This window comes from Cupressus sempervirens, chromosome 1 (assembly GCF_028749045.1).
Source record: "Cupressus sempervirens isolate cs-2001-9-10 chromosome 1, ASM2874904v1, whole genome shotgun sequence".
Classification (NCBI taxonomy): Eukaryota; Viridiplantae; Streptophyta; class Pinopsida; order Cupressales; family Cupressaceae; genus Cupressus; species Cupressus sempervirens.
This window is the reverse complement of record NC_143118.1, coordinates 246584443-246728621: the sequence shown is the minus strand read 5'-3', so window position 1 is coordinate 246728621 and position 144179 is coordinate 246584443. Positions and strand designations below refer to the sequence as shown.

At 34.2% G+C, this 144179-nt stretch overlaps 1 protein-coding gene and 1 pseudogene across 2 annotated transcripts in view; one reads left to right on the top strand and one right to left on the bottom strand.

Annotated features, from left to right (window-relative positions):
* Nucleotides 1-71100: 71100 nt before the first annotated feature.
* On the top strand, nucleotides 71101-115697 carry LOC149577079 (26S proteasome regulatory subunit S10B homolog B-like; annotated as a pseudogene).
* Nucleotides 115698-128157: 12460 nt separating this feature from the next.
* Nucleotides 128158-144179, bottom strand: part of LOC149577078 (inactive rhomboid protein) — a 19740-nt gene continuing 3718 nt past the window's right edge. The window contains exons 2-11 of one of the 2 annotated variants that reach the window (XM_089821987.1): nucleotides 131848-132138; nucleotides 131680-131751; nucleotides 131456-131519; nucleotides 131214-131371; nucleotides 130693-131100; nucleotides 130481-130600; nucleotides 129928-130014; nucleotides 129637-129741; nucleotides 129456-129542; nucleotides 128158-129336 (exon numbers count right to left, since the gene is read on the bottom strand). In XM_089821987.1, the coding sequence (XP_089678113.1) occupies nucleotides 128587-129336; nucleotides 129456-129542; nucleotides 129637-129741; nucleotides 129928-130014; nucleotides 130481-130600; nucleotides 130693-131100; nucleotides 131214-131371; nucleotides 131456-131519; nucleotides 131680-131751; nucleotides 131848-132138 (2142 nt within the window). In that variant the 3' untranslated portion in view covers nucleotides 128158-128586. The remainder of the gene's footprint in view (nucleotides 129337-129455; nucleotides 129543-129636; nucleotides 129742-129927; nucleotides 130015-130480; nucleotides 130601-130692; nucleotides 131101-131213; nucleotides 131372-131455; nucleotides 131520-131679; nucleotides 131752-131847; nucleotides 132139-144179) is intronic. The other variant, XM_089821995.1, reaches the window with a different exon arrangement.

The window sequence follows — 144179 nt, the reverse complement described above, 5'->3', positions numbered from 1 at the left end:
ATTTACTACTTTATGAAAATGATTTGAGAATACTCAAGGATAGGTCAAATGGTCTCGCAAGTGTGTGTATCATTCTACTCAACCAAATCCAAGACATAAAACTAAGGGGGCCATGTATGCCCCCCACCCTTCCCCATAAGATGGGAAAATAATTACTTATTTTCTCATTTTAAGGAACTGGTGAAGAAGGATAAAGAAATTTCAGCATGAAGATAACATCCACAAGAAACATGCAATCCAAACCAAAGAGTTCACAACTCCTATGAGATCTTGGGAGGTAGAATGCGATGACATACCATGTAAGAAGTGAAAAAGTAAATCCTTGGAAAGGATATCACACTATTACGAGGATCCAAGGTAAGTGACCTATCTCCCATGAAACCCCACTTGCTAATAATATAAGATTGGATCTGACATGGTAAACAAGTAATACAATCAAAGGAAATAGTGGATCTTTCAGAGAAGGTAAAATATGGATAGAATTCCCTTGCCCCTAAGTGTAGGAACAAATAGAAGAGATGACATATTATAATGGCCATGCATTAAAATGAGCCTCCAAGAGATAAGTTAACAATGTTGCATGGCATGGATCAACATAATAGAGACCTATTAAATGTTATTTAATTCTATTCATATTGAAATAAAACTCTTCACAAGAATATATATGAATAACCTTATTATTAATGAGTTGTTAGATCTTAAAATGAAAAGCTTGAAAATCATTTTTATAGAACGATCATGATAACTATGATACATACAAAATGATAGATGCATAAGTTTTTGACTATATGTATTTATAATTTTAGGCCTAGTTATTATCTTATCACAAACAAGTTTAGGAAAAATAAGTTCTTGATTAGTAGAAGATGATAAAGGAGAGGAAGTAGATAATGAACCACTTTTTTGCACAAATCCTAATATATGATCAGAAATTGTGTTTAAAAAAATATTATGCCCCTCATTTCCTAACGGCATACTAGGTTTGATAGATTCATCATGAGTGGGGGTAAAAATAATAGTAGTACAATGAGTAGTTGCTTAATTTATCATGAATAGAAGGTCCTTAACTCTATATTCACCAATAAAAGTAGGATTAAAATCTAATGCACCGAAAAAAACTTTGGATAAAGAAGAAGAAGAAGGGTCTTCTTCAATTTTAGGTATCTTCACTTCCTGTGTAGGAGGAGAAACCTAAGCATATTTCACATTTAAACAAGGATTAGGTGCATAATTATCATAAAGAGTATACATAAGATTATTGTAAACAAACCTAACCTTGTGGTGAAGAGTTGAAGAAAAGGAATAAATAGAATGTATTCATGGTCTTCATAAGAGAAGGTTATAAGTGAGAGGTCCAAGAATAATATGAATGGGGGTATCTAATATCACTGGACCAACTTTCACATATAGAATTATAATATTAGAGTTTTCTTAGAAAAGTTATCAAATCCTAAAATAGGAATGTTAGCATGTTGAATGGTAGAAAGATCGACGTGCATGGCCTTTAGCATATCTATACTAAAAATATTCAAACTAGGTCCATTATCAATAAAATTTATTAATTGGCACTGCAACCATAAGAGGGTTATAAGAATATTGAATCACTTTAGAAGGAAAATACTTGTGAGTAAACACAATTGGAGGTTGAAAAAGAGTAGTATGCATGCATTGTAAAAAGGAATTGATGTTATCTTGATTAGGAGGTACAATTGAGAGATTGGATAAATCTTTTTCTAAGGATTCGTGATATGTAGGAGATATCTAAAGAAGTTCCCAAAGAGAAATATTAGTAGGGGTATTATGTAATTATGACATCAAATCATAATCCAACCCAAGATTCTAAGAAAGACAAGATGGAGTATGAAGAATAGGATGAGAATGTGGAAAAGAAGTAGTAGGTTGAGGATTATTCCTTGTACAATAGGTGTGAGACACAACATTATAATCCAAAGGGTCACTAGATTTTCCCTTAACAACTATTTGAGGACAACATTTGATAGTGAGAATAGGGTAACCTTTAACAGTGAGGATGTCTTGAGAAACATTAACTTGATTAAGATCTTGCATCTCCATAGACTCGTGACTAGAAGGGAAAGAATTAAGTAGAATTTTATTATCTACTTGTTCCAAGGAATCCTTAGAATAGGAATTGTGAATTTCCATTAATGGCTCCTCTTTACTAGGAGTGTTAAATGAAGGCAAGGTTATATTGATAAAAGTGTCCATAGTATCTTCTTCTTTCTCCAAAATATCACTAGGATGTGTGTTAGGACAAGAAGAAATATCAATCTTTTCATGTTGAAAAGAAAAAGCATCAATCATCTTGATAAATTTTTCACAAGAAAGAGAATAGTCAAGATCCTTATCTAGAGGCTCATCCCAAATAGTCACATTATTAATGAAGGGAAGATCTCTATTAATACAGCATGCCATAGAAGAAGAATATTCATGAGTTTAAGGAAGTTCAATAAAGGTCTAAGGATTGAAAGAAGATATAGGATCACCTTTAACTAATGTATCCCCATAGTCATGGCCTAAATGAGGAGAAGATCCAATATCAATATGCCACTCATATCCATAAAAAGGAAGATCATATGGTAAGGCTAAGTTGAAAGGAGGATGGCGTTTAAGTTTAAAGATAAGATAATGATGTTTGGAGAATAACTTTTGCAACATAAGAAAAGGAGAAGCGCATATAAAGTAGATCCAACTAGTCATTATTTCATTAAAAAGCATGTAAAACCCAACAAACATGGGAATAATAAAGCATGAAAAGTACATAATCAATGTTGAAATATCTATTAAAAATAGATCTAGCAAAATTCTACTAATGCAAAGAAGAGAGAAAGAAATTAAATATATGAAATCTAACTCCCAAAATCAAATAAAGGAGGGAAAGTGTGCAAGCTCACCAAGTATGTATAAGGGGGAATTTGAATCAAGGATATAGAACCATAAGTTTATCACATAACCACACTTACACAACTCAAAGATGTAATTAATGAAATTGATCCTTTCAATCCTAATTCCAAAGAACTAGATCTAGAAATTAGTGCTAGCCAAGTGAGAAAGGAGCACCAATACAAACTAGATCAAGGTGACAATGGAGGAAAAATATAAAAATCCTTGGAAACCCTTGTAAGATAATGATATCTATGGAAAGATATGTAGATATGTTGAAATGATAAAGAAGATAGAAGAATTTTTTTTTTAAATCTAATGTCATGCTTGTTGTGTTGTTCAAAGCTGATAAATAGCACTAAATCTAGGCCTAAAATGCTAAAATATGTAAAACCCAAAAATCACTTAGCGATATAATAGGGGTGACTTTCATTGATAGGGTGACCTAGTCAACCCTATAAGAATATATTTGATGTTGATATCAAGTTCATAGTTCTAAAGAAATCCAAAAAAAGTTATTCGAGTATGAAACATGTTTTCCAATCCAAGATCTGCAACCTACAAAATAAGGGTTTTGTTTTTTATGGGAAGTTTACCTCAATCAAACCCCAGTTTAAGAATTAACCCTAAATTGAAATGATTGAATTGAAGAAATGTAAATTAAATGTACAAATTCACCTTACAATAGTAGGATCTCTTGAATGACATGTAGTTTACTTACTTCACCAATTGATTTGGATCAATAAGATGAAGATGCAACAAAGGACCTTGACTATATTGAAGAAGATATTAAAGATAAACTTCTTCAATTAATTGAATGTTTGAATCCTTGATCTTTAATGGATAAATTGTTTGAAGGATGCTTGAAGACTTGAATGCTTGAGTGTCTAAGCATGTGATCTTGATCTTGAGAATTCATGATGAGAAAATGAGGAAATGCATGGGGTTTATAAGGGGCTTAAAATATATTTCTCTTGTATGTTGACTTGCCTAGAGGTTTGTACCCCAAAATGACCTTGAAATCAAGACTCAAGAAACAAACCCAAAATAGGGCCTAATCAAGGATGCACTACATCCCTAAGTTTAGGGGTAGGGTGCATCCCTATCAAATAGGTCCAAAAACCTTTGAGATTCCCTTGATGTTCCAAAATAGGTCTTGGACCTCAAAAGTTAAGTACACTTCTTGAGAAAAATTCCATTTCAGTGTGAAAGATAGATTCCAAGTGATTGGATAAAGCAAAGGGAAGCCCTATGTGGTTAGATCCTACCTCAAGCTTTATGCCATGAAAATAAGAGCTTAAAGAGGATCAATTAGGTATTACCCCTATTCCACCTAAGAGAAAGAAGAATAAAAGGGAAGAAAGGAGGAGAAGTCCAAGGAGATGAAGATCTCATAGTAAATAGGTTTTAAACCTTCATTAAGTTGGAGGGCTTCCAATTTAAGATGGTATAGTTAGTATTTTACAACATGAAAATTTCCAATCTACAAAGAGGGGAAACTAACAATCAATGGTATCTTACGCCATCAGATTCAAGATTTCATACCTAAGTCTTTTTTAGGGGAGTTAATTATACTACCACTCATATTTTAGCATTATTTTCACATCAAGCACATTTCTTCAAAAGCATATTCAACTTCCACCAATTTAAGGGAAAAAAATCCCAAAACAAGAATGTAGAGAGTTTACTCTAAATTCATTATATTTAAAGAAAATTACAAATTATGTATGGAGGAGGAAAATATGTCACTACTAAAACTCTAGAAAAATAACCCAATTTAAAAAAAAAAGTATAATCAGTGTCTAGTAAGTCTAGGATAAGTACTTCCCTTAGTCAACAAGAACATAGAGGATTTTACCTATTTTCATATAGTGCATTAATTTTGATATACAAATATCATTGATTTATTCATTTATTATATTTTTTATTTGGTCGCTATAGTTAACTTATTACTCTATTCAAGAAAGCTAAAAAATAAAGTTTTAAGGACATGGATCATTTACCCAAAATATTTTCACTTCTCAAGCATGTGCACCATTTACACTAGAAGGTTCAAATAACATATGTGTCAGAATAAATGTAATTAGTCTCTTTCAAATCCTCGGTGTATGTGTGTACATACATACATACATATATGTATGTATGTACATATGTATGTGTATATGTGTGTGTGTGTGTGTGTATGTATATATATATGTGTGTATATGTGTGTGTGTGATGTAGGAGCATCCTAAGAAAGTCAAAAATCCTATATATAGGGGCTTCGAGCTCAAATTTGTGAAATTATGGTTTGCCCAGTTGGGGTGTGTTCAAGACATATTGGGGAACCTTTTTCGTAAGTGCACATAAATATTGGAGTTCTCATCTTGGAGTTAGACTTATTTTAGTGAATGTTGGTTGTGTGTTCCCAATTTACTAGTAGACTTTGGAGATTTTATTCATGAGCTTCGATCTGAGGGAGTTGGTGTGTGTGCTCTTGGATTTGGATCATTGGATGGCACATGGACCTATTTCTAAAAATGTGAGTTCTTATGTGGTATTTTGAGTTAGTTATGCATTATAAACTTTGGGCATATCCTAAGTATTTAATTATATTAAGTATTTAATGTTTGTAGCCAAAACAACTTGCGACTTGAGGGTGTATTTAATGTGAGTGTTTATTTAATGTCTACTATGTCTTAGTATAAGTAGAGGGTCTTGTGGAGTCTAGAGTTGTCATTATTGAGTTCCACATTGAGAAGGAGTAGCTAAGAGGAGCAAAGTTGGGTAGAGCTAGTAGGTAAGTGTGGGTTTGGGAAAAAAAGAACACTGCTTAGTGGCTTGTGAGAACAAGTTTATATTTTTCATGGAGTTTCTACCAGATTGTGGTTCTAGGCTAGATAGTGGTTAGATCTTGCAAAATCTTTTAGAACTACTATTATAATTTCTTATGTATTTGGTTGTAACCCAAAAGCCCTTATAGCTGAGCATGTTGAATGAAAATCTTATGATTCTATTGTGAGAATTGGCATATTTACAATTAAATATTTGTGTTATTATTTATATTATGTTGTGTGATTTTTTTGGGGCCTAAAATGTCTCCTTTAGGGATTCTCTTGCCTTGAACTACATTAAGTGGTATCAGAGTGAACGTTGGAGGTAGTTGATCTTGAGGATGTGTTGCTTTGGGTTTGCAAAAAACTTAGAAGATTCCTCCAAGAATATTGGACCCTAGGGTGATTCATGATCTTTGTGATGTTGTAGAGACCAAGATTTTAGAGAAGGTTAGATCATATTTTAGATCTAAGATGGAGTTGATGAAGAATGAGATCATGAGAGATATTGCTAGTGTACCAAGGAATGTGGGTACTAAAGATGGTTATGAGGAATTTTTTGAAGACTTTGAAGCTATTGGATCTAGTGGTAAAGATAGAATTGATCAAATGGAGAGACTTATTGAAGATAGGGTTGGTCAATTAGATAGATCTAGATCTCAATTCAAGTTGAAGAATAAGATGGATGTTTCTAATTCCTCAAGTACTTTGAATCCTAAAGACTTGATTGTTTGGATTGGCAAGTTGGAAGACTAATTTAAGTTAGAAGATATTGGAGAATTGCTCAGATTGTAGTTGGCACAAACTAACTTGAAGGGACATGATTCTTTATGACAAAAAGAATTACAAAGAGATGGAGAATAGGAAGGTGAAATGAAGATCACTATATGGAGATTTATGGTTACAAAATTGAAGGATAATTTCATTCATGTTGATTATGAATTGGAGTTATTTAAGAGATTAAAAAATCTAAAATAGAAGGATATGGTTGAAAAGGATTATACTGAGGAATTCTACAAGTTGACTATTTGGTTTGGGTGTAGAGAATTATATAAAGAAAAGGTGGCTCGATATGTTAATGGCTTGAGATTTAATATCTAAGATGTGATTGGTATGTTGAATATTTCATTAGTTGAGGATGCTTGTTAGTATGCTCTGAGGGACGAAGAGAAGTTGAAGAGAAGACATTAAGGTAATTTCCAAGGAAAGGGAAAGAAGGAACAATTTATGAAGGAAAAACATATTGTTAAAGATGAACCAAAACCTATGAATAAAGGAAGAGAATAGACAGAGGTACATGTAAGGGTACTTGCTACAAATGTGGTGAAGAAGGACATGGAGACTTTGAATGTCCCAATACTGACAGGAAAATTGGTGATAAAAATATTGTTGTGATGAATGAGGTTGATCACTTGGTGAATGAACTTGAGGTGGATGGGAATAGTTTTATGATTCATAGAGTGTTGCTTGGTAAGAAAATATTAGAAAATTGTCAGAGAATGAATTTATTCAAGACTTGTTGTAAGACTGGAGGCAAATACTAGGATGTGATTATGGATGGTGGTAGTATTGATAACCTAGTTGGTGAGGAAATGGTTCAGAAACTTGGTTTGAAGAGAATGAGACATCCTTGTCCTTATAGGATTAGTTGGTTACAAGATGAGCATGCTTTGGAAGTGAAGGAGAAATTTTTTTGTTAATTTTCATAATGGACTGTATGTGGATCAAGTTTTATGTGATATTATGGACATGGGTAGCTGTCACATATTACTTGGTAGACCTTAGTAGTATGATTCTAGAGTTGTGCATGATTGTGTCAAGAATGTTTTTACTATTGAGAAGGGTGGTAAGAAGCATTCCTGGATTCCTTTTTAGAATATAGAACTTAGTAGAAGGAACCTAAGTTTTGGTATCTGAGTTGAGTTGAAGGAGCTTGAAAGGGTTAGAGATCAGCGTAGAACAAAGACCTGTTGCACACCAAAGAAAGATGTGAAGATGACAGTTGTAGAAAAGAAGTTGAAGAAGTGGAATAAAGGAAAGAGTGTGCAAGTTGATGTGGTGGAGGACATGAATGTAAAGAACCAATTCTTATGTATTGAACCCTGAAAGATTTTTTTTAGCTATTAAGAACATCTCTTTTTTATACCTAGGGTGTCTAATACAAGAGCATCCTAGGGAAGTCAAAAATCTTGTGTGCCGTAGCTTCAAGCTTGGACTTGTGGAGTTATGGTTTATGTGGTTGGGGTTGTGTTTGAGGCATATTGGGAAACCTTTTTGTACATGTACATAATGATTGGATTTATCATCTTGGAGTTAGAGTCATTTTGGTGACTATTGGTCATGCGTTTTTGATTTATTGGCAGACTTTGGAGATTGCATTTGTGAGCTTCAATCTAAGGGAGTCGGTGTGTGCAATCTTGGATTTGGATCATTGGATGGTATGTAGACCTATGTCTAAGTGTACAAACTCTTATTTAGTCTTTTGTGTTAGTTATACATTGTAAACTTGGGGCATGTTCTAAGTATTTCATGTATTTAATGTTTGTACCCAAGTCGACTTACATTTCTTGAGGGTATATTTGATGTAGGAACATCCTAGGTGTAAAAGAAATCTTGCATCAACCAAACATATTTCATTTCAATCGTTTGAATAAGGGTTGTCTTAATGTAGAGTTGTTGTCTATGGAGGCTTGCTACTTAGTAAGTCAATCATACAAGCTTAGAATGTCCTAATTTGTGAGGTGAATACATTAGCCTACCATTTGAGGCTCAGTGCCATATCATGTATAGTCATGGATTTATTACGGACTTTTGGTTTGCAATTTTGATAGATAAACTTTAGGCTCACTGCTGAAGACATAAAAGTGCCTAGATGAGGCATGAAAGCTCAATGGATGGGCACTTGCACTAATCCAAGCCTGTAAATCAGAAGTTGGGGTTTTCGAAAAGTGCTTATAATAGCCAATTAGAGAAACGGTTCGAGAGTTATGGCCTTCTGAATTTGGGTTAACCAAAAATCCCAAAATAAATGTCAAAAATGTATTTGGCCAACTGTATAAGCATTGTTAGGGTCTGTCGGCCCTAAGTATTAAGTTTGAGTATCTAGAACCTTGTTGAGTGGCATAAAATTTCCTATTTAAGAAATTCCCAAACATTGTCTAGGACAACTTTGGGTGGTAGTTTGTAGCTTGTCTTGTAGATTTCTATAATGAAGGTGCTCATGTGGGTTAGCATATTGTAATTCTATTTTTTGTAATTTTGCAGTTGCAGCGATAATAAGAAGCCCATATTTTGTTCTCACATATTTATGTTATTTCTTTGTTTCATTTTTGTGTTTATGGTATTAAGGGGAGTACCCTTCATCAATATTTAATGTGAGTGTTTATTTAATATGTATTATGCTAGGCCAACTTGTGGCTTGGTTTAGTATAAGTAGAGGGTCTTGTGGAGTCTAGAATCATCATTATTGAGTTCAGCATGGAGAAGATGAAGTAGCTAAGAGGAGTGAAGTTGAGTAGAGTTAGTTGCTAAGTGTGGGCTTGGGAAAACAAGAAGGTTGTTTGGTGGCTTGCAAGAACAAGTTTGGGATTCTTCTTGGAGTTTCTACCAGATTGTGAGTCTAGGCTAACTAGTGTTTGGATCTTGTGAGCTCTTGCATAATTACTATTGTAATTTCTTATGTATTTGTTTGTAACCCAAAAGGCCTTACAATTGAGCATGTTGAATGGAAATCTTATGATTTTATTGTGAGATTTGGCCTATTTGGATCTAAATCTTTGTGTTTGTTTATATTCTATTGTGTGATTATTTTTTGGGGGCTAAGACATCTCCTTTGGGGATTCTCCTACCTTGCACTGCATCAATATGTATACACACACACACACATACCTGTGTGTGTGTGTATAACCATATTTCTAAATGGCCATTAAATTTTGAGGCCCCTACTATTCTATGGGGTGTGGGGACGTATCAATTCCTTAACGCACCATCTAGAGAAAATTTGCCCCCTCACTTATATGGGGTCAAATTGGAAGAGGAACTTGAGTCCTTTCCACCCCAAGATGGATATGTGTGTGTGTGTGTGTGTGTGTGTGTGTGTGTGTGTGTGTGTGTGTGTGACATAGAGAGATTTCAATACGCCCATTATTAACAAGGCCTATTAGATAACATTTTCATAGTTACCTAATATTTTAAGATAAATTTCATATAAAAATTCTAATTGATTGTATAGATTCTTAACTTCCTAAATTCTCAGTCAACAAAGACATGAAGGTTTTTCTAACTTTCTGAACACATACAATGCATTATCTTACCAATAGTTTTCATTTACATTTCAAGAAATAAATATTCCTAATTCCAAAACATGAGAGGATACAAAATCTTCAAGGAAAAATGGTAGTTCACTATTCAAAAGATAAAATGCTATCACTTAAGCTTAGTAAAAAGATAAAAGTAAATGTGCATATAGCATGTACATGGTTGAGTAATCAAACATATTAACACAATATTTTTTACTAATTAAGCTCAATCATCTTATTATATCTTGACTTCTTACAATCTTTAAGCATAATGCTGACAAGCACTCTAGGTTCAAATGATAGTAGATTGACTAATTTTAATAAGAGAAATGATATAACATAGAAAGAATCATGAATTTGATTCATCCATTAACAACAAAGAGTGTACAAAGAAAGCTTACCATAAAACTTTAATGTTTGAGAAACATGTAAAAGTAGGGGGGAAAATGACTTAAATTGTATGTTCCAAACTTACTAGCATTCCATCAACTTGAGACAACATAGCACATCAATAAAAAAAAGTTTCAAGGACACTAGTGCATGCATAATGGGAAAAAGAGTCCCAGAGTTCCCAATCTAGAAACGTGGGCTATGATACCAATTTTCATGTGCTACCAAGGAACTCGAGTAGACAACACTAATTATTCAAATAAATGATTTTCTTAAAACATTAGCTAATATAATATCTATAGCATGATTATAATGTATCCATTAATTATAGTACCAAACATGAATGTTGAATTAAGATTACGAGTACACGCTTCCTCATGATCATATGAAATACAAATACTAATTTCACCAGCTAATACTAAGTCCCCATTGGGTCCCCTAACTATGCCACTTAAACACCATATCTAAAATATAATTAATCATAGAGGTATACTAATGAAATTCATCTTAAGAAAGGTAACATAATGTATGATAGGCTTAGGTTTATTTTGTAAGTCCAACCATAAATGTTCCTAAATTATTTCTTTCACCGTGACATATTTATTAAAATAACACACTCACATAATCCACTAACTTATTTTATCTTTAATGGTATCTTATCACATATTCATGCAAAAAATACAAATTACACTACCATCCTAGCCACTTCTATCTTATATTAACATTAGAACTACATTATCATAGGATAGGCAATTTGTCTAGACATTTCATTATTCTCTTGTCATTAGTGATAATTAACAAGTAGATCACTAACTCTAACTACCTCTTTGATTTCTTTGACATGTTTTCACTCATAAGAAAATTATCAACAACAATTATCCCATTATAAGAACAATTCCTACTAATACATAAATGTTATCATAACCTTGTAAGGTATTTCATTTCTTTTAACAACTCCAAGTCTAGCTCATTATTCTCTATGCAAAATCAGATCTGATAACTAAGTACATTTACAACCATATCAATTCTAGAATGCAAATACAAGTACAATGATATATTTACATCAACATTAAATAACCAGGTACGTTGACATTCTTTCTAGTCCTATCTTAAGATTCATTTAGTCACATAATAATTCTATCACATCATTTACTAGCCTGTGTTGCATAAACAGATTCACATTAATAAGCATTTGCAATAATGTTCTATCTAAATCACTTATTCTTACTGTTCACTATATACAATTTCATCAATATGTCCATTAATACACCAATCGCCTTCTAGAAGTATAAAAAATACCTCCTAAGTACCATAGAGAATATGATAACACCATATGCAAGATGAAGATCACTAATGTTGCAAGAACATAGGCATTGGTACCAAAGTTCATCCATGTAATCACAAACACTATGAACCTTGATGATAAACAATATTTTACACTGAACTACATTGAACCCGAAGGCCCACTCCCATAAGTTGAGGTATACACCAAGTCCCCACACCAAAACAAGCAATCCAAAGAAGAACACACGGTGGAAACCAATCTCCAACAAGGATAGGAAAAGAAAGGAATCATAAATAAAGGCAAATATACCATAGGAAAGAAACCAAATGGTTAACTAGTAAAATAAAATATTCCATTTAAAACCTCAATGTTTATCCAATGATCTTATTTACAGTTCCAAGAAATTTGTCGAGAAAGTAAAATGTATCTGATGCAACTTTCCTTGCAGTGGAACTGGCGACAAGAATTTGTGGCGTGGGATAAATTTTGTTGCCCTTCGAAGCTTGTGGAAAAGTGGAGACCATACAATTTTGTTGTCAATCTAACAGACGTAAGCTCATTACTAAAATTTCAAGCAATAAGTTGTTTCTTAACCAGTGAGTATTATCTGAGGGAGGTAAGGCTTTATCCTCCTCCATGCTGGCCTTGACAGTTATCGTTTGGGAGTCTTGCTCTCTTCTTGAGTTGAAACTAGAGGATTGAGGGACGGCCTGTTTTCTCTTGGCCACAATTTTTTTTATTAGCATATAAGCTTTGTCCTTGATCTTTAAGATGGGTGGCTAAGAATGTTTTGTGCTTTGTTTATGAAATCAAACATCAAACCCATAATTAAGTATCAAATTCTTCTTTCTCAAAGTGTAGTTATGCCCTGTCTTTTCGCATGTAATAGCCAAATATAATAACGCAATAACAGAATAACATTGTTTAAAACCTTTTTAATGTCTCCCTTTCATTAATCATGTTGATAAATCTATATATTCTACTAATACAATCTTCAATTTAATGGTAGAACTTATTTTATTTATGCCATACTTTATACGACTTTGGAGAATTGTTAAATCCCTCATTCCATACTTTAATGGTAGAGCTACTCTTATTCATTCCATATTTCATATCATGGTAGTAGAGAGACTTTGGGAAATAGTTAAATTCCTCCTTCCATACTCATATGCATTTGCCACCAGCTCTCTGTATCAGAGCTTTAATTAATCAACTTTTTTCGTCTTAGGTGAGTGCTATTTTCTATTCTCTGGCACGTAATAATCCTCTCTCTTTTTAATATTCTGCATGCACATCGGATTCTATACAGTGGTTATAATAGACTAGCGTTATGAGAGAACAATCAGAGTTTACATTTGCATGTAACCGCCAAGAAATCAAATGCAATTTCAGAAGGATCTCTCCATACTTACGCTTCATTAGCCAAAATTTCCCTTTATAGACAACATTTTCCGTGCATATCATATATTTATGCATTTACTCAAAGATATTCATAATAAGGTTCTAAGAATAAATAGTTGGCAACTCTGTTAGGAGTGTCATCCTTTTATAGGCATGACAAAATCATTTTTAAAAATGTGTTGAATTGATTATAGTCATTTATTAAATTGTAAAAAATATATTTGAAGTGATGGATAGATTGAAAATATTGAAGTCAAAAAGCCTACAACATAATGTTAAAATTGTGAGCTTCTTAATTGGGAGGTCTTGAGTTGGAATCTATTGAGTCAAATAAATAATAATAATTAATCACAATACATAATAATAATTATTAATCTTGATTTTGATACATCTAATATCTTATATTTTATTAATTAAAATATTAAATCCTACGAATTTGTGTTTAGTTAGCTATTTTTATAGCAATAATTAGATTGTAGATTTTGATTTAATAGATTTAGTTTTTCAATAAGATTTTGTAAGTTTAATAATTATATTTATAAAAAATTAGATTGGTCATTTCAAATTGAAAATAAAAGTAATAGTGATCGAGCGATAGAAAGATATATTAGATTTTTATTAATTAAATATATGTATGCATTATTAAGATGATTTGTGATTTTTAAAAGTAGGTAGCAATTTTAAATATATGAAAAAGAATTAAAATTTAAAAGAATTTAGAAAACTAAGAACAATTTAATTGTGTGCAAAATAAATACACTCAAGAAAGTACAAAACATCTTATATATATATATATATATATATATATATATATATATATATATATATATATATATATATATATATATATATATATATATATATATATATATATATATATATATATTGCATATTTAATTCAAATATTTTAATCTAGATTTTGAAATATAATATTAAAAAGAATTCATAAAACAAAAATATCTAGAACTTGTTCCTTTTATTCATAATTAATATAGAATATAGAGTGAATTGGTTCAAATGTTATAAGTTAGAATTCTTAGAATAGAACTGCCCTACAATAAGCCCTACCATAAATTATCCATTTCCTATTACTCTAAGGGCTAGGTGGGAATGTGTCCTTGAGTGGGTTAGATTGTATTGAAATATAAAATTTGAAGTTATATAGTATATTGTTATTGTTATTTTGTTACTGTTTGTTTTCAAGTAAACAAATTATTATTATTTATTTATGTTAAATGTATTTAAATTTAATAAAATTGATTATCTAGAGTTAATTTTGAAAAAAATGAAACTAATATTTTTAAAATTTAGCAACATTACTGATGTGATATCTACTTATAATTAAGAGTTTGATATAATTTCATAAAAAAATAATTTGGTAATTATTTTATTAAAAATAAAACAATCAATTTTTCCATAATCATAAACTTCTTGAAATCTAAATAAATTAATATTATCGTTTATTTTATAAAACATGATAAAATATAATATAAGTTTTTGATTAATTAATCTCCCAAATTTATTTATTTATTACTAACATAACTAAATAAAAGATAATTTCATTTCACTTTATTTTAGTTTCATCCATTTTTTTTTAACTTCTCACTTGGGAATGACTTTATGTAATGCAATGGCCCTCTTCATGTCTTTTCAAGATTTTAAAGAAAAAATATATCTTTTTTGGGAATAAAAATGGAAAATCAACCACTCTAAAGGCCAATCATGGACTTGGTGATGACCACCTTAGCATCATACTAAGGACAAAGGGTTTCAAATGATCACAATTGAAGGGGGGTTCTAAAATGCAAGTATAGCATTGTATATGGTAAAATATCATGAAAAGGACATGAATGCGATAATGTCTTAGTTTACCAAACATGCATGTGAACACGATAGAGCTTGGAAATTGTATCTATCATTGCCTCAAGTATAATAATGTCAATATATCATAGACATTCAATTGCATTATCATCACACTATGTCAAGGACATCTAAGTGGTTTCTATATATAGAAGACATATGAGTACTAGATTTTGACATCTTACCAAAGATGTATTAACCTCAGCTTTGGCTCTCCCATCACTTCTAACTATAACTATTTGTCTCCTACACCTTAAGAGGTAATGTCTTGTGTACATGTGTTCATAAACTTGATTTCATTTAATTTTTATAATGTAGGTTTTCATTTAAATGGATTTTGTAATTGGTCATCTTCATATTTTCTAGGGTCACACATGAATAAAATTGATAATTTAGGGAAAGGTTGAGACCATTACAGAATAGTTGAACATGGCATAGTGCTCTTTTGAAATAAAATACTTAAGAATTATATATAAGTTTGAATTATACATTTTGTTATATATTTGAATTATATTTGAAAGAAATCTTTAATCAAAACTACCTCTTTCTCAGTTAGACATGCCCATCAAAGAAGAAGACAAACAATCTCAATTAAGTGTCATATTGGATGAAGTAGAAAGTGAGGAGGAAAGCCAAGAAGAAATAAAGGCTCAACATAATAGATTGTAGATATGAATGGTGCAAATGCTACCAGATAATAATAAAATCAAATTCCTAGTAGATCAATTAAAGGTGACCAAGAGAAACACTCAAAGTATCATAGTATGCTAGTGGAGTACATTATGGAGAATTATTCAAATTTTGAACCTTTCTTTTCTCATAAATATGAAATGAATTTTGAAGAATACTATTAAAAAAAATGGAAAAAATGAAACTTGGGTAAACCATTGTGAGATTTATGTAGCCTCCATGGTGACTCGAACTAATATTCATCTGCACCATATGAAGGGCCAAGTATCCCAAACCTACAATATTGATAGCTCAAAAACACCCACACTTCATGTCTCATATCATGATGGAAATGACTACAATATTTTGTACTTCATTTGCAACAATGTCAATTCTCATGTAGTGCCCATATTTGTGGAGGAGGTAAATCAAAGTACATGCCATTTTGACCAATAGCCTATAAAGTTCATTATAGATGAAAAAGGGTGCAAAGATACCAATAAAAGTTGTGTCATTGCAACATTTTGAGTCAAATTACGTTGGTGACTTTTGACAGCAGTGTAATTTGTAGTTATTTTCATGTTTTTTTTTGCAATTATCTCTGACATCATTTCAATACTAATGTTGGAATCATAATACCAATGTTGGCATCATAATTGCAATGCCTACGTAAGAATTTTTTTTAAAAATTTTTTTAAAAATGACATAAACCATTCCCCATTTTTTTTGATTGTGGAGAGTTGTGCATGAAAGAAATGGAGAGCTATGAACATTGTCATACCCTTGTGATCAATGCATTTCGTTATTGTGCCCTTGTGATCACTACATTTTGTTTTCATGCCCTTGCAACTTTGTGATTTCATTTTCATATCATGTCCTTGTGATCTGCGTGCCCTTACTCTGTGATTTTCTTCAAAGGTGAGAAGAGGCACCTATGTAAAAAAATAAATTATTTTCCTTCTAAACACATATGTCTTTATATTTCCTTCTAAACATGTATCTCCTTATATATTTAGAGATATCTTTTTTAAGGTGCTTATTACATATTATCTCACAACAAAAAAATTGATCCAGCTACATACATATTCTAGAATACAAATAATAAAACAATAAAGCTCACTCAACCCATGATAAATGACTTACCTCAAGATCCTACAAAAACTAATACAAACCATGAAAAACAAGTAGAGTTTGCAAGAAATTTTACAAAACATATCATAGCAAATATTTTTACAAAGAAATAATTCATAACCTGGTCTTTATATGTCATGTCCCTTTTTCAAATAATTAAAAATAATAATCTTTACTAAGGTAGGCAGGCCCAAAAAGGTGAAGTTTCGGAAAAAGGGGACAATGTTTGGAAGCTAATGGACTAATAAATAAAAATTATTATTAAAATATGTTTTATTAACCCCTCTTGGATGTGAGTTAGGGTTATGCCCTCTTTTAAGAGGTTTGGAGTCATTTTGGGCTCATTCTAGAACTTGATTTTTGCTCATTCTTTGTTATTCTTCACGGGCTGCCAAACCTGTGGAGAAGGAGACCCAAGAACGGGAGTTTGCAGGTTTCCAGGGAGACCCAAGAATGGGAGTTTGCAGGTTTCTAGAAAGGCTAAGGATGGTAGTTTGAAGCCACTCCATGTGCATGCTCATACAAAGTTTTCCTTTGTGCTAAATAGTGCAGATTTGTGAGTTTTCGGGTGTGTTTTTTGTATGAGTTTGGTGTTTGCAGTTGAGTATTTCATATCAGTTTGGGTTGCTGCTGTATTTCAAACTTTAAGGTGTTAAAATAGAGCTCAATATATGTATTGAGACATGATTAAACTTTTGAGATAGATTATTAGTGTTTTTGTGGTGTTTTCGAGTATTTTTGTGTTAATTTCGGGAGCCCGATGAGCATAGTTTTTGTCCTACATTTGTGAGCTGTTGTGTAAAGGCTATACGGATCTGGAAATGTCATTTTGTAGGCTGTTATGCTGTTGAAATTTCTGTAAAAATGTCCATTTTAAGATTTATTAATAATTTGTGAAGTTGTGAAGCTTTTGGCACTATTTTCAGCATACCCGATTTGGGGTTTCTTGAGAAATTTGGTGGATCTTTGTGATATTAGTTGTTTGATCTTGAAAATCTAATTAGAGGCATGAAATATCATATAAAATCAGAAAAAGGGGACATTTCAGTGGTATTAGAGCTATGATCTTTCCAGCCTGAGGGTTTGTAGAAGTTTGCATGTCAATTTTGACAACTACCCAGATTTTGCATGTCAGTTTTGACAACTACCCAGATCTTGCATGTCAGTTTTGACAACTGCCCAGATCTTGCATGTTAGTTTTGACACTACCCAAATCTTGCATGTCAATTTTGACAATTACCCAGATCTTGCATGTCAGTTTTGACAACTACCCAGATCTTGCATGTCAATTTTGACAACTACCCAGATCTTGCATGTCAGTTTTGACAACTACCCAAATCTTGCATGTCATAATTTATGGTTGCATGTTGCTTCTAATCAGATGCATGTCAAAATCTATGGTTGCATGCTACTTCTAATCATTTGCATGTTAGTTCTTGGTGAATTTTGTGGTTGCATGTTGCTTCTAATTAGCTACATGTCAAAATCTATGGTTGCATGCTACTTCTAATCAATTGCATGTTAGTTCTTGGTGTTTGAAGAAGTTATATCCTATTAGGATTACACTCTACTTTATCCAGAATGGACAAGTATAGTATAGAGTCTCAGAGGACACGATCTTGGACAATTGATATCCAAAGTCAAAATAGTAGAAAGGATGGTTATTTAGACATTCGAGATAAACTTATGAAAATAAGCCATGACATGTCTGAATAGTTGGTTGAGCACCACCATATGATGAATGACATGTTGTCTGACCCAGCTAAGGTGGATAAGTTGACTGGATTTCTATTTGGCAGATTTTCTCACAGGGCAGATGACACAATTACCAAGAACTTGCATGAGGAGTTTGAGAAACTAGCTTATAGCTAGGCAGAGGTCTCAGATTCTACTCTACCACAGGAGGTGGTGGGAAAGGATATTACACAGATTGATAGTAATGGTCAACTTGATACTCAAATTGAGACAATTTTTTATAGGTCGTCAAAGGGTGATGCCACAGGTATTCAGGATGGTATAGTTACAACAAGCAATGACTACAGTGTAGTGGGTTCAGATGATGATTATGAGGATTTTTTTATGCAGGATGGTGAGATACCTGGTAGAGATGAGCAGACATTGAGCATTCATGACTTTGCTAAGAAAGAGTACCAGGCACAGTTAGATGCTTCATCACATGAGGTTGACGCTGGTAGTACTTCACATGATTTGTCTAGCCAGCTGAAGGTGAACAAAGATAGTATTGTGACTTCATTATCTCATCATGACAGGTATGTGGAGTTAGTTGGTATTGGTCATATTACTTAGGTGAGGAGTTTGCTTGAGTTACCAGTTGATTCTAGTTTACGGATATGGACTCGAGATTATTATATTGGTGTTTGGGATTCAATTGACTAGAGATCTTTAACACTTTTTGGTAGCAGTGTTTGTTTGGGTGCTATCATGGATTTGATTAGCAGATTACACGGTGTTGTCTTTTCTTGTGCCAGTATCTTGTCCGATGTTGGTATTAGTTTTTATACACCGATGTTGGGCTTTGTTCATATATCCAGTCGACCATACTTGCTGGAATGTGTTGATGATATTTCATATTTGGCAGTGTGTATAGATGAGTCCCAGGATCATATTGGCATTGATGACATCCAGGAGGATGCAGTGAGCAGTTTTGAAGACTTAGTTTCCTTGGGTATAGAGGAGTTGGACAGCAATGCTAATTTTTTTGATACTCTGTATGTTGATATGAGCTTTAGATTTGATTCACAGGATATGGATGGTAATACTCTAGAGACTAGTAACTTTGAGGATACTCCTTTAGATAGTGCATCAGAGGAGGATTGAAGGAGATAGTCAAGCCAGTGCCATCATGTGTCTAATTAGTTGAGAGTTAGTGACCGAGACATTGCTATCACTTGCTAGCATTTCGATGTTGCTCATCAGCTGTTAGCAGTTTATGGATGGGGTTCTCCTACTAGTGATGAGTAGGAAGGCAGTTATCTTTCCTTGACAGAGATCCACTCTTTATGGGAGGCTATTCGAATTTTGAGATAGAATTATATGCAGTTGGTAGTCGACAGATATTATCTTATGGAGTGGGGCAGTACAACATATGATGCATTGTTGGCCAAGGAAGATGAGGTGAGTGAGCTTACTGAGCAGCTTGAGGTGACTTCTGAGATTCTTGAGAGTACACAGTTGGCTTTCAAGGAGTCACAATTTCATTTGGCTAAGTTGACCATGGAGTTAGAGCAACTACAGTCTTTACCTGATTCTATACAGTCACAAGCTATGGTGTTTGGTGATCTGAGGATGTCCATGGCCGAGATTGTCAGAGACAATGGAGATGGGGATGCATCCATCCTTGATACTAACATTGACATATCAGGTTCATTCTCACTAGAGTCAGGTTCAATTGAGTTGGGTGTTGTAGCAGATTTTTGTGGTATGCCTGACATGGTGGTGACCTCTAGCACTAATAGCACAAAGACTAGAGATGCTATATCAAAGACCATGTGCGATGTTGGTGAGCCGATAGTTGGCATGGTTCTTTCTAGTAATACTACTCCCTTGGTGATGTCTTTAGAGGTAGTAGTCAGTTCCAACTTGGTTAGTGATCAATTGCAGTTAGTTACATCTAGATTGCAGTCTGAGCCACTGACTGAGATTGGCACATTCTATCAACATTACATTGTGAAGTATGCTCATCAATTTACCTTTGATGACCATGTTGATGAGATGATGATATAGAGATGTACTTTGGTTCCTAGTGCTTATCATCAATTATGGGATAGTTTGATGCCTCGGGATGAGAGTTGTGATGGGCACAACATGGCAATAGGTTCTGTAGTTGATAGCTTAATAATACATGACTTAGAGGAGGAGCTTTGGAGTGATGCTTTAGCGGGTGTTGTTATTGATTCTACTCCTTTGGCTATGACATCTCCTGACTTAGCTGGTGATCAATCACAGTGGGTTGTATCACTTGTTCATGGTGATTTTTTCACTAAGGTTGGTTTTTTTTATCAACATTATATTGCAAGGTATGTACATCAGTTAGCATTTGATCCTTGTGTTGAGGAGTTGATGGCAGGCAAATTTGGTTTGGGTTCCATTTCTTGCTATTTATCTTGTGATGGTTTTTTACCATCAGGGGTGCATGGGAGTTATGGTTATGAGACAGTGGTCGGTGATTTGCAGAGTTGTGTTGACTGCAGGAGTTGTACAGTGTGTGGATTCTCCATACTTGGTACAGTTTCATTCGAGAGCATTCACCATTGTTGTAGAGTTGGATTGTACATTCCGTATAGGCCAGTGGGATGTGTTGATGGTATTTACTGTGTTGGTGGTTTGATTTGTCCACTTTACTTGGGTTTTGATATTCTAAGAGTTTGTGTCTCGTGGGTTTTTGACTGTGGAAGTTGTGACTTTGGAGTTTGGTTGAGCAGTAATTGTCAGTTTGATTACAAATTCCTCTTGGTTATATTGCAGAGGATATTGCAGGAGTCTGTGTTAATTGACAATAGTATAGTTCATGACTACATTTGGGATCTAGGTGGATTGATTGGTTTATTGTTCAGCCATTGCTTGAGGACAAGAAATATTTGAAAGGGGAGGACTTGTCATGTCCCTTTTTCAAATAATTAAAAATAATAATCTTTACTAAGGCAGGCAGGCCCAAAAAGGTGAAGTTTCGGATTAAGGGGACAATCTTTGGAAGCTAATGGACTAATAAATGAAAATTATTATTAAAATATGTTTTATTAACCCCTCTTGGATGTGAGTTAGGGATATGCCCTCTTTTAAGAGGTTTGGAGGCATTTTGGGCTCATTCCAGAACTTGATTTTTGCTCATTCTTTGTTATTCTTTAGAGGCTGCCAAATCTGTGGAGAAGGAGACCCAAGAACGGGAGTTTGCAGGTTTCTAAGGAGACCCAAGAATGGGAGTTTGCAAGTTTCTAGGAAGGCTAAGGATGGGATTTTTAAGCCATTCCATGTGCATGCTCATACAGAGTTTGCCTTTGTGTTGAACAGTGCAGATTTGTGGGTTTTTGGGTGTTTTTTTGTATGAGTTTGGTGTTTTCAGTTGAGTATTTCATATCAGTTTGGGTTGCTGCTGTATTTCATACTTTAAGGTGTTAAAATAGAACTGAATATATGTATTGAGATGTTATTAAACTTCTGAGATAGATTATTAGTGTTTTTGTGATGTTTTCGAGCATTTTTGTGTTAATTTCGGGAGCCCGATGAGCATAGTTTTTGTCCTACATTTGTGAGCTATTGTGTAAAGGCTATACAGATATAGAAATTTCATTTTGTAGGCTGTTATTCTGCTGAAATTTTTGTAAAAATATCCATTTTCAGATTTATTAATAATTTGTGAAGTTGTGAAGCTTTTGGCACTATTTTCAACATACCCGATTTGGGGTTTCTTGAGAAATTTGGTGGATCTTTGTGATATTAGTTGTTTGATCTTGAAAATCTGATTAGAGGCATGAAATATCATATAAAATCAGAAAAGGGGACATTTCATTATATATACAGAGAGATTTTTTTGAAGGTTCTTATTACATATTAGCATGTAACAAAAAAATTGCTCCAGCTGCAGAAATATTCCAGAATTCAAATAATAAAACAATAAAACTTACTCTACCCATGCTAAGTGACTTAGCTCAAGATCCTACACAAAAGTAATGCAAATGACAAAAAATGGGAAGAGTTCACAAGAAATTTTATAAATACATATCATAGCAGATATTTTTAAAAAGAAAAAATCCATAACCTAGTCTTTATATATAGAGAGATCTTTTTGAAGGCTCTTTTTACATATTAGCACAATAACAAAATTGATCCAGTTGCATGCATATTCCATAATCCAAATAATAAAACAATAAAATTCACTCAACTCGTGATAAGTGACTTAGCTCAAGATCCTGCACAAAAATAATGCAGACCACAAAAAATGGGCAGAGTTTTCAAGAAATTTTACCAAAACATATCATAGGAGATATTTTTAAAAAGAAACAAGCCATAACCTAGTTAAATTGATCTAGTTTCTAATTAATTGGGTTGATTATAATTTTTTGTATAAATATATTTAGATTAGGTACAATAAAAGAAACAATTAGTTGTTCCCATCTAGCAAGATCAAATACATTTTTTCAAGCTAATAAAATTGCATATGTAGATGCATCATTTGCATGCCAGGCATGAAGTGCATTCTTCAACTTATAACAAATGGTTGGATATAAAGGCTCCATACACTAGTCCAACAATGGAAGCCAAGGATGTAACAATGCATGCATTGGCACACTCTCCCTATGAGGATCCCAAGTGTATATTGTTGTTGTTAATTTAAGCATCATGTATGATCCAAAATGTTATGAAGTATTGTATCTGGTAGTAACTTTTCCCATGTCTCCATAAATGTAGCATAGGTTCAAGTTCCCTTGGCTCCCATGCATTTGTAGCATCTATTAGAAATAATAGTCAACCAATATAACTAAGGGGAGGGGTTGGGGGTTGAATCATTTATATAAAAATCTAAAACATTTATCATCTTAAGTAATTTCAACCATTCAATCAAAGTAAACAATAACCATAAAGAGATGCATACACACAATTACACTAGATGTGTTGACTAGGGAAACCCTTGATCAAAGGGAAAACCCTAGTAGGAATGATGCCCACAAGATAATGCACTAATATGAATATTCCTTGTTAGAGGATGGACCCTGTTAGGAGTCTATTACAAAACTTAGTACAAGAGTTCCTATTAGGAGACTTTGAATCCTTGTTAGGAGATTCCAACCCTATTAGGAGTTGTGGAAGGTAGTTGAACCCATTGTCCAAATAGCTTCAGGATCTTATCAATGAACCCACTATCCAATTAATTGTTACATATTGTGCCCCCTACCAAATATTTGAATTTTAAATACTTGCCTGCCCAATGGTCACTTCTTAGTTTAATGTTATTTTAAATCATCCCAGGAATATTGAAAAAATTAAATGATGAAACCTTAGGATATTCCTTATTTCCTAGGTTTATTCTTGCAGGCTCACAGCTTCCTTATCATCAGATCAAAAAATATCTACGGTTTGCGCTATCTCGCTATGGGAAGTTGCATGGAGGATACGCATAGTGACATAGTGCCTTTTCACCATGTGGCAGGTGGGTCCTCCTTTCCTTGTTGTTTCTTTGGTGCCAAGTTTTGATAGATCCACTGTGGGCGCTATGGTGCTATCAAAAAATCTGTGTTCCTCGCCGTTAGTGACATAGTGCCCAGATGAAAAGTGTTACTGCAGCGACGTTAGAAGGAAGGTGGGTCCCAAGCATGCCTCGTCAGACATCAGTGATGAGATTTGGTACACACAGTGGGACCTCAGGAAATGTGGAAGGATGACTGTGCTTGGAAGGAGGATTTTGATTCATCGCCAGTTGTGCAAATCTTTTGACATCAGCAATAGCCTGGACCCATGCCCCTCTCAAACACATGAAAATTTCCCCACCCTTGGATCAATCTAGATCACTGGTAGGTGCTATCTCGCTATAGGAAGCTGTGGGGATATTATCAATAGAAACATAAGACCTCGGCGATGCGTAGCACAGATAACGTCATGAGCCTACCCTTCTCCAAAGTATACTGTGGCTCATCCTCGATGGCAATTGTTAGGTGGGTCATAGTATAGTGGCAATATGTTATTGGTCCACTTAGACAACTTAGTGTGCAGTCGTGCAATTTTGATGATCACGTCAAATCTAAGGAAATTGACAGTAGGCACTATCTCGCTATGGGAAGCTGCGAGGATGTTACCCATAGTGACATAGCACCATTGTGCCACATGGATCAATGGGGCCAAGTCTCGCCAAGATGAGGATGCCAGGTTGTGCCAAGTGGTTGCTAAGTGGATTCATGGACCAAAAACTTTATGGAGGCAAGCGCAGTATTATGAGGATCTTCCACAATCGTTGATCTCGTGGAGATCAATGGTGGGCACTATCTCGCTATGGAAAGCTACGAGAATATTACCCATAGCGACATAGCGCCTCAATGACACATAACAGGGTGGGGCTGAGTGTTATGAAACTGTAAGGATGGTACCAGTTAGGGCTGAGTTAGATGCCAGGTATGTTGATTTGGTTCGTGGGCCCAAAAGTTTAAGGGCAAAGCACAGTAATACGATGAGTCTTCACGATCGTCAGATCTAAGGAAATCGACGGTAGGTGCTATCTCGCTATGGAAAACTATGAGGATATTACCCATAGCAACATAGCACCATTTTTCCATGTGGATCAGTGGGGCCAGGCCTCACCAATATGAGGATGCCAGGTTGTGTCTGATGGTTGCAAGTGTTTCGTGGGATCAGTCTAGATCTACGGTGGGCACTATCTCACCATGGGAAATTGCTCGAAGGATATGCATAGCGACATAGCACCTCAGTGACATGTGTCCCAGTGGGTTCAGTGGAGGTAGTAATGGTTAGACATGCTCACAGTTAATGTGACTGTCGTAGTTGGAGTTTGAGAAGATAGCGCGGTTAGTAATGAAAAGATGTGTCAACTCAGGAAAACCTTGCGAGGTTCTAGAAAGGAAAGAGGTTATTGGTCCATGTAGCCCCTTTTAGATGTAAATTTTAGTTGACTTGCTGACCTTGTTGATTCAGGTGACTAGGAATGAAGAAAATCAAGATTTTTTATGCAATTTAACCTTTGTAATCAATCCCAACCAACCCAAAATGAATGCGAGACAAGGAAGAACACTCCACCACCCCTTAGTTGATCCATCTACCTAATCAAGACAATCAATGGTGTCATTTTCATCCTCTCAAGGCATTATTTGACATAGAAGATCAGATATCATTGCATCTAGATCCATATCCAGATCAGATTTTCTCTATGATTGTTCTCTGTAGGACTTAATGGAAAGTTGTTGCGAAGTAATCACAGTTGGAGGACACCCCAGTTATGCCTGAGCTATAAAGGAAAAATTTTATGAATTTTGTAGGGTCGACCTTTCTCTATTTTCTCTGTTACTGCTCTACAAATTCTTAGTGTAAATTCCCCTGTGCCACTAAACTACATGATTTGTTATCTTATCTCTTTTAGCCATTGGTATGAAAGTGCAAGAAATCTTTCCCTCTTACTAGTGCTTTGTAGAGATCTATGATCTGCATGACTGTATCTCTTTGGCCTATGAATGATAATATAAGTGAATCTCTCTTTCCTTGTGTCATTCATCTTGGTCTTCTAATCTGCATGTGATTATTAGATTAAAGCAATTTTGAATGTGTATATCCTTAGTTTCATTCTGGTTCAATAGTGCATATATGGGCAGAGTTTAGTCCGAACACTCTATTTTGGTGCATCACCTCTTTAGATTAGATTAGGTACATTTTCTTTCATGCTCTCCTTCTCCCTTTTCCTCTCCAAGAGTAGTTAGGTGCGCCCTGATAGTAAGAGGAAGTTGGCCTTCTCTAAAGACTCAACCTCATAGTTCAAGTCCCACAGCTTGGAGGTTGTTTCCATGTTTCACTAGGTTATCCTCATGCATAGGCTTTGGACAAGGGTGCAAACCTAAGTGACAATAGTTTTTGGCACACCTGATGGGACATCTTTTCAAAAAATTTCAAGCCTACTAGTGTCAAAAGGGAAGATTTCAAGATCAATACCGAGGAGATAGTACTGGCTTCGGTGTTTAAGCCTTCAAGAGGCTCATTCTTTAAAGTACTTGGTGACTCTAAGCTTCAAATACATATCTGGTTCCAAACCAAAGTTGCAGTAATTCATGCCCAGAGCTGAAACAAGGGCATCTTCTAGAGGTAAGTTTCAGTATCAAGAGCTTTCATTTTCAAACCCTAGAAGAAGGAAGACTATAATATCTTTATCACCGATTAGGAGTGCAATAGTAACAAATACACCTACAAGATCTATCTCTACTCCTATTATTAGATCTCAGCCTAGACTACCATCAATACATATCAATAGTTCACTTGTCTATATGGCATTGCCTAGAGCTCATACTTTTGCCACCTTTAATGGTTGGAGCCCTCTCATATTAGCCCAAAGACATGACATACCAGTAGCTACCCTCAAAAGTATACCAAATTTTACTAGTGAAACTTCTATCTCTCTCTCTCATAACACATTCAAGAGGTTGTGAATGTCTGCAATATCCATGGTATTACAAAGGATGATGTTGCAATTAGGCTCCTAGCCTCATCCTTGAAAGGAAAAGCACTACAATGGTATAGAGGTTCAGCTCATGGTTCTATAATAGATTGAGATGGATTAGGAGCAGGATTGTGCAAACATTTTGAGGATAAAAGTGACTATTTGTCACTTTTAGATCAGTTGACTACTATAAAAAGAGCCCCCCATGAATGTATGATTGATTTTAATTATAGATTTCAAAAGACATGGGATAGAATACCTACTTCAGTGAAGCCTACCCCTGGTAATGCCTTCTTGCATTACCTTAGAGCTTTTAACAGTGATATTGCCACTACAATTTAAACTATGGGAGGAGATACCTTGCCTAATGCTTATAACATAGCAATAAGGGCAGAAAATATATTGATACAAGGAGGTAAGTTAGCTCCAAGGCCTCCTATGCCTTTCTTCCCTAATGTTCCAAATCATCAACCAATAATGGCTCCTCTTCCCAGAACTTCTACATCACAATCCCTTGTCCCAGTCACTCAAGCTTCCACATCTTCAAATGGGATAGATGAAATCAAGGAGATGATGCAATCTCTAATGTAGAACATGGAAAAAAGAGAGAAGAACCTTGATAAAATATTGCAAGATCAAGGGAAGAAGTTAGAAGATCATGGAAAGAGGTTGGAGGATAATTTCGCTATGATGCAAAAAGTAAGCAACAAGGTGGTGACTTTAGAAAGATAGCAAGCTCAAGGTAGTAAGCCTCCTCAATTGCAATATCAAACTCCAAGCAATGGTAGGCCTCCAAATCTTAATCATTGGAACAATTCTTTTGGTCAGAGTAGGCAAGGTGGCCATGCTTCAACCTCAAATGTAAACCAAAGTAGGGCCATAGTCCCTCAAAACAATATGGCTCAAGATCAAGATTTTTGTCCCTCCTGTAACTACTCCTATGCCTATTGTATGTGTCAGAAGGCTAAATCTTTTATGGCTTTGATAGTCCAAGAACGTACAGCAAAACAATCATACAAGGAGGACCAATTTAAAGATGCCTCAGATATGCAAAGACAATGTGATTTCTCTTTTATGAATCATCAGATGGAGGAGCACTGTAATGTAAACCAGAATTCTATTGCTCATAAGAGTAGAAGAAAAAGAAGAGCTATGAAAGATGCTCCCCCCCCTCCCAAGTAGGCCTCAACTTCAAATGCAATATCTCATGAGAAAGAAGCAAATAACCAATCAAGTACCTTTCAGCAGCAAAGGCAAAATCATGGCAGAAAGGATGCAAGTGATCCTCAGGTTATTCCATCTCAACCTCATACAATTGCAGCTCCCAAAGCTTCTACCAAAGCACCTACTATGTCATTCACTGTGGTAGAGCAAATAAAGAAGACAAATGTAAATATCTCCATGTGGGATGTTGTTGCTACTATACCCATGCAAAAGAGGTTGCTGCAGCAAGAATTGGAAAGAATTGAACCAAAGGATCAGCCACCTAGTGTGGAAAGTGCTACAAGCCTAGTACAACCATCAAGGGAATAGAAACAAGTAAAAAGGTTAGACCTCCTCCATTCTATGTTTCTCTAATTATAGGGGGCAAACTAGTCCATAATTGCATGATTGATTCAGGGCCTAGCAATTCAGTGATGCCTAGGTGTGTTGTTGATGCTTTAGGAATGAAATATGAGCCCATTGTTAGGGATGTATTACAGTTGGATGGTAGTACTATCAAGACCATAGGGATCCTTAGGAATGTGGAGATGGCCTTACATGCATGCCCTAGTTGTACTATAACCCAAGATATCTCTGTTGCTAAGTTCAAGCCATATTTTTCCATCTATTTGTCAAGAGACTTCATTGCCCAAATAGGTGGTTTCATATCTTCTGATTGGTCATATATGTCTTTTAAAATGAGATATGAATCCAATGCTTCAATTAGAGTAGAGCCTCAAGCCCTCCATCATACTGAATCTTACACCCCTAATTCCATCAACACGAATTGCCCTATCCTAGAGATGGATGAGAATGATATAATGAATGAGCCTACCACATCCCTTGTAGAGATACCTGATTTTTTCTTGGATGAATGGGCCAATGCATATCAATTTGATTCTACATTAGAAACCCTTGAGATAGGTCTCAGTACATATTGTATGTTGGAGAAATATGCTCTAGTTCCCAATCTTGTGGAGACTAAAGAAGATATGAGTGGGATATGGAATATGTACTTTGATGGATCAAGGAATAAGATTGGGTCAGGGGCTGGTGTGATGTTGATTTCTCCTACACAAGTAAGGTACTAGTTCTCCTTTAGGCTCTAATTCAGTTGTACTAATAATGTGGCCGAGTACAAATCCTTGATTCAAGGTCTCCTACTTTCTCAAAAAAGAGGAATTCAAGCCTTAAGGGTGTATGGAGACAGTGAGTTGTTGGTTAATCAAGTGAGAAATTAGAATACCACCAAGAATGGTTTGCTTAAGTATTATAAAAATAGGGTATGGGATTTTCTTGAAGGTTTCAATGCATTTAATATCCAAAGCATCCCTAGAAAAGAAAATAGACATGCTGATAGACTTGCAGCAATAGGTGCATCTTATGATGTACCAAGGAATCTTGAGGAGGAGAAACAACAAATTAGAGTGGTAGTAAGGCTTGCTATCCCTATTAATGACATCCATTGGCAAGTGTTTGAGTCTAATGAGCAAATTGTGAGCTTCTTGCAGAATGAGGCAAAATTTTCAGAGAGAAATCAGTCTAGACTGCAGGATTAGTATGGTGATTAGATCATTTATCTCAGTTCTAAAAAATTGCCTAAGGGTCTCATTACCTTAGAAAGTGTTTTTAATCCTGATGACCAAGCAAGAGGTAGGGCCATGAACCTAGCTACTGATGAAGATGACTACACTCCAGTCATGATTATTGATGAGAAATCCTTAAACATGGGGAAGGTATGTTCTAAAATTGAACAAGAAAATTTTATTCATCTATGTCAAGAATTAATGATATATTTGCCTAGACATATGATGATTTAAAGGGCTTTGACCCAATGTTGTTTCAGCATACCATAGATTTAATTAATGATGTAAAGCCAGTAAGACAAAAATAGAGACCAGTGAATCCTAAAATTGAACCCTTAATGAGAAAGGAGCTATCCAAATTGATTGAGGCCAATATAATTTTCCCTATCAAGCACTCATCATGGGTAGCAAACCTTGTCCCTGTTAGGAAGAAGAATGGAGAAATTAGATTGTGTGTAGACTTTAGGGACCTTAACCAAGCTTCCCTTAAATATCACCATCCTCTCCCTTCTATGGAGAAAATTTTGTCCAAGGTCAGTGGTTCAAAGAGATTTTCATTTCTTGATGGATTTTCTGGCTACAATAAAGTGCTGGTTAAAGAGTCTGATAGATACAAGACTGCATTTACCACTAAATGGGGTACCTATGCTTCTTGTAAGATGTCATTTGGGCTAACCAATGCAGGTGCTACATTTCAGAAGGCAATGGAGATGGCCTTCAAAAGATTGATTGACAAGTTTTTCTTAGTTTACCTTGATGATATCATTGTGTATTCAAAGGATGTAGAAGATCATTTTGATCATCTAAGATAGGTATTCCTAAGATGCAGAGAGTTTGGGGTTTCCCTTAACCCAAGAAAGTGTGTTTTTACCACTAACCAAGGAAAATTATTAGGACATATTATATCTGAGGATGGCTTAACCATTGATCCAGAGAGAACAAAAGCAATACTTGCCCTCCCTCTTCCTAAACACAAGAAAGGGCCACAAATTTTCTTAGGTAGGATAAATTTTGTGAGAAGATTTATCCCTAATCTTGCTACCATGGTGAAACCTCTTACAGCTATGCTCAAGAAAGGTATGGTCTTTGCATGGACCAAGGACGGTAAGGAAAGTTTTGAAGAGATCAAGACAGCCATAGTCTCAACCCCTACTCTCATGAATCCAAATTTTGAGAAAAATTTCATCCTTTATACCCTAGGTGGTGAGTCAAGCATTTCCGTTGTCTTCACTCAGAGAAATGATAAAAGTGACGAGAAACCCATAGCTTTCTTTAGTGAAGGGCTTAAAGAATATGAAGATAAATACAGCTATGTAGAGAAGCAAGCCCTTGTAGTCATCAGAGCTTTAAAGAAATTTAGACACCTCCTATCTCATAATAAGATTCATTTGTTAGTACCCCATGCCAGTGTGAAGGATTTTCTTTTGAGCAAAGATATTAGTGAGAAAAGAGCTGGCTAGATTTCTAAAGTGATGGAATATGATATTGACATTCAGATTACCAAGCTCGTAAGAGGGAGGGGGTTGTGTAAAGAGATGTCGTCATCTCAAGAACCTGATGAGGAAGCTGCTATGATACTGACAAAGCAACAAGAGGTAAGAAATAGCGACCCAAGGAATTGGATGGATGATATGATGAATTTCTTATTAGGCAATGGATACCCTCAAGGATTAGATAGAACTAAAAGGAGATAGTATAGATTATAGTCAATTCCTTATGTCATAGTTGACGGTCTCCTCTTTAGAAAAGATTTTAATGGAGCCTTATTAAGATGTCTTGATATAGACCAGGCTGAAAGAATGATCAAAGAACTTCATGATGGTCCTGATGGTGGCCACTTCTCAGCAAGGACAACTGCAATAAAGATCATGAGGGCTGGTTATTACTGGCCATCTCTGTTTCATGATTGTCATAGGTATGTAAGGAAGTGTGAAAAATGTGCCTTCTTCTATGGCAAACAAAGACTTTCAGCTCTTCCCCTTCATCCTATTTAGGTGGACCAGCCTTTTGCTCAATGGGGATTGGATTTCATAGACCCTATCAATCCTTCTTCTAGTTCTGGTCATAAGTGGATTCTAGCTACTACAGATTACTTCACTAGATGGACAGAGGCAGTTGCATTGAAGGATGCCACAAAATCTTTAGTTGTGGAGTTCCTTGATGGAATTATGACCAGGTTTGGTAGATAATGCAAAGTCTTTTGTTGGAGCTCAGATTTGTGCATGGGCAGTGAATCATAATATCTATTTGAGCACATCCTCAAATTACTATCCTCGGGCTAATGGTTTGGCTGAGTCATCCAACAAGAACCTGATCAAGATCATGAAAAGGACAATAGAAGATAACCAGAGGTGTTGGCATAAAAAACTAAAGACTGCACTATGGGCTGATAGAATAATGCCTAAAAGGTCAATAGGGAATTCACCATTTGTGTTAGTTTATGGCAAAGAAGCAAGACTTCCACTTTCATTGGAGTTCCCATACCTAGACCTAGCTCATTGGCTGGAGTTGATTGAAGATGATGCCATGACAGTAAGAATGGAAAATCTGATGGAGCTGGAAGAGAAGAGAAGTAAAGCCATGTAGACCCTAGAGGCACACTAGCAACAAGTAAAAAAGAGTTTTGACAGGAAGGCTAGGGTCAGAATCTGTAGGGAGGGAGATTTGGTTCTAAAATGGGATGCAAATAGGGAAAAACTAGGAAGACACTCAAAGTTTGATGCATTATGGAGTGGTCCCTATCTAATTGTCAGTTGCAAATAGGCCAATGCTTTTCAGTTAAGTAGGCCTAGTGGTGAAATTCTGCCTATCCCAGTCAATGGGATCTATCTCAAACCATGTTTCTAAGGGTTTGAGATTCCATATACATAGTTAGTTTAGTTTCATTTTTGATTTGTTTCCTACTTTTCCAAGAAGTGCACGAGCACAGGATTGTCTCCGTGAGACAGCAAGTTTTGAAATTTTGAAGGTCATAGAAGGAGGTTTTGGTCTCTGGTTCTAGTTGCAGAGATAGGAGTTTCAAGATTTCCCTTTCAAAGGTAGGGTTAGGGTTTCACAGTATACACAGGATCCATAACTTTTTGACTCTGTAACCCAATGGATACATGAGGTCACTAGTCTATGCATAGCAAGATAGCATCCCCTGTGAGTCACTAGAAATGTTACATATTGTGCCTCCCACCAAATATTTGAATTGTAAATACTTTCCCACCCAATGGTCACTTCTCGATTTAATGTTATTTTAAATCATCCCAGGAATATCAAAAAAATTAAATGATGAAACCTTAGGATATTCCTTATTTCCTAGGTTTATTCCTACAGGTTTGCAGCTTCCTCATCATTAGATCAAAAGATATCTACAGCTGGTGCCATCTCGCTATGGTAAGTTGCATGGAGGATACGCATAGCGACATAGCACCTTTTCGCCATGTGTTTGGTGGGTCCTCCTTTCCTGGTTGTTTCTCTGGCATCGAGTTTTGATAGATCCACTATGGGTGCTATGGCACTATCAAAAAATTTGTGTTCCTCATCGTTATTGACATAGCACCCAGATGGAAAGTGTTACTATGGTGATGTCAGAAGGAAGGTGGGTCCCAAGCATACCCTGTCAGACATCAGTGATGAAATTTGGTACGCACGGTGGGACCTCAGGCAACATGGAAGGATGACTATGCTTGGAAGGAGGATTTTGATTCATCGCCAGCTATGCAGATCTTTTGACATTAGCAATGGCCTGGACCCACACCCCTTTCAAACGCACAAAAATTTCCCCACCCTTGGATCAATCTGGATCAATGGTAGGCACTATCTCACTATGGGAAGCTATGGGGATATTATCTATAGTGACATAGCACCTCGATGATGTGTAGCACAGATAACGTCATGAGCCCACCCTTCTCCAAAGTATACTATGGCTCATCCTCAGTGGCAGTTGTCAGGTGGGTCATAGTATAGTGGCAATATTTCATTGGTCCACTCAAACAACTCAGTATGCAATCGTGCAATTTTTTTGATCATGTGAGATCTAAAGAAATTGACAGTAGATGCTATCTCGCTATGGGAAGCTATGAGGATGTTACCCATAACGACATAGCGCCATTGTGCCATGTGCATCAGTGGGGCCAAGTTTCACCAAGATGAGGATGCTAGGTTGTGTCAGGTGGTTGCCAAGTGGAATCATGGACTAACAACTTTATTGAGGCAAGCGCAGTATTATGAGGATCTTCCACAATCGTTGATCTCATGGAGATCAATGGTGGGCGCTATCTCACTATGGAAAGCTGTGAGAATATTACCCATAGCGACATAGTGCCTCAACGACTTGTAGCAGGGTGGGGCTAAGTGTTATGAAACTATAGGAATGGTACCAATTTGGGCTGAGTTAGATGCCAAGTATGCTGAGTTGGTTTGTGGGCCCAGAAGTTTAAGGGCAAAGCACAGTAATATGATGAGTCTTCACGATTGTTAGATCTAAGGAAATTGACGGTAGGTGCTATCTTGCTATGGAAAGTTGTGAGGATATTACCCATAGTGACATAGCACCATTGTGCCATGTGGACCAGTGGGGCTAGGTCTCACCAAGATGAGGATGCCAGGTTGTGCCAGATGGTTGCCAAGTGTTTCATGGGCCCAAAAGTTTTAGGAGATAGTGCAGTAATACGAAAAGTCTTCACGATCGTCAGATCAGTCTGGATCTACAGTGCGCACTATCTTGCTATGGGAAATTTCTCAAAGGATACGCATAGCGACATAGCACCTTGGTGACATGTGTCCCAGTGGGTCTGATGGAGGTAGTAATGATTAGATGTGCTGGCAGTTAATGTGACCATCACAACTGGAGTTTGAGAAGATAGCACGGTTAGTAATGAAAAGATTGGTCAACTCGAGAAGACCTTGCAAGGTGGCAGAAAGGAAAGAGGTTATTGGTCCACATAGCCCATTTTGGATGCAGAGTTTAGTTGACTTGCTGACCCTACTAATTTAGGTGCTCAAGAATGAAGAAAATTGGGATTTTTTATGTGATTTAACCTCTGTAATCAATCTCAACCAACCTAGAATGAATGCAAGACAAGGAAGAACATTGCACCACCCCCTAGTTGATCCATCTACCTAATCAAGAAAATTAATGGCACTATTTCCATCCTCTCAAGGTATTATTTGACATAGAAGATCAGATATCATTGCATCTGGATCCGTATCCAGATTAGATTTTCTCTATGATTGTTCTCTGCAGGACTTAATGGTAGGTTGTTGCGAAGTAATCACAGTTGGAGGACACCCCAATTATGCCTAAGCTATAAAGGAAAAATTTTATGAATTTTGTAGGGTCAACCTTTCTTTTTTTTCTTTGTTACTTCTCTATAGATTCTCAATGTAAATTCCCCTATGCCTCTTAACTACATGATTTTCTGTCTTATCTCTTTTAGCCATTGGTATGAAAGTGAAAGAATTCTTTGCCTCTTACTGGGGTTTTGTAGAGATATATGATCTGCATGACTATATCTCTTTGGCCTATGAATGATAATATAAATGAATCTCTCTTTCCTTGTGTCATTCATCTTGGTCTTCTAATCTGCATGTGATTATTAGATTAAAGCAAGTCTGAATGTGTATATCCTTAGTTTCATTCTAGTTCAATAGTGCATATATGGGCAGAGTTTGGTCTGAACACTCTATTTTGGTGCATCACCTCTTTAGATTAGATTAGGTAGATTTTCTTTCATGCTCTCCTTCTCCCTTTTCCTCTCCAAGAGTAGTTAGATGTGCATTGATAGTAAGAGGAAGTCAGCCTTCTTCAAAGACTCAACCTCACAATTCAAGTCCCATAGCTTGGAGGTTGTTTCCATGTTTCACTAGGTTGTCCTCATGCATAGGCTTTGGACAAGGGTGCAAAACTAAGTGACAACATATACCTCAATAATATTCATTTTAGAATAATAGATGTGTGACAATCTTTTGTTTCTTTCTCTTGCCCAATACTTTAGTCTTCTTCACCTTCAGATCATCCAATCAGGTCTAGAACTCTATAACCATCAACAGTAACCATTAAGGTCACTTGCATGCATTAGCAAATCAGTCTACTTTGTTGTTTTCCAATTCGCAAATCTTCTCTACTCATTTATCTCAAAGTTGATATCTAAAACTTGAAAAACATCTTTCCTTTATACCACACTCAATATTAAATCCTTGAGTTAGCTTCATACTTTATCATCATATGTTAATTGAATGAAATACACATTTAATTAATGTTATCAGCTCACAGTTATACAAAAAATTCCACACGTGTGACTTTCATACATGTGCACTCTCTGACATCATCAATGGTCAATATACTACATCGAGTTAACTGTGCAACCCTTCATATCAATTACAATGAGTTGTATCAATCATACAGTAGGATCTTCTTTCCTATGCTCTATTTCCATGTGGTTTACTATATATCAACCATATCTTCCATACACTATTTATTCAGGTTCTGCACACTTTCCTAAGTGACAAATACATACTCTAGTATGTGTTGGTAACTACACATAAGTAGATAAGTAATGTATTGTCCTAAATACAAAAATCACAGTCTGTTGCTCTATCAGTCTTTTACAAACTCATTACTATGTTATCATCAATGACACATACAGTTATAGATACATCATAACAATGTTTTTCAATACTCTCCCATAGCATCAGCATTCATGCTAACAATCTCCCCCTTTGGCATTGATGGAAATATAGATGAAAAACATCCAGTTCCAAGAATACCAACAAGTCTCTTCATCAATCAAATCTAGTTGCAAATTATTGGAACATTTCTCCCCCATAGTACAATGTTTTTCATGCCATACTTCTCCCCCATTGACATCAATATCAAATATAGTACACAAATGGTTCAATTGTTTTGAACATACAATAATCTATTAGCATGACCACAAGCCAGTCTGTTGCTTTAAAACTTCTATAAACAACACAAGTGTCTAAAGATATTGTTGCATACCAATTACCAATTACCAAGAGTACTTGACTAACTTTGTTCATCACAAATGCTCCCCTATTGAGGAAGCATCAGCATTCAATCCAGTCTAACAATAGTTCAATGTAGCCTGGACTAATGCACTTTTGCATCTTCTATTCTGAGCTAGGCAGGGGCATAACTCCAAGCATGCCTCTTAGGTACTCAAATGTATACTTTGGTAGGGCTTTTGTGAAAATGTTTGCAATCTTTTCCTTAGTGTTAATGTACTCCAGTTTGATTTCTTTCTCTACAACTTTCTCTTTCAACACATGATACTTTATAGAGATGTGCTTAGTCTTAGAATACAAAATAGGGTTCTTAGACATCTTAACTGTACTTGTATTATCATAGTAAATGATAATAGGTTCTTTGAATGTAATTCCAATATCCTTCATCATCTACTTCATTCATATGACTTGATTACAGTTGTTCACTGCTGCAACATATTTTTCTTATGCAGTGCTTTGTGAGGTGCAATCTTGCTTCTTGTTGAGCCAAGAAACAAATCTTCCACCAAGAAAGAATGCTCCTCCACTGGTGCTTTTTTTTATCATTCCTATCTTCAGCCCAATTAGTATCAATATAAGTACAAAGAGTAAATTCATTACTTTTTTCATACCAAATTCCATAATTAGATATTTCTTTCAGATATCTAAATATCCTTTCTACTACTGCATAGTGATATTCTTTAGGATCAGCCTGACGTCTTGCTACAATTCCAATTGCATTAGCTATATTAGGTCTACTATGATTCAAATATTCCAATCCTCTAATCATAGATCTGTACTTTTTTTGTTCAATAGTAGGTGTCTCATCCTTTCTTGATAACCAATGACCAATTACCATAGGAGTTCCAACAGGTTTATAGTTTTCTAGATTTTTTTTTTTTACAAATCTTTAAAATACTTTGTCTAAGAAATAAATATTCCTTTTTTGTTTTGAATAATTTGAAATCCTAAGAAAAAATTCATTTCCCTTATCATGCTCATCTCTAAATCATTATTCATATCTTCTGTGAACTTGTTATTGGCTTCATCATTTCCTTCAAAAATGATATCGTCAACAAATACAATAATTATTAGCAAACCATCTTCTATTTCTTTCAAGTACAAGTTACTATTTGTTGTTCCTTTAACAAATCCAAGCTTTTCCAAGTATTTATCCAACCTTGCATACTAGGTTCTAGGTGTTTTCTTTAATCCATACAAAGCTTTCTTTAATTTTTACAAACCATATCCTTCTCTTTTGTAAAAGGAAATCCTTCTAGCTGCTCAATATAGACTTCTTCAAGTTCTCCATTCAAGAATGTTGATTTGACATCCATCTAATATACTTCAAAATTTTTATTTACTACATATGCTAAGAACATTCTAACTACTTCCATTCTTGCTACAGGTGCATATGTTTCCTCATAATCAATTCCTTCTTGTTGAGAGTAACCTTTGCATACTAGTCTTGCTTTGTTTCTTATTACTTGTCCTTGTTCATTCATTTAATATATGAATACCTAATTTGTACCAATCACATTTTTTTCATTGGGTCTAGGAACCAATTCCCATGTGTCATTTTTTATTATCTATTGAAGTTCTTCTTCCATTGCTTTTAGCCAATGATCATCCTTCACTGCTTCATCTGCACTTTTTGGTTCTACTTGAGATATTAGGCATAGTTTAATCATTAATTTTGCTTCTTGTCATTACTTCTTTTTCTTTACTTCCTATTATCTGACCAGTAGGATAATTTCTCATTTCATTCTTATTTTGGGTAGGATTTGTTGCTTCAAATCTTATTTTAGGTACCATGCTCTATTCTTCTCTTGCTTCCTCTATTTTCATATTATTCTACAAGTCATTGTTAGTCTTGAGAAATAGTTCATTGCATCTATTGGTCATCTCAGAATAACCATCTCCATCAGATTTATAGTCCATCATCTTTTCCTTAGTGCCAAACTTTTATCTATTTTTACATTTGTGCACTCTACTATAGTTTTTGTTCTATAGTTGAAACATTTGTAAGCTTTACTCTTCAATGAATAGCCAAGAAACATACCTTCATCACTTCTTGGATCAAACTTACCAATATCATCATCTCTTTTGATGTAGCATTTGCTTCCAAATATCCTAAAATATTTGATTGATGGTGAGTGACCAAACCATAACTCATAAGGTGCTTTCTCCATACTCTGTCCATACATCATTCTCAAATAGCATAGCTCTAGTTGCTTCATCTATTGATCTATTTCTTCTTTCAGCAATCTCATTCTACTTATGTGTATGGGGTGAGGATAGCTATCTCCTGATACCATGCTCTTCACAATAGATATTGAATTCTCTAGAAGTGAATTCTCATCCTCTATTTGATCTTAAGCTTTTGATTTTAATTCCAAATTCATTCTCTACTTCATTTTTGAATATCTTGAATTTCTCAAATGCTTCTAATTTTTCTTTAAGGAAACCTACCCACATAATTCTAGTAAAATCATCAACAAAAACCATAAAATACCTTTCTCCATAGATTCCTCTTGTTCTTGCAGGACCACTAAGATCTGTATGAACCAATTCTAACTTTTGTGTAGTACCAAACTGCTTGCTAGGAAATGAGATTTTCTTCTGCTTGGCCAAGATACATTCCTTACAAATAATGTCAATGGGCTTAGTGATCTAAGGTAAATCTCTCACAGAAAGTGTATAACTGGCTTTCACAATGTTATCAAAATTAATGTGACAAAATCTTCTGTTTCATAATCAAATGTTGTCAACTTTAGCTACCAATCATGTTGTTTCAGTGGAGTTTAACTGAAATACATTACCTCTAGTTCTTGTGCCAGTACCAAGTAGTTTCCTTCCTTGTTTTTGATAATGCATGTTTCATTACCAAACTGTAGTTGGTAACCTTTGTCCATAAGTTTTCCAACACTTAACAAGTTATGTTTTAGTCCATCAACAAAATAAACATCATCAGTATTTGTTTTACCATCTAGTGTCATAGATCCAATTCCTGTGATGTGACAAGCTGCATTGTATCCTACTCTAATAATTCATCCATCATGGCTTCTAAATTTGACAAATTTTCTCATATCACCAGTCATATGATGTGAACAAGCACTATCAATGATCTAATCCTTCCTTTCAACTTGTGAGATCAACACACTTTCTTCTCTAATTTCTCTATCAATAGCATCCTCCTTTATAGCTATGAATCATAATTCATCTTCACTTCTTCTTTGATTAGATTCTTCTTCTTCTTCTTCATTGGCATATAAACAATTTCTAGGTCTTTTGGATTTGAATCTTCCCTTATACTTTCTTTCTCTCTTAGGACATTTAGATGTACAATGACTGTATTCATTACATGTCCAACATTTAAAGATATTCTTACCATCACTTTCTCTTTCCATAAGAAGAGCCACTCCTTCCTAAATCTTTTCCTCAATAGACTTGTCACTGCTAGCAATGTCTCCTTGTGCTTTTATGTTCCTTTCTAGACCAAGTTTAATGTTAAAAGAACTAAATGTTGTCTCAACTTTTTATAATTCTTTGGATTATTTTAGATCGAATTATTTAGCTTCCAATCTACCAAGCAGTGTTTCTTTGGTGAAATTAGTGGTACAAGGTAACATTACCCAAATCATTTATGTTATTGTCTTGAAAGGTGGTGTTAAAATTTTCAAGATCTTCCACGTTACTTCATCATCAAACTTATTTCCACCAAGAGATGTGATTCCTACAAAAATCTTAGATATTCTACCAATATAGGTTCTTACATATTCATCTTCCATCATCTTAGCATCTTGGAATGTGAAATACAGACTGTGTAATCTAACCCTTTTTGCATGTGTATCACCCTTGTAGTTAGCTTCTAAGGTTTTCCAAATTTCATGAGATGTTTTTAGTTGTTTTACCTGGCTATAATCACTTTCAAGTAGAGCAGATAGTAGTGCTTCTCTTGCCCTTATGTTGTTCATGAATACTTCTATTTGTCCCTCAGTACAGCTCTCAAGATTGTCTTCTTTTGAAATGTTTTTAGATGCCTTGGTTACAAGCCAATATCCTGGACCCATTCATAGGAGATGAGTCTTCATTTTATCCTTCCAATTTTCATAGTTTGTGCCATCAAATCTCAAACTTTCCTTTCTGAATAGATTCACCATGGATCTCCCAAAGTTGTTAAACTTTTTCTTCAACGACCTGAGGCTCTGATACTAATTGTTAGAAATAATAGTCTACCAATATAACTAAGAGGGGGGTGAATCAATTGTATAACAATCTAAAACATTTATCCTCTTAATAAATTTCAACTAACCATAAAGAGATGCATACACACAATTACAACAAATGTGTTGACTAGGGAAACCCTTGATCAGAGGGAAAACCTCGATGGGAATGATGCCTAAAAAATGATGTACTAATATGAATATTCCTTGTTAGAGGATTAACCCTATTAGGAGTCTATTACAAAACTTAGTACAAGAGTCCCTATTAGGAGATTCCAACCCTATTAGGAGTTGTGGAAGGCAGCTGAACCCACCGTCCAAACAACTTTAGGATCTAATCAATGAACCCACTATCCAATTAACCTCAGTAATATTTCTTTCAGAATAATAGATGTGTGATAATATTTTGCTTCTTCCTCTTGTCTAGTATGTTGGACTTATTCACCTTCTGATCATGCAATCAAGTCTAGAACTTTGTAACCATCAACAGTAACCCTTAAGGTCACTTATATGCATTAGTAAATCACTCTGCTCTGCTGCTTCCCAATTCCCAAATCATCTCTACTCAATATATCTCAAAGATGATATCTAAAACTTGGAAAACATCTTTCCTTTATACCACACTTGATATTAAATCCTTGATTCAGCTTCATACTTTGTCATCATACATTAATTAAATGAAATACACATTTAATTAATGTTGTCAGCTCATAATTATACAAAAACTTTCACACATATGACTTCTGTACATGTACACTCACTAACATCATCAGCAGTTAGTATACAACCTCCAGTTAACTATGCAACCCTTTATATCAATTACAATGAGTTGTATTAATCATACAGTAGGAACTTCTTTCCTAATATTCTATTCCCATATGATTTTATGTATATCAACTATATCTTTTGTACACTATCAATTCAAGTTCTGTGCACTTGCCCAAGTGACAAATACATACTATAGTATGTGCTGGTAACTATGCATAAGCAGATAAGTAATGTATTGTACTAAATAAAAAAATCATAGTTTGTTGCTCTGTCAGTCTTTTACAAACTCATTACTATGTTGTCATCAATGACAAACACAGTTATAGATACATCATAACAATGTTTTGCAATAGTCCCCCATAGCATCGGCATTCATGCTAACAACATCTATTCTTACTGGTAGAAGAATAACTTTAGTGAAGAGTTGAGTGAAAGGAGTTGAAGAAGAAAGTTTTGCTTTTGTGTAAATGTCATAATCATGAGGCTCATTCTCTTATAGAAGCCTCTGCCATAATGACATTACCTCTAAACCATGCAAAGGATGTTAAAGTGTTTCCCAACCTTGAAACATTGTTATAAGTAATGGCAAAGAAAATGTAGATGCAATACATGAAAAATTCCAAGGTGATCAGATGTTATTTCCAAGGTGATCATGAAAAATCCTAATATCTTAATATCTTAAATATAATAAACTAGAGGGTAAGAATCTTGTGAGAAGTGTGTTTTCTTTAAATATCTTCTACCAAATCTAGGAAAGAGCATTGTTTGACTACAAATAATTATAGACCAAATATAAGCTCAAAAATTTCAAGAGAGTATGTTGACAATTAGTATGAATGAAAGTAGCAATCAACTATAGAAGCATCTCATATAGTTGACTTACTATACCCTCCAATTTATTGTATTTAAGATATTAGGATATGTTGGTTTAAGAAAATACAGATGTTGTTACACTGGTACATTTGGGCCCACTTTTCAACCTTTATTGGTTGAAATTTTGACCAACATTTGACCAAACTTGACCAGCCCATTGGTTGACAATTTTTTGGTCAAAATTTTGACCAATCTTTGGTTGGTCAAAATTTTGACCAATCTGTTGGTTGAAAATCATCCAAAGCCATGGCTCAAGATAGACCAAGTAGTGGTCAAAATTTTGACCAATGAAGGTAGAAATTTTGACCAACTGAAGTGGAAACTTTCAACCAATTGGTGTGGAAAGTTTTGACCAATAAAGGTAGAAATTTTGACCAATTGAACTAGAAACTTTCAACCAATAAAGGTAGAACTTTCAACCAAATGATGTGGAAAGTTTTGATCAATAAAGGTAGAAATTTCAACCAATTAAACTGGAAAATTTTGACCAAGGCTAGGAAAATTTGACCAATGAAGGTAGAAAATTTTGACCATTGAAGGTAGAAAACATCCAACCATTGTTATAAATTTCAACCAATCAAGGTAGAAATTTTGACCAACACTTAGGTGTAAAATTTTTTTAGGCATTCTATAAAACAGTTCACATGCATTGCATATGATATGACATTTTGCATGCATCCTACACTCTCTCATCCAGCTGATGATGGATTACAGAGAGTAATCTGAAATGATGATGCTAAAAAATGCACACAATCAAATCCAAAATGAACCTACATTACAAATGGATTGAGGGAAACTGATATTGTTAATTTTGCATGCATGTTCACCAGGACAATTAGAACTTATTCTATTACCACATTGCAAATCTCTCTTAATTCCTTCACTAAAAATTTGTAGCAGAAATTTAACAATGTATAAAAGATTAGAGCATATAACAAATTGTGCTTGATGCAATGAAAAGTAAAGATCATGGTAACTTACCCTTCTCCCCTCTCCATATCTCCTCATCACTCCCTCATCCCCACTTCCCTACTCTTCCTCTCCCCCTCTCATCTCTCACCCTCCCCACTTCCTTCCTTCCCCTCTCACACCCTCCCTCCCTCTCTCATCGTCCCTCCCTTCTACCCCACTCCATGTCTTGTCTTCATTCTCTCTCCTCATCTTCCTCTTGTTGTCCTACTAGGCCTAATTTGTAATTAAGTCTCCAGTGAGCATTTTTTTTTCCATCCTAGATGTCCCAAAAGACTCTCGTAATCACATATTTTGATACCCAGTTGGCTATATTTTAACATATCTCAAAATTAGATATTCGTGTTTTGGACCAACTATCCCCAATAGCTGACTGTTACTGGTTTTTGGCCTATTTGACCCCACTTTTACAGAACAAGTGTGTGACATATGTGGCTTCTAGCCCTCAAGCTTTCAATAGTGTTGTTGTTTAACCCCAATCAAAATTAATTGCTTTCTTGGCTTCTAATTGTTCATGGCATATTTTTTTGGACATGAAGTTCTATCATGGTCATCTATGAGGTGAAAATTGCACATATTATTCTTAATAGGAAGTTCAATTTGGAGCTTATGCTATGTAGGAGGAAAATTGAACTACTTTCTTGTATTTCTTATGCCTTGATTCTAGTATTTGCATGGAATATCCTTGAAAGGTGTTGTAGCTTTAGGCAATTGTCACTTCACAATTATCACATCGTCTACTAACCTTTGTATTAAAGAGTAGTGTTTGAAGTAGATGCTTGTGCATTTGGGACTTTTTGTACCTTCCTTTTCCACTTTCTCACTATGATAAAATCATCTTCAAGTTCAATATCTTATCTTTATGCAATAGTGAAGTTTGCCTCTCTACCTCTCCTAAGGTGAAAATTAATATCATGTGGCATTGAGTTCAAAAAGGAACACTTATTTTTTTCATCATTTGGCCTCAAAGCCACGAGAATTTGGTGCAATTTTTTGTTGAACTTGGGGATAATTTCTTGCATGTCCCTAGTAGAGGTGCCACATGGTTGAAATAGGTTATAACAGACTAACAGTTATAAATTCCAAAACCCCATAAGTGGGCCAAAATAATTTTGAGAAATAATAATTGCATGATGTGAGGGCCTACACTAGATTGATTATATATGTACATAGGTATGCCAACCAAGACATATAGTAAACACGGTATAAAATGATATATTGCAGCTTTTCATTCTACCTGAGTGCGCACAATCAAAATCCTTTCCTATCACATTAATAGTAGAACATAAGGATTCAGACCCATTACAGCACATGTCAAGCTTGATGGACATCATGCTTTTAGTGTATTTACAAGACTAGTGGTCCCCTTTATTTCTTTCATTTTCATATGAAACTAACAATAGAATTGAGTTTGAGCTACAGAGTCCAACAAGAATGATTATTTCGTGTAACATAATGCCCCAAAATCTTTTCCCAAAAATTGTATTTTTCGTAAGTTTAATACATTTCATCAAACAGTATACTTCCAATTGGACTAAATTCATTTTCAACTTGTTTTAAAGAAATAACATAATTAACATCACAATATTAACTTATGCATTCAAGATATTGATAGCAATTTCATTGTTTAACTAATATTGTTGAAAAATGTATGCAACAGAAATCACTCAAAAACTATGTATGGTTGATGCAAGTAGGACTAAATTCATTTTTGACTTTTTTTAAAGGAATAACATTATTAACATCATAATATTAACCTATACTAATGGCAATTCCATTTTTTAACTAATATTATTGAAAAATATATGCAACAGATATCTTTCAAAAACTATGTTGTTGATGTAGATTAATAGACCTAGGAATCTCATAAATAGTTAATGATATAAACAAAATGACATAAATCATTTTATGACCTCACAACCTAGCTTGCAAGTCTCCAATCAGCAACTCCATATACTCCCCAATAACTTGGATATCCCCACAATGACGGTATGGTCATCTTCAAGTATGGTATGATAGCTTTGAATTGATATAGTAGTCATAAAGGGTAAGGGGCTTTCCATATGCATGTTGGGTCTAGCTTAATCTCTCTTGGTAGGCTATGTTGGCATTATGTGCCTTCTTTTATGGGCTAGGTAAGTTCATCTAGGATACAACCCAACAGCTATAAAAAAAAATTAATTTTATAAATCATTTTAACATTACACACAACAGTGTAATGTGGATTGTCTTCTTACTCACACACAAATTTATTATTTATGGGAAAATCCCAATGAGTTTTTACCTAGAGTTCTGATGCCTATAACTATGAAAAAATCTATGTAAATCTCCTTTGAATCTTGTACAATCCACAGTTGATTTGATTAAGAAGACAGATTTAAGTTTTAATTTATTTAAGTCAAAACCTGTGAGGCTATAGGGTTTTTTCCCTAAGGTTTAAATGTGAACTCACATTCCAAACTTTCAAATGGGAGAGATAGAAAAACAATGAACATAACAAATAATCATTAAGTATGAAAGGTATGATATATGGAATAAACCAATTGGTATCATGAAGAGATGCCATCTCTTAGACATGTCAAAAGATCCATAGGAACATATAATTTGCCACCACCTGTAGGTGAAACAAGGAAAGCATGCTATATGTTAAAGGAGTCAACATCATTTAGAGCCTTTGGAGGCAAGTAAACCAGCCACCAACATTAGAAGTTCCCACTCCAACTTCTAGTTGTTAAAAATGTCTTAATTTTAGCTGCTTGTTGTTGAAGTGAATGAATAATTTTAGGGTTAAGGATTGTTGGAAGAGCCTCTAAACCAATGAGCAATATCAGACTAGAGTATAACAATTTCAAATAGTTATGGGAAATTTTTGAAGTGTAAAATACTTATTCCTATTTGGACATACTCTTCTTACATTGCCTCACATCCAGATTGAATATACAACCATATCTAATCATTATTGGGGATATTCTATGACCATCATTCCCTATAGAAACTATTGGGGAAAGTTCAAATATAATGTCCATTAAATGTTCAATGAAACACCAACATTCCCATGTGACAAAATTTGTACAATCTACCAGTAGTATTGTCAATATATCTAGTCCACTTAATACTAGCTAGTACTCTATGTTCAATCTATTTCCTGACTTGTAAATAAAAGCTCTAAAACATGCCAATTGTTTGATGCAATGATTGCATATCCATTTAAGTGTTTATGAAATTAATGATGCAAATTTTTTGATGAAATTCGTAGTCATTAAACTTGGAAAGGGAAAACGGAGAAATTGGTTAGCAAAGTAGGGTTGTTCATTACAATTTCATTACATCTGTTGCTCAACTAATAAATTACCATTTACTTAATAATGTAAAATAAGATTCATACTTCTAGAAACTAATTGTATACTATTGAAAAAGATATCAATAACAAAATTCCTTCATAATGGAGAACAAAAATGTCTCTTGCTTTGGTAATTTAATTTTGAGCACTAGCAAATATGATGCTTCATTCCCAATAGTCAAATATGAAGTTATATATTAATTATAATCCAGAGCTAAAACTAAGGAGTTGAGCTTAGCTACTTACTTGTTCAGAGCCCAAAACTAGGGTTTATGGACAGAAATCCAAAGTTCACGAAATTTGCACAACATAAAAATGAGATATTAGTAAAAGAGATATAATGTAATATCAAATAAATCACAAAGATGATCCTAAGTATGGCAGATAGGTTGCATTAAGTTTATTTGTGAATCAACATTGAGTCAGGAATAGTCAGCACAAATATTGATGTCAGATAGGGTAACCATGGAGGCCCACTTTTATAGCTATACAAGTTTCATCAAGTAAAACACACTTGCCTTGAATGTTGAGAGAATATTTTTTGACTCTTGTATTGAAGTCCACTCATGCTCTTTAATCATCCTAGTGTTTATTTCATGTACCAACATTAGATGAGTTGGATATCAGGTAAAAACTAAATAAAAAGAATCATTTGAACAAAAGTCAAGGAAAATCATAGTTTCCAATAAATTTGTATACAACTGCGCAGTTGTTTTGACTAGCAAAGCTGGTATTGAAGAATTCCTTTTGATGGATTGTGAATTGAATTATTTGTATGTAAATTATATTCTTACATTTCTATTTATTTTAATAGAAAAAGATGTGGTAATCTCCATAAAGTTCATGGTTTAATGTCAGGTGCACCTTGTCATCAAATTATGGCAAGCAATAGAAATACTAATAATATGTTGACAAAAAGTTAGATTCATACACATTCTAAAAAGACCTACACTTGGGTTACAAGGCTAATGGATCACCTTGTATCAGGCATATCATGCTCATCCATAATCTAAAAACATACCACCAACATCATTAAGTATAAACCATTGTACTTTTGAGCCTAGCAAGAAAACTGGATCATCTGGTCACTTAATGAGCATTCTAAAAGCATGTTACCAATATCACTATAGGAAAATCATTGTACAGCATAATTAAAGATAAATACACAAGAAACTCTGTATCTTTCTAGGTAACTATAGTACCTACATGTGATTTAGATAGTCATGGAAGTGTTCAAGCTCAAAAGGCTAATAGATGAAATATATCTAGGGTATTCTTTTAACCTCTTCCTTGTGTAGAAAGTCAAAAGCATAGTTAACAAGTACTACAATAAAAAATTAAAAAAGAGTTTGAACATTTCACCATATGAACCTTTTATAAGCTTTTGTTTACGTCAAAAAATTATTTACAGGCCTCTATGCAGATGTTGAGCTTGTTTCTAGGTTCAACAATCATTTGAAATTTCAAACTTGCATAAGCTAGCAGAAAATACTAGATACAATGCAATGCATAAGGATGTATATTATTTATGATTCGGGCCCACTATTATGAAATATAAAAAAAATTTCATATGTAATGGCCTCTATTCTTTTTTCTTAACACAAAAGATTCTATGACATATTCTCCTTGTTACTACCATTGTATAGCCTCTCAGCATAATAGATATCCTTTGCCAAGTCCATGTTATCATAACACTGAGTTCATCTTTTGGAGGTGGCATACCCAAGCTTTGTGATGCAATCACTTTTGCAAAAACAAGAGGGTTTTTCAAGGACACTCGACTATGATGTATATATACACCAAATACCTACCCCCATAATAAAATGAGTAAGTCATCAAGTTTCATACTTGAATTTTCTTTGGTGAGGATATTTATAGCTTAGAAATGTTTATCAAGCATCAATGGATAAGGTCTAGTGTTGAGAATGACAGGTTCCCCATTGATCTAATATTATTTATACATATCTATACTTCTTCTTTCTAATTGGGATCACTTTCAAATAGACCTCTTTTCCATCAATGAGGTCTGATTAGAAAACCCCCCAAAACCCAACAAATGGCTCTAAATGGGGACAAATTTTTCTTGAAAAAAGTAGAAGACTCCAAACTCTTGGAAAGGACTAGGGTTAAATCCATTGGGCATATGATTCAATAATGTGAATGCAAGGAGTTGCTGAGAATGTGGGCAATAAGTGAGAACTGAACAAGCCAAAACTTTCTACAGCCTACAAAAGAACATAATCTTATATACAATTATGTACATGGGAATGAACCCCTTACCTCAAGAAAGTTCCAATAGAGATCATCTAAATCCAATAGTAGATTAAATAATTACATAAAATGGATAATATCATTATTCAAAACACAGATCTGGAAATAGATTCTAGAGGAGAGAAAATTAATGAGATTACAACAAATAGAAATATGAGAAATAATAATGAGATTAAAAGAAAGAATAGAAGAGATGAAACCAAAGGGGAGTAAAAAGATTCATTGTCAGATGAACATCTTAATAAGGAGATATTAGCTTATTCATAATAGAAGGATTCGTTATCACAAGGAGAAGGCACAACAACAAGTCTCATATACACAAGAATTAATGAGACCATGAACAAAGATGAAATTCATTCTTTAGACACAAAAAAATAAAAGATTTAGATAAAAATTTGTGAAAAGAAACAAAATGTTCATCCAATTCTCAAGAAAGGAGGGATTTAGGAAAATAATTAGAGTCCCTTCAAATAGAGTGTTAAAATTGGTGATATTAGAATGTATTTCACAAATTCATGTTATGGGCAGTAGTACTTGTGGATCATTTTAGACCTACCACATACAAAGTGTCCATTTTATGTTAGTTTGAGCTTCTGATGTAGGAGCATCCTGGGTTTCTTCGTAATCCTATACATTAGTTCATTTTGCCTAGTTCCAATTGGGCCAACTTTGTTCACATTTAATTTTGGTATAGTTAATTATATTTGATGAGGGCCGACTTGTGGTTTTTCTATGTTTTAGAATTATTCGTAAGCCATTTTGGCAAGTATAAGTAGGGTGTTTAGGTTTAGGGTTAGGGAAAATTTTTGGGGAGAGTTCAAAAGAAAAGAGATATGTGGATTTAAAAAGCTGATTTGGAGATCTAGAAGTTGTACATTTGTAATTGGCCGTAACCTAGAAGGCCTTACAACTGGGCATGTATGCTGAATATTTGATGAATCAATAAATATATCCTTGTTCTCTCTTTCCTTGGTGTTGTTCCTCATGTTTGCTTCCATTGTGTTAACTCTTGCAGGGTGGTTTGGATAGTTGGGTGTGCCTTTGGCCCTAGTTATTCATCCCTTGCCTACATCAGTTGGTATCAGAGCCCAAAGTTCATCCTTGTGGAGATTGGATCTTGTAGAACCCTAATTTGGATTTGGTTGTAGGGTGGCAGATCTGTGGATTTGACCTATAACTTGCAGAGGGTTACGATCTTGTAGGAACCTAATTTGTAAAGATGGTTCATGGTAGAGGAAATAATGTTGATAATGCTATATTGGATCAGTTAAGACAAATTGCAGCCAAATTAGATGTTGTGGAGACGGCCTTGAGGAGAGAAGTGCATCTTGAAGATGTAAGTGATGATGAAGCCATAGCACCAAACCATAATCCAGAACCTAAAGAAGATCGAGATGAGGAAAGATTGTTGCGATTATTGTCTAGGGAAAATTCAAAGCCTTCTATAGAAATTGTTTCTTATGATGGGAAATTGGATACAAATACTGTGCTAGATTAGATCTCTGATATGGACAAGCTCTTTGAGTATGAAAACACTCCTGATAAAAAAAAGGTGAATATTGTAGTCACTAGGCTGAAAGGTCATGCATCATTATGGTGGGAGCACTTGCAAACTAATAGAAAAAGGAGAGGAAAGGAGAAGATAAGTACTTGGCCAAAGATGGTGAACAAGGTAAAGAACAAATTCCTTCCTACTGATTACCAAGTTATCTTATTGAGAAAGATGCAAAATTTGAAACAAAGGGACATGACTGTGAAAGAATATACCGAGGAATTCTATAGATTGGACATCAGATCTAGACATGTGGATGATGATGTTGAGAAAATTGCAAGGTACATTAATGGATTGAGATTTGGAATTCAAGATGAGATAAGTTTTGTGAAGTTGGAAAGTGAGGAAGAAGCATACCAGTATGCCTTGAAGGCTGAGGAGATCTTGATAAAGAAACATGAACAAAGACAAAGAGGTAGAGGTGGTAGATTCCAAAGAGGTAGAGGTAGATCTTATGGAGAAACTAGTAGATCTGACAATTCTATGCAAGATAAAGGCAAATCTAAATGGAAGAGTAATGATAAAGCAAGACCGAATGGAAAGGTGGTAATTCTTACCAAGGAGGCACTAATTCTTACTGAGGAAGAGGTAATTCCTATTCTAGAAGTGGATTTCATGGTAATTTTGTTAGATGTGGCAAAGAAGGGCATAGATCTTTTGAATGTAGATCCTCTGAAAGTGGATAGAATAATAGAAATGTTGTGATTCAAGAAGACATTGAAAGTTCACCAAGTGGACCTGAGGTTGGAGAAAATCTAATGGTGAGAAGAACCTTATGTAATAAAAGAAGTGATGAGGAACCTGTTTTAAGGAGAAGTATTTTCAAGACAAGATGTAAGATGGCTAGAATATGCTGCAAAGTGATCATTGATAGTGGGAGTTCTACAAATCTGGCATCAGAAGAGCTAGTTACCAAGTTGCAGTTAGAGAGGCTGAAACATCCCAAACCTTATCATGTTTCATGGATCAAAGATGAGCATAAGATATTGGTAAGTGATCAATGCCTTGTGAAATTTAAAAGTGGAAATTATGTTGATGAATTTTTGTGTGATATTATACCCATGGATTGTTGTCATATTTTGTTGGGTAGACCTTGGCAATATGATAGACATGTTGTACATGATGGCAAATTGAATCAATATACTCTTTGGGTGAATGGGAAGAAAAAAACATTTTTGCCTTTGATTGAAGTTCCAGATGAGGTTAATTGTACTACTGTAAAGATTTGTATGGTTAATGGGAAACAATTTGAAAAGGAAGTGAAGAAGAATTAGGTTTGTTTTTCCATAATTTCAAGAAAACCAAGTTTTTTCAATGAAGGCCAAGTGCAAGAGAATAATACTAACCAAGTGCCAGATAGTGGTGACCGAGTGACAAATGGTAGTATTGACCAAGTGCCAAAAGAAATTGCAAAATTGCTCAATGAATATAAAGAAATTATTGCTGATGACTCCAGTAAGAAGTATAAGTCGTTGTATGGATTTGATTCCTAGAGCAAGTTTGCTAAACAAAGCACCATATAGATTGACACCTATAGAGAATGAAGAACTTAACAGACAAGTGCATGAGTTGTTGCAGAAAGGTTTGATCAGAGAAAACTTGAGTCCATGTGTTGTACCTATTGTATTAGCACCTAAAAAGAATGGAGAATGGAGAATGTGTATTGATTCTAGAGCCATTAACAAGATAACAGTGAAATATAAGTTTCCTATGTTAAGGATGGATGACATAATGGATTGTTTAAGTGGAGCAAAGTATTTTACCAAGATTGATTTGAAGAGTGGCTATCATTAGATCAGAATTAGAGAAGGTGAAGAATGGAAGACTACTTTCAAGACAAAAGATGGTTTGTATGAATAGTTGGTTATGCCTTTTGGTTTGACTAATGCACCTAGTACTTTCATGAGGTTAATGAATGAAGTTCTGAAAATATTTTTGGGTAAGTTTGTGATTGTTTTTTTGGATGATATTCTAATATTCAATAAGACTAAGGAAGAACATCTTGAGCATATTAGACAAGTATTGCAGAGGTTGAAAGAGGAAAAGTTGCTGATTAATCTAAAAAAGTGTTCTTTTATGCAAGAGGAGATTGTGTATCTGGGATTTGTGATTTTAGCTAATGGTTTGAAGATGGATCCTGAGAAGGTTAAAGCAATTTTGGAATGGCCTACACTTGAGAATGTGAGTGAGGTAAGATCATTTCATGGTTTAGCTAGTTTTAATAGAAAGTTTATAAAGAATTTTAGTGTTGTTTGCAATGCTATGATTGAGACAATGAGGGGAGATAAAAAGAATTCAAGTGGACACATGGAGCTAATAAGAGTTTTGATACTATGAAACAAAAGGTTGCAGAATTACCAGTATTGGCTTTGCTTGATTTCAAAAAAGTATTTCAAGTTGAATGTGATGCAAGTGGTAATGCAATAGGAGCTATATTAAGTCAAGAAGGTAAGCATGTTGCTTGCTTTAGTGAAAAGTTGAATGATGTCAGAAGGAAATATTCTGTGTATGATCAAGAGTTTTATGCTATTGTTCAAGCATTGAAGAAGTGGAGACATTATTTGATGCCTAAGGAGTTTGTGTTGTGTACTGAACATAAAGCTTTACAATACTTGGGAAGTCAACATAAATTGAATCAAAGACATATGAAGTGGGTTGAATATTTGCAGAGTTTTATATTTGTGATTAAGCATAAGAGTGGAGTTACTAACAAATTTGCTGATGTATTGATAGAAGACATTCTTTGTTGACTGAAATGAATGTTGAAGTTCTTGGTTTTGATGAGATGAAAGAGTTATACGATGTTGATCCTTATTTTTCTAAGGCATGGAGAGAGTGTAGAGCACCAAATCTGATAGATCACATAAGTAAGTATGATGAGTATTTCATTCAAGAAGGTATGTTGTTCAAAGGCATTTAGTTGTGTATTCCTAGAAGTTCTATGAGGTTGAATCTAATTAAAGAAAAGCATAGTGGTGGATTAGCTAGACATTTTGGAATTGATAAGACATTGGGTTTGCTGAAAGAAAAATATTATTGGCCACAAATGTATAAGGATGTTAAAAAATTTGTAAAGAGTTGTGGAGTTTGTCAAGTTACAAAAGGAGTGAGTCAAAATACTAGTTTGTATACACCTATTACTGTTCCTGAGAAACCATGGACTAACATTAGTATGGATTTTGTTCTTGGATTGCCTAAGACAATGAAAGGGTATGATTCCATATTTGTGGTAGTGGACAGATTTTTTAAGATGGCTCATTTTATACCATGTAAGAAGACATCAGATGCTGAGCATGTTGCTAAACTTTTTTTTAAAGAGATTGTGAGATTGCATGGATTACCAAGAAGTATTATTTTTGACAAAGACAGTAAATTTGTTGGATATTTTTGGAAGACTTTGTGGAAGAAGATGGGTACTCAGTTGAAGTTTAGTTCTACATTTCATCCACAAATAGATGGACAGATAGAGGTTATGAATAGAAGCCTGGGTAATTTGATAAGATGTTTGGTTGGCAATAAGCCAAGTAATTGGGACATGGTATTGGCACAAGCTGAATTTGCATATAACAATTCTATGAATAGGAGTATAGGGAAGACACCTTTTGAGATTGTTATTGGAATGTATCCTAGAGGCATATCAAATTTAAGAGATGTTGTTGGCAAAGAAAAGAGAAGCGCTGCAGGAGAAGAATTTGTTGATTTTATGGTGTCTTTGCATAAGGAAGTGAAGTTGAGATTGGAACAAAGTAATCAGAAGTATAAAGAGAATGCTGATCAGTCTAGAAGACACCGTGATTTTTAGTTCAGTGATGAGGTGATGGTTCATCTGAAGAAAGGAAGATTCCCAGCTAGAACATACTGTAAGTTGAAGATGAAGAAATTTGGACTTGTAAGATCTTGAAGAAGTTTGATAGTGGTAATGCTTATGAAGTTGACTTACTTGATGACATGGATATATCTCCTATATTCAATATTGCTGATTTGTATAAGTATCATGAGTTAGAGGATGAAATTGTTGTACCTAATGATTATCCTAAGAAGCAAATCAAAGAGATTGAATAGATATTGGATCAAAGAGTTGGTAAGATCACAAGAGGAAAAGATTACTATGAATATTTGGTGAAGTGGAAGAATAGACTAGTTGAAGATGCTACATGGATTTCTCAATCTGAGTTGGATTCAGCTCAAGGTGTGACACTTGCATGATTCAAGAAAATCATTTTTTTTTCCAACCCTGGTTATCTGATGCAAGAGCATCCTAGGTTTCTTTGTAATCTTGTATATTAGTTCATTCTACCTAGTTCCAATTGGGTCGACTTTGCTCACATTTAATTTTGGTATAGTTAATTATATTTGATGAGGGCCAACTTGTGGTTTCTCTATGTTCTATAATTATCCGTAAGCCATTTTGGCAAGTATAAGTAGGGTGTTTAGGTTTAGGGTTAGAGAAAATTTTTGGGGAGAGTTCAAAAGAAAAGAGATATGTGGATTTTAAAAGCTAATTTGGAGATCTGGAAGTTGTACATTTGTAATTGGCTATAACCTAGAAGGCCTTACAGTTGGGCATGTATGCTGAATATTTGATGAATCAATAAATATATCCTTGTTCTCTCTTTCCTTGGTGTTGTTCCTCATGTTTGCTTCCATTGTGTTAACTCTTGCAGGGTGGTTTGGATAGCTAGGTGTGCCTTTGGCCCTACTTATTCATCCCTTGCCTGCATCAGCTTCACTTGGTTTCAAGAATACTATAACATTCTCTACTTAACAAGGCCAACCCCGTGAAGTTGGAAGCTCATCTGGCCTCACCCCCCTCCCCCTAACATCAATCTAAATTCCCAATTATCATCTAATTACATACATCATTCATTCGTTCATCCATTTATGAACTATAACATTCAATCAATACAATCACATAACATTCATTAATATGATATAAAATTCATTAATACACAATACTAAACTAGACTTCATTAACACATAACAATATTCATTAACATAAAATAAAAATCAGTATTAATACGCATCATTCATACATAATTACTTAAAATAAAGTTCTTTCATTATCCAACAAGGTTTATCAAAGAAGATTTTTAAAACATCATTTCTTCTTTTTGTTTTTCTAGAGCTCTCTTAAGAAAAGTTCTCATAGGAGCATCCATATTTGCATCATTCTCCTCCTCTTCTAGCATGTGTAATGTCAAATTATGATGGCTCCTTCTCTTTGGAGGAGTAGGAGGTTGCTACACTAAAGGGGGCTCTGTTGTAAGAAGTAAATGGGATAAATTGGCATACTCTTTTTCTTTTTTCAACTATTACAAGTTTGTAATTAAGTACTAGTATAAAATAACATGCATTTTTCTTACCTAAAAATGCCACATCATGTACATTAACATTTTGATCTGCCAACATGTTGAACACTTGGAACATGCTCCACTCCTTCAGCATGATGTTCAACATGCTCTAAAAAATTCAAAAAAAGGATACATGTCAAATTGCAATTGAAGATGTTAAATTGTATTCATAATTGCATAATTAATTTCCAATAGAAAATTAATACCTCCACCACTATAATGCACATCATGGCCTTCATCACGAGCAGGTTCTATGGTAGGATATGAATGTTGTAGTAAAATGTTATGCACATTGTTATGCAGTCAATTTATGTTCAAAACTAGTAGCAAAAAAGAATCTTCTCAACTATTCAATTTCATTTACTTTTCATATGACCAAATTACCTATGAGATATCATTTGGTGCATTGGATTGTTGGGAAAGGCTTACAGATTCTTCGCGTAGGCGTGCAACCACAACTTTATAGCCTTCCTTCAAGGCAATTTTTCTATCTTCATCTATGACCTCCACATTGAATTCTATACCCTGTATTTTTTGAACACTTGGAACATGCTCCACTCCTTCAGCATGATGTTCAACATGCTCTAAAAAATTCAAAAAAAGGATACATGTCAAATTGCAATTGAAGATGTTAAATTGTATTCATAATTGCATAATTAATTTCCAATAGAAAATTAATACCTCCACCACTATAATGCACATCATGGCCTTCATCACGAGCAGGTTCTATGGTAGGATATGAATGTTGTAGTAAAATGTTATGCACATTGTTATGCAGTCAATTTATGTTCAAAACTAGTACCAAAAAAGAATCTTCTCAACTATTCAATTTCATTTACTTTTCATATGACCAAATTACCTGTGAGATATCATTTGGTGCATTGGATTGTTGGGAAAGGCTTACAGATTCTTCGCGTAGGCGTGTAACCACAACTTTATAGCCTTCCTTCAAGGCAATTTTTCTATCTTCATCTATGACCTCCACATTGAATTCTATACCCTGTATTTTTTGCTTAATATCATCAATTTTCCATGTATGGTTTCATTAAACAAAATTGTTTACAACATTATATTTAAAATATATATATGAAATTTCATTGCTCCTACTTACAAGTCGAGACTGGAGATTCATATAGCCACCAGAACTAAGTTTGTGTTGGCCAAAATTTTCTAGTCTCACTTTTGTAGCCATGGATGTGTCTTGCAATCTATGAACAATTTCAAACATCTTAGATTATATATTTACAAATATCAATAATTAGTGCATGATTACAATGTACTTAATACTATCATGACATACCTTTTTTTGCCCTATGCTGCTTCATTTACTCCCTGTGCTGCTTCATTTACTCTAATTTTACATAACCTTTTCTCCTTTGCATCTTCTATTATTTCATTCCACTCCATTGATGTAATCATAGGAGGACTATTGTACTTTGGGTTATCCTTAACAGCCCTTCTATATTGATCCCTCACAGTCTTTATATGTTTTGCTACTCTTTTGAGAAGTAAGCCAGTGTCAAAAATGTTTTTTCGAAATTTATCCTCAAAAGATGCAATGAGCTGATTTTTTAATTCCACAGCTTGTAAATTCCACCTTTTTAAAAACAAATAGATTTTTAGATCAATAACTTTAATATATTACAATAAACCGAAGAAAAGAAATATTATGTAGCAATAATATGAAACTATGTACCTTTTACGTATGGTGGGTCCAAATAGTCTCAATGTCATATGAAAAATATGTTCAAAGAAAGCATTATTACCTACAAAAATATAAAGGGTTTATTAGTCCAAAATGAGTAATGTAAAAGTAGACTAAATTCACACTTTAAATAATAACAATTTTAAAGCATCTGGAAGCTTTTTTTCTTTTAACAAAAACATAGTTTGCTTATTCAACAACAATGTCCCTTCATATGAACCAGTACTAGTCACACAAACTGCTCTAGGAAATGGATCAACTTCAGTAGTACTTCTCTCTATTGGTAACTCTTATGCACATATGGTAACATGTATATCAAACTCTAGAACCATGTAATATATGGTAACTCTTATGCACATGTACACAAATACACAATAAGCTATGTAGCATAATAATATGTGCATGTCAAACCATAGTACAATATACCATATTGTAATATAGTAATTTTACACACATAAGAATATAAAGCTACACTTGACTGAACACATAAGAATATAAATGCACTTGATTGAACACCTATTGAAAGTGACCCCACCTCTAACATTCACAGACCATTCATAAAAAATGAATACTGACAATTAGCTAACACTACAATTCACTCCACAAATGCACTTAACATAAAAAATGTGTCTACTATCAGAAATAGGCAAATTCAGTTGCAACTCAAAAAATTCAACCTAGCCTTAAAAAATTCTCCCAATTTCTTGAAATCAAGTAATTTCTATATAAAAAATATTTTGATTTTTTTATACCATAAACCTCAAGAAAAATGTAGTAAAATGTAACCTCAAGGTACAAATAACCTATATCACTATGCTTTACAACTTGAACTATCACACTAGCTATAAATAACTTACAATACTAGAATCTTAGAATCTATAGTAGATGATGAGCCAATTAAAGCTTCATAAATTTAATGCTCCAAAATTGACAATGTTGACGCCTGTGTACTCATGTTTTATTAGCTACAAATCAGTAGCAGTACTAAATTTAGACATCTATATAATCCAAATTTCATCTGCAAAACAAGAGGAATATTTGCTTTCTTGTGCTTTGATGATCATAAGTCTTTCCTATTTTCTTGTGCTCCATTGACCATAGGCCTCTATTCAGAGCCACCTTGTATAGAAGAGGCCCTTTAGTAACCATAAATACCAATCTACAAGCAACACAATCAAGATAATGCATATACCATGAGCAAAGTGATTCAAATGTTAGAAGGCACTATTGATATAGCCATACTACCTCAGCCTTTTCATGTTGATACACCAATCCAATTAATAGCCTCATAATCATCTTCTAGCATGTGATATGTGATTACAAGGTTGTAAAAATCTTAAAAACTTGGGACCAAAAACAAAGAAAAAAAAGATACTACTTTTGAGTTCTATGATCTATTAGAACATAATAGATGCATGGAGGAGAATGCCTTTCCTGTAAAGACATCATAATAGAGGCAATTTAAGGTTTAGATTTTCCATATCAATGAAGAATCCATGTTTTGAGTTCACATATTTGGTGCCCTGTTTACTCTATTTTTTAACTCTTTTATTTTCCCCTATTTTTAAGGATCTACAAAGGTCTCATTTGCAACATGTCATCTATGTTGCATTTCTTATCTTCATCTTAATCGTCACCATTTATAGCCTATTGGCTTGTTATTTAATCTACATAGAAACTTTAATCTATTAGATTAACACTGCATTAAACTGTCTTGCATTGTAATTGTGAAACTTATAGAAATGCATTATAATATACAAAATTGTTCATACAATTTAAGGGGTAGTAGTAATATTGATGAACTAAAAAAGACAGTGCCTTTCTAAAATTAGAATAGTAGACAATATAAATGGGGAATGACAAGAACTAATGACATATGCTTACCCTAAATGGGGGCTTTCCAACCAATTTAAAGAAAATGGTTTTGCGACCAATTTCACACCTCATTGTTCTGTATGCCACTTCCATAGAATTTAAAGTTTGCATCTATTGCTGATGATATTGTAGGTATAGGTGTTTCTCAAGGTGTTGATGTTCAAGCAGACCTCACACAACTACCAAAGCATACCCCACCTCAAATTGAATGCATACTTGACAAGAAGGTTACCAAGTAGACTAGGAGGGGTACTTATTATTCCTATTTGGTTAAATGGAAGGATACACCACAAGAGGATGCTACATGGTTGACTGAAGTAGAGATTTTGAAAGCTAGGTACACTCTTAATTCCATCCCAACTCACAGGACTTGAGTTCCTTTGAAGTTGGGTAGTATGGTGCAGGGCACCCATATGTCAAGGGGGTCATCATATTGAAGATCACTGCCTTGATTGGTCATTCAAGATAGGCTTAGGTTATGATAGTTATTTTGGTCCAATTGTAAAGGTTTTAGGCCACTTGGTGTTTTATAAACTGATGGCTTCTAACCTATGGGACACTTAGCCTTAAGCTCATGCCAATGGAATCTAGTCTTTGGATTATGCACATTGCACTATAGGTGTGTAGGCACTTAGTTTGTGTCAATAAGAGCACTTGATTAGAAAGGATGCTCAACAATGCCACAATGTTGCAAATATGTTGCAATGAAACTTTATTCCAAATTTGCAAAATGTTGTCATTACTTACAGATCCAAAACCTATGTAGGAAGAAAGATCATCAAGTTATCTTTCGAATGTAGTTGGTTTGACTAAATTTGGTGCAGTATGGATCAAGTTATCAGTATTTTTCCCTAACTAGGTCAAAAACTCTCCATTCTCTAGGGTTTTGAGAAAATGAGCATTTAACTCTCAAAGAAACCAGCCAAATTTCTTGGAAATCTAGATTTTTATAGTAACACGAGTCTAGTACATGATTCCAAAAGGAGGGATCCAAAGGAGTTGTTTTTCTATTTTAAACCCATGCCCTGGGGCAAACTGTTGAGTAAGTTTGGCCTAGAAATAATCAAATATGAACTCATAGACTGAATTAAGAGAGTTTGATCAATCAAATGGTACAATCAAATTTATGAGATGTTCCTAGAGTAATCCTAACAACAACATCTTATCTATGCACCCATTTTGTTATAGTTTTTTTGTCATCAAGCCTAATTTGGCCTGTTAGGTATGCATAGACATAGGACTGTCACATTGTGTTGGAGTTGGTTTGTTTGTTGATTGTTAGGAAGTTTTTTTAGATGTTTGAGACACATTATATTGACACCTTTTTTCTAGTCAAAGACTTGGTGTTTTTTTTTGTCTAACAAAGTTAGTAAAGGCAGAGTTTGGTAAGACTGCCACATATAATAGTGATTTTTTTGGTGCAACTTGAGTGTGGCAGTAACTAGTTTACAATTGTTGTCTATGAGTTCAAAGTATAATTAGGCAAGGTTGGTAATCATTGGGATTTGAAAGGCTAATAGGTTAGTGAAGTGAAGAGAGACTTTCAAAGAGTCATTGAAGTAGGGTGAGTTTGGGAATACCTCTCCAAAGTACTAAGCCAAATCAGAGTCAATCTTTTTTTTAGTGTTATTAGAAGATTGTAAGGTTATTGAATACTTGTAGATTCATTAAAGGACAAAAATTAGTGTCATTGATACAATAATGAGTTTTTTAGAAATTAGGGTTAGTTGAGGAGTCAGTTATGGGAAGTTATTGGGTCTATTCAGTCTTTGCAAAGTTATATATATAATGCTATATCTCAAATATATCACAAGTTATCATTTAATTAAATTAAGGAATGAAACTTAGCTATATCTATATTTTAAAATATCACAAGTACAACATCTTACTGATATACAAAAAAAAATTACCATCCTATATATCTCCTAGTAAAGCATCTTTTTTCATAAAATAGTTTTTATGGGAGACATATATGTTGAATTGGTCCTTGATTTAGTTCTCGTTAAAAAATATAGAAAAACAAGGTTTTACTAGTTCTAGTGGGCATAGACAGTTATGTTTTCATGGTCCTTGTTGTCGATAATGCACTAGGCAAATACTAGACCGCCAACCAAAGGAGGAGTCCGCACTTCATCATGAGCTAAAGAATACAATGTTGTTAGCAAAGGCATTTCCAATGGATAAAGATCAAATGGGATGCTAGCTAGAAATGTCCACACAAAAAAAAAGGTAAGTGTTATAATTTTGTTGAAAACAAACAAAGTGTTACACAAAGGTTGTGTGCAACAACCCTCACCATGTTCACCATGTGATGTCACAACTGGCACATATGTCTATACAAGAAAACATAAAATTAGAGATCGTGATCCATAAGATACTATAAAATATTAATATCTATTGAACTTATATTATTTCTTTAGTTGAATTACTGCTTACCTTCAAAGATTGGATTCTATGATCCAATTATGTTCTCAGTGCCTCTTTCTCCTCGATTCTGTCACCCTTGATGATAATGTTAACAAGTTCATCAATGTATCTTTGCTTAATTTTTTGGGTGATGAACATAGGGTCAACACTAAGGGTGATGTCATGTAGATATGATGCTCGTATCTTAGATTGCATTTGATCAGTGGTCGTTCTAGCTTTTTCCTATCATTTGTGACATCAAATATCAATAAAATTTCATTAAAATAACTCCAAAGACATAAAGAAAAGAACATAATAATATGAAATTTGTTTCTATATTAACATTAAAATTTACAATAATTAATGTTTACCTCTACTAAAGGCGTCTGAGATGGTGGATCCATATTGCCCTGTGAAAAAAATTAGTAAGTCTTAGAAATCAATAGAAAAATTAAAGTAATAGACTTACCAAAAAAATATTAATAATAAAGTAGATTGTATATGTAAATCATTTGTCTTAAGTTAAAAATTTAATGTAACTAATGTGTATATCTAAAAAAATATTTGACATTGATCCTACCTAAATATTTCATTGATCATTATGAGCTTCATCCATGCCATCATCATCATCATCATCACCATCATCATACTTGTCACTTTGATCATCATCGTCACCACCACCATCTTCATCACCACCACCACCATCTTCATCACCACCATCATCATCTTCATCACCATCATCATCATGACCATCATCACCATGATCATCACCATCTTCATCACCATGATCATGATCATCATTAGCATCATCATCATCATTATCACCATTATCATCAACATGACCAAAATCATCACCATCTTCTTCTTCATCATCACTAGGTAACTGTCATTCTTGATAATCATTTACTTCCTCTTATGGTTCTTTAATATCTTCTTCTTCGATCACATTATACTTTATCGGCTTTCCTCTTAGGTCATGTCTAACAACAAATGACCAACCTATTTTGTGTGGAACAACAAATTAAAACACTTGCTCAAATTGTCTTGGAAGAACATAGGGCTCATCTCTGACTGGCTCAAATGACCTTGTATTAATCATAGTAAATCCACTATCATGTTCAATAATAGTCCTATCAGGATCATTTCAATTCAGTTGTAACTTGAACCATTTGACAACAAATAGCACTATTTTGAATGAATTAAAGTCACACTCAAGTATATCATCCAAAATGCCATAGTATCAATTTTTAGATTGTTGAGGATGTATGTTAGTGCTAGATGAAATATTGGTGACCACAAAGACAGCACTTATCCCATAATCACATGTTTTCTTCATTTTGTCTAACTTTTTCATGTGGAATTTATAGTCATGGTAGTACATAGCTTTGTGGTGTTTGACATACAATTATTCAAACATGTCAAGATTATTTGCATCAATCTATGAGTTGATATTAAACTTATGTCTCATGATTAGTAATCTTATGTGTACCTTTGTATCTCTTAAGCCATGTATTAGATCAAGTACCATTGGCATAACATTAGGATCTCCATTACGATGAGCTTCTTTAACCAATGATGCAACACCATCCCATGTTAATGAGCGACCATTTGCTTGAGACTGTTCAATCCATACTGTCATCCAATCAAGATTGTTTTCAATATACAAATGTAGTGCATCCCACTCACGACCAACTATAAAGAAGACAATTACACCAGTTAGAAACAACTTCTATATATTGATGATGGATAAGAATTATTAAACTACAAAAAAAAAACTTATAATTACCTTTCACCCCCCTCAATTTACCTTTCCCCATCAGGTACTCCCCTTCAAATTTTTCATTAGAGTTGAGATCCCAAATGTGATCTACATGGATATTTGCTGCAAACTTTGGAAGATATTCACTAATGTACACCATGGTCTGGTATATCATATATCCCTCTATCATAGAACCCTTAGGATGTGCTCTTTTTCGAACCAAGCCATTCATAAATTTCAAGTGCCTCTCAACCATCCACATTGATCTAGCTTGTACAGGTCCACACAATTCAATCTCTTCAACTTGATGTATGAGGTAGTGTTCTTGAGCATTGAAAAAGGTTGAGATATATACTTTTGCATTTCACACATAAGCTGTGGAATTTTTCTCTTCCAATATTTTATATATTTTTTATCAATTTCTTTAGATGATAACCACCTAAAAGAGATTAAACACACAAAAACACATAAATGAGATTTCAAATAAAATTATACAATAGATTTCAAATAAAAAGCTACAAATCTAAGAAAAAACACTCCTAACCTTATGTATTTTTCAAGATCATATATAACTTGTTTAATACTATTGTCAAACTATTGTGGAAGGGATAGAGGTAGGACGAACTACAATCATTAAAAAATGATCATTTCAATATATTATAAAATAATACAATAGTTACTACATTCAATCTTACAAATATACTATAAATAGAGAACATGACTTACCTTGACGAAGGTATGCCAATCATGTGTTTTCAACCTTGGCCCAAAATCACCTTTCTTTGATAGAAGAGTGCTTATATTTGCAACAAATCCTATTGGAAATTTTTTTTTTTTTATGACTTCTTTTAATGCATCAATTTGTTGTTCCATTAATAACCAAGGAAGGGCACTTGTATTTATGCAGTCCCCATTGCTATTTGATTCAATGAAAGCTTTTAGTCAATGATTGGATTCATGAATGTCAATACAAATTTTGGCAATTTTTTTCTATCATGCCTTCAATCCAAAATTTTCCATAGTGTCTCTATTACATTCTTTTCAATATTCATAGCATCAAACAAATGCACAATTGAGAGATCCTTGTAGTACGATAACCTACTAAATTGAGTAAGATAATTTTTCATTCCTCTAGGAAGTTGGTCATTGATGCCTTGAAAACCTTCACGAGCATCAATTATAGCATCAGTAAATATAAGACAATATCAAAATACAAATTTTAAACTTTGAACAACAAAATGGACATTACCTTGATGATTTAGTCGATCGTATTCCAACTTCCATAGATGAGGTGTCATTCTTCATGGCCTTAATTATGTCTCTTCTTTCTCATTGAAAAGATGTTTTTTGGCAATTTGGTACCTATGATTATTGTGGAGAAAGTGTCTAAACTCATCAAACACCTGCTTTCCTAAACTTCTTGAATGACAAGATTTCATCTTTAGACCACAAACTGGACATGCAAATTTTCCCTTTGTCTGAAGACCTAAAAGATCATGTATAATTGGATCATGTACAATTATCATGTGCAACTTAAGCATTTGATAGTAATATGTAAGCACTATAACAGACCAAAAATATGTGATCTTAACAATATAACATATCACAAAAATGAGTTAGCCCAGGGGCATCATGTATTGTCCATACAAGCATTGCATGGAATTGAAATTGTCGATGTCCTATCGGTCTAGAGATGTCATACATAGTGATGCCATTCCATAACTTAAACAACTCATCAATTAGAGGCTCAATATACACATTCATATCTTTAACTTGGTATTTACCTAGTAATTGAATGAACATAAACATTACATAATTATTATGACCATTTTCATGCACTATTTATAAATTAATTTAGATGACTATAAAATGAAAAAATACCTGGCACAATCATTGACAACATTATGTGCTCCCTCTTTATGGACATCCAAGGAGGAATATTATTCTTAATAACAAAAATAGGCCACACTGAGTAAACAAATCTCATATCTCCATATGGATTAACACCGGCTGCTGCCAATGAAAGCTTCAAATTACAAGGTTCTTCTTTAAAGTGTGGCCATGTTTCTTTTATCTCTTTAAATGTAGAACCATCCATAGGAATTCACATAATATCTTCTTGACTTCTATTTCATGCATGGTAATCCATAAATTGTTCTAAGCTAGTGCACCTAAATAATCATTGAAGACGTGGAATAATGGGAATGTACTAAAGAATCTTGTGTGGCACTTTTTTTGTTATTTGATCTTAACGATATCTACTCATATGAAAATTATGGCATTCTATTGTAAATTCATGTTGTTTATGATATAGAATGTGATCATTAGGACATGCATGTATTGTCTAATAATTCATTCCAATCTTATTCATAATGTTAGATAATTCTCGGTACGAACAAGGCAAAATTTTTGATGGTGGTAAGAAAAACTCACTAATCAACCTACAACAACAAATATGCATTGTTAATATAATGAATAGTAATTATATGCTAACATTGAAGATGATAAAAATGACATACCTTAGCATACATGGCATTGCTACATTGGATATACCATTCATAACCTTTAAGTTCACCAACAACACTATAGCTGAGAGTAGAGTTATTTGGGAGCCTTCATATAAGGGTCCGTGTGCCTTCTCAAGTAAAGTTATATCAGGACCATCTTCATCATCATTATTAGATTCCCTAGTACCATCATTGTGAGTCTCTTCATCACCTTCCCTAATACCATCTTCTTCAATCATGTCCTCTAGCACATTATCATCTTCTTTCATGGAAATGTTATCCTTAGCTTGGATATTCACACCTCCATGTTCCTCTAGTAGGAAATCCACATTCAGCAATGGATGAAAATCGTGACCCCCTTCAATGTGACCATGTTGCCTACAATGACTCTGGGCTATTGTGATTAGAACTGAGCCCACAATGCAGCCATTGTCTCATTACTTTGTTATGGGTTCATATTGTTAGGTGTGGTCTTTCTTCACAAGAAAATATATCTACAAATAAATTGGAAATGTTGTAGTTAATGTTTATATCTACACATATGGAAATTTTTGATTAATGTTTGCAAATGTAACTAAAATGATCCTATAATTTCTAGAGGGCCTAGATGTTTGCAAAATGTGGAGTTATAGACAATGTATCTTAATTATTTGCAAAATGCCTCAAAGAGATGTCACAAGGTTAAAGTTACTTAGGTGCTATTAGCAGCATACCTTGACTAATCCTAATAGAAATGACTAATTTGATTAATGCATCAACTAATGAATATGACTAAAAGATCGAAACATATTAATGTATAGCAATGTTTTCCTCAAGGAAAACATTATTCTAAAAATCAAATAGGGAAACACTTCAAGACCTTAGAAGTGGCAATATGATGAATTTACCATGGCTGTTGAAGGGGATCTTATAGTGGAGGATTCAAAAAGTTGTACAACCAATAAAGGGCATGTATTCAAATACAAATTCAAAAACCAATCCCATACAAGGATCCTCACTAAAAATACACAAGCCAAATCAAACAAATTTTCTTGGCATACTCCAAACAATAACAAAGGCTAGCATCAAAATTTCAATCCAGGTAGAAATCCTAGAGTAGAATAAATAAATAGGCCTCTCTTCTATGCTCATTAATGACATCAAAATTAAATGGTTCTGATTTAGGTTCAATAACTCTGCAAAAAGCTTCTAGGGTTGGTTGTTCTACATGGAAACTAACTAATAGAAACAGGTAGCCAATTAGCTATTAAGAATGGAATCGCCCAGCTTCACATTGAGCTATATTCTAAGATTACTATAAATATGTCCACATGTAAGACAATTTTGTGGTCAAAGAAATACATCTTTCACCAAGCTGCCCCAACCAAATAGAATGTGACTAGACCTTACCCAGGTGCATATATAGTCATATCACTTTATCAGATATGACTTGAATACGAATTGGAACCTACACACACCCAAAAAACACATTCTTTAGCTCTTTTAGATACTATATGACTTGATTTTTAAACAATCTAATGTGAATTCTACTAAAATTAATTGTTTTTTTTAATTCACTAATGCAATTCAATTGTACTTTTTCTATTAAGGCGGCCCATTTTCAGGGTTTTCTTCCAATGTGATTCTACTATTTTTTAGCAATTGAATTATTTAATATTTAAATAAATAATTATTTATAATTTTTTATTTCTATTATCTTGTTAGAACATTTGACATTTTTCACAAATGGGGAACCTCATCCCAATTTAACAAATTTGAGGCCTAGACTCACGAGCACATTTGACCACGAAAGGAGACATTTCAACTTTTAAATATTGAGATATCTTAGGAAAAATATACTACAAATTTGGAAATGTCTATTATACCCTAGGACCTAAAATCAAGTTTTTGAGCTTCATCCTTTTAGATTTACAACAAACACCAGGATTGAGGTATAAGACCAAGGTTGAGGTATAAGACTGTCTAATAAAGTATAACACTTGAAGTGAAGACCTAGAGAAAGAATACTATACTATTCTATCTATAATAATCTTCATATGAAGATAGCTACAAAGGAAGAAAATCAATATAAACAGGTATAATCCAATGGCTATAGATCCCCTCAGGAAAGGTCCAAATATCCATGCTCTAGTCATTTTAAAGCCTCATAGATACAAAAGTAACTCTAGCTAATTAGGCTATTTGTTACTTCTGTAGATAATTGAATAACCCTCTAATCAAGCCTTAGATTTTATCTCTAGTAAAAAGATTTTAATATCCTAATCTTTATAGAAATAACACTAACCCCTTTTAAATCTAAATCTTTTTTCACCAACAAATTTTAGAATCATAGTTTCAACCAAACATACTCAGAGGTAGAGTAGATATAGATTAATAATCATAGCATTTATAATAAACTCAAATTCAACAAATGGGAACTTACTTGTTAAGTGCAATAAACACACTACTGAGAACAAATGCTCCCATCACAAGCAACCATTCAATAATGACCAACCTACCATAAATAGTAAATCTTATCAAGGTGGCAAAAAATAAAAATAAACTAAAAAACATACTTTTCATGAAGCATATTAAAATTTTGAAGAAACCAAAATAAGGCTTACCCACATATAATATGCTTGAAGCCAAGAATATTCAATACTGTTAGTCAGTCACCCTCAAAAGCATCAGTATAGATATGATATATTTTAACTATAGCAAAATAGAGGAACCAATAACAAAAACACTAGAGTCTAGAACCACTAAAGCTGGAACATTGTGTTTTAATGTTTGTAGGAAATAATGCACATAGATAGAGAGAGAGAGCGAGAGAGAGAGAGAGAGAGAGAGAGAGAGAGAGAGAGAGAGAGAGAGAGAGAGAGAGAGAGAGGTACATGCAAAAACCAAGGTGGGAGATTAAGAATTCAATAGACCAAATATGAATCCATGTAGCCCTTGTGCAAAGTGTTATGTATGTGTGTCTTCTCATTTATATATTATCAAAAGCAATCTGAAGGCCTTCTAAAATTCTTGAAAGGGTAAGTAGTGTGTGGATTACCTAAGTAGCAAGTGCATGAAGTGGTAGAGTACTGAAGCTACAAAGAAACTACATTGCAAAGTTGTTCATCAAAATAATAGACATAAGCTAAGTCTAAAGGACCCTAAGAAAATCTTACAAATTAGTGATAATAATCAATTTCATACCCCAAAATTAGACATACATAGACAAGCATGTGATTCTTAAGATAACATGAATTATATCCAAATTGCCACTGCATTGATTAAAGACATTAAAAATAAAAAGTGATTACAAAGATATCTTAAAATAATTTTACAATAGATAATGTAGAAAACTTTTTGGTAATATATAATAAAAGACCAGGAGCTCCTATAGATATGTGTATTCTAATCCATACCCAAAACCAAAAGAATGAAGCCAGCTCAAATGCATTCTCCAAAATCACACACCAAAGAGAACACATTGTTATCCCAACCCAATTCAATGCCATAGGGACTAAGAGTAAACACAAAAGCAATCTATAGTATTTTATACCTAGAAAAGTATGAAATGGATCAGAGAAAGAAGCAACTCTGGCTTGTTAAACCAAAACAATTCATCCTGTGGCTTGATCTTTGAGCCAGATAAATGTCCACTTCCAGTCACATTCTCTAGTGCAAGTTTTTCAATAACATGTTGCATCTTTGTCCCCACAAAAAGAACAAGCTACAATAGACACATAATATGTGGGAAAAGAATTAATTCTATCAAGAAGCAATATTTATAAATTAATTTAGATAAGGAGAGAAATCATTAGTGAAAATAAGAAATAAATTTAATCTCCTTTTATCCTCTCTTCCTTTACTATTCTTGGTGTTGGAACGAAGCCAAGCACCTAGGATCAGGTGGAGAAGAAATTGAAGGTTGAGAATCTATTATGAAGATAATTGTAAGTCATATGAAGATAAGTCTTTCTAGTTCCTTTCTCATCCTCACAAAAAAAAAAGGAGGGTGTGAGAGATAGAGGGGGCAAAGGGCAGGCATAGATGGATAGATCACACAGAAGATTCTTTGGGAGAAGAGGAGGAGGCAAACTAAGGTTTTGAAGACTTAGAATCCCTTGTTGAACCTTGAAGTTGAATTATCCTTTAAGAATATTCCAAGGTGGTGATTCAAATTTTGATGGATCTTAGTTTGTAAAGGAAGTTAGGTTGAAGGGTAAAATAAGTTAAAGCCATCATGAATATAGATTTGGAGACTCATGGATACTCGCAATTCAGAACACAATGCAAATGTATGGGTAAGGTTTGCAGAATGGTAATTTCTAGCAGTTCATTTTTCAATTTTGTTTTAGTTGAGATGGTTGAGAAGTTGAACCTACAACAACTAGTGCATAGAAGACCTTACATGGCACAAGGATTGTATGATAGACACCAAGTTGAGGTTAGAAGGCAAGTATATGTTCCTTTCAGCATTGGAACCTATGAGGATTCTATTTTATGTGATGTTATTCCATTGATAGCATTCCATTTAATCCTAGGAGGGCATGGAAAGTAGAGAAGCATACATTATATGATGGGGCATTGAATAGTTACACCTTCAAGCATGGTGGAAAAAAAGTGATATTGAGATATTTGAAAGAAGATGAAGCATCATGGAAGATGCTAACTAGTTTCTTGTTTGAAAGAGTGGGGTTCCTAGGACAAAGGGAACAAGAAGAAGATAAGGTAGACAAAAAGATAGCAATTGATTTGGTACATCAGGCCTATGTTGAGGCACACAGAGTTGTGGATCAAACAAAGATCCTAAAGAGGGTAGTGGTCGAGATGACTGGTTCAGTTGAAGAAGAGACAGAGATGCAAGTGCAGATACATATGGAGAAGTTAGCACCTAAAGAACATAGGATAGTGAAGATGGTGATAGTTGAGCCACAAAAGGAAGAGGCTCAAAAAGATGAGAAGACAGGGATAGAGGAGAATATCTCAGAGGTTGCTGAGGTAATAGAAGAGTGCATGGGTGGAGATATTCAAGTTGGGATAGTCATATGTCCCTTATATGATGATGTTAAAAATAGAGAGGATAGGTTTGTTAAACAAGCCATAGATGAGATGTTTGAATTCCAAGAAGGATGGCATTGGGAGGATAAGTTGGAAGAAGTCTCAAAGATGACAAGGCCTTAAGGGATGAAGAGTTAAGACTCTTGGAAAGAGAGATGGTGAAGAATGCCACAAGTTGGCACATGAACATGACAAGAAATATTGTTTGGCCCATTAAGAGGCTGACTGAGAAGAGGAAGTTGTTGAGGGAACCTACTAAGATAAAGGTTCTAGAGGATGATTGTGAGGTAAAACATTGTGTTGAAGATGGTGGAGCAGCAAGTCTACAAGGACTTGATAAAGAGACAGATTTGTGGGATGAGATGAATGCCATAGTTGAGGAATGGCAAGAGAAAGGTGGAGTAATGAGATTATGTCTTGAATAGGGGCATGAAGAGGAAGAAGTATATGGTCATGAAGAAACCTTAAAGTCAAGGTTGTCTACAGGGACAAGGAACTCACAAGAAGTGTGGGAGCAATCCTTGTTATTTTTTATTTTTTGATGTAGATATGGACTATGAATTGTTTATGCAAAATGTGACAATTCTTGAAGCCCAAAATATAGCCATGGAGAAAAAAAAAATTAAATGTCCATGAATGACCAGTACAGACCTCAAATATTACTTCCAACATACATATCAATGAGGGTCGAAAGGAGGTGGAAAAAACATAACCTCTGTTGCATTTGCAGTTCTTCGTACTTTGGATTTAAGTCTAATTTGAAAGGCATTAGGTTCATATAATTTCACTATTAGGTGTTGCTTCTACAATAGAATTTAACTAATACATGTCATAGGATGTTGTGCTAGGTTCATTAGTTTGTATGTATGACATGAAATTATTTTTGCACTAGTTGTTGTATAATCACCATCTTATGTATTTTGCACATGATATAACCAATTATTAGTCATATCCTACTAAAACATGGAACTAAAATGGGTGTCAAGTAATAAATTTGTTCATTGATAAATTGCAAATGATTTTTTCTGTAATATTGTGTGAATGATAACATTATTTGGTTATGGGGTTCCCCTTAGCAATGAGCATCTCAAAGAGCTTGATGGATAGTTCAATTTTCTCTGATGCATGTTTCCCATTAATAAAAAGATCTTAAGAGACACAAGCTTACACCAGTTCATCATTGTTTTTCTTCAACTCTTAGTACCATTATCATGTCAAACAAAATTACTACATTTTGGGTTCTTGTTTAATGATTAATCAAATATCATAACGATCAGTAAAAATATCATCTTTATTATCCATATTATATTAATATACTATGTATAGAGGTTGTACTATTTCTTCTTTTATTTATGAGTTTGTGCCCCATTGGACATCCATTTCACGTGGCTGAGTGTTTATAGATGGTAAGTTTTAGTGCTTGGTTTAGTAGAAGTTTCTAGAATTTTTTAATTCTCATCCATATCAATATAATAATTTCTTTAGGAAAGCTCTCGCAAATACATTTCAGAATATTTATATCATTGTCTATCTTTGCTAGGTCAAAGTTTTTCTTTTATTTTATTTTCTTTTATTAAAGATGTTTTGTCAAGGGAATTAGGAACATAGATTTAGATTTTTTGAATGAGATATCAATTGCTATTTGGTATTGAATAATCAATGGAGAAACTAACTCTAACATTAAATTTCAAATGTGACTTTCAAAATTGCTTTGTAAAGAGAAATATCTACTTCTACACTGCAAACATATTTCTAGTAATAAAATAAAGCTAATTGTTTACATATTTTATCCATCATCCATGTTATCCTTTCCCTATTCTCCACTTTTTAGTCCAATCATGAAGAATTACTAAGAATTCATAAATTATCTTCTAGACTGTACAAATACTTAAAATAAGATTTTCAAATCTAGACCTGCATCCAGGATAATGATTACACTAAAAGAAACAAGAGTGGTGCTATGGAATTTTATGAACAGTGAATTGGTAGCCTATACCACTTTTTCTTTTTAATTAAGCTAGAGTGGCATAAATAAGAGAAACCAAAATCCTCAATTCAGTAAAATTAAGCAACCCATATATCTTTCTAGTCTAAAAGAAACTCAGTCAGAATAGTAGATACCTTACATTTTTGTGAGCTTTAACATATCAATCAGTCTGCAGTGTTTTCTTCTCATCCTTACCATGGTTCCACTAAATTCTCTAGGTATGAAAAGATGAGCTCGATTTTAATGTCCCTATCCAAGGGTTACAAGTAAGAATTGTGCTAAAAACACTTCACATTATGTGTTAGGGTTACAAGTATGTAGAAGGCGTGGCACAAAAAAAAAACACAGGATATGAGTTTTATTATAATTTAGAAGGCTTAATGAGAATAAATGGGTTTTATTATCCTCTCATTAAATTAAAAAGACAACCTTCTTAGAACTTCAATGACTAGGCCAGCTATTTCAACATAAGATTCACTAGCTTAAAGATAATCAAATAAAAATTGTTAGTTTAAGTTATTGCATCATTTTGTAAAGCTTTGGTTAATAGAATTTTTATGCCAGAATATCTAAATTTGGAGAGAGAACATGAGAGAAAATGAAATGATTAACTTTTAGTAGTTCTTTCCACTGTATGAAGGTATCAATGCCTAATTTGGTGGACCACACTACACCTACATAGGAAATTTTTGCGATGAAGAAAACTGCATGCATGTCTCAATATCTTTGTCTTTTATTAAGACCAAAAACTACATCCATGTCTCAATATCTTTGTCTTTTATTAAGACCAACATTTATTTTCACATGGGTGGCTAGAAATTGTTTTTCTTTCTCAATCATTTGTACACATGATAGTACACCCTTCATTTTCATGAATTGAAATAAACAAAAAGACAAAGTTCTTATAACATGAATACAATCAGACATTTTCACTAAAGTTGTAGTGTGGCCCACAACCCAAGGATTCCATTGCTCTATCTAAACTCTAATGAAATGTATAATTTCATTTTCCATCCTATCTAGTCTAAACTATACTTTATCCATAATTGGATGAAATGTTATAAGATTTTAAACCTATAGATCTCATATCATTCTCGTTAAGCCTTCTAAATTATAATAAAACCTATTTATGTAGCTACAGTAAGCACACAATTTTATAAATCTAAAAAACCCTAAAAAACTTATGAATGGTTAAAACAATTTTATAAATCTAAAACCCTCTAAATAAAATAAACCCTAAAATAGGGTTAAACATGGGATGCCTAAAAATTACTGAAAGACCTTGACCCTAATCCAAACCCTACATCAAATCTCCATTTACAAAATAGCACTCATCCTCCTCACCAGACATTCACTAAGCACTCGTCCTAAGTCTTTGCTCATGTGTCCCTTCTAGCTCATACAAATAGCCTAGGAAATCTAAAATATCAGTTGTGTGCCATGAGAGCAACTATGTTACGAGACTGCCACAAAGACTATGGTTCACAAGTCTTCAACTAGCACTTGACAACAGAAAAAAGATGTGAATCCTTGTGGTCATGAGTCTTCAACCACTCTTAGCACTTGACAATAGGCATCCATGAACCACGGGTCTGAGAATATTACAGGGCTATAAATAGTCAGTGCATATTCACAAATACCAGACCTAATTGATGTACTCAGTCTCGCTCGTGAGTACATGTGGTTTATGGTTTACAATACCTCAGCCCTATGTTGAGTAAAGAGCCCTTAATGTGCGTGAATTCAATTCACTAAAATTGCTGAAAAGTGGGGTGACGATTTGCCACATCTACACACAGAGGATATCCTCTATGAAAGCTATATCATCGTGCTAATTATAAATTCCATTTACTCAATATTGGGTTGCAAATAAGGAACATTTATTTTGTCCTCCATATTACTTAGCCTTCTAAGAAATGCTCGAATTTAATTAGTGGTATTTGTATTCTTAGTTTTAATAAAGATGTTACTTCTTAATAAATATTATTAATTTTAAAAGTTATCTTCATTTTAATTTAACTATTAAAAAATTATTAGTTATTATTATTTATTAATATTTGAATTTTAGTATTAATATATTTTTTGTTAACTAATTCTATAAATCTAATTGTGTCCTACTGTATAAGAAGAATACACCAATTTTGAATATTTTCTACATGATAAATACGTATATTTAAATGATGAAGATAGGTGTATTTTTAAGTATAATGAAATCATCTTTCTTATATTAGGGATGTATAATTTAGGTAAAAAATAATTATATACTTTTAATTTCAGACTCAAATAAATATTTATATAGATGTGAAAATATCTTAGTTGAATCAATCTAATCTACTTAACTCTAATGTAGGAAAATCGATTTAATTTGATCACTTGAAATAGGCATGCACTCTTCATTGTGTGGCCATTTCCTCTTGGTGTGTATTAGTGTATGTTGCAATAATTGTAATCCATAATCTCATTTTTCTTTGATCATAGGTTAAAAATATATATTAGTGCTCACCAAACTTCTACACTTGACATGCATGTAAACAAGATCTTTATGTATAGGGTTAGGATTGTTGTCATTGCAAGGGTAAGCATCATGCATTTTATTATGGTTAGGGTTACAATTTTGATTATGATTATGATTAAGGTTAGGTTTAAGGGTTTATTTACTAATTTAGCTAATTTTATGGTTCAAGTTAGGGCTTTTATTAGAGGTAGGATAATGGTTTCAATTTATGTGGCGACTAGGGTTAGGAGTGTATTTACAATTTGGGTTCTGATTTTATTTAGAATTATAATTATGGTTAAGATCATACTTCAATATTTGCAATAAGATTCAAGGTTAAGGATTATGACAATAGAACATGATTATCTTCCTCATTGATAAGTTTACCTAAATTTAATTGAGGTTTATGATGGATAGTAGCAAAAATGAAATTTTTTTTCTTTCCATGCCAACCTCATTTGCTTCATTCCATCCATCCATTTTAAAAGCTCAAAAAATTGAAAACTCAAATATCGCTTAGTCTAAATAAACCCAATATGTATGTATGCTTTAAACTAAACAAAATGCAAATAAGAACAATCTATGTATTGGAAACCCTAAATAAAATCTCTTTGGTTGTTTGAGTAATGAATTAACTCAAACATAGATCGATCCATTTGTGTTATTGTAAATTATTATCCAAATAGAATAAGACCAAATACTTCTATGAATTGAACTTTAATATATCTTTGGTGTACCCATTGCACCTTAAGGTGCAATTACTAGTTATAAATATTGAATCAAATTCGTAGACCATTGAAATATACCAAGACCAATATCTTAAAGAGGCCTCCTAAGAAAGGGACTAAAACCAAAATGAGAGGAGTACACAGTTGGTGTTAATAACACACAAATAAACATAAAACATATTTTTCCCACTAACAATATAAGCGGTGCTAATGAATATGTTTTGATCATAATTTGTAAATAATAAAACAAAGATTTGCAATCATTTAATTCCCTAATTAAGCCGGTGCTAGTTGAATTTTGACCAACACTTAGTGTTGGTCAAAATTTTGACCAACATGGGCATGGATTTTTTTTTTAAACATATTTTTCATTGCATATTTTGACCAATTTGACCCCATTTTAATAATGGTCAAAAATGTTGGTCTAAAAATGGGGTCAAATGTACTAGTGTTAGAAACAATAGTCCACCAAGATAACTAGGGAGGGTTGAATTAGTTATCCAACAATTAAGACATTTATCTTCCTTAAAAAAACTTAACCATTAAATAGAAGTAATTAGAAACTATACAAAGATGCACATAGACAATTACACTAGAAATGTTGACTAGGTAAACCCTTGATCAGAGGGAAAACCCCAGTGGGAATGATGCCCACAAGATGATGTACTAATATAAATATTCCTTGTTAGAGGATGGACCCTATTAGAATTCTATTACAATATTTAGTACAATTTGTCCCTATTAGGAGATTCCAACCCTATTAGGATTTTTTCCAACCTTGTTAGCAGTTGTGGTACAATGTATGCAAGAAGAGCCCACTGTCCAAACATGCAATTTTAACTACAAGAAGAGCTCACTACTCATACAAGTAATTTATTGTTATCTTCTTCTTTCCTCTATCCTTTCCTATGTCCTGTCAACTAGACCAATCATTGTCAGACATTGTAGACTAGGTCATGAACCTCAGATCACTCAACAAAACCTTGGAAATGAAGTTTCCTTCACATCTACACTGCTCTGCTCAACTTTGCATTCTGCACTTTTTGTACTTTTACAATTCACATCTTCAATATCCATACGATTCCATGATAAAGGAAAATGTCCTTCCTTTATACCAATTCCATAAATAATTCCCTAAGTTGGCTATTATTCCTTCTCAATTAATTATTATAGGACCAAATTAAGAACACGTTACATTTAGCAATAACCTTAATCTTATGCCTTGCAACTTGAATAACTTTTCATATGCACAATATTATGACAAGAAAGCTTGGCCACATCATCCTCAACATTTCTTCTTAATGTCCTCAACCTCGATCATCAAGATATCAACTCTACTAAGAGATATAACAAGTTTACTAGAAAATGCCTATGTAAACTCTATCTCAAAACAAACATCACCAAAGCTTACATAACTTCTTCTAGACTTATCCTTTCTACTTCCGACATTAACTGCATATACCAAATACTCCAAAGTATTTCCCATAACCTTGGGTGGTTATCATGCTCAACTAGTCATCTGTACCAACTCGATCTTTCTATTATTCTTTTTTTAGATGCCATAGAAGACATAAAACATGTTACATTGACATCAATGACAAACTCAATCATGAATGTAACATATCATCCTCAAAGCAATCTTCCAACAATCTCCTCCTTTGGCATTGACGGCAACATAGATGAAAAAACATCTAGTTCCAAGAATACCAACAAAAGATTGTCCATCTTCAAATCCTCTTCATTAATCATGCTCCCTCATTAATATACTTCAATGTGCTCTATACCAAACTATTATAAAAAATTCATGCCAAACTTCTCCTCCATTTAGCATAGGGTTTTTCATGCAATACTTCTTCCCCATAATATGATTTTTTTCATGCCAAGCTTCTCCCCCATTGACATCAATGTCAAAGGTTTTTTCAACCAACATCTCTGCATCAAATTATATAGAAACTAATACTTACTAGCTTGAGTGTCAAAAGAAACTTTCAAAACAACATCAATAAGAGTCCTAAATGACTCTATCCATCATAGACACTCCCCCATATAGGAAGCATCAGCATCTAGTCCAAACAAATAATGGTGCTCTATTACCCTAGACTGATGCACTCTTCCATCTTCTTACTCTGATGTAGGAAGGGGTATAACCCCAAGAATTCCTCACAAATACTCAAAAGTCTCTTTGGGAAGAGGCTTAGTGAATATATCTACAATCTACACTTTTCTGCTCACATACTCCAATCTAATTTCCTTTTCTACAATTTTTTCTTTCAAAATATGATACTTAACAGAAATGTGCTTAGTCCTTGAATGCAATACTAGATTCTTGAACATGTTTACTGTGCTTGTATTTTCATAATGTATAACAATAGGTTCACTGATCTCTATCCTTATATCCTTTAGCACTTGCTTCATCCAAATAACTTGATTGCAATTATTTTTTACTGCAACATACTCTACTTCTGCTATACTTTGAGATGTACAATCCAGCTTCTTGCTTAACCAAGAAACAAATCTTCCTTCAAGAGAGAAAGCTCCTACACTAGTGCTCTTTCTGTCATCCATACTGCCTACCTAATCTGCATCAGTATAAGCACTTAGAGTAAAATTATTAGATCTATCATACCATAATCCAAATTCTGAAGTTCTTTTTAGATATCTAAATATCCTTTTCATTGCTACATAATGTACTTCTCTAGGATCATCTTGAAATCTTGCAAAAATTCCAACTGCATTTGCTATATCCAGCCTTGTGTGAGTCGAATATTGCAAACTTCCAATCATAGATTAGTACTTTTTCTACTCAACATTAGGTGTCTCATCCATAGTAGATAACTTGTGTCAAGTTACCATAGGTGTTTCAATAGGTTTACATGTTTCCAAACCAAACCTTTTTAGTAAATCCTTCAAGTACTTAGTCTGAGAAATAAAGATTCCTTCTTGATTCTGTACTATAGGCAATCCTAGGAAATATTTCATTTCTCCTATCATACTCATTTCAAATTCTTTTTTCATTTCTTCTACAAAATTCTTCCTTTCTTCATCATTTCCTCCAAATATAATGTCATCAAATAATATTCCCAAAATCATCAAACCATCATCAGTTTCTTTCCAATATAGATTACTATCTGCCATACCTTTGCTATATTAGAGCTTTGTCAAATGCTTTTCCAACCTTGCATACTAAGTTTTGGGTGCTTGCTTCAATCCATATAATGCTTTACTCAATCTGCATACTATGTCCTTGTCATCTGTCAAAGGACATCCTTTAGGCTACTCAATGTATACCTCTTCTTCAAGTTCTCCATTCAAAAATGTTGACTTGATGTCCATCTAATATACTTTGAATTTCTTTTGTGTTGCATAGGCTAAGAATAATCTTGCAGCTTCTATTCTAGCCACTAGAGCATAAGTCTCCTCATAATCTATTCCTTCTTGTTGTGAGTAACCTTTACATACCAATCTTGCTTTATTTCTTACAACTTCTCCTTGCTCATTCATCTTGTTTCTAAATATCCATTTAGTTTCTATCACATTCTTGTCTACTAGTTTGGGGACCAATTCCCATGTTCCATTCTTTTCTATTTGATCCAATTCCTCTTTCATAGCTTGCTTCCAATAGTCATCTTTACATGCTTCATCTTCATTCTTAGGCTCAACTTGAGATATCAAGCATAGCTCTTCATTCACTCTACTTATTTTCATCACACCTTTGTCTTTGCTTCTGATGATCTGTTCAGATGGGTGATTCTTTATCATGTTCTTTCCTGAAGTAGGAGTTGTTATCTGAACTCTTGGCTGTTAGGAGTAAGGTGTCTCAACCTTGTATAATTCCTATTCTTATTATTTGTTTTGTAAAATGTATTTCTTGAAAATAATGTTGATGTGTCGACATCTTGAATTGTGTGTAAGGAGATCATGACTAAAATGGTTATGACGGATTCCTATGACACGTAAGAGCTATGTTAGGAAGATTCAATGACAGGTGAAGACATGTGGCAACTAAGATATTTGAGTACTAAACACTCTACCCCAATAGTGGGGTTCGGGGCATCGCCCCAAAAAAAAATTTTGGGTTCCTATTTTCTCAGAGAATGGTAAAACCCTAATACATTTTACCTTTGGGAGTAGCCCTAAAAAGTGAAGTGCATGTTATAAGTGTTTTTAGGGTTGTGAAGAGATGTGATGCGAAAAAGGTGTATTGTTGGTACTATGAATAGCTACTGGATTCTTCTGTTGTCGATGTTGAGCTTGCACTGCAAGTGTATTGTAACCTTTTGTTGAAGATAATACATTGTGCAGGTTCTGAAGGGGTCAGGTTGTTTTACCGAAAGGTTTTTCCCCATCGGCAAATCTTTGTGTTGTGTGTTTCTTTCTCTGTCTATTTTCTATATGCATGGTTGGCTACAATATTTTTGTTTACATGATATTGAATCTGTAAGTATAGAAGATTTTAATAGGATTTGCATCATACTTTCCTTATGAGATTAGTGTAGGAAGCTATTTCCGCACTTGAGTTTCCTTTCAAGTGGTATCAGAGCTTGATCAACTTTTGATCCTAGTTGTTGGGTAGGGTTTTTTGAGCTAATCTCAAGTTGAGTGGGAGTCTTGTGCAGAGCATACTGAATCTTATTTGCATATTGAGATGGCGAGTTCATCATATGGAAGAATGGAGGTGGAGAAATTTAATGGCACTAATTTTGAGTTGTGGAAACTCAAGATGGAAGACATGTTGGAAGATCGTGACCTATGGGAAGCGACTACAAGTGCTACAATACTAGAAACTATAGCTCAAGTAGATTGGGATATCAAAGACTACAAAGCTAAGGGTCTCATAAGACTCTGTTTAACTGATGCAGTCCTTCTGAATGTTCTAGATGAGAAAACCACATATAGTTTATGGGAGAGACTTGGGGCCGTGTATTAGACCAAATCTTTGGTGAACAAGTTGTTCTTGAGGAAGAATTTGTATTCTCTATGAATGGAGGAAGGTGGATCCTTAACGAATCATTTAAATGCATTTAATCTACTGGCTGCACAGTTGACATCAGCTGGTGTCAAGTTAGAGGAGGAGGATCGTTTCTACACACTTTTGTGTTCTTTACCGGATTCATGGGACCATCTTGTGATGGCTCTCAGAAGCACGTTAGTCACTTTCAAAATGGATGATGTGGTGCCTTCACTGCTATCAGAGGAGATGCGGAGAAAGGCTTTCATTTCAGAAAAAGAAGCCCTTTCTATTCATGGGAGATCCGCAAAAAGAGGAAAGAAAAATGACAATAAGTCTAACAATAAGGGTAGATCCAAATCCCGTGGAAAGTCAAATACTTCCAATAAGTCCAAGGAAAAATGTTGGAAATGTAATAAGACTGGGCACTTTCGTAAAGACTGTAAATAGCCTAAGAAGAAGAAGAAAGCCTCAAATTCTGGTTCTGAAAAATCTCAAGAAGATGGCGATGCATTCATCGTAGCTTTGGCAGCCCATGCATCTGATGATGTGTGGTTGGTTGACTCGGGTGCATCTTTTCACATGACCTCTCATCGAAACTAGTTCTCAAGATATGAAGAGTTTGATGGTGGAAAGGTGTACTTGGGTGATGATTCTCACCTAAAGATAGTTGGACGCAGAAGGGTCACTATCAAATTTCCTGATGGAAGAGTAAAGGGAATCAATGGAGTTATGCACATTCCAGGTTTGGCACGAAACCTATTATCTGTAAGTATGCTGAATGATGTAGGTGTGCAAGGTTTTTTTCTAAAGATGGATGTAATATGATGAGAGGAGCTATGGTGCTTGCTAAGGGTACTAGGAGAGGTACTTTGTTTCAGCTTGATGCATACATTTCTTAGTGTAATAGTTCTTCTATTTTAAAAAAGAGAGCAGCTATCACTTCATCCCCACCATCTGAATGAGCAGTAAAGAAGACTGTGGTTAGTGGTTCTGATGGTAGTGCAACAAGTGTACCTAAGGGTGCAAACACTTTGGAAGGAAAGCTTCCTGCAGAAAAGACAATGTTGTGGCATATGAGATTTGGCCACATTGGTGAGAAGGGTCTCAGAACCCTGAAAAATAAAAATCTCATTGAGGAGTTAAATGATTGCAATCTCGAGTTTGACTTTTGTGAACACTGTGTATATGGTAAACAAAATCATGTTCATTTTTACTCTAGTTCTCACGAATCTTCTGATGTTTTGGATCTTATTCATTATGATGTATTTGGTCCTGTAAAAGTTCCTTCAATCTCCAAGTCTGTATTTTTTGTATCTTTCATAGATGATTACAGTAGAAGGACATGGATTTATTTCCTTAAAAGTAAGACACAAGTCTTTAGTTGATTCAAGGAATTTAAAGCCCTTGTAGATAATCGGACTAGTAAGAAGATTAAGTGTGTGAGAACTGACAATGGTGGTGAGTTTTGCTTAGCAAAGTTTGAATAGTTATGTAAAGAACAAGGTATTGAGAGGCATAAGATAACTCCATATACCCCACAAAAAAATGGAGTTGCAGAGAGAATGAACAGGACAGTGATGGAGAGGGCTAGGAGTATGCTTAGTGGAGCTGGTTTAGAACAAAGGTTTTGGGACGAAGTTGTGGTCACTGCTTGCTATATGGTTAACAGATCTCCTACATCAACCCTTGTTGGTAAGACACCCATGGAGGTGTGGTTTGGTAAGAAGCCTTCAATTAGACATCTTTGTGTTTTTGGTTGTGAAGCTTATGCACATGTTCCAATGGAGAAAAGATCTAAGTTGGAAAACAAAGCTGTTAAATGTATTTTCGTCAGGTACAGTGCTGGTATGAAAGGATACAAGCTTTGGGATCCTATGACTAGTAAGGTGTTGTATAGTAGAAATGTTATTTTTAGAGAGCTAACATCTTCTCCTATTGTGCTACAACTAGATGAAAAAGAAAAGGAAAAAGATGTTGTTCAGTTGCCTCCTACCCATGAGAAGACTGAACAGAGAGACCATGTTGGGTCTAATGATGAGGAGAGCTCTTGTAGCTCTGATACTTTAGAAGAAGAGGAAGAACCACCTCAACCTCAGCCATTGAGGAGATCCACGAGAGAAAGAAAGCAACCAGAAAGGTTTGGTTATTCTATGTTAGATTCTAGTTGTGCTTTTGCTTTGATTACTAACACTGATGAGCCTAGATCTGTGAAAGAGGCTTTGGGCATGGAAGATGTAGGTTCCTGGATTGAGGCTATGGATGATGAGATGGCTTCATTAGAGAAAAACAAAACATGGGACCTTGTACCTTTGCCTAAAGGGAGAAAATCTATTGGTTGTAAATGGGTGTTCAAGAAGAAATTTTGTGCAGATGGCAGTGTTGAAAAGTACAAAGCTAGATTGGTTGCAAAGGGGTATTCATAGGTAGAGGGAATAGATTATGGTGAAATATTCTCTCCTATTGCAAAGTTGACATCCATTAGATTTCTATTATATCTTGCTACATCATATGATTTAGAGATAGAACAGATGGATGTGAAGATAGCTTTCCTTCATGGTGATTTGGAGGAAGAGATTTATATGTCACAGCCTGAGCACTACATTGTTAAAGGTAAAGAATCCTTAGTTTGCAGATTAAAGAAGTCTCTATATGGTTTGAAGCAATCTCCTAGGATGTGGTACCTTAAGTTTGATGCCTTTGTGTTGTCAATTGGATTTGTAAGATCAAAATTAGATCATTGTGTTTATTTCAGAATTGAAAATGATCGCCTTCTTATTGTTGCATTATATGTTGATGATATGTTGTTGTTTGGGAAGGGTAAGGATATGATTTCTAATTTTAAATCTCAGTTGTCAGCACAGTTTGAGATGAAAGATCTTGGGGCAGCTAGGTACATCTTGGGTATGGAAATCAGTAGAGACGGGTCTAACAGAAAACTTTGGTTGAGTCAAAGTAAGTATGTGAAGTCTGTGTTGGACAGGTTTAGCATGGCAGATTGTAGACCACTATGTGTTCCCATTCCTGTGGGAACAAAGTTATCTGTAGATGATTGTCCAAAATCTCCTAGTGAGGTGGAGGAAATGAGTAGAGTACCTTATGCTAGTGCAATTGGCAGTCTTATGTATGCTATGGTCTGTACTAGACCAGACATTGCCCAAGCAGTGGGAGTCCTAAGTTGATTCATGGCTAATCCTGGATGGATACATTGGGATGAAGTTAAGCGAGTATTCAGATATTTGAGGGGTACATCAGATTACTCCATATGTTATCATCGTAACTCTTCTGGATCTTCGCATTCAGTTTGTATTCATGGGTTTGTGGATTCAAATTGGGCATGTGATATTGACTGCAAGAGATCCAACAGTGCTTATGTGTTCACTATGTTTGGTGGTGCCATCAGTTGGATGAGCAAGAGACAACCTTTGGTTGCTTTGTCCACTACAGAAGCTGAGTACATGGCTGCTACTCATGCTTGTAAGAAAGCCATTTGGCTTAAGAGACTGTGTTCTGATGTTGGTGTTGATGCAAAATAGATTACTATTTGGTGTGACAGTCAGAGTGCTATTTTCCTTGCAAAGAATCCAACTTTCCATGCCAGAACGAAGCACATTAATTTGCAGTATCACTTTGTGAGAGATATGGTGGAAGATGGAAAGGTAAATTTGGAAAAGGTAGATGTTGTGAAGAATGTTGCAGATACATTAACAAAACCAATGGGCACTAAGAAGTTCAAATGGTGTTTGGAGTCTATGGGCCTTTTGGCCTATAGTGGTTAGTTCCTGTTATGTTCCTATTGCTCTTACAAGGTGTTCAACAAGTGGGAGAATGTTAGGAATAAGGTGTCTCAATCTTGTATAATTCCTATTCTTATTATTTGTTTTGTAAAATGTATTTCTTGCAAATAATGTTGATGTGTTGACATCTTGAATTGTGTGTAAGGAGATCATGACTAAAATGGTTATGACAGATTCCTATGACACGTAAGAGCTATGTTAGGAAGATTCAATGACAGGTGAAGACATGTGGAAACTAAGATATTTGAGTACTATATACTTTACCCCAATAGTGAAAAAATTTTAGGGTTCCTATTTTCTTAGAGAATGGTAAAACCCTAATATGGTTTACCTTTGGGAGTAGCCCTAAAAAGTGAAGCACATTTTATAAGCATTTTTAGGGTTGTGAAGAGATGTGATGCAAAAAAGGTGTATTGTTGGTACTGCGAGTAGCTATTGGAGTCTTCTGTTGTCGATGTTGAGCTTGCACTACAAGTGTATTGTAACCTTTTGTTGAAGATAATACATTGTGCAAGTTTTGAAGGGGTGGGGTTGTTTTACCGAAAGGTTTTTCCCCACTAAAAAATCTTTGTGTTGTGTGTTTCTTTCTCTGTCTATTTTTTGTATGCATGGTTGGCTGCAATATTGTTGTTTACATGATATTGAATCTGTAAGTGTAGAAGATTTTAATAGGATTTGCATCATACTTTCCTTATGAGATTAGTGTAGGAAGCTATTTCCGCACCTGAGTTTCCTTTCATTGGCTCTACTGAAGGTTTTGAGCTTAATTCCTATCTTGGCTCTCCTTCATTCTGTAAATCATTGTTAGTCTCAAGAAATACCTCATCATTCATTGGCTTAGTAATAACATCATCATCTGAATTGTAATCAACTATTCTCTCTTGAATTCAGAATTTCTCATCAATTCTCACATTTGAACTTTCCATAATATTCTTAGTTCTTTGATTATAGCATCTATGAGCCTTGCTTTTCAATGAATAACCAAGAAATATACCTTCATCACTTCTAGAATCAAACTTACCAATGTCATCATCTCTCTTTATGTAACACTTACTTCCAAATATTCTAAAACACTTGATTTTAGGTGAGTGATCAAACCATAGTTCATAGGGTGTCTTGTTTATGTCCTTCTTGACTTGCACTTTATTCATAGTGTATACTACTATATTCATTGCTTCTCTCCAAAATGCCTTGGATGCATCATTCTTGGTTAACATAGCTCTTGCAACTTCAATAATAGACTTGTTCCTTCTCACGACAATGCCATTTTGTTTATGGGTTCTCAAAGTTGATAGTTGTCTTTTAATTCCATTTTTTTCACAAAACATGTTAAACTCATTTGAAGTAAATTCTCCTCCTGTATTTGATCTTAAACATTTAATCTTTACACAAAATTCATTCTCAACTCTATTATTGAATATCTTAAACTTGTCAAATGCCTCAGATTTCTCTTTAAGAAATGCAACTCACATCATTCTAGAAAAACCATCAACTAGAATCATAAAATACCTTTCACCATAGAATCCTTTAGTCTTTGTAGGACCATTGAGATCTATGTGTACAATCTCCAACTTTGCTAGAGTGGTAAATTTCTTGTTGGGAAAAGAAGTTCTATTATGCTTTGCTAAAACACATTCCTTGCAAATTGTGTTAGTAGGCTTTACAATCTTTAGAAAATCTCTAATAGAAAACACTCTACTAGTCCTCACAATACTATCAAAGTTTATATGACAGAATCTCTAATGCCATAACCAACTATCATCTACCTTTTCAACCAAACATGTCATTTTAGTAGGATTCAACTAAAATACATTACCTCTATATCTGGTTCCTGTTCCAATTACCTTTCCATCCTATCTTTGATCATGCACATCTTTTCTATGAACTGCAACTAATAACCTTTGTCTACTAGTTGTCCAACACTCAAAAGATTTTGCTTTAAACCATCAATAAAGTATACATCCTCAGTATTATTTTTACCATCAAAAGTTATAGATTCAATACCTTTTACTTAGCATACCGCATTGTTTCCAACTCTGAAAATTCCTCCATCTTGACTTTTGAAGTCAACAAACTTGTTCATATCACTAGTCATATGATGTGAACAACCAATATCAATTATCCAATTAGATTTCTTCTCAACCTATGATACCAAAGCTACCTTCTCTAGAATTTCCTCTTTAATTGCCACAAATCCAATTTCATCATCTCTAGCATTTAATGCTTGTTCATCAAAATCATTATCTTCATTTGCATACAAACAATCTCTATCTTTTCTAGGCTTATGATTTCCCTTATACTTTTTCTCCCTTTTAAGACACTTAGATGCATAATGACTATATTCATTACAAGTCCAACATTTAAAGATTTTCTTACCTCCTTTTTCTCTTCTTACCAAAAGGGTTACTACTTCATTGATCTTCCTATCTTCCTCAAATTTTTTACTGCTAGCAAAATCTTCTCTAGCACTTGTGCTTCTTGATAGGTTAGGTTGAATATTCAAGGCAATGAAAGCTATCTCTATTCTGGTCAATTCTTTAGACTATCTAATATCATTCTCAATTGCTTCAAGTCTTCCAAATAATATCTCCTTTGTGAAATCTTTCATACATGATATCAATAACTATATCATCTAAACTTTTGACTTGAATGGTGGTGTTAGAGTCTTCATTATCTTCTATATAACCTCATCATTTTCTTTGGTTCCTCCTTGAGCTTTAATACCTGCAGTAATTTCTAATATCCTACGTATATATGTTCTTATATATTCATCTTCCATCATCTTAGCATCTTGAAATGCACAAATCCAACTTTGTAGCCTCAACTTCTTAGAATGTGCATCACCTTCAAAACTATTTTCCAAAGCTTTACAAATAAAATTTTAAGTAGCAAGTGATTTTATTTGATTGTACTCAATTTTAGGAAGTTTAGTCAATAGTGCTTCCCTAGCTCTCATGTCACACATGAAAAGATCTCCTTCTACCTCGGTGCAAGTTTCCAAATCCTTTTCTTCAATGATTTTCTTTGCTAATTTTGTCAAGATCCAATATCTCAGACCCATACACAACAAATGTGTCTTCATATTTTCCTTCCAGCTATCATAGTTTGTTCCATCAAACTTTGGACTATCTTTTCTAAACATGTTTACAATGGATCTCCCAAAGTTGTTAAACTTTTCTTCAAGGACCTGATGCTCTAATACCAATTGTTACAAACAATAGTCCACCAAGGTAACTAGGGGGGTGAATCAGTTATCCAACAATTAAAACATTTATCTTCCTTAAACAAACTTAACCATTCAACCAAAGTAAACAGAAACCATACAAAGATGCACATAGATAATTACACCAGCTATGTTGACTAGGGAAAACCTCAGTGGGAATGATGCCCACAAGATGATGTATTGATATAAATATTCCTTGTTAGAGAATGGACCTTGTTAGGATTCTATTACAAAATTTAGTACAATGAGTCCCTGTTAGGAGACTTTGAATTCTTGTTAGAAGATTCCAACCCTAGTAGGAGTTGTGCCAACCCTATATGCAAGAAGAACCCACTACCCAAACATGAAATTTCAACTACAAGAAAAGCTCATTGCTCAAACTAGTAATTTACTAGTATCATCTTCTTTCCTCTATCTTGTCAACTAAACCAATCACTATCAGACCTTGTATATTAGGTCACAAACCTTGGATCCAAATACCAAACTTTGGATCACTTAGAAAAACCTCAACAATGAAGTTTCCTTCAATTCTGCACTGCTCTACTCAAGTTCTTATTCTACACTCTCTACTATTTTTTGTACATTCACAATTTGCATCTTCAATATCCATACCATTCCATGATAAAGGAAAATTTCCTTCCTTTATATCAAGCCCATAAAATAATTCCCTGAGTCGGTTGTTAGTCCTTCTCAATTAATTATTATAGGACCACATTAAGAAGACATTACACTTAGTGATAATATTAATCTTCCACCTTTAAACTTGAATAATTTTTCATACATGCAATATTATGGTAAGAAAGCTTAGCCATGTCATCCTCAACATGTCTTCTTCATGTCCTCAACCTCGATCATTAAGATATCAACTCTACTAAGAGATATAAAAAGTTTACTAGAACACACCTCTGTAAACTCTATCTCAGAATAAATATCACCAAAACTTACATAACTTCTTCTAGACTAATCCTTTCTACTTCTAATGTTAATTACATATTCCAAATACTCCAAAGTATCTCCCATAACCTTAGGTGGTTATCATGCTCAACTAGTCATCTGTACCAACTCAATTTTTCAGTTGTTCTTCTGTCAAATACCACAGAAGACATCAAACATGCTATGTTGACATCAATGACAAACTCAGTCATGAATGTAACATATCAGCATCAAACCAATCTTTCAATAATCTCTTTAATCTTCCAACAGATGCAATTTCCAAGGTGATCATAACACAACAATAAAGAATGTAATTTTTGGTATAGATTGGTCGAACAAAGATAAAGTTTTGACACAATAATGATTCATTTTTAACACAATTAACTTGCACATGGATAAACCAATAGATGGTGAAGTTGAAGGAAAAAATAATTCTATTGAAATATGAAATAATGAATGATGTAGAAGAACCAAATGAGGAACCATGTGAACAACTCCCTGAATGTTCAATAAAACAAGAAGGCCAAAATAAGAAGAAGAATGGAGGGAGTGACAAGGAGTTACAAACAAGAGGAATGAAGAGGAAGGGGATAGAGGACAAGGGGCCACCTCAAAATAAGAAAAGGTCACCCTTATATACAAGTAAGTAAGAGATAGATTCCCCCTCTAATGAAAGTAAAGAACAATATGTTGAGATACATTTTGTGGTTGACTTTGAGGCCCTTTCAAATGATAATAAAATAAGACCTAAGGTGCAAATCTCTTGGACATTAATTTGAGTGTTGAAGAGCATGATTAAGGAATTCAAATTCATGAGGATGAACTAGGTGAGATCACCTCCCTAACATGGCTATAAAAGTGAATGTGATGGGGAAAAATAATAATAGCCCAACCCATTAAGAGTTAGAAAAATAGATCTAATATTTACCTTTGGATTTGGTTTTCTTCATGCAATCTTATTTATTGCAACACTTTCCTAGATTATATCTAGTACTCCTATAATATCCTCTATGTTGTCTAGTTATTGTTTGTGTCGTGTGGTCTTAATCTAAAGTTGCTCCTTCTCCTTCTGGTATATTGGCACAGACTCTCTCTCTCTCTCTCGTGCCCTAAATTTTGATCAAACTTCTGAATACCTGTCTCTACCATATCTAAAATCAACTTCACATTATGTTTTAACTTTGGCATAGGTGTTTGATCCTTGATAGCTTTCATTTCAGCATTCAAGTTTTCAAGATTAGTCAACATCCTCACTTGTGGACCTCTCATGTCAAGAAGTTTCTATACTATTTCAACACCGTGTTCTTGCTTCTAAGTTAATATTTCTTTAGGTGCATTTACTTGTAAAAAATTAATTTTTTTGAACAATTGTAAACTCTTAAAAAATGCATTATTGTTTTCTATTACCATTAATGGGATTCCCTTGAACAAAATCAAAATAAAGAGGCATAAATACACCGATTTTTTCTTTCAAAACCATATGTGAAGATATAAACATTAAGTACAATATGTCCAATATTTTTGTAGATATACACATTAATTACACCAAGGTTTTCTTTCAAAACCATAGGTGCAAATATAAACATTAAGTACAACATGTCCAATATTTTTGCAAATATACACATTAATTACACAAAAAAAATCTTTCAAAGACATATGTGCATATACAAACATTAAGTACAACATGTCCAATTATTTTATAGATATACACATTAATTATACCAAATTTTTCTTTGAAAACCATATGTGCAAATATAAACATTAAGTACATATCCAATATTTTTGCAGATATACACATTAATTACACCAAATTTTTCTTTCAAAACCATATGTGCAAATATAAACATTAATTACAACATGTCTAATATTTTGTAGATATACACAACCAACTCAATAATGGTACAATAATGAGTTATTCCCATGAAGAAGGATCATGTCAGATAATATAAGAAAATTTGATAAAAATAGGTAGACAAACACTAGATTGTTGGCTAACTTTCAAAGAGAAGGTGATGACAAATGTTATTATCCTTGCAAAAGTGGTAACTTAAAGACAAGAAGAATCAAAATCAAAATAGCTAAGAGAAATTGTAGGGACAATGGTCACACTGAAGGGGGGTTGATTATTATCCATTAGTAAGTTGTATGTTATGTTATTTTTTGCAATTAATATACATATGAACCATAGAATGGGGGTTTGATTATCATCACTTTTATATAGGTTGATCTCCTTAGGGTTGTATGTGATATGGACCAACACATCTTATAGGAACATGGAAGTTTGAATATAAAGGAACATGGAGGTGTTAGTATTGAAGGAGAAGATCATGATCCCATGAAAGATGACTATCATGTGCCAGAAAACACATTTTAATATGATGGTATGAATGCATTGATCCATGACACATTTGGTGCTATTGTTGTTTCTATTGTTGATGATGATTATGATTATTCTAAGGATGACATTGAGACCATCCATGATATATCTCTACTTGAGAAGGCAAACACGGCCCTTTATGAAGGATCCCAATTAACTCTTCTCTCTATTGTATTGTTTTTGGTGAATTTGAAGGTTATGAATGTTTTATTTAATGTAACAATGTCACATATGCTAAGGTTGTGATATATTTCATTATAGTATATAAAAGGTGAAATATGTACCATTAAGATTATTTATACTAAAGACTTATATTTTTTTTGTAGATTGATAGGTGATTATTTTTTACCACCATCAAATGTTCTCCCTCACTTGTATCGAGAATTATGTGCCACTATGAAACATATTGGAATGGAATATCAATCAATAGATACTTATCCTAAAGATCATGTAATTTATCATAAAGAAGACAAAAATGCAATAGAATGCCCTAAATTATATATGAGTAGATATCAGGATGATCAAATATTCTCCCTCACTTGTACCGAGAATATGTGCCACTATGAAACATATTAGAATGGAATATCAATGAATAGATACTTATCCTGAAGATCATGTAATTTATCATAAAGAAGATGAAAATGCAACAAAATTCCCTAAATTATATACGAGCTAATATCAAGATGATCAAGTGCCTTGAAAGGTTCTTTGGTACATCCCCATTATTCCATGTCTTAAATGATTATTCAGGTGTAGTAGCTTGGCACAATTTATGGATTACCATGCATGCAATAGAAGTCAAGATGACATTATTCAAATGCATGCAGATGGTTCAACATTTATGGACATAGAGGAAAAGTGGACACACTTTAAAGAACCTCAAAATCTCAAGCTTTCTCTAGCAACTAGCGGTGTCAATCCATTTGGAGAGATGAGATCCATTTACTCAGTGTGGCCTATTTTTGTTATCTACAATAACCGTCTTCCCTAGATGTCAACAAAGAGGGAGCACATTATGTTGGTAATCATTATTCCAAGTATTTTATTATTTTATTGTTACCTACATGTAATTATATTTCTTGGAGTGAAATGACCATAATAATTAACTAATGTTATTCATTCAAGTAGGTAAGTACCAAGTGAAAGATATGAATGTATATATTGTGTCTCTTATTGACAAGTTGTTGGTATTATGGAATGGTTTCATTATGTATGGTATCTCTAGACTAGTTGGACAAAAGCAATTTCAATTTCATACAATGTGTGTGGACAATTCATAATGCCCCAAGGTTGACATGTTTATGTGGTATGTTATGCTGAAATCAAGTTGTGCATGATAATACTAATTCCAAAACTGAACATATTTAATCCAATTGTATTGTTATCTTGTAGGTCTTCAAATAAAGGGAAAATTTGCATGTCCAATGTGTGGTCCAAAGATGAAATCTTGTCATTCCAAAAGTTTAAGAAAGAAGGTGTTTGATGAGAATAGGCACTTCCTCCACAAAAATCATAAGTATCAAAGTGTCAAAAAACAACTTTTCAATGGGAAAGAAGAGACTACATCAAAACCACAAAGAATGACACCTCATCTATGGTAGTTGGAATATAATAGAATTCAAGGTCGTCAAGGCATTAATACTGACCACCTTCCACAGGGACTAAAATGTTATCCCAAAGAATTTATTAGCTTGTTCTACTATGAGTAGCTATAAATTGTGCATTTGTTTGATACTATGCATATTTAAAATAATGTAACAGAGACACTGTGGAAAATATTGGATGGAAGGCATGACAAAGAAAAACTTGCCAAAATTTGTAGTGTCATTCATGATTCCAATCATGTAATGAAAAATGTCATTGAATCAAATAGAAATGGAGACTGTATTAATGCAAGTGCCCTTCCTTGGTTATTAATAGAGCAGCAAAGTAATTCCATAAAAGAAGTCATACCAAAAAATCAATTTCCTACAAGATTTGTTGCGAATATAAGAAATCTCGTATCAAAGAAAAGTGAATTTGGCCCAAGGCTGAAAATGCATGATTGGCATACCTTCATCAAGGTAAGTCGTGGTCTTTTGTATTTATAATATATTTGTGAAACTGCATTCAATTTTTATTTTATTACATTAGAAAAGAATGAAATGATCATTTGACAATTTTTGCAGTATGTGTTATCCCTATCACTCCCAAACAACTTCAACAATAATATCAAACAAGTGATATATGATCTTGGAAAATAGATGAGGTAAGTAGTGATATTTATTTAATATATCAAATAAGTAATATATTGTAGTCTTGCATTTATATTTTTTTGTGTCTTGAATCCCTTGTAGGTAGTTGTTATCTAAAGAAATCCATAAAGAAGATATAAAATATTGGAAGAAAATAAATTTTCTACTAATGTGTGAAATGCAATAATGTTTACCCTCAACTTTTTTCAATGCACAAGAACACTTCCTCAAACACCAAGTTGAGGAGATTGAATTGTGTGGACCTATATAGCCTAAGTTAATGTGGATGGTTGAGAGACACTTGAAAATTTTGAAGGGTTTGGTTTGATAAAGATAACATCTTGAGGGTTCTATGATTGAGAGATATATGGTATACTAGATGATGATGTACGTTACTCAATATCTTCATAATCTTGTAGCAAAGACCCATATAGATTGCATTTGGGATCTTAAATCCATTAAAAAAATTGAAGGAGAGTACTTGGTGAGGAACGATAGATTTAGGAAAGTGAAATGTAATAAATTATGAGATGTTAATGTAGTTAATTAATTCTTAATCTTAAAAATAAATCTGTTGTAAAACATCTATTTATTTTTGTACAGCTGCTAAAGAGTGGGATGCAATACATTTATTTATTGTAAACAATCAAAGATTAGATGACAGTATGGATTGAATGATGTCAAGATTTTGGTCATATATTAAAATGGAGATCTATGTCTTTATTGCTTAAACAAGCTCATTGTAACAGAGATTCCAAAGTTATATAAAAGAAAATAGATTTAGAATATGGTTAAAGAGATCTCTAGGTACTTATAAGTTTCTTAATGAAGCGTATGTTTTTGAACTCGTACTTAGCATATGGTTAAAGAGATCTCCAGGTACTTAGCATATGTTTTTGAACTCATGATGCAATAATTTATACATGTTTGACACTATTATAGGTGAAACACCACAAGTCCATGTTATCCAATGGTTATAAATTGTGCATCAAAGATTTAGATGACACAAAGAAAACTTGTGATTCTAGGACAAGTGTAGACTTCTACGTGACCAATATTTCATCTACAATGACTTACATCCTCGAGAATCTCAAAATCAATACTATGGCATTTTGGTTGATATACTTGACTATGACTTTAATTCCTTCAAATTAGTTCCTTCATTCTCAAATGGTACAGACTATGACTCAATCAAGATGATCCTAGTAGAACTATTATTGAGTGTGACAATGGGTTTCCAATGATCAATACAAGGTTGTTTGAACTAGTTGGGGATGAGCCCTATGTTCTTCTAAGAAAATGTAAGCAGATATTTTACTCATAGGTTCCACATAAACCAAGTTGGTCATTTTTTGTTAGAAATGATCCAAGGGGAAGGCCAATAAAGTATAATGTGATGGAAGAGGGAGATACTAAGGAAGAGGAAGAAGTGAATCATGATCAATATTTAGTTGATGATGCTCCTGATGCAAATGATTTTTCTACTGATCATGATGATGATTCTTCTATTGATCATCATGATGATGAGGACAAGGAGGAGGATGATGAGGATGAGAAGGAGGATGATGATGATGATTATGATGATGATGATGATGATGATGATGATGACAATGATGATGGCAATGATGATGATGATGACAATGATGATGACAATGATGATGACAATAATGATGATGATGATGATGACAATGATGATGATGACAACTAGGATAGTGGTGGTGGTGATGGTGATGATGATGATGATCCTAATGATGAGATGGATGAAGAATAACATCTTGTATTGTAGTTATAAAGGATGTAGAGGTTGTTCTTGATGACCATGTTGAGGTCCAAGATGGTGGGCAAGATGATGTGTTGGACAAGGTAAAGAGTGCTACAGTATTCTTTAAAATCTTTAAAGTCTCAACTTTTTAAAAGTTAACCCTTTTATTTGTTATTGTAGAGGACTCACCTTTGCAAAGTACAATGAGTGCACATCCACAGGTGAGAAGAAATATCGATGACAACATGGATATGCCTTTGCAACAATATAGGGAAGAACAAAAAATAATAATAATAATGATTCATGTCAACTTATGTAACTTATTTGATAATGACTGATTTTTATGTCTAAATATTTTATTTATGTTCTATTAAATATTCATGTGAATATTCTAATGAATATTATGTTTTAATGTTAATGTGAATGTTCTAATGAAAATTATGTGTTAATGATTGTTACCATGTGATAATTCATGAATGTTACATTTTATTAATAGAATGAACGAATTTTAGATTATAATAGTGAATTTAAAGGTTAGGGGGATAGGGCCAAATGAGCTTCCACCTTCACATGGTTGGCCCTGATTAGTAGAGAATATAAAATTATTCTCAAAACCAAGTGAAGCTCAACATTTACATATGATTGCATGACAACTAACTATGTGAATCTCTTGGTTTTAGGCAATGTGGAAGGATGCCATAGTCAAACTCATTGATTTATGAAATTTATATGTAGTGTGTGAAGTATTTAAAAGAATGGCTTTCTATGGGATTGCCTCAAATTATTCTTCTCTAAGGTATTCTATTATTTCTATTTATCTCCAATAATGTTTGATTGCATTGTTTTTTTTGCATCAACATCATGCATCACATTCTATGATTCATCATATAAATAAGATAAAGATATTAGAAAGCATGATCCAATGTAAATAACATAACTAAATTATTTAGCTTGATTTCTTATGAATTGCTTGCAGAATTGATGTTGTTGAAATTGATCTCACTTCTGCTTACTATTGGGTAGACCAGAATTGAAAAGATTTGTATAACTAAGAGCTTAGGAGACTCTTTCCTTCCATGTCCAAAGGAGGAGGCCTCATAAGAAGAAGATATTAGTGTTGAGGATGTTAATCTCAGATTAGTTTTGACAAGTGCATGTCTATACACATAAATCATTTACTTAGTTCATGTCAAACAAGTAACATATGTTGAGCACAACATATAAGTTAGAGCATGTCAAGTAAAGAGTGAGTGTTGAGTCACTCATGTGTTGAGTTGTTCAAGTGCTGAGAAGATAGTATATGCCAAGAAAGTAGTGCATGTTGAGTCATTGAGATGTCGAGTGACAACATTGAAGTCATAGTTAGTGTCGAGCACCAAGGACTTTAGATGTCGAGTACCATAATTTTGATATAGTTGTTTTATTAGCACAAACTAATACGTAAACCATTCTTAAGCTAACTTAAGGATTGATTTACAATCTTTTTTTTATAAGGATGAACCTTAAATGTGAACCCCTATGTATTACATGTATGCAATTAGAAAAAGGGAAGGTTTAAGTGGTAATATAGGTGAACCATATTCATTGATTCATACCTAATCCTAAGTCACCTAGGTCTTCTTAAAGATAAAAAACCCTAAATGTTCAAAAGGAAAGAGAAGAGTAGAGAAGGAGAGTTTGTATGCACAAACAGGACATTCATGGTGACCAATGTATTATGATTTGAGTTTCATTGTAAAATTAGTTAAAGGAGAATAAAGGAAAGGAAATAGTGGATAGCAAAGAGACATTTGATCAAAAAGGATCAAGTATACATCAGTGTAGAGGTGATCTGACATCAAGCAATAGAGTTTTAATGATAGGATCATTGTTGAGACATTCTAATAGGTGAATTAGTTAAATCTCTTAACAGAGTAGTCCTAACAGGTTGTATTGAAATCCTCTAACAAGGTGCTTACTTAATTGTAAGTTAAAGTACTTTAATAAAGCACACTTCTAACATGGTGTTGAAATCCTTTAACAGGGTAAGACCTAACAATCTTTGTAAGCTTTTAACAGGGCAGACCTTTCACGGAGTAGATCATGTTTCATGATCAAAAATTGTAACCTTCATTGGATACACTTTATTACTGTAGTAGTGAAGATTTGTGGGTGTCACCCCCACCCCAGTTTTACCTTCTCATTGGAGGGTTTATGGATAATAATATCTTGTGTCATACATGTGTGAATTCTTACTTGTTTAACATACTTTAGATGTATATGATTTATATGGTATTTTAGTTTACTTGTTGAATTATGATATGGATGTATGGTGAATTCTTTTATGGGTAAAAGTTTGAAGCACTAATTCACCCCCTCCCCCCCCCTCCTCTTAGAGTTTACTTTTTCTATTGTAATTCCAACAATTAGTATCTGAGCTAAGTCCTATGAAAGTAAAGCTTTGCAACTTTGAGGAAAGATCTTGGAAATGGAAGTCTACAAATTGGGAAAGATTATTGATAACTAGGAGATTAAAATACAACTCATTCTACAACAGCTAAATGAAGCAAGAGATGATCTAAAGAAATCATTGAGAAGAAGGAAATTTCTATTGAGGAGAATGACACATAATACCAAGAGATGGACATTATTGAACTATTTGCAAATGGAAATTCCAATGAATTTGATGCAGCAGTTGTAGAATTAATGAAGAAGAATAGAACCTTAGTTGAAGAGATCAAAAATTTAAAGATAGAGAAAGAATCACAAGCCATATTGTTATGTGAGCTAACCAGATAGAAAAAGAAAGCTATGGAAGAAAAAATCATGATTGAAGATGACAAAAGAGTTTCAACCAGCAGACTAGAAAAGAAATCATTAGAGATAAATAGGATCACTCACATGTAATTGGAAATATTGAATCAAGTCATGATTGCTAATCATGAAATATAATTTAAAGACATTGAGATCACAACACTAAAGTTGTAGAATGAAAAATTGAGAAATGATTTGAAAAGGGAAAAGGAGTTTGTTGAAAGTTTCAATAAACCTAGTGAAGCCATCAAGTACTTTAAACAATTGATGAGATCCCCTAGATCTAACAATGATACTTCTGGATTGGGATACACTAGTACTGAAGAAGGAGAATCATCCAAAAGTGATGAAGAAAGAAGTAACAAAAGTAACAACTCCAAACCTAATTGTCAAATTGTGGTAAGATAGGTCATACTAGTAATGTTTGCAAGAGCAAGACTATAAATTTGAATGTTAAGAAGAACAATATGGGACACTGCCACAAGTGTAACAAACAAGGTCATCAGGCACATGAATGTAGAACCAAGACCATGCACACTCAAAGATTTGAAGGATACTACTATAACTATCAAAAGTATGGACATAGAGATTTTGAATGCAGATCCAAACCCAAGTGGTCATCAAACAACCAAACAAAGGTAAAGAATAATAGCAGCTCTTATAATTGGGATTATAATACAAGATATAGTCATCACTATTGTCAAGAGTATGGACATATTCCTGAGAATTGTATTAGGACACATTTCAAAAGTGATTACAAAAGGTGGTTGAGTTAAACCACATGTTTTAGTTGTTTAAAGACTGGTCACATTAGTAGAAATTGTCCAACAAGGTCAAAGGCACCAAGTTGTGAGTTCAACAAAGTCAAAGGAAAGGAAGATATTGAGAATTTTAGAGATGAGATGAACAAAATATGGAGGAGAAAGGAAGATTTTAGTACATCAAGTACAGAGTAGATCACTTCACCCAATGGATTAGGTGATCACACCTCCTCAAATTAAGCAATCAAGAGGTATGTGGGATTGATACTTAAAAGGATATACTATACATCAATTCCAAGGATTTAATTTATGAAAAGATTACATATGCATGAATAAAGATACAAAGTGTTATTTAGGAATCAAGAATAAATCTTTAAGTTTTGTCATTTTTTATGTTACTGTTGAGCATGAGAAGTTTCATATGGTTTTCAAGTGAAATGTTAGTGGATGACAAGCTAGCAAAATTGTTAGTGAAGGTCGAGCTCATAGTGGTTTCCAAGCGTATGGAAAAACACATGGATGTCGAGTGAGCCAGTAGATTTAATTGAAGTCAAGATTACAATTGTGTAAGCACATAGCATTAAATGTAGTTTTTTAAGGGCTATTTGATCAATTATGTTCATTTGACATCATTCAAATTTGAAGTAGAGCACAAAGAGCTAAAGGCGTTCTTAAGAAATTGACCTAAGTATTTGCAAGAGATTTAAAAGGTTGTTTGACACCATTCCAACAAGATTCACAAGGTATTTATTGTGTGTCAAACTACACAGTTTTAAATTTGACAAACCCTAGTTTTGTTTAATGGGGTCTGGTTCTTTAGTAGTCAAGGATGTAGAGGGAAAAGAGGTTTTAAATGTGCAATTGATAAGTAATGAAATCAAACAACCTACTTTTAGGGCCATCCCTGATATAGCTTACAAAGAGGATCCCTCTGGTATGTTATCCATTATACCACCACAAGTTTTGATGATACAAGATGTTAGAAACTGTTATACATGCAAAATTAGAAGCATAGGTGATATGAAATCAAGAAGACATATGGAAAACTATGTGAGAATGGAGCATCTAAGGAGGAATTCAAAAAAATTGAGAGGAAAGGGTTAACTCATGCCCTAGATTTCTTCAACGTATTCAAGATAGAGTGGATAAAAATTGTCTTGAGTAGAATTCATGACAACTCTGTATGGCTAGAGAATGGACCAGTGAAAATCACCAAGAATATTGTACACAAAGTCATAGGGTATCCAACCCTAGATTGGCCTAGGAAAATGAGAAGTGAAACTAAGGAAATAATTGAAAGAAATGCAAGGGTTGTGTGGAATAAAAGAGGGATGACAATTGATACAATCACAAATCCCCTAATAGTTTTTGCAATGAGGGTTATAGCACACAAGTTATATCAATCCAGTAGATTAAATAGTGTACCTTACATTATAGTTGACATGGGTTACAAAATAGTGAAGAAGGATCATACTTATGATCTTGCCAAGTTAAAGTTGTAACAATTAATTGAAAATTTGGGAGCTATAAGGAAAACCAAAAGTGAACAATGTAAATTCAGATCTATTCTTGTATGTATTTTCTTTTATGTATAGAAAACATTCCCCACATTTGGTAAAGTTGCATGAAAAGTAAACAGAGCTATTGCAGTTCAAATAAGTGAATTTATTAAGTAACTAGGAGATAACTTTGAATCTATCACGACAAGTTATTTTGAAGGTTTCAAATAATTAATGAAGAAAAGACTAAGGATACCAGTCTTGCTAGTGGAGAAACATTTTGATGATGTTTTCTTCCTAGTTGACACTGATTTCACATATGTTCAGGCAGCAATTCCCAAAGTGAGATGGCTAAGGCTATTAGAATATGAAATAAATGTTGATGAGGCCTTTCCAACAATCAGAGCATTACTTGCAAAAGAATTGGATAAAGAAGCCATAGCATTTGGAAATTATGACTTGGCCAAATCAAAGATTACAATGGAATTGAAGACTACTTCAATGATTAGATAGAAGAATAAACTAGTTAAGAAATTGAAAGAAATATTTGGTGAAGGAGACAATGAAGAAGAAGAGGAAATACAAGCTCAAGCACCATTGGAATTAACACAAGTTCAGGGAGAACAAGAAGCGGAAGTAGAAATTGTAGAAATTGTTGAGGAATAAGAAGCTAGTGAAGTACCAAAAGCTATTGAGAAAAAGAGAAAATCAAAGACACAAGTAGTGAAAAAAACAAAGAAGGTTGATAAACCTAATCAATTGAATCCTATAGCACCTACCACAAGGGCTAGCACTAGAGTCACCACACAAAGGGCTAAAGAAGTAGCCAAGCCTAAGGAGAAGAAAGTTGAAGCTTAGAAGAGATCAAGGAGGAAGTATGTTGCTCAAGCTGAATCTGATGAAGAGAAGACTGAATTGGATGACAACAACCAATTTCAAGTGGTAAGTCATAGTCCATCTTCAAATTTAGACAATCTATGTGAGAATATTAGGAACAATGTTGATTTATCAGGATTCTCTCATATTGAGTTTGACAATCTTGGGAAGATTGAAAAGAACCAAGTTGAAGAGGTAGTATATGCCATGATGAAAATATTCAAAAACACTCCTCTAGAACTTGCCAACTCCATACCCAAAAGTTTGTATGATAGAGTTGAGTAAAGGTGGCATTATTATTTAGATACTGAAAAACAAATTAGGGAGATAGCTCTTGCTCAAGTTATGCTAGAAATTAGTAAGGTTGACATGTCTAAAGCCATTAAGAAGTATGTTGTAAGCTTTGTGCCAAAATTTAGGGCATTCAGCATATTGCAAAACAACATAGATGATGTTGTATAGAAGTCTGAGAAAATGTGGAAAATAACATATGGATTGTCAACATCTAGGAAAGTTGACAAAAAACATATTGAGGTAGGTGAGGATGAAGAAGATGACACTAAACAAGGCATAGTTAAGGGAGGTACAGATATGAACATTGACACCTAGGCACCAGTTGAAGAAGAGTGGCAAACATAACAAAGTGTACAAGATACACAAGTGCAGAGTGCCAACCCTCCATAGGAGACAAGTGCAAATATTTTAATTATCAAAGTTAAGGATGTCTCTAAGACTATTGCTCAAAACATAAATCCCCCTACTGAGGATGATTTAAAAAGGATACTTGTTAAGACCACTCTCCAGGCCAAACTATGTGACAACCCTATATTGTTGAGTGTAGATGAAATTTAGAAAATAGATACAATAACTATAGGGGAGGAAGTGCAAACACTAGACACACCTTTAGTCACAAGTGTACAAACTTCACAAGCTATAGTGGTAAATCAAAGGAATGAGATAGCAAGTTTCACTATCAGTATACTTATGCAAGACACTCCTATCTCAATGAATGTGCAAGAACCTAAAAAAGATAAGGATGAGACAATTGGAGAAGACAAGGTAGAGACACCAGAGAATGAAGGTGCTCAAGGCCAAATAGGTTAGGTAGATACAACTGCACCTCAAGCACAAGATCAAGGTGCAACTAGAGCTACAAAGGAAGAAAAGGACAATACTAGAGAGTTAAGATTGATATCTAAGCTAGAGGAGCAACTAGCAATTCAAGCACTAGTGACATTACTAGAATCTACTACTCCTCCTAGTCAATCTCTTCAGAGGTTGAGCATAGATGCTACACCATTGCAATTTTCAAGGTCAAATCCTAGCTCATCTAAGGTAGAAGAGGTAACTACATGTGGTGTTGTTATCCTAGATGAAGAGATTGTATTGCCTAAATTTTATTAGCAAGAATCATAATTGAGCAGATGGGTATATTACAAGAGGCCCTAGCAAAGAAGAAAAATCAAGAACTTCTCAAAAGGGAGCATAGGTAGAAGCAAGCTTTGATTGGCATCAAAGAGATTTTCCTAGATGCATTCAGTCTGTCGACTCCAAATGAAAATGATCCCATGATTGAAAAATTAACCAATATAGTGGAAAGGGTTACTAACACAAACCTGGATACAAATGTAAAACTACTTGAATGGTATGAAAGGAAGTTTCAAAATAAGGTGAATGAGAAGATATCAAGTGTTATTGCACTAAAAAAGGTCTATTACAAGCTAGAGTTGCCATTGCACCAAAAGATCAACCTTTCAATGCCTGATACAACCACTAGACATATAGAACATAGGAGGTGGTTAAGCCATGTCACAAATCCTGAAGGGGAACATTGGTGGTTAGTCCAACAATCCCCCCCCTAGCATTACCTAAGGAGATTCAAACTTGTGACCAAGCTCTAATACCAATTGTTGCAAGCTAGAGTTGTTGTTGCACCAAAAGATTGACCTTTCAATGCCCAATACAACCACTAGACTTATGGAACACAGGAGGTGGCTAAGCCATGTCACAAATCCCAAAGGGGAATGTTGGTAGTTAGTCCAACAAGGTTGAGCTAGCAACCAAGATAGAGTGTGTGAAGAAGGTACTAGAGAAAATTTTCTCTTTGTACACCAAATTGTGTAGTCCTACTCTCTTCACACAAGAAGTAAAGAATCACATCTTGAGTTTGGAGAGCCATATGCAATCATCTAGCACTACTTTACCCAAGTCTCCAGCTCAAAGTGAGAAACATTTCAAGTACCTCTTGCAATCCTAGAGTCAATTAGCATCATTACAAGCAGATAAAGCCACCATCAGGGCTAAATTGATCAGTATCTAGTCAACACTGACTCCACACATGGAGATATTGCACAAGGAACAAGGCTATGTTGAAACTCTTATATATAAAGATCCTTATCTTTCTACACTGGAAGGCTTAGTCCACCTTGCTACTAAGCTGGCTATCCAAATTAGGTCTTTGAAGGTAGCTTGTGATAATTGGGATGTAGCTCTAAATATTATACTTGAGGTCCATAAATGTTTTTTGGATAAATATACTATTAGTGTATAACCCATTGACATAAGTGTCAAAAAGGGGGAGTAAGAGTTATGGGGGAGCAAGCAGAGAAAAGAGGGAGAAAAACCCAAGGTGGAGTAAGTAAATAGAGTAACAAAATGATCAATATCAACTTAGACAGAAATAGAGAAAGAGTATCAGTTTATGTAAATCTAGTCAACAGGAGAAATATTTTGATACAAAGTACAGAACTAAACTGAACAATGTCTCAAGGGAGTTATGAAATTTTGAGGTATGACTGATAAGTCTTGTTTGCAAAATTTTGATATTTTGAAATTTTGTATAGAATCTGAATAGATATCTATGTTATGCTCATAAGGATAAAATAATTAATGCATGACTAGGTGTTTTTGCAACTCATGTCAAAGGGGGAGATTGTTAATCTCATATTGGTTTTGACAAGTGAGTGTCTATACACTTAATTCGTTTACTTAGTCCATGTTGAACAAGTAACATATGTTGAGCACAACATATAAGTTAGAGCATGTCGAGTAAACAATGAGTCACTCATGTGTCGAGTCATTCAAGTTTCGAGAAGATAGTATGTGTTGAGTGATTCAAGTGCCGAGAAAGTAGTGCATGTCAAGTCATTCAGATGTCAAGTGACAGCATTGAAGTCATAGTTAGTGTTGAGTGATAGGGACTTCAGATGTCGAGTAACATAGTTTTGACATAGTTGTTTGTATTGGCACAAACTACTATGTTAACCATTTTTAAGCCAACTTAAGGGTTTATTTATGATCTTTTGTTGATAAGGATGAATCATAAGCATGAATCCCTATGTATTACATGCATCCAATTATAAAAAGGGAAGGTTTAAGTGGCAATATGGGTGAATCATAGTTGTTGATTTATACCTAATCCTAAGTCACCTAGGTCTTCATAAGGAGGACACACCCTAAATATTCAAAAAGAGAAAGAAGAGTAGAGAAGGAGAGTTTGTATGCACAAACAGGACATTCATGGTGACCAAGGTATTATGATTAGAGCTTCATTGCAGAATCAGTTAAAGGAGAATAGAGGAAAGGAAACAATGGACAGCAAAGAGATATCTAATCAAAAAGGATCAAGTATACATCCCTGTAGAGGTGATTTAAAATCAAGCAATAGAGTGTTAATCGTAGGATCATTGCTGAGACATTCTAATACGTGAATTATTTAAATCTCTTAACAGAGTAGTCCTAGAAAGCTGTATTGAAATCCTCTAACAAGGTGCTTATTTAATTATGAGTTAAAGTCCTTTAATCAGGCACACTTCTAGCAGGGTGTTGAAATCCTTTAATAGGGTAAGACCTAACAATCTTTGTAAGCTTTTAATAGGGCAGACCTTTCACAGGGTAGATCACCTTTCATTATCAAACATTGTAACCTTCATTGGATACACTTTATTACTATAGTAGTGAAGATTTTTGGGTGTCATCCCCACACCAGTTTTACCTTCTCATTAGAGGGTTTATGGGTAATCATATCTTGTGTCATACATGTGTGAATTCTTACTTGTTTAACATACTTTAGATGTATATGTTTTATATGGTATTTCAATTTACTTTTTGAATTATAAGATGGATGTATGGTGAATATTTTTATGGGTAAAATTTTGAAGCACAAATTCACCCCCCTCCACCCGCACCCCCCCACCCCCACTCAGACTTTAGTTTACTTTTCCTATTGTAATTCCAACAAAGGAGACTGAAATGTTTTCAGTATATGGAAGGCTCATGTTCATAGCTTCTCATCAAACACCAGTAAGGTGGAGCTTGGCAACATATGAGGTTGCAACTGGTCATTGTGCTTTAAAGGTAGAATTTTGTATTGTATATTCAGATAGAATGGAGCTATTTTTCTAATGGAAAGAAAATTAAATGATCTTTTCCTTTCTTATTTTGATGTAGAGGAAGGTTCCTCTTATATCACAAGATGGACTCCATCAACTACATATCTTCATTTTTGTATTGGTAGTTGCTCATGTCTTGTCTTGCATTGTAATTATGAAACTAGGATTGGGCAAAGGTATGAGTCGCTAGACTTTCCTCCTCTTATTGTTATATTTTCCATTTTCTCGTTGAATGATTGCATTTGATAACTTTTGTTGTAAATTGGGAGACATGAAGAAGAATTTAAATTAGTGGAAACAAATTATATTAGATCATTCTAAAGTATACATTAATTCATGACATATTTTTTAAATTTTTAAATGAATCTTGTCATACAAATTGACTTGATATGTTGGGAGGTAGTAGATTTAAAGGGCAAAACAAGTCTTCTAGGGTATATGAATACACCATAATTCTTGTGCTTGTGCATTTTATTGTTTCACAATGGTCTCATGAACTATTTTCATTATTTCTTTTAAGTGTGGTGATATGTTAAATAATTTTTAGCTTTTCCATGTAACCTTTTCCATTTATTACCACTTCCAATAACAACTAAAGTATAATTATGTCCTATAGATACATGTTTTTTTTTTCATAATAGAGAAATAGATAGTTCCATGTTTAATCTCTCATTTTATTTTATGTACTAGTGTGTATGGGTCATTTATCTTCCTTTGAAGGTGACAAAGTTCATAAACAAACATACTAGCGTATGGGTTTATTACTTAATAGTTTCCTTAAATTTGTACTTGGTTCACTGTTATACATGGTTAGACTTAGAAAATTGGTCAATCGGCATTAGATAGTTTTTCCTTGATTTGTCATTTTTTGTATCAATAGTCCTAACATTTACATATCTGGTGTGTAATTAAGTAGTTTTGGAAAGGTGACTGGATGATATAGTATAGTAAGTATGACATGTTTTAACATGGGTACAATCAGAAAAGTATTTGAGGTCCACTATATAGTTTTTCCTTGATTTCTTAATATCAATATCACACATTCAGTATCCATGATATTTACATATTTGACATGCAATTGAATGCGCAAATATTGTTGGAAAGGTGACTGATTGACATAATATTGTAAAAATGACATGTTTTACCATGGCTACAATTAGAAAATTAATCAAGGACCATTAGATAGTTTTTTCTTTATTACTTTGCATCAATATCATACATTCTTATATATGATATTTACATGTTCAACATGTAATCAAATGCATAAATATAGTCTGAAAGGTGATGAAAAGATATAATTTAATAAATATGCTCACATTTATTTTCCAGGTTCCTTATCCCCCATTTGGATGCATCATCATCTCTTGCTCCTATCCTTGATCCTTGTTATTTCTATGTTAAAATATTATTCCCATAATTTTTAGGGTATTTCAAAAAATCCCCTTCAAACGTTCTTACATTTCTTAGATTTTCCAAATAGGGGAATGTCGATGCGGTAGGATCATACTTTATTTCACTGTCGCTCTAATATATGTATCACCTATAAATCTATGATTCTATCTCTAGTGAATGTTTGATTTTGAAAAAATTAATACTTAAATGTTCATGCTTGTACTATTGAAGTAAATTAGTTTTTCTAATTTTGGGATTATGAATTTTTCTTTGTAAATTAATTGTGAAAGCTAGTAGTGAGCCAAGATATGTTGTTGGGTGTCAGAATAAGGTAGATAAAGATAAGTTCATTGCAAGCATGTGTGTTGTTCTTTACATAAAAACACCTACAATAATGAGGACTCTTCCTCATGAGGTACCTAACATTAGAATCTCACATCAGCAACCTATTAATAAGCACAAATTATATTAGAATCTTTGAAGGGATTTTCTAGAAATAGGCTAATCACTTTGTTTGTGTCTATTGGATGCGGGTGGACCTTATTGTTTATAATATGCTACATGAGGATCTTGGTAATGTGAGCTTCTCAACAGTATGAGGGTTAGTAGATCAAATCAAAGAACTGAGAGAGTCTATTGAAATTCCTTTAATGAATCAGGAACTCTTTCTTAGGGTTGGAATCAAACCTCCTAAGGTAAAATTTGTGTGGGGTGCAAATTAATCATGGTAATTACTTATTTATGTGAAGTTAAAATTGCATATTTTATTTATTCTTGTTGGAATTATTTTGTAGATTTTGATTCTTTTTTCTCCAATTTCAAGGTGTACTTCTATATGGCCCTCCTGGAATGGGAAAGACACAATTATCAAGAGCTATTGCTAGTAATGTTGATGCCAATTTCCTAAAGGTTATATCTTGGTCTTTTTTTTATCCATCTTACTTTTATGCAATTCAACTTTCTTATTTCGTGTACCTGAGGTTTGATTTATGCCTTCTGTTTGTAATACTATTTTTCAGGTGGTTTCAAGTGCTATAATAGATAAATATATTGGTGAAAGTGCAAGGTTGATCAGGGAAATGTTTGGTTATGCATAGGATCACCAAGTATGAATTCTTATTCATTTGAACATCAAAAGGCCAATTTTTTGTGTTTGTTAATATAATTACAAATGCTAATATTTTGTTTATATATAATAATAGTTTTTTTTTATTTCAAAACATTGTGTATGTTGAATTATTAGCTCATCACATCTAAGAATTTGAAGGTATTGACACTAAAAAGTATCTCTCTATATGCTTGCAATCCTATTCCTCTTAGTAATTGCATTGCAATCTACTAACAAGTATTCTAATTAATGTAAATGATTTTTTTATGTTATAGTGGGGCTTTATTGTAGCCATGCATCATATTTATGGATGAAATTGATACAATTGTTGGATGTTGTTTTAGTGAAGGAACAAATGTTGATTGAGAAATTCAAAGAACTTTAATGGAATTGGTTAACCAACTAGATGGTTTTGATCAAATAGGAAAGGTATTGTGTTTTAAGGTGTTCAAGTTGTTTTAATTTTCAATCAACTACATTAAACAAGAAACTATGTTATTTAACTTATTTAAGATTCTTCAAGGTAGTGTATTTTTCATTCTGACCTAAAAATCTTGTTGATTTTAACATTAAATCTAGGTAAAAATGATCATGGCAACAAATCATCCTAATGTTTTGGACCCAACCCTTCTTAGACCTGGTTGCTTAGATAGAAAGATTGAGATTCCACTTCCAAATTAACAAGCATGAATGGAAGTACTAAAAATACATGCTACAGGGATTGCAAAACACTGAGACATATTAGATTATGAAATTGTTGTAAAGCTTGCCAAGGTCTTGTTTTGTTTCTTTAATAATTTGAAATTTATCCAAAGTATTTGATTTTTTCTAATTTTTTCTCCTATACACCACTACTATGTGTTGGAGTTGGTAATTTTTGTTTGATTAATTACTATATAGCTAGAATTATTTCAACTTTTATCAGGGCTTCAATGGAATAGATCTTTGTAACATTTTTACAAAAGTTGGTATGGCAACCATCCATGCAGAGCATGATTAGGTAATCCAAGAAGATTTTATGAAGGTGAATTTTCTTTCTCTTTCTATTTAGCATTTTATAAAATTGGAGTTGTTTGTGCTCTCTGGACTGTAACTTGTACTTATCTTTGTCATTCAGGTTGTTTGCAAGTTGAATGAAGCAAAGAAATTGGAGTCAAGTTGTTCAAGAGTTGATTTATGTATCAAATTTTTGTTGTTTAATTCAAAACAAACGTACGAAAGTAATGTTTGGCCTTATTTGAGAAATCTTGTTTGTTTAAGTGGTAGACAATGTGATCTAAATGATGTGATCATTGTACCAATGTGGTCCTTATTTTGTTCAAGAATTAAGTCACGCTTTTTTTTAAAAAAAATTATGTAATATTTGTAAGCATTGTTTGAATCTCCAATACAATCCATATTGTTTAAATGACTTAAATCATGCTTTAAAAGATATTGAAATGTTGATTCAAGGCTTGTCCTCTGGCCCATTGGTTGAAATGAGATTTAGGGTGTGTTTGGATGCCTACGCCTCTAAAGTTCTCTACCATGGCAGGAACTAACAATAGAATACTAGAACTACCCAAAGAAAATTGATAATGCAGTGAGTCATCATGATTACATATTGCTCAACAAGAAGCAGTCACTCTCATAGCATTGGCATTACACCATGTAGCACCTGCAATGATAACATCTATCAGATCGTTGTCATTCAAACAGCATTGTCATCACATGTCATCACCGTTTTGATGTCCAATTTGATGGATGCTCATTGAGCCTACAACAATTCCATCATAAGTGCAACTACAGACTAAAAATGTCAGTTGTCATAATTGCGACAATCAGTCATCCAAATTATGATGGCTTAAAGAGGCACTCTTCGCCTTTTTTTTCCAAATTGTGACAGCTTTAGGCATCCCAATTGTGATGGACTAGCTTTTCATGATAATTTGTGATAGCAAAAGTACAATGCTCATCCAAAAAGGGCTAATTTATGCCACTGTCACTTAGGCGATGGGAGGTTGTTGCAATTTGAGCCCAAATGCAGTGGTGTGTGTGAAAAGATGGGACAAACCTCAACGAAGGAAAAGTTTAATAGAGTGCATTCCATGGTTAGCAAGGAATAAAAAATAATAAAGATTTTAAAATTATCTTTCCAAAGTTCTACTAAGTATAGAAAATTTTATTAGCAAACTTTATGTGTCAACATTTAGTGACATTATTATTATTATATATAACTATCGACATAACCCTTGTACCCTTCAAAGGTGCAAGTGCTAGTTTAAAAGATCAATGACTTCTTTTGGATTATGAATCAAGATAAAGTGTTTAATAAATTTGTTGAGAGATTCATACTTCCAAATAGCTTATGTCTCTATGAGAAGGGTTTTAAGAATTCTTTGCACATATTACTTGTATGTTCCTTTCTGTTTTAAGGTTTGGTAACATATATTTTCTTTATGTAATCTTTAGTAAATCTACCTAATTTCTTTGTGTGATCTTTAGTGATTCTTCACTATTGTGGTTCCATAATGCATGCCCCATTTTTTATGGAAATAGGGACCCCCTACTTTATTTTTTGGCTTTTTTGGGGCCCTAGTCTAGGGTCTGAGTCATTTTGAGGTCTCACTCAGTCCTCTAGTTCATGTCCAGGTCCTAACGGAGAAGCCTAGAGGTCAAAAATTCAAAAAAAATAAGGGAACAAGTTATTATTGAGAATTTTGGCACACCAGGTGCACCTCCTTACGTGCGCTAGTGCACCAAATATGGAGATGGGCTTTTTGTGCATTATTCACATGTAGTTGCACACCTGCACAGCTGTGCCAAATATCTTCAACAAAAAAATATTTATAGGAAGGGGGATCCCTTCCCTCCTCACTTTGTCTTTCCTTTCATATTGTCTTTGCTTCCCCCTGCACCAGCCTTTGACCACAACTCCCAAGTGATAAAGGTGCACCACTCCATGAAACCCCACTCCTACTTCAAAAACAATGCAAAACACAATGCATCAACCAAAAATTTGGTTTGCATCAGTGCACCTGTTCGAGTGCACTGATGCGCACCCAATTTGGTATAAACAAACTTGAAAAGCCAAAAGAGTAAAAACTTGATAAAAATGACCCAAGATTTGGTGTGCATCAACACACCTACCCAAGTGTGCTGATGCACACCCAACCTTGTTCAGAACAAGAAAAACTAAAAAACTAAAAAAAAAACTTAGAACATTAAAAAAATACAAAGAATAATTTAGGTGCACATTTGCGCACCTAAATTGTTTTTTCTTAACACAAGTTTTCATGGGTTGCGCATTAGCACACCCCATGAAGTGCATTGATGTGCAACACTAATGAAACTTATAAAACATGGTGTTCTAATTTTGCATTCTAGGTTTTAAATTGACTTTTTAGATGGTTTTCTAAGTGATTAGGTTTTAGGTTTTTATGTGAGTTAGTTTTAGGGCGTTAGTAACCCATTATTCTTCAATTCCAAACTAATGGACATACTTTTTGTGTAGATACAATGACGTCCCCATCATCTTCCTTTGAAAATAAAATGGCACCGAAACCAATAGTATTCAAGTTCCAGGGCATTCCAACAAAGTCACAATTTTAGGATGACAACTCTGAAGTCTGAGATATTGATTTGGGACATACTAATTTGGGAGAATTTCTAAAGATTTGCAACAAACCAACTGAGACATCTTAGATGATCTCTATACTCATCTAATCAGGACTCATCAGTATCACACCCAATGTCAGTGCAATCTTCAGAACTCATTATGACACTTGTGGAACACTTTGTCCTCGAGGAGAGGGTTGTAAAGAGCATAACGGGAGAAATTGTCCTAGATCTCTGACTAAAGAACATCAAGAAAGTATTCCATCTCCTAAGGGTAGATCAATTCGTCAAGCTTACCTATGAGCAAACAAAAAGATGGTATTGGGAACACATTGAAGAGGCCTCTGAAATCATTCAATCATCGTAACTCATTGAGAAGACTCTTTTGGGAAAGAAAATTGGCAAAGTGGACATGACCCAAGGATATATGAAGGAAGATATTGGATACTCGATCATACTTTTGAGTAGATTTATGGGTCTATAGGAAATGGACACCTAAACATCTTCACAGTACACTTTATTGAAACAATAAAGAAAGAGAAGATGCCACTAGACTAGGCTTCTACTCTTAGTCAAAATTTGTATGAACAGTTGGCAGTGGCCAAGAACCAAGGGAAATTCTACCTAACATCATACCTGGTATACTTTTTGGCTACAAGAGCGACAGATTATCTAGGGCTATACAAGAAGGGTAGCATGCAAGATGCTAATGCATGGCCATATATCATCTATCCTCAGCTAGTAAAGAAAAGGCTCTCAAAGCAAAGCAAGGAATACAAAATTGTTAATGATGTCTTCATATTAGCTATAATCCGATTCATAGAAGGGGATTATGTGAAGAGATTATCAGATGATGCAGTTGCACAAATAGCATTGGTCAAGGATTACTACATCTAGTTTCATACATTTACATATTTGAGGGTAGTGAGTACCACTATTAACCCTAAGAAGCTCCCAAGATATCCCAATGATAGACTTATCCACCTAGAGATTTCTTGACAACTCTTGTCTGCCTATGATAGAGTTAGAAAGTAACATAAAATATTTTGGATCTAGCCTATGACTATAGGACCTTTTTAGGTAGATTGGAGGCAAGATATCCCCTCTTTTGAATGTGAATGGGATCGATATCCCTTGGAAGTATACAATTCTCCTTGGCCATTTTTTGATAATATTGGAGACTACAATATTTGGCAGGTAAAGCATTTCAACATGAAGAAGCTATTGAGGATCATTGGATGAATGTAACAAATGACTATGATATATGAATAAGGGATTGTTGTACGATGACTTTGTTTGGTAGAAAATGTTGGAGTTGATAAAATCCAACTCTAAAGACGCCCAAGATCACCTGCATGCAAAAACATGTCAAAGGGAAGCCAACGAAGGAAGAGCGTGGAGCAAGGGAAAAACCCTATACGGAAATGAGAGATAAAATATGCAAACACAAGAAAAATATGTATTTACAATATGTCATATGTGATGTTGATGAAAATACAATTAGGGAGCCCGAATATAAAGGACTCAAGGAATATTCTAAAGTGAGCTAGAAGATGCTAGGAGATAAGTGTGACAACTAAGCATACATCCACATGAGGTGGAAAGTCCTTGAACAAGGTGAGAGGATAAGTATGACTTAGAGAGAACAAACTCTCATATTGTCAACAACTTATAACTAACTCCTAGACTACAACTAATAAATGAAATGCATTTACCTAAGTAAGCTTAAGTAAATAGAATAAATAATTAATTATTTTATTTACTCTAACACCCCCCCTTAAGTGTAACTTAGGGAAATTCCTTAAGCTCACAAAACTAAGATGAAATGCAGAATGGGTCCCAGCAATAAGGCCATTTTAGGTACCCATGTACAATGCAAAAGATGCAACCTCTAAAAATGGAGAAAGAGAGAAAACCACATGGGAAAAACCCTCCCCCAAAAAGAGGTAAGAACCTAGTGAAAAACTAAAGAAGCCTCCAACTAGGGAAATGTCCCCTAAAATAGGAACAAGGAGTGATCATGAAGAGCATCACTAAAGCATGAAGAAGCAACAAAATTCTGCCATCTAAAAGAAAACTACTGATCTGAAGAATGTCCATGGAAGAAGAAGGCACGAACCAAGTGTTTCTATATGGTAGATGGTCCATCTCACCAAAATGTATAAGTAGCCAGACACTACAATCACCTTGTATATAGGATCAACCACTGAATACATAGCTCACACTAATGAACCATCAAACTACGAAAGCATTAGAACAACAAAACAACTCCCCCTTAATAAAGATGGGGTGAGATGATAGGCAACTAAAAAGGTTAGCCAAAGTCTCCTGCAAACAAACCAAGAACAACGAGAGAGGAAGAGGTACAAACCTATAATGACACATCACATTGATGCTGCATGGGGCTAATTTTGTGGAAGGGACACTCACTTGACAAACGAAGATGGCACAAATATGGCAACTACTATCCCCCCATGGTGCTTTATGAAAATAGTGCAAGTACAACTGACTCAAAAATAATGTTCATGACCCCTAGAATGCAAGAATGGCACTTTATCTCAGTGCGATACATAAAAGTGCTTCAAAATGATGTCTACAATGATCAAAATTGAAAACAAACTACACAAAAGATAGGACAACCTGAAACAAAAACAACCATGCCAGGAAAATGATCCTCGAACCTAAAACATCCAAGATATCCACCATGGACCAAAAATACCAAAAATATGATAGAAAGAGCATGGGCCAAAATCTAAGAAAAAGGACTACATTTCTGAAAAGATGACAGAACCATCTTTCTAAAAATATAATGTTTTCAAAAAACTAACATGGGCAAAAGAAAAGCTTGTCGGAGTCAAAAACATAACTTTAGATTTCAACTAAAAAAATGGCCAACAAAACTATTTCAAAACCTAAAAATATCTACACCAATGTCTCTGTCTTGAAACTAGCTTTTTGACGCTTCTTTTGGATCGAAAAAATACCTCTGTATGCTCAAGTTATGGCCAAAAAATTGGAGGTAGGTCCAAAAATGACCTAGGAGAGGTACAAGGGGCACATGATGCAACGTTGACATCATGCTGACATCGGCATTTCACATTATTAAATTTGACAGCCTGCAGCCCATCAAGGCAAAAAAGGAAGCCACATGGTAGTGCCACATGGACACCACGTGGCGAATAAGATGACATGGCAAGGGCCACGTGGCATACCTACCACATGTCACCCGCAGACTGGGTGACTACTACTGAAGTGGCTGCTAACTGTGTCCATGCAAGCGGGCAGAGGAGGAGTTGTGCACTGGTGGAGAACGCCTGCTAAGCAAAGAGAAGGGGTGTCACCACTGGGAGGAGGTGGCGCTCAGGCAGAGCGCAGTCTGAGGCTAAGCCACGGTGCAGGAAGGTGGGGTTTCTGGCTACAGCCACTACGAGTGGCGCGGCGGCGGCCTCGTAGTGGTGCTACGTAATTTGATTTTTTTAATTTTTTTTTTTCTCTAAAATTTTGTACAGTCCGTACAGCAACAACTAAGAGGCCAAAAAAAATTTCCTGAACGCCTTGTCACCAAAAATGAAAAGTTTTATATGAATCCTAACTACAAACAACCTTCCAGATCTAATGGCAGTGCCTGTTTGGGCCCAAAGTGCTCCAAAATTTGTTGTTCCCCTGATTTGAAGAAAAATGCACAAACAAACTAGTTTTGTGACTCCAAATCACGGCTTCAAAAATCTTTCAACTAAGCAACAGTAGGGAGGCTCTGATACCATGTTGAATTTGATGAAATCCAACTCTAAAGATGCCCAAGATCACTTGCATAAAAAAACCTATCAAAGGGAAGCCAAGGAAGGAAGAGCGTGGAGCAAAGGAAAAACCCTAAATGGACATGAGAGATAAAATATGCAAACACAAGAAAACTATGTATTTACAATATGCCATATGCGATGTTGACGAAAATACAATGAGGGAGCCCGAATATAAAGGGCTCAAGGAATCTTCTAGAGCAAGCTAGAAGATGCTAGGAGATAAGTGTGACAACTAAGCATACATCCACATGAGGTGGAAAGTCCTCAAACAAGGTGAGAGGATAAGTATGACTTAGAGAGAACAAACTCCCTTATTGTCAACAACTTATAACTAACTCCTAGACTACAACTAATAAATGAAATTCATTTACCTAAGTAAACTTAAGTAAATAGAATAAATAATTAATTATCTACTCTAACAGAAAAGGCCTTGACAATAAATATTCTATCAAAGACACTACAGCAAGACTCAGAGGAGTTACTTGATCCTTTTTTCAACAGGGATAAAATTGGTGAACGGCCTATCATGCATGTTGAGGTTGACAGAGAAGAAAACTCAAATATCAACCATAGGGTGAGGTACATCATCAAAATAACATAGGATTGGATCAAGAAACCTTTCAAACTTGATCCAATTCCTAAAATAGTAATACTTCATGCACAAGCCCATCTAGCAAAAGGTAGAGGGAAAAAGCTCACCATCCCTACCTTTACAGCCTAGTCACTAGTAAGGTCAAAAATGGTGCACCAACTCGATAGGCCGGTTGGTTATTATAGAGCTTAGAAGGGTAAAGGAAAGGGAAAAAGAAAAAGGAATTATCCTCAAAGAGTTGAACCTGAAGAAGGATAAATCTCAGCTCCTCCATAGCAAGGGAAAGAAACCATACAAGGGCCAAAGAATACTGAAGCCACACAAGCCCAAAGTGATCCTCAGGTGCCACTAGTTACACCAGGCCAAATAAAGATAGAAATTGAGGTTTAAGAGGTCTTCCCACCTCAAAAAATAGAAAAAGCCTCCCCCTCAGCACCAAAAAGAAGAAAGATTAAGACTCTGATGAAGAGGAGACCAAAGGTGATCAACAAGCTGATCCCTTTTCCATCCATCCATGAATCTATTCTAGAAGGAGCTGAAGAAGAGGGTGATGATGACGAGGAGGATAGTCTACCCTTGAGTCAAAGGACTTGGCTAGCTAGGGATATAGAGAAAGAAAGAAGAAGAAGCTCTATGATTATGTCACCATCTATCTTGGATGAACCTTTGTAAACCACCACATCAGAAGATGAGATGCAGCAATAGATAGATGAATAGTATGTAGAGGGTACTTATTTCTTTAAGATGTAAAATTTTGACTTTATCCCTATGGGTACTGAGTTGGTTGGGGATAAGATCAAAGACATGTTGACCAATCAACCTCAAGAGGAGGATTGGACTTAGATGCTCCCCGAATCACAAGGACCTGAGATAGTTATGAAAGCCTAGTTACAAGTCACATTGTGTGTTGACAAGGGATCAGCCACCCCTCTGCCTCCTAATACAAAAATTAAATAGGTCTAGGTAGAACCTAAAGAAGAGCTACAACAAGTATCCATCGATGAAGTGTCTGAAGAGGGGAAAATAGGTGAACAACCTCAATAGACTTCCCAGGACACAAAGGTGAGAACTATGGGCACCATAGATATAGGGATTGTGGATGAAGAGCCTTCACAAAGGGAGAAGACCCCAAAGAGGAGCAATAAGGGCAAGGTTATACCTGAACAAAATCCTTCATCCTCTAAAGGAAATTCCTCAATGTAGCATGTTCCAAGGTGGCTTCGAAAAGAAGTGATTAAAAACAAGAAACAATAGTTCACTACCAAAGAGGAGGATAGAATGGAACTAATAAAAGTATTAAGGAAACCTAATTCTCCTCCTAAAGATGTGAGACCATTAGCCTTCATTATGAGAGATCAAAATCAAGACCTTTTTGCTCAAGTGGCTATCCCTCCTCCAAAATCAAATGTTGAAGAACTGACACCTAGGGATTATCAAATCTAGGAAGTTTTGCTTGGGAGGCCAACCTTAGAAACTACAAAGCTAATGGACACTACTAGGATGAAGGAAGTTTTTAGAAGCTTGGAATAGGATGGGGTAGAGTTGATAACACTTTGGCGAAAGAATGAAATCTTAAAAGGATATTTGAGTGAAATTTCTAGCCCTTTGGATCCCATTAACCCTAAGGAAATTTTAAATGCAGCAATTCAAAGGGATAGGGGAGCAGTTCAATTGGACTCATTTTTGAATGCCTATCAGCAATGGAAAGAAATTTTTGAAGAAAAAGGCATTTTGATCATCCAAGGGAATTTAACGTTATTACATGTCATGAAGGATAATGCGGATAAGTTAGGAGCAATTTTGAATCAAGATTTTGGCTTAATGGATGAGGTGCTTACCTGGGGAAAGGATCTACAAGCATTATAGGCAATCAAAGGCTAGAGGTATCAAATGTTAATGGATGTATATATAGTTGAGGAGATAGATAAGATAGATGATTGGATTGAGAAGATAGAAGATAGTAATAAAGTCATGAAATCATTACACGCGGAGATCCACAGGCTCAAGGACAAAGCCCAAGAGAAAATTTTGGAGGCCAAGAAAAATTTAGTGATGCATGATTAGACATTTTTGAGGATGATGCATGGGATAAATTAATACCTGTAGAGGTGGTGGATGAGAGATTCCATAAAAATTTTGATGAAGTTTCCAATGATGAGTACATCCGATAAGCTTTTAGAACAGAGGAAGCTTTGTTAGAGCTTGATACAAAACTTAGGGATTTTGCAAGAACCCATATAGAGGTGGACAACTATAGGAAAAAAGTGAAGGATAAATATAATGCCTTAGACTTATCTAATGTGGTGCAGGTCACCGAGATAATAGAGAAATTCAAGGGAAAATATCCAGACGTAGCTCTGGGATAAAGGGGAAAAAAACCCAGATGCCAGAATTTCAATTTTGACACTTGGTAAAATTTTGCATTTTTTGGTCTTCCAAGGTGCACCAGGTGCTCTAGTGTGCTTTTTGAAAAGTGTTTTGGAATATTTTTTGAAGAAGTCAAAGGTGCACTATTGCACCAAGTGTGCTTCTTTCAAGGTGCACTTTTCCATAGGTGCGCCGACAGTTAACTACTAGTTCCAAAATTAGAGCTTTCCATGCATCAGAAATGCATTTTTGATAGTAGTTTAACTCTAACAAATGCCTAGTAAAGATGGAGCTTCTATTTTTCGTGTGTTCAGACACTTCTACATCAAACTAGAGGCTCTCTTCTTATTTTCTCATAATTTCTTTTCTTTTTTTATGACATGTAAAGGCTCATGCATCCAATTAATGATATAAAAAATGGATGGAGTCCTACTAGGCATCAATTAGAGAGTCAATTTGTACATAATTAGTTTGTTTTATTAATTTATAAGCATATGATTGCATGAATATTATCTCTCACTCTCAACACAAATTGACAAGAGGATTTCTTATAAATACGAGATTGTAATATGTAAGGAGGCCCGCCATTACTTTGCAATAATAATATGCTTTTGGTGCTCACATTTGGAGTGTAGTGATTCTTGCCTAAGTGTCATATTTTTGTCAGTGTATGTTCATGGAATTGTGATCGAACCAAAAGTTTATTGCATTATTTTTGGTTGTGCAATCTTTTAATTATGGTGTTTGTTACAGTTTTACGAATTCCACTGACCTATATAGTTTGAGAAGAGATCACCCATTTTGTTCCTACATAGCTTTTCATCTTGCACGAGCACACTTTCTATGGCCTTGTGATTTGATGAAAAGTGAAACATCTTATAGTTGCTAAATTCCCATCGACAATTGCATTAGTGGAATTAAGGAAGTACTACTCTTATTTTCATTGGTTACCTACCAATTTCTTCGAAGGCTTAACTCACAGACGCATTTTTTCTGTAGCTTATGTCCATTAGGATTTTAAGTTCATGTTATTTGCTTAAACTTCTTGTCACCCTATCTTCTTTATTTTCTTTACTAACCCCTTGGTTAAACTAGGAATTCATATAGCTACATGTTTAGATTGCATCCATCATAAAAACAGAAAATATAAAAACATAGTTTCTTTTTCGTGTGTTTTATTCTTTTGAAGCGGTGAACAAATTTTACATCTTATCCAAAGTTATCAGAACCAGCAAAGGCCTCCTTCACATTTATCTTCAACTGAGCGGATTCTAGTAGGTCATAAGATCACTTGGAACCTTGGAGTTGATCCTCAGGTTACCTTTTCAAGAGAGGAGTTTGAAAGGATTCCTATTGTTAAGCATCGTGCAAAATGACAGCTCAACATTCACCTTTTATTTCTTTGGTCCACACTCTTCCTCATGTAGTGTGGGAGTCTAGAAAGAAGTAAACAATAGAATTTTTAGAGGATCATTTTCTTCTATTCATAATCTTTCCTACAACATTAGTTTGTCTATTCGAAGGGATTGTTTAGCTGGAGTGTGTGTGTATAAATATATATATATAGTCCTCTACATAAATCTAAAAGGATTAATAAGAAAATATTGTGAAAATATTTGTGATGTGAATGGATAAATAGATCATATTTGTTGGGGAAACTATGGGTAATTTGGAGCTTGCATGTATTAGGGGTGTTGAAAGATTACAATGATAAGGTTTATTTTGGTGGTGGAACCTTTTTTAAGTATCTAGTCAACTCACTTTGTAAAAGCTAAAGTTGCTTACATTGGTTTGAAGCTCATACAACCTCAAGGGTGTAGCTAATTCTAGTTTGAAGGATATTTGTCAAATATACTTAATTGTCTTAAAGGGACTCATCCTCCAAGTATGATGACCCATAGTATTATATATGACTACCTTTTTATTCTTCAATCTTTTGTTGAATGTCAAATCATCAACATGCTAAGGGAAGGAAATGTGGTTACAAACATTTTTGCCAACCTAAAAAAATTGTTTAATCGTGAGCAGACTTTGTGCTAGAATAACTTACTACTTATCTAAGGATCGTTTTACTTTTTAATTAGATAATTATTAAGGCAGTGCATCATTAATTGTCCATCATATCTAGTTGTCATTTTAGCTTTGATCTCCCGTGAACTATGACTATTTTTGTGCATACCTCTAGCTCTTTTTGTTTCCTTTTTTTGTTTTCCTAGATTGTGTGTAGCTCTTGTAGACTAATTAAGTGGGTCCTTTATTCTAAAAAGATGAGGTGTGAAAAGAAAAAGGTCAATCCTTCTAGTTGTGGCAAATTAAGAAATGACTTTGTAGGGTGGGATAAATTGAAGGAGTGTGGTGTGACCTAGTACTGGGAACACCTCCATGGTGCTAACCCTCATATGACTAAGGTCCTTTTTATTATCTTGAATGATAGAACAAGCCAAGTGTTCAACAAGGACACGATGATTACTGAACACCTAATTTCCCAAATCACTACCTATCCATCAAAGGAAAGAAATTTTAATCTATTGTCGATGTTCTAAATAACTTTTTTAGGAAGGGAGACTATAACAAGCTAGTCAGGACAAATATTGTGGCTAAGATCAAGACCTATAAAGCCTTGTTGGGTGAAGATTTAAAAGGGAATTGTGAGATGTTTTACCCTGGACATGGGTATTTTACTAGTTTATTTAGACTCAATTTTATTTTGTTAAATCACATTACCATAAGAAAAAGGTTCCCTTTCTATTTTATCAGTTGTCTTCCCTTGAGTTGTTGATTAAGGATCATTGCAAAAAACCCAAATTCCTTTTTAATCATGAAGGATTAATTTTTATCATCATGGAACATGCTAAATATTTATCTATTTAGATAAACCCCCCAAAAAGTTTAAATCTAAGTGTAAGTAGTGTAAATGTGTTTGTGTTCAAGCGGTACACTAACATTTGTATGGAGTCAAAGAGTATTTAGTGTCAGGTGATGAGGTGGAACTATTTTTAGAGATGAGGTTGAAGCTCTATTTTCCCCCAAGAAAATTGTCAGAAAGAAGCCTTGAGGATCTTGGTCTAATAACTCTTTTTCTTAAGAGGAGGTTTTTTTGGTTTAAAAAAGGAGAAATTTTGTTTGTAGAGCTAAGAGTGGTCAAAAGGATAACATACAAGGGAAAGGGAAAGGGAAAGGTTCTTGTCGAAAGAAGACTAGGAGGATTTGAGGATTCATGATGTTGGTGATGGGGAGATAGGAGCCAATGAGCTCAACTCCCCTATGAAGCTAGGTCATGGGGATGATAAGCCAATTGAAGTATCAAGAGGTAAGGATCAATACCTTAAGGAGAATAATGTGTAAGTAAAGAGGGGGTTCAAGCTATAGATATTATTGCTCAAATTCAAAGTGGGTCTTCAGGGTAGGTTGAGCCCTCTACTTTCCATTTCTAAATCAAATTTTAATGGTGATCACGAGAATTTGTGGGATTTTCAAATAAGGTAAGAGAATATTAAGTTAGCAGATGGAATTGAGAGGAAGAAGGAAGACAATTTTAAAATTTTATGTCCTTGAGAAGGTGGTTGTGGATGTAAAAATCCTTACGAATGAATATGAAGCTAGAATAAAGAAGCTGGAGGACACCATGAATAATTAATGATATCATATTTTCACAATCCATCAAGATTACTATAAGATATTTTTAGGTAGATTGCATAAGAAATGTATCATCAACATTTTGCATCACAATATGTGATCTATCGTTAGGGTGATACCAATGACCATTAACAATGTTAATCATAAAATAGAAATGAAAAAGAAAAGTAGGCATTCTTCAACAATTGATAGTGTGAAAGGGCATAAGGTCCTCAATGATAAAGGAAATTTGAAGATGCCTACTAAAATTAAAGGAAAATATACCAATCATTTTGAAGATGCCTACTAAAATTAAAGGAAAATATACCAATCATAGTAGCAGTGGACATATAAGAAAGGGTTTAAAGGACAATATGGATTCTTTGGAAGTAATGCAGGAAGGGAGTAGTGTCTCTTCTCTAAAGCATGGTCCATCTACTGGAGCTTGAAGCCACTCTAAGCAAGGGGTGGATTAGTCTTATATCATAAGTTGTTGACATCCATGGAAAACTTATTAAAAAAGACTTGAAGGCAGCCCATATTCTAAAGAAACTCTAGTAGTTGCCTTTACTTTCCATGTTCTAGGTGTTTTTGTTGTTTTTGTTGTTTTTGTTGTTTGTTAAATGGTGGCCTATTTTCAAGTTACTACTAGTTTTCCTAGGCTTTCCTCTTAAGCAACATTTTTCATGAAAAGGATTTTAGGGTTCCTTCAAATTCTACTTCACCTTAATCAAAAACATACAATTTAAGTGTTTTCTTAAATATTACTCTTAAATCACACAACTCTAAAGTCCTTATGTCAAAAGCAAGAGAAGTGAAAGTTCCATGTCTTATGTGCAAAGATGAACTAAGAAAGAACTTGATTTACATTTGCAAATTATTTTATGTATAGCTTTCCTAACTAAATAATTACTTTTCAATTTTTATGAAATAGTTAAACAATATTACAAACATCTTTAATAAACAAATGTATTCAAATCATTAAAGTAAAATCAAATGTTAAATCTTCATATAAATCTTGAGGCAAGCATATGACTATCAAGAAATTATGTCAAACAATTTGTAATTGCTAGTTATAGTTGATGCTATAATCAATAACTAGCCTATATATTTTTACTACACCAAAATGTACCTTAATACGCAGCTTTCACATCAAATCTCAATAAACAATACTATATAGATTAATAACCACATTTCAACTCTCTTGATACAATTTAAGTATCTTTATGATTTTCTAAGAAATGTTATTTATCATATTAATTTCTTTGTCTTGAACTTCTTGATGGTTTCATGTTTGCCCATAAAACTACACCTCCACTTAAATTGAACTAGTATTTAGATGTTAGTATTTGGTCATAAAATATTTCTTCCCCAATATGCATCACAATATTTTTTTTAAATCACACTTATTGTAAGATCTTGGTAGTTTTTAAAGATAAATTTAAACACATCACAATTCCAATTACATTGTGAAATGAAATAATGTGCATCTTTATTCTTAATTATTATGTATTGTTAAATATTTCCATATAAAACTCGTTACCAAATTATATTACAATTATTCATCACCCCTTAAGAAAGTTTTTAATGTATACATCTCTGTATTTATTATGGTTTTGTTTATTTGATCATCTCTTATACTTGAATGTCCAAATAATGTTGAATTCTACTATAAATGATAATCTCAAATTCACCTAGTAATTAAACTTAAATATTAATGTATTTATATTATCACCAAGATACTTAATGCAAATACATAGCATTCATCTTAGAATCCTAGACGGAAGCATCAAATCATCCATATCATGATCTTGATGATTATTCTTTTAAAAGTTGATTTAGGATTTTTTGTTTTATATTTAATTGAAGCAGGAGTATGATTAATGATATTGTGATCACAGGTGAATATAATCCAGATCTATTTGTCTACTATTTAGATCTAGCATGTTATCAATCGTGATATTATCACCAAGATATTTAATGCAAATACATAGCATTCGTCCTAGAATCCTAGATGGAAGCATCAAATCATCCATATCATGATCTTGATGATTATTCTGTATATGATTATTCTTTTAAAAGCTATTTAAAAAAATTAATTTTATATTTAGTTGAAGCAAAACTATGATTAATGTCATTGTGATAGTAATACAAATTTACTATTTAAATCTATCTTTCTATCATTAAACAAGTTTCGTATATATCTGTTGATTCAACTAACTTATGAATATCCACTCACATCCAATTACTCTTCTTAGGGTTGAAACATTGGCTTCCTTCCTCGTTTTGGTCTCATAATCTATGGAAGTTCTCGTATATGCTATATATATTGAATGACTATTCATTATAATGGCATCTAAAGTAGAATCCTCGTGTTTAAGTTCTTAATGAGACTCGAAATCAAAATGTCTTCTCTCTTAGCCTTCATATTATGCATTTACATTGATCTTCATCAGAATTGACATCTCTTCTGACTAGAACCTCATGTATTATGAGATCTTAAGAATATATATGTACTTAAATCAAAAGGATTTCTTGTCATTGTCATTACACGGAGAGGTGTAACCTTACAATGGCAGCAAACTCCACTATAGGAGCCTAGCGAGCATAACGGTGTAAGAAAATAGAATTACACCAGTTGTTGCACATAGCATTCCATTACTGCAGTTGTCGCTCCTTTTGAACTATGCATTGAATTTTATGGGCGCATGACCTTATAAAAATGTTTTAATCATTTCAACGCATGATCACAAAACATGAATGTTGCTATGGGTTTCAGCTATACGCTTCACTATGCGTTTCAACCATGCATTTCATCTTACCTACGTGTGGCTATCAATATGCATTTCAACTGTGTATTTGACTGTATACTTCTAATCCTTACCTTAATAATACCCTACTCCCAAACATGGTATAAATCATAACTCTAAACTTAATCCTTATCCTAACTATGTCTCTATCCATAATCATGATTAAACCGCAACCGTAATCTTAGTCTTAAAATTAAATCTAGACCTTATTCCTAACTATTATCATAAATTGTAGATATTAATCATAAACCTAATTATAAAGAAAAACCCTAAAACTAACACTAAACTCTAATTCTCTAATTCTAATCTAAACACTAAGTCCTAATCCTAATATAAAACCTAACCTTAAATATAATAATCATGATGTAAAAGTGCACCCTTATTCTTATCCTAACAATAACCCTAAATCCCAATGTTAAATACTTATACATATTTAGACAACTAAATATTAATGTTGATGATATCCTAAATGTTTAAAACCCTAATCCTAAATGGTTAACCCTAATTCTAGATGTTAAACTCAATTCCTAACCTTTATTACTAAACCCTAATCATAACATAAATCCTAGATTTAAAAAATAACCATAGTCATGGCATGAGACTAATCCTTTCTCCTACATTACCGTCAAATTATAATATTAACCATTATGTTAACCCTAACCATAATCATAATTTTAATGTTAATCCCTAAACCCTAATCTTAACCCTAATACAAACTAAAACCATTGCCATGATCTAAACATAAAATAAACCTTTACCCTAACCGTAATGCTAATAATAATCCTAAATCCAACCCTAATCTTACCAGTAACCCTAACCCTTGAATGCAAGCTAAATCCAAATCCCAACTATTTTTCTAAATTAAGAATAAATCTAAATATAAAAAGATGAATAATTAAGAACCAAAACCTAACCCTACCCCTAACCATAATTTACATCATAACCCTAACCAAACCCTAATGTAAACCTAATTGTATTCCTAACTAAACCATAATTGTAATGATAATTCTATGCCTTGTACTAGCCATACTCAAAACCCTAACTATAACCATGACATATACCATAGAACATTAATCATAGTCTAAAACCTAAACCTATGTCTAACCTAAATACCCACTCTAGCTCTAACCATGAACTAATACTAGACCCTAACTCTAGCCAAAGTCATATTTACTAAATGCTAAACCATGATCATAATTGCTAAAACCTAATCATAATTGTTAAAGCCTAATTGTAAATGGTAAACCATAGACTTAAATTCATATCGAACCATGTTGAAAATGAAACCCTTACCCTAATTATATTAGTTGATTCAACATATTACATTAAATCTTAGTAGTAAACCATAATACTAACCCTAAACCTAACCATAATCATAAAGTAAACCAAATCCCAACCATAAAGCTAATCCAAGATTTAATCCTAATCTTGAACCTAACCCAAACCCAAACCATTTCCCTAACCGAATCTCAATCTTTATCCTTAACCTAATTATATTTCCAATACTAACCAAATAAATGCAAACCAAAATAAATTAAAAATAAAACTAGAAATCAAATACGAACTCTAATGACAAGGATAAATATGATATAAAATATACCCCTATAGGCAAGCCTAACCATGATGTAAGTTGTAACCCTAAATGCTACCCCTAATAATGTTAGTGGATTAAATGTGTTACACATACTACGATTGCTACTAGCTAATATATACTTTATATTTAAAATACGCCAAGATGCATCAAGGCGATTAATTTTTTCATCATTCACCTTTAATAAAAATTAAAGTGGAAAAATTAAATGCCTATATTTTTAATATAAGGTATATATTAGCTAGTTTAATTTCTTTTGTTCCTTGTCGTGTATGTCAAAAATAAATAAATAATTCTCTGCTCCTCAAATGGACTTCCAAAGAAAACTTACAATCAAAAGTCTATCGAAATTCTGCCATACATTTAGGCATGTACGTAGACACCACAGTTTACCTCGAATTCATCAAGGCTATCGTTATCGTAGGAAGACGAAATGACTTGTATTTTATCATGAACATTTAAAACTCCACATTCTAAAATTTGTAGCGCTAAGAACATGTAAACGAAAAAGCTTAATAGAAAGTGTACCTTAATTATTCTCAAATATAATATATATGGTTCTAAAATATGAAGACGCGTATTTCCTTCACAATTGATTAAACTAAAGCGCCTAGTTGGGCTCCATTGATGGAGGAGTAAAGAATAACCTATGACTATTTGTACATGGGTTAACAGGGTTCTAAGATTTCCAAATATATATCCGAATGAATATCTACGGCAAGTATAGTCCTGCCAAAGCTCTTGCTATCTATGTATCTACTAGGACTTTGTCGAAGATGATGTTATCTGCATTTCATAGATCGAACCAGGTGACATAATCAGTAAACTGCACACTGAAATACATTGCTCATGGTGGAATTGGAGCTTGAGGATATAATAGCATAAGGATTTCTCAGTTAAAATGGATATACTGCATTGACATAAAAGCATATAGCTTTCTCAAAAATGGTTTCCAAAACAAGTCATGTGGATGTCGAAATCCAAAATATAATAGCAATATTTAATTCTCGAAGAAAAAATATAATGGCACATTCATTTTTCAATCAAAAAAGAATCCCTTAAAGAAAATGAGCACCCAAATCTATATATTTAAAAACTCGTGGATACTTAAAACCATGTGTAAATGTAAAGACCTAATAAAGAGACATTGCTTTGATCTCAAAAATGCAATGCATATACTTCTCATTTATGGAGGCAACGACATGTTTTCTTGTAATACAATTAAAGCAACTTAATGTGCTTTATAGATGACGGAATAAAGAATAAGCTACTAGTCTATGATTAATGATACATGAGCTAACAGAATCCTACATGTACATATTTTGCATCTGGAAAAATATTATCAACGAATCAGGGAGATAGCAAGAAATCGTCATATTCAATGCTCTTGCTGTCTGTGATATTAAATAGTTCCAGACTCCACTAAAACAGTGCCAAAGGTGTTCTCTGAACATTACAGATTGAACTAGATGACATATAACAGCATACTGAAATATTTAGACTGCGATGGAGTTGGAATGCATAGATATAACACTAATAGCATACAGACTTCTCAATCAAAAGGGATTTCACAAATGAGTTTACATCCACCTCTTCCGCACGAAAGCTTCCTTTGTCTTGTTAATATGCTTGTTTCTTGTAACTCGCTGTACTTCCTCGGGCTCTGGTGTTGATCTTTTTGATTTCAAGTTTGAATTAGTGTCTACACCCAAAAGAACATTACCACTTCTGGAACTCTTTATATTTTGTGAAACTGAAGAAGAGTCTGATTTTCTGTTTTCATTTGTATATCGTATGTCAGTAGCGCTCTTCCAAAGACCATCTCTTGTCCGTGATGACTGAGCTGCATTTACCTTGGAACTATGTTCTCCGGTTCTGTTATATCCAAAAGCATCCCGTCTGAATCTTGCAGAAGTAGGTGATGAACTTCTACTAGTTCCAGTGGATGATACCCTTCTAGATCTTCCAGACACAGGTGATGAAGTTCTGCTGGTTGTCGTGGACTCAGATCGGAATCTTCCAGAAGTAGGTGATGGATTTCTGCTGTTGCCAGTAGAATCTCTTCTGAATCTTCCAATGGCAGACGTTGATATATGTTCTTTCTCATTATATCCATGAGAAGATGAACTTGTGTACCCACTTGAAACTAAATCCCGATTTTTTCTAGGTGTCAAGCGTTGAAATCGAAAACCATTTGTATTATCAGTACTATCAGGCGATGAAGGTATGTCCAAGTCAAAAAGAAAATTGGTAGACATGACAGGGGGAATGGAAATTTCATTGTTCAAAAGCAAAGAGGGTGGTATCTTAAGATTCATTAGTTGAGAAACCTGTAAAAAATCAAGACAAAATGAGCATCAAGGATAGAATAATAGAAAATGCAATCTAGAGGAAAATGAAATAACTGGACAGATACTATTAAGATGGAATTTAATATAAATTCTTTCACCTTCTCTTCTAAACTAATCAGATCCTCTTTCAGTTTCTTGATAGTAGAATTTTTTTTCTTACAGATCTCTTCCATAATGGTTAGTCTCTGTCAAACAAAAAGAATGATGGTAAGGAAGTACTGTCGTGGCATCCAAATCAAAGAATTTGGAAGATGCATAAGATGGAGTACAATGTGAAACCTTAGATCTCTGTACTGCCAAAGTCATATCTTTTATGATGGCATCTTTCTTCTTACAATCATTTTGCAGATGAGCAATCTCCTCTTCTTTTGCTGCAAGGTTCAACTGTGGTCCAGAAGAATGGCATTATGAAAGCAGATATCAAATATGGCAGAATTCAATCAATTTAAATAGAAATCGTCAAGCTATTTTACAGTTGTGAATAAGATCACGTGAACCATGACTCTCAAGCTGTAACAGAAGACAGCCAACAGGTTGTAATATGCCCTAAAAAATAAAATATAAACCTACCTGGCAATTGTGAATATGATTGACTGAAGCGTGGTCCCCATGCTGTAGCTCCTCTACTAAATCAACCAATTCTGATTTTGCTTCTGCCTATACATATAAAAATACTTTGTTGTCACAATATTCCTTCAATATAAATTGTCATGAGCATAGTACAATCTATTGAAAACAATGTAGTCCCATTTCTTGATATATCATATATACTTGTACATATCATCTAATACTAATAGATCATCACATCTTGTTCAGCTTTTGTTTTTTTATTTTATGGTTGAATGGAGTTGGACAAAGAGATAACGCCACATTCAGTGACATAATTGGTAAGGATAGGAAGATTAAAGATGAGATGATGAACTTCTGGTTAAAGACACATAAAACCTCACCCAATTTAACTGTTATCAATATTTAATAAAGTTCAAGTGATGTCTTGGTTAATGGATGGTTGTCGTCTACTTCATGAAAATATAACACCTAGTCAGATATGGACTGTAAGAAAATAAATATTTAACCATGTTCTTTGAGATAAAGATGATTTTTACATGCATTTTCAATATACCTGATTGTAAACGCCTTCCTTGAGAGCCTCAGCTAGCTTTTCTTCTGCATCTTTTACCTTTTTATCACATTCTTTAATATACTCCCTAAGCCTTCCCAACTCAGACTCCATGTTCGCTACCTACACGAGGAAATCTTTAACAACCCATTCTAATGTGGAAATATTTTGACTATTTTTATAATATTTAGTAAAGTTGTATAACTAAAACTTACTTTTGCTGCAGCAATTTCCAATTCACTGAGCAGCTTTTCTACAATAGATTCCTCTGAACAATCTTTAACCCCAGAGTTTTGTGTATCAGGAGGTGCAATAATGTGGTCTATGGTTCTCTCAAATGAAGTGACTATAGCAGAAGCAGTATCAACTTCGACAGATGGCCAAATATTTTGTTCGGAAATAGAGGCAATCGATGTGCAATCTGACATATCAGATAGTCGGCGTTCCTCTTGTTCTGTTGCAGCAACTGGCAGCTTATAGAAAAACCCATCTTCTTCCATTTCATCTTGAAGATTTGGCAGAAATTTTGCTTCAAAAGCATGTTCCCGCATGCTCAACCACTGCTGCCATTCCTGAGTATCAAATTGTTTTGATGGAAAAAACATGGAGCTTTCTGATTTTGCCTAGACAAACAAAGCAACAAATCAAAATCAAAGGGAGAAACTTGAAAGAAATTTCAAATTAGGATGACATAAATCATGTGTACATAGTAACTGTCACAAGTCTTATTAAACACCTTAACAAGATAATGGTCCAGTTCTGAAGGAGAAATGTTAACAGAACACAAAACTTCAGGCAAAAGGGTATGCCAGAGCTCAAACAAGGACTTCTGTAGAGAATTTATTTGTGTGGAAGCTTGCTCCACCAAATATTTCAAATCTCCAAGGGCAAAGCCTGCATTTCAGAGCAATAAAATAAATTCAATAAAAAAAAGAAAGTTGCATAAAAATCAATACATAAACAAACTTGATTTTTAACCTTGACCTTTGTTCTGCATTCCTTCATGCATCAGCATAGCTCCAGCGCTTTCCAAGCCTTCAAACTGAAAGAAGGTTTATTCATATTAGGTTAACTTATGACTATATACAGTATCTTTAAACCAATCAAAAATTCAAAATGAACATTATTCCCAAATATCAGCCAAAGAAATTCACTCTTCACAAAGTCAAATATTATCATGGAGCACGTAAAGAAAGTTAAACCTTTTCTAGAAATGAAGCAAATGCAGCTGTAACATTAGATGCTTCCTTCTGTAATATGCATTCTGTCCTCCTCTGTTTAACAACACATCAAGTCATTATCAGGACTTCATTCAAACATGTTCACAAAGTGGTGTCATTTTACAGGATATGAGCCTCTAACGGTCTCACCTTCAGTTCAAGAATGGCAGCAGCACATGGTGCATGAGGAGGATCAACCGAAATTGCCTTTGCTTCCCCTGTTTTCTCCTTACAATTCACTGCTACTTCTATATTTCCTTGCCCACGCGACTGACAACTGAAAATACTCATCAACTTTTCAATTTTAAAATCATCTCCATATTCTCTAACCCTATCCCCTCTCTCTGTATCCTTTTCTATACTAGTGGGCTGATCCTGCGAGGAAAATATCATCTCCCACAAATCATTCAGCTTATGCCGCATATCATCCAATGCTTGGTTCTGCAAATGCATAGGCCAAAATTAAGAAAAACAAAACAATGGAAAAAAACAGTAAACTAGATTTATAATAGAATTGAGAGACTCGTCAACAACCAAGAGCTATGAGCATTGATTATGTTTACTTATAAATTTATAATCTATCAATGAGGGGAAATCTTACTGAAAACATTATGCAAGTTTCTGCCCACATATGAATGGAAAACCATGTTGGTGTCACATTCAAGATCATAGTCATGCAACTCAGACTCCGGAATTACTCAGCAAGCTAACATGCTAGGACGTCAAAATGTAGATCAGAAAAGATTTGGTTAAAAAGGTTAGCAGTATCTGGGCAAGCGTTCGAAAAGTGATAACTCTTACTCACCTAAGTAATAGAAATTATAAGATTTCATGAAGAGCTCTGATGTTGCTTCAACTAGACTGAAACTTAGCACAACATCGCGAAGAGTGGAAGCACAGTTAATTACCTCAGGTTCAATAAGAATTTATACCCCAAGTAATATGAGATGTCAATGCTTTGTAGCTGCATCTAGGTGGGACGAAAATGACATGAATTAAGAGGTAAACAAAGCTGAAAGTTAAGAACTATCAACATATGTTGCCAGGCTTGTATCCCCTGAAAATTCTGACACCATCCCCCTTAGGTGACATTTTGGGGATAGAGAGATGGGTAGGATATATTCACACCCCATTGCTGAATTTCCAAGAAAAAGGAAATGAAATGAGAGCTTCATTTTTTCTTTGTGAACTGCCTGGGTACATTAGGTGATAGCTACCTGTCCCCTGTGGCCCAAGCATATTTTCAGTCGCTTTTTTGACTCTCTATGGTTGGAACGAACCATCAGCCTTCAGCATTAAATGTGAATACATACCTCAATGTTTATATTTTTCATACCTTATTTTGGTATGCTGATCTTAGACCTTAACTTATTATTGTTATCACAGGCTAAGGTATGAAATCCATTTGATCAGATTTAGTAGCAGGACCGTTGTAACTATATAAATGACTTTTTCTAACATGGTGATGGTGTAAGAGAGAGTTAAGCCCTAGATGACACTTCGCATCTTGTTGATAGCCCAGTACATAGAGGTGATTTCTCATTTCTGTACAGTACGTCTAGTTAGTAGAAAAACTCACCTCTTGTTAGAGGGTTGATTAAAGTGCAACCAAGTGATACTTTCTACAGCAGCAAGTATATGTGCAAGAAATGTTCACAAATGTAGAATTAAACGAGTACATTCGGAATCAGATGTAAACACATTCCTTTTATTTAATATTGAAAAAATTCTGGGCCAATTTAAGTGGTGATGTCCAAAAATATAAGTCAAAAGGTAACGATACCATGGTTTGTACACCTGCTGTCATTTGTACACAAACGGATTTTCATGGCCAGTTAACAGAGAAAAATACACATCAAAATATTCAAGAATGTTCATGTTCAGGTTTTGTGGATTTGAGGAAAAAAACAAATTGGGAGTTTGAATCGTTTTGGGTTCTTCCATACAAGAATATAGAGATATCAGATGTATACTCATATTTGTAGAAAAAATTAAATTCAAAATACCATGCATAGCATCATACTTGGTATAATAAACAAAATCACTTTACAAATTAAAAAATATTACAATGTCAATTAGTCAACTAGAATGTCAAGATTGTAGGACTCGATTAGTGATTCTTCAACACCCTCAAAACCTTTGCAAGGCCACAATAGCTTCCAAAAGAGAGAATAGAAAGATAACCTGCATGATAAGAATACACTGATTGAATAGGGTTGAATATTTGTTTTCTTCTAATAACTCTCTTTGTAATTTTACTTTTTTTATTTTCTCGCAAAATTTGACTAATCTTAGCAAAATTAGATGAATCTAGATAGTTTTTTGTGGCTGTGAAGAAAAAATTCAAAAATTATTTTTCTCCAATATGAACCAAAAACTTGGCAGATCTGCAGCTCTGATAGTATTTTGGGGTGGATAGGTGACTTCTCAACGCCCCTAGAATCCCTGCAAGACTAAAACAGCTTCCACAAGAAATGGCAAGAGAACTTGCATAATAAGAAAGCATTGATTGGATGTGGTTGAATATGAAATGTACAAGAAGATGCCTAGCTTATAAAGGCAATGTATGATGTAGTATCAACAAGTAACATGGCCCAAATATTAAATGCATAAATGACACCTAGGACCTAATTAAACTTAACATGTGAATAGGTTCCCACTAATAACTAGTTAGGAAATAACCTTGTTCAAACAAGCAAAAATATATATTACATTTAAAAAATAATACTGTCAAACATCAACAATCAGCCATCAATGATAAGCATTATCGTATGGATCTTCAAAACTATCATCACCATCCATTTTAGATGATGTACATACTAGAAAGCTAGACGAACCATTGTGCCATTAGTACTAGCACTATCACTAGCATTACCAAATACATAACTGAATAAATCATATTATTATAACCATAACATAATAATAGGAATTGTATATTAACAACATCATTCCCTCTGAATAAAAAGGATAACTCTAGACAAGAAGAAAAACAAGTAAGCATCAAGTAACATAATAATAGCCTACAGGAATTGTATATTAACAAGTAAGAGCATTCAACTTAATGATGCTATTGTAGACGAGGACATGTAGGCAAACTTGGAAGCATAGTTTGCAATCTCAAAGAGTACTCGGCAAGTTAAATAAAGTTTATGGATGTCTAGGGGTAATGCCCCCCAACAAGGCTTAGGGGTTATGCCACAAACATTAAATGCATATAAATGCCTAGATAACTAAACTAAGTGCATAAGTGACACCTAGGACTTAATTAAACTTAACATGTGGGTGATTTCCCACTAATGACTAGTTAGGAAATAGCCTTGTTCAAATTAACAATGATATATATCACATTTAAAAAATTATAGTGTCAAACATCAATAATCAGCCATTGATGATCATGCATCATCATATGGATCTTCAAAATTATCATCACCATCCACTTTAGACAATGTATATACTTGAAAGTTGGAAGAGCCATTGTGCCATTAGCACTAGCACTACCAAATACATAATTGAATAAACTATATTACTATAACTATAACATAAGAATAGGCATTGTATATTAATAGCATCATCCCTCCAAATAAATAGGTCATCTATAGACAAGAAGGAAAACCAGTAAGCATCACATAACACATTAAAGAAGATTGTTCAATTTGATGGCTATTGTAGACGAGGACATGTAAGCAAACTTGGAAGCATTGTTTGCAAAGTTGAAGAGTACTCAGCAAGTCAAATAAGGTTTGTGGATGTCTTGGGGAGTGCCCCCAACAACAAGGCTTAGGGAGGGGCCAAGAAAAGTGCCACCAACAAGGTCAAGGAGCAATACCTCTTGCATAGGTTTGGAAGTAGTGCCCACAATAGGGTCAAGGGACAACACCAAGTGCAATTCCGCATGTAGGGTCTAAGGACAACACCAAGAGAAGATAGAGGGGTCAAACTCCCACCACCAAACCTAAATTAAGACTTTCAAAACCACAAACCTTCATGGTACACACCATTTGTATTCACTCACAATAAGAGAGATGAATTTGTTTTTGTCACTAAAAAGAATTAGAACCCATGTTTATTCGGGAGCAAATGCACTTTTTAGAGGGAAAAATTAAGTTGCTAATTTGGGTTTGGGTAGGGATATAAATATTATTCCTAATATATATCATTATATATTTTTATTAAATTATGAAAAATATTAATATTGTATATATAAATGGTAATTCTATATATGTTTTATTGTATAATACATTGTTTCATAACTTGTGGCGATTTAGTGAATTCAAGTGGGTCGCAAGCTATGAAATGCCTTGCAATTATATGACCTATTGAGTCATGTGTCATGCCCACATGACTCGTCGAGCCAACGAGTTAGGCCATGACCTCTTGCAAAGGTTTGGAAATAGTGCCCCCAATAGGGTCAAGGGACAACACCCCTATTGAGTGGGCCAAAGGCAATTATGTAAGTAGGGTCTAAGGACAACACCAAGAAAAGATAGAGGGTCAAACTCCCACCACCAAACACAAATTAAGACTTTCAAAACCACAAACCTTCATGGTACACACCAAAGAGATATGAATTAGTTTTTGTCACTAAAATGAATTGGAATCCATGTTTTATTTGGGAGCAAATGCACTTTTTAAGGGGAAAAAAATTAAGTTGCTAGTTTGGGTTTGGGTAGGGATACAAATAGTATTACTAATATATAGGATTATATATTTTTATTATTAATGAAAAATATTAATATTATATACATAAATGGCAGTTTTATATATGTTTTTATTGTATAATACATTGTTCCATTACTTGTGGCAATTTTGTGAGTTCAAGTGGGTCGCAAGCTCTGAATTGCTTGGCAGTTATATGAACCATTGAGTCATGAGACATGACTACATGATAAGTCATACCATGACCCACCAAGTCCATGTCCTATGACCCCCGTGCAACAGCAATCATCTGCCAAGTTAAGATTTAAAAACAAAACAAAAAATACTTACTTTTTCCCTAGCCTTTTTTTGCATATCCTTTCATTCCTGCCCTAAAAAGTCTCTTATTTGCTTGTTATGAGAAGAGAGGAAAACCAAGATAGAGAGGATGAGGTTGTGGCTATGGCTATGGCAAAGGAAAAGGATATAGCACGATCATGCACTTGCACAGCTGATGTCGATCAGAGTGGCACCTCATTGACACTGACTATGGTTTGTCAATCATCAAGAACCTACCTTAGATGCCTTTGTAGGAGGCAAATAGACAACTCTAAGGCTCAAGTTGAGGTTGGGCTAGAGCATGAGCCATACACTTTTTTGTTTACATATGTTTGGGAACATTCGATATCATGGATTTTATATACATTAGACACTTTTATAATTCCGCATATCTATGTTTTTTTATTTCCTTCTACTACAATTAATGTTTGTACTTGTGTTCGATGGATGTTTATGTATGTGATCAAATTAGCTTCTATTTGATGATGTTATAGTGTCTTTAAACTTTATTCAATAATGGGTGCATAAAACAAGTTTTAAATTGTTAAAAATCTCTAAATTTCAAAGGTTTTTTATTTTGTCGAGTCATACACAAGTCATCGTTGATTCACAAGTCGATTTGACCTTGCCCAATCATAGTTGAGTCTAAGTCATGGAACTATGGTATAATATATAATATATGTATATTTTACTATTAACATATATATATATATATATATATATATATATTATAAATTATATATATAACAACTTCAAAATTATAAATTTTAAACATGTATTAATAAACATTATAAAAAAACTATAAATGAATTTGAATAAACCTTAACTCGTTGTCATGTAAGATACATTAATTCATAGCCTTAAACATGTCCAATATACTATATCCAAGATGAACCGCTAGAAATAAAGTAAGGAAAGGAGTATATTGCTGAAGTTTTTTAATCTCAATTTTATAACTTTTCAACTACCCCAACCCAAAGCGCACCTAGACCTAAAGCCACAGATCCAATAACATAGGAAAAAAAATCAACCTAAATTGCTTCGAGTTCAACCAAGGCAAAACCCACAAGATTTTAAAACTAACCCAGCTCTCTTGGATCTAAACAATAACATAGATACAACATGTATTCCTCACTAAGTGTTCATGTAAGAGAGAATTAAGCACTAGAAAGCTTTTTTCAGGTTACTCACATCAACTATCTATAAGGTTGTAATCACATCCATGTACAAAACAACTAGAGCAAGAAAAATTGGCATGTTTTCATGGTTATGGTTTATAGTTCATCCTAGTTGTTTGGTGAACAAAATCTAATGTTACAAGATGCTGATTTGGGATGACTGCAATGTTACAAGATGTTAAATTGGGACAGTTGCAACGTTACAAGATAATGATTTGGGACAATTACAATGTTAGATGCTGATTTGGGGCAATAACAATGTCAGATGATGCTGATTTGGGACAATTACAATAAGAGAAGAAGCTGATTAGAGACAATTGCAAATTTTCTATGTTTTTGTCATTTTGTAGTTAAAACTTGCAGCTAATAAATTGACTAGATTGTCAAAAAATTGCAGCCACCCAAAATATTGAAAATTAAGAATGTAAAAACCCTCAAAATAAAATTCCTTTCAAACCATTTTGATTCTCTATGTCATTCCAAGATGCAAGAGAAGATCATAATGGATGAAGGTCATAGAGATGTAACTTGGTAAGAGTCACAATCTCCTAAAAAATTGGAAACAAAAATGACATTTGTGCAAGGATTAGATATTATAAAACTATAAATACAAATGACTACATTCAAATTAGTAAACCTAGTTTCTTATAACTAGAGAGAGAGATACACAACATCTCAAGAGACAAATTTGCAATAAAAAATATCTCTAAAAAGACTCACAATCACATGTGATCACACTTGATCCTGAAATTAGTCACAAAGTGGGTCACTCTGAATGAGACTAAATGGAACATTACTTGCTAACAATAGAATACATTTTCCACAAGGTCACCGGGAGACGGGGAGACTTTGAGGTCTCCGGTACTGGTACTGGTACCGGTACGGCAATTTTTCAAATAGGAGACGGGGGTACTTGGAGACGGCAATTTTTTTTTTTTTTTTTTGTTTAAAATAAATTTTTAATAGTTTAAACTCAAAGAGTCTAATACTAAAAGTAAATACAAAATTTCAAAATTTCAAAATAGTAATACCGTAAGACTAAAAGACTAAAGTAAATAATAAATTAATAATACTAGTGTTGTCACATTAAAAATTAAAATAGATTCATAGAGTCAAACTGTCAAAGATTATAATAATAATAAGCGGTCAGAGACAGAAGCACATTACTGAAATAGATTTTAAGACCTGACAAATTGGCATTGCTACAAAAAATTTGTGAAAATTATTGAATTATTCAACATCGATGCATGCATAGAGACACACTTAGGATTTCTATTTTCTAACTAAGAGTTAGGATTGCTTAGTTTAAAAGGGAGTAAATCATTTTGTAATAGTGTTTTTTTTCCAGTTACACAGATTCAACTAACAAAGATTCCTATATTGGTACTAGGATATTGCCAACAGCAGATAAACAGGTACGAATAACAAATATGACTTATACATCAAACTGAAACATGATATCCTCTTGAAAAAACAGAAATATGGGACCAAATACATTCATGTTAACATACATAAATCCTCTAGTCTATCACTGTTATCGCTGAGTCTTTATCAGCAAATAGATGCTTGGTTTTCATGAGGAATAATACTATTATCAAGCATTTGCATATCAGATTTCTGTAACATACGTAATACTATCTTCTAATGCACTAACAACAGTTTTTGCACCCTAATTCCTCAGCCGCATAAATTTATGTGATTTGGGATCTTTACTGCAATCCTGTACAGCTTCCAATATGTTGTCTTAGACTTGTATCGTGTTCCAGTAGGTGACGTACATCACCAAGCAGTTGTTATGGAATTCATGTAGTACCTTAGATTTTTGCATTAAAAACATTTAAATGAGGGCTAAAATATATAAAATTATTTAATATTATATTTTACATTTATATTTTATCAGGAGACTTCGGGGAGACTTCACTTTTTGGATTAGGAGACGGGGAGACTTCAGGAGACTTCGTCATGAAGTCTCCAACCTTTTTTGAGGTCTCCGGAGACGCGAAAAGTCTCCGAGACGCGTCTCGGTCTCCGAGACGCCACTTTTAGGGGGGAGACGGGTCTCCTGGTAACCATGATTTTCCATGAGCATGATGCATGTGGATAAGATGCCTTCAACAATGTGACACATATATTAGTCAACAATTAAGAAAGCTTATCATATGCATACTAGAACCTAGGAGAAGAAAATGGATATGCAAATTTTTTTTTTTATTGGTAATGATATTATTTTATTAGTAGTAAAGATAGAACTTTAAATATCAAAACTGTCACCATGTGGCTGTGAGAAAACACCCTTACATTGCATTCCTTCAATACAATAACAGCCTTATCTCCCTAAATACAAAACAAGACAAGACAATGGAAAGCCACTATGTTCAAACTTAGACCCAAATGGACAACAATGAGTCCACATCACATCATCGTTGGAACCACCAGGCCACCTCCTCACAGGAAAGTTAGGAAAGACATCTCTACTGCCAGACATGTTTGCAATCGCTGCGCCACTGGAACCAACACCACCCGAGCACTCCTCCAACAAAGACACGTTCACCGCCACAACTACACCACCCCTTAGCTTGAAAGCGGCCCCGCCACCCAACAACCCACCACTATAAGCACCACCTCCTCCCCAGGAAACCACACGCAATTGATGTCGAACCACAGGCCTCTTGTCATCTCCAATCAAGGTTGTGGACTTGCAAGGTGTGGTCTTTCTTTTCCTCCCACCAGTACTCACTCCCATCGCCAGGCCTACTCTTGATAACTTAGATATTCTAGCAGCAATCTCGACTCCTCCCTTTCTTTCAACATATGCACCCTTTGATAAGTAGGAGAAATTTTCCACAACAAGTCAAATTGTGATATTGTTATCAAGATTTAACTGTGTAGTTTTTCAGTCAAACTCATTGACCCATATTTCATGAGTAGTGATTCACGCAAATCCATCTCTCATGAGAATAAATGGAACACTTAGCACACATTGGATCTAGGTGATGCTCATAGAGGTGAAGCACCAGGACTTCCTAGGAGATCACCCATCCCAATACTATTCCATCTTGAGCGCGCTTAACTACAGAGTTTCCTCCGTGGTTAAACCCAGTTTGCTTGTAACCCTATTTGCAAAAGCGTCAACAAGTGTTGTGCCTTATGAACTATTCATTAGAAAGCCCCTTAAGCTGATCAATTAATAAGTAGGAGATATTTCCACAGCAAGTCAAATCATGATGAGGCAAACTCATTGACCCATGTTTCATGAGTAGTGATTCACACAAATCCATCTCTCATGAGAATAAATGGAACACTTAGCACACATTGGATCTAGGTGATGCTCATAGAGGTGAAGCACCAGGACTTCCTAGGAGATCACCCATCCCAATACTATTCCATCTTGAGCGCGCTTAACTACAGAGTTTCCTCCGTGGTTAAACCCAATTTGCTTGTAACCCCATTTGCAAAAGCTTCAACAAGTGTTGCGCCTTATGAACTATTCATTAGAAAGCCCCTATAGCTGATCAATTAAAAAGTAGGAGATATTTCCACAGCAAGTCAAATTATGATGAGGCAAACTCATTGACTCATGTTTCATGAGTAGTGATTCACACAAATCCATCTCTCATGAGAATAAATGGAACACTTAGCACATATTGGATCTAGGTGATGCTCACAGAGGTGAAGCACCGAGATTTCCCGATAGGTCACCCATCCCAATACTACTCCAACTTAAGAATGCTTAACTACAAAGCTTCTTCCGTGGTTAAGCCCACTTTGCTTGCAACCCCATTTGCAAAACCTTCACCAAGTGTTGCACCTTATGAACCATTCATTAGAAAGCCCCTTATACTCATCAATTGATAAGTAGGAGATATTTTCCACATATTTGCACCCAAGATTTAACTGTGTAGTTTTTTGAGTTAAACTCGTTGACCCATTTTTTTGGATTCACAGAGAACCATATCACTAGCAGTTCCAATTCTTCGTCGCCTGCACCAATCAACCTCCACAACCCTATAGCCATATGCAAACCAACCCCAACCTCCACTCTTGCAACAATGTCATTCATTCCAACTACCCATTTTGGCTCCAAACAAGCACTAGCTACTCTCTGCACTTCCTCCATGTTTGAGCCCACTAAAAGGGCCAAAGATAGGAAAGGGGATGAAATATCTAGGTTTGAATGTGGACGTCAGTCTTTTAGTAGATACTCCTCTCCAAAATCATACACAGTGCTCTATTCTTCACTATCATATTTGAAGACATTGCCCAACCTCTTCATAGTGATAAACCATGTGAATGTCAAAATTTGATCATCAATTTTCAAAGAGAAATTAGCCTCCATCACCCTTCCTCTCAACACTACACAACACCAAAACAAACACACCTCCATTCTGAAAACTCCCCCCATTTAACGACATTTGCAAACTCTCCAGAAGGGCACTACAATCAAGGCATGATCGCCTCATCATAGTTTCGCATCAGCAAGAGAAGCCACACATGCCTACTCCGAACGGGAAGTACAACCACCTGTCGCCAATTCACTCACCCCACCCTCATTTTAGCTCACAATACTCCAAACATGAGTCACAAATACGTCATCCAATCCCTTTATTATTTAAAAATCTAAGTCTAATTTTGAAGCATTAATTGATCTTAAGTCTTCAAAAAATACAAATTTGTCTGTAAGTGACCCTAACACCCCAACATTTGACAATTTGTCTGCCAAGTCATTAGCCTCTCTAAACACTTGTGACCCAAAACTCATCTACTTCATCTAGCAGGATTCAAATTTGCCTCATGTGCCCATCCAAATACCACGCATCCAATTCACCTTAAATAATGCCATTAACCACAATCTAAGAATCACCTTCCAAATGGATCTTTCGAAAACCCAAATTAATCCCCAACATAATTGTCTTCATTGCCACTAAACACTCTGCCAAATTGTTCGTGCCATTCGCTAAGGGCTAATATGGCCAAAATGTTACTAGCCTCATTGCCTGCTACCACACCAATTTGCGAAGGCCCAAGGTTGCCTTTAAAAGTGCCATCAAAGTTGATTTTGACCCATCCTATCTCAAGAGGACACCACATGATCTTTCCCCTACCTAACTACAAAGAATTTACCCTTTGAGGCCCATTAACACTTCAAATATGCAAATTTATTATTCACTGTAACAACTGCCTTCCTACATCTTCTCACCTTTGCGTTCAATTCAAATATACTATAGTACTAGGATCTATTCCATGCCAATGAAGGCTGCCCGTATAGAGATTGTAATGTTATCAAATAGTACAAGGCAATAATAAGTAGACCCTTGCCTAATTCTAAAGATTTTGAAGTTAGCTAAGAGTTCAAGGAAATAATATGTAGAGCCCTCCCTGAATACTAATTGGCAAGATGTAGTCAAGTTTGAGTTCATTGATTTTGTACACCCCAATGGCCAAAGTAATGTAATGATTCATGACAAGTTTAGAGTTGATGTTCAAAAGTGGTTGTACTCTCAAGGCCTAAACTTCTCAAACCTACAACTTCTTCCAATCATGTTTTATCACAAGCTATATTAGTGATATGTTTGAAGTTCTATTTATAATTTATAATTTTATAACTTCAACTCTTCGACATTATTCCTTAATGTCTGTTTCTAGTTCATCTACGTCTAAGAAGAACATATTCCTTCATTCACTTGGTAAAATGCAATCAAGTAAACTTAAGAAAGTCAGATATCAAGCCAAAGAATACTAACGTGGATGCTTCCCAACTATTACACTTAGAGTTTAGGATAAGCCACCTATCAAGCATGTGCATGCTAATGGCACCACTTATGATTCTTCTCATAGAAGCAGAAATCTGCAACAAAAAAAAACCCAATGATACCCTATTAATCAACATTCGAGACTCTGGTCAATTTTTACCCCAAAAAATTGAAAAAAATAGTCAACAAGCAATCAACAACTTTTTTAAAACAAATCACGATAAATTGGATTTAAATCAGGATAAATTGTGTTTGATCTGCACAAAATCACAATCAAAAAACAAAGAAAACCCTAAATTGACACTCAAGAAATGACAAAACCCCTAAACAGCACACGTAGACAGGAAATCGCAGAGTTGGGAAAGCAGAGACACACATAAACATTTGAGATGACACATAGACAGGAAAGCAAAGAGACAAAACAGAGACAGACACATTTGAAATAAAGGAAGACAAATTTGAAGCAGAGACAATGCGTCTGACCTATCATCTGTGCTGCAATAACAGGTATTTCCCAAATTTATTTTGCTTATATAGAGTTTGTATTGTTTACATCGAATTTATTGTTTGCATCACTGTG